Raw genomic sequence first — 144179 nt, forward strand, 5'->3', positions numbered from 1 at the left:
CGCATGGCTACAGATGTACACACATCAAACACATAGAAAAGCCATAAAAACAAAATTGAAAACCAGGATATATAAGTAAAAGATACGTAAGTTTTAAAAAATGCTCAATCAAAGCCCTACAAGTTGAAAAACATCCAAAATGCAATTGACATTGAGTTCATACTGCATTAGCCTTTTACATCTGGGCATAGGACCTGTCCTTCACTGTAGTTTGGTTATACATTGAGATTCCATTGGAGAAAACTATTTTTTCCTTTGCCAATGGTTATCAACTGGACATAATTTCTGTGCTAAGGATGGCATCTTGTGTCTACTTCCCCTCTCAGCACTGGGGACCCATCTGACTTGGACCTGTGTAGGCCCGACATAAACATGCTGCCACAGTCTCTGTGAGTTCATGTGTACACTGTGTCTTGAAAGCCTTCTTTCTTTGGTGTCTTATATTTCCTCTTGCTCTTCCAATCTTTCTTCTTCCTCTCTGGCATAGTTCCCTGAGTCCTGAGGGACGAATCTGATGGAGAAATCAAATTTTTGACTGAGTGTTTCAAGGTCTCCCACTCTCTGCATACTGTCCAGATGGCTCTCTGTATTAGTTCTCATTTACTACAGGAGGAAGTTTCTGTAATGATGATTGACCAAGGTACTGATCTATAACAGAATGTATTCCGAATTGTTTTATTGCTATTTTTTTTTTTACCAGAACAGTAGTATTTGGCTTTCCCCTAGGTTCATGGTGGTCTATCTAGTCTCAGGTCGTGAGCAACTTGGGCCGGGTCAGACATGGGTTTGCACTCATAGAGTGGAGTTTAAATCTAATCAGACAGTGGTGAGTTACTCCCTCAACTTTTGTTCCTCTATTACACCAGCATATATTGCAGTTAAGTCACCAGTGTAGATAGCAGAGTTTGGATCTGGGTTTGCGTTTACCTTTCTCCTCTGGCGGTGTGCACAGTACCTTTCTGTACCATGAACACTAGGCACCAGCAGTGAGTTAAGTAGGTGTTGTTTGTAGCAATAAGGCCTTATCATCAGTTTGTGGAGATATTATTGGGAATATCCTGGGTTGTATGGGGTTTTACACAGGGCTCCTCTGACCAATTACTTTATGATGTTATTTAGTATCAGTATATTTCTGTTTAGTTTTTGTCTGGATGACTTGTTTACTGGTGCAAATGGAGTATTAAAATGAACTTCTCTCACTGTGTGAGCATCAATATGTGATTTTAGCTGTAGCAGTGTTCCTTTTAGGGACTTGGATGTCCTTCTGTTTGATGCATAAATGTTTAAATTGTAAAATCCTCTTGGTGAATTTTTTTCTTTGATGAGAATGTAGTGTTCTTCCCTATCTCTTCTCATTAGTTTTGGTTTGAAGCCTCTTCTCAGATATTAAAATGGGTTACACTGGCTTTCTTCTTTGGTTCATTTGCTTTGAATATTTCTCCTTTTACCCATAATTTCTATCCTTGATGTTGAGATGTGTTTCTTGGATGCAGCTGAAGAATAGAGCCTGTCTTCCCATCCATTCTGTCAGTGTCTCTTTTTATTGAGGAATTGAGTCTTTGAGGTTGAGAGTTATCAGTGAGCAGTGTTGGTTGATTCCTGCTATTTTGTTGCTCTTGTTGTGAAAGTGGTGGTGGTGGTGGTGAAGGTAATGGAGGAGGTGGTGGAGGTGGTGGTGGTGGTGGAGGTGGTGGTGGTGGTGGTGATGGTGGAGGTGGTGGTGGTGGTGAAGGTAAAGGAGGAGGTGGTGGTGGTGTATTTCCCACTCTTGATTTTCTGATCTTTATGTTTTCTTGGGGGTGTGGTCAGCTACTTCATGTTGAAGTTTTCTGTCTATCACATTCTGTAAAGCTGAATTTGTAGACAGGTATTCTTAAATTAGATTTTATCATGGAATGTCTTTCTGTCTATTGTGAGTGAAAGTTGCAATGAATATAGTATTATAGGCTGGCACCTGTGGTCTCAGATTTTGTAGAACATCAGTCCAGTCCCTTCTGGCTTTTAGAGACTCCACTGAGAAGTCAGGTGTTATTCTATTAGGTCTTACTTTATAAGTTACTTAGGCTTTTCCCTTTTCAACTTTTAACATTATTTCTTTGTTCTGTACATTTAGTGCTTTGACTAGTATGTTTAAGGGGACTTTCTGGTACAATTTATATGGTATTTTGTATGCCTCTTAAACTTTAATAGGCATCTTCTTCTTTAGGTTAAGGAAGTTTTCTTCTATTTTATCAAAAATATTTTCTGTGTTTTTGACCTTTGTTTCTTCTTCTCTTCCTATTATTTGTAAATAGGTATTTTCAGGGTATCTCATATTTCCTAATTTCTTTGTGCCTGCCTGGAATTTTAAGATTTTGTATTCTCTTTAAACATAAACCACTTTTTTTTATTTTATCTTCAGTGTCTGGGATTCTCTCTCCCATCTTTTGTATTATGTTGAAGTTTATTACTGAAGTTCTTGTAGTTTCTAAAATTTTCATTTCCAGAGTTCCCTCAGTTTGGGTTTTCATTAGTGATTCTGTTTCTACTTTCAGATCTTTAACTATTTTCTTCATTTCCTTTCACTTTTTGTTGGTGCATTAAGGTGTTATTAATGGATTTGTTAATATCACCAACATCTTTGAACATGTTTAAAATAACTATTTTTGCAATCCTTGTCTTATGTTTCAGGTATGTTGTGTTTCTCATGGCTACTATGGTAGGATTGCTGAGTTCTGGGGAATATATATTTCTCTGGCTCTTTTGAATTGTGCTTTTGTGGTGGTTAGACATCTGAGTTTGGGATAATTGTAATTCCAGGGGTTGATATATGGTCTTGTCCTTTTTAGATTGGTGTTTATTTCTTGGTTTCTGTTGTTCTCTCTAGATCTTAAGAGAATGTGGTGGGTGAAGGATCCCTGATAGGGAGAAATCCTGAGCCCCTGTGAGGAGTGGCCTCTGGGGGTAGAATGTATTTCTAGGCACTAGGGGCTATTTTGAACAAATGGGGATGGGCTGAGGGTGCTGCTGAGAATGTCCACAGGAAGGAGGAAAGGTAGTTTTGCCATGAAGATCTGAGGATTCCCCTGGAAGTGGAGTCGGAGAGGGGAGGCAGGCTCCTGGAGGTGATCTGTGGCCCCAGGGGCTTGGGATAAACTTAGGGAATTTGCAATGTTGAAAAGGAAGGAGAATGAAGATCATCATCTACTTGCTTGATTCCAGGCCAGTTTTGCCAGTGGGATCTCAGGTAAAGTGCTCTGAGCTTTGAGAAGAAAAGGGATGAAAGAGTAAGTATTGGTCCTGTCAGTGCTGCAGAGTCCTCAGGGAATTGAGGAAGAGAAGTCAGGCCCCTGAAGGTCCCAAGTAAGTATTCTGGTCATTTATCAGAGTGCTTTTCAATCTTCCTAATGCTAGGACTCTTTAATTCCTCATGCTCTGGTGACCACAACCATAAAATGTTGCTAGTTCATAAATCTAATTTTGCTACTGTGATGAATTATAATGTAAATATGTGTACATAATATCTCATATGTGACCCCTGTGAAATGGTTTGTTCCAACCCCAAAGAATCAAGACCCACAGGATGAGAATCACTGATTTATGAAATTCTCTTTGTTTTAAAAATATATAGCTTTCTTGCCCACTGAAGCATGAAAGCTAGATAAGTATATACATGTAAATATAAATTTATGAATCTATAACTATGTACATGCGCTATGTATTGGTGATGCAAAGAAAATAAATGGAGCCATGGTATAAATACTTATTTTTCCAAGCTTTACTTGGATATAGCAAAGTGCATTAAAAATTTATCATGATAATTAATGCTCGACTATTTTGTAATCAATTTTTACTTTAATCCAGATAAATTACTGAGGGTTGAGTATAACATTTCTTTTGCAACCAGTATGAATTTCTTGGTTTCTACTTGCTCTGTGTGATAATTGAAAGCCAAAGGCGATGTTTTAAGGATAAACAAATGCTTAACAGTGCAAATTCCAAGAGGAAAGTCAGATCTTAGCTGAAAATCAATCTTTCAAATCTGTCTATAGCTATAAATATTTACAGTGCAAGATTAACTCCATCCCAGAGATTAGAGTAAGTAGGACTCTGAAAGTTTCCTTTACAGGAAATCTATGCTGATGCAAAGAAAAAGACAGTTTAACCAAAGAGTGAATCTAAGCAACAGAAAAATACAGATACTCTTCCTTCCCATTTTAGTTTTGCAAAATAAGATGGTTTGAGTCACCAAGTGGTGGTTTGAATAGATATGGCCTCCATAGATTCATATGGTTGAATGTTTGGCCCAGAGGGAGTGGTATTACCAGGTGTGGCCTTGTAGGAAGAAGTGCACTGTGGGGGCCAGCTTGGAGGTCTCATATGCTCAAACTGTGCCCAGTGTGCTGGACAGTTTCCTGCAGTTTGATATAGATCTCTCAGTTACCTCTCTAGTATCATATCTGCCTGCATGCTACCATGATACTGAACTAAACCTCTAACCCGTAAGCCAGCTGCAATGAAATGTTTCATTTCTAAGAGTTGCTGTGGTCATGGTGTTTCTTCATAGCACTTGAAACCCTCATTAAGACACTAAGGAAAGCAAGTGGTCTTCTTTTCTTACGGCCCATCCTCCACCTCTCACCATGTGCACCTAGATACCAGACTGACAATTTTGCCAAGATAAGTTTATCTGGACCAGTATAAAGAATACAATTTTTAGCCAGGAGATGGTGAGACACACCTTTAATCCCAGCACTCATGGAGGCAGAGCCAGGCAAATCTATGTGAGCTCGAGGCCAGTCTGATCTGCAGAGTGAGTTCCAGCACAACCAAAGTTATATAGAGAAACTCTGTCTCAAAAAACAAGAAACAAAACCAATTTTTGCAAAATAGAATTAACTGTGGAAAACTGAATTTCGAAGTGGGAGTAGATGCGCGTTTAATGTATGCTTGCCCTCTGTGATCTTCAACTGCATGGAGAGCCTTGATGGTAGTCTCCACGGGGGCCACAAGCTCAGGGAAGACTAAGAGCTGCATTACAATGTGCAACTTGCCTGCATGCTGCATGTAAATATACAAAGAAAGTTCTTCACACGAAAAGACAAATGGTTTCTAGAAGAATGCTAAGAAAAATCTAATAATTATTTCAACACATTCTTCATGGCCACGTGGCCTTGGAGTTGCTTTTCTGATTTCCTTTTTCAAGTTTTGTTGGCCTCTCCAAACGCAACGGTGGCTTCTCGGATGGATAGAATTTTCAAAGTCGCACCTTTCCTGTGTTCCTAAGTTTCCACCTTACAGTTCCTTTTTCTATTACATTGAAAGAAAAGTACTTCTGCTTAGAGGTATGCCATAGGATAATCAGTGTTCATAATACCAAGGCCTGAAATGAGCTTGTTTTCCAAATGATACTAGTAGACACAAAAGACTGAATCAATGTGTCCCTCAACGATTATTCATGAGGGAGAGAACCTCTCCCAGTTGAGTTCCCTGGGCAACCACTTTTGCAAATTCATTTAGCTTTATTTCCTCCTGTTTTTTTATGTTTCTAGAACTGCTTTATTTTCCTATTTGCTTCCAATATTCATACATATTTAAATTTCTCTTTGCATGTTCTCTTAGCATTTAGTATTTTTTTTCTTGGTTATTTTTATTCTTTACTCTTTTGATGGGCCTGCCACCCAGCTTCCAAATAGATCATACAGAGTCTTATTATAACTTACACATGCCCAGCCTTAGTTTGTCTTGTTTCTACACATCTTTTCTTAATTTGAATTATCCTGCCTACCCTTTGCTTCTGGGCTTTTTCCTTTCTTTTACTTATGTATATCTTCTTTGCTTACTCCATGGCTGGCTGTGTATCTGGGTGACTGGTCCCTAGGGTCCTCCTCTCCCTTTACTTGCTTCTCCTCCTCTCTTGTTTCCAAATCTTTCTTTTACTTCTATTTTTTTCTCTCTGTCTGCCATTCCCTCCTAATCTTTCTCTTGACTTGCTATGGGCTCTTCAGCTCTTTCTTAGACCAATCAGATGTTTTAGACAGACAAAGTAATATAACTTCACAGAGTTAAACAAATACAGCATAAAAGATTGCAACATGTCTTTGCATCATTAAAACAAATCTTCTACAGCACAGACAAATGTAACACATCTTAAAGTTATATTCTACAAGTATTTCTCCAATTGCTTTCCTCTCTATCCTTTTTTTTTTTTCTGTCACTAATGATCCAATGATTTTCCTATAGAAAAGCAACTGAAACAAGTACTTGCCTTTAAAGTTGACTTGTCAACTACCATCTGGTTATAATAAACCACCTACCCCTATCTTGGGCTTCAAACCCATGTTATAGAAAAACCAAAATAGGTTCATTCCTATTTATAATTTAAACCCTGTTTCTCGAGTTTGCCACTATGACTCACCTGTAATCTTAACTATAAATGGCTCTACATTGCCATTTCAGGAAGCAGCAACCATGCCTTTGTTTCAGGAGGTTATTAAAACCACCTTGTTTTGCTTATATTCCACTTCTATAGCCACGCTTAAGTGTAAAATCGCCTACCCTATGGGTTTTGCCCCTATAAAAAGGAGTTGAAAAATTCATTCAGGCTGTTTTCGTGAATCCTGCCTTAGTGGGAGACACACATGGATTCAGCTCTGATGTTCACACAAATAAAGCTTATTTTAGTTGGTGGTTTTTCTTCTCACAACTGTGGGGTTGACAGTTATTGCTTTGCTCCTATCTAGACAATCCACAGATGACCCTCCTTGAGCATGGAAATTCTACTCACTTATGCTACCAGAGCCTGGTTGGGTCCCAGCTTATTAAAATGCAGAAGTGCTGGTGGAAGAACCAACAGTAGCTCAGAATCCAGTTTGTTCATCTACTTGCATCTCTGAGGCAATTTCAAATGTTATTTTTTAAACAATTCCAAAAACAAACTGAGAAGAAAATTTTGATCTGGGGAGAGACTGCCTTTGTTAACAGCTTATCAGCTATGAAAAGGAAGATGGATATGCAATAAGTACATGTGGTGTCCTGGAAGAGATGCATGTGAAGATTGAGCAGAGATATCTGTGGGTTTGTATTTTGTTGTTTGAGCACGTTTACTAACACCTTCCAGGTCTTCATTTCCTGGTGTGAATATCCCTTTTATAGTTAGTATCCTGCTAGTTAGCTTTGTCGACTTGACATAGCCTACAGTTATGTGACAGGAGAGCCTCAACTGAGAAATTTTATAAATCAGATTGACCCATAGATATGCCTGTGGGTGGAATTATCTTTTGATACTTGATTAAAGAGGAAACAGCCCACTGTGGGGTACCCCATCCCTAGGCAAGTGATCATGAGCTATTAAGAAAGCTAACACAGCTTGAGCCTGTGAATGAGCCTCAGAATAGAAGGAGATTTATTCTACTTCCCTCAATGATGGACTGTGACCTAGAAGTTTAAGCCAATTAAATTGTTTCCTCGCCTAAATCAGTTTTGGTAGGAGTATTGTCATATTAACAAGAAGGAAACTAGAACAGTTAGTGTTTACTAATTGTCAAATAAATTCTCATTTATTGATTGACTAAGAGTAAGGCAGAAATTACTTTTGTTTACATTTGCTTACAAGGGAAAAACAAAACCAAACAGATGTCTCAGCCTGCACTTCCTGGTCCTTTGGAATCTTTTCTGAACCCCATTTCCAACTTTGAAGCCTGTTTTTCACCACTTTTCTGTTGCGCATACCACAGTGTGAACCATAAGAGTCCCCTCTCCAGACAGGCCTGTGTGTTTCTGCCTTTGCTCAGCGTCACTCCTGACCTATCTGCTGTTCTTGCTGAGTTTATGCTTCCTCTGTGATGCCACTTGATTGTCTGATCTAGAAGTGCCCTCCACTTATCACGGTATACTTTCTGTCATGGGACCCCTGTTGGCATTGCTGCCCACCATCTGCCTGAACCTAGACTAAAGAAACAGCAACAGCTCTGAAATAGTACCCAGAAAAGCAGCCACTGGTGTGGGTTCTCTTCACTCTTTGACCATGGTAGATATGAGCTCCATGAGAACTCCAGAGACATCTAGAATAGGGATGGAATTGAGCGAAGCAGGGCAGGAAGCTGTTTCCATGAGGAAGAAAGGTCTTAATAGTTCTATCTACTAAAATAGGGTGGTTCATCACCAAGGCAACATAGTGCAATATGCTTGCAACCTGGGCAAGTCAGACAGGCTGGAACTGGCTGTTCCCATACCTTGGAGAAACAGTGAGGAGTGAGGAGGGCTCATCAAAGACAAATAGAATTAAGCTGTGACATCACATTGAGTAACTTACTGATAACACCTTCTGATAACACCACCTTCAGTTAATGCTGAGAAGCAAGGCCACTCAGTTTGTGTGTACATTTGTGGAGATTGCACACAACAAGCCCCATCTGCCTCCCCTCAAACTAGAAAAACTGAAATAGGTAATGCAGGAAAAATTATCAATGTTTGAAAGAGTACACTCACCACTATTGTCAATAATCTTTTATTCTTTCATAATTATCTTCCAAAATAAAAAAAAAACTCAAAGAATACAAAGCTAGGCTGTTTAATGATTTCCCAATCACTCCAGTCTCTGTACAAGAACACTGAAACTCTAAGAATGTGTAATAGAATGTGTGCATAGAAGAAAACCACTTCTTCTTCCTCTTTTGGATTTTGTCACTCTTGGTGACAGAACCACCCAGGCTCTGTGCCTCATTTTCTGCTAGGAGGGAAAGTGACTGATCAGTTTGTCTCCAAATCTCTGTTCACCATGGAGATGGTCCCTCATCACCTCCTATCCATCTCCTAAACTTCCACATTCTTAGGACACAGATGCTCTGGTCTGAAGAGTGAGACTGTTCACTTGTTAATTACCTCTGGGAGACAAACGCCTGAGCCGAGACCTACAACCAATGTGTCTGTGTTAACTAACAGGGAACACTGGGTAGGTGGCACCAAGACAAGCTGATGGCAGAAAGCAAGTAGACATCTTTGTAACCTTGTGTAAAAGGAGTAAAAGCAGAATTGTCACAGGGTGTGACCCTCAGGACAGAGGAAGTGAAGCAAGCCACAACTTGTTTGCCCTGCCTGTTTAGTGACAGTGCTTGTGTGCATGTGTGTGTGCGTGTGTGTGTGTAAATTCCAGCTTACAGGCACCAAGAACAAAGATTACATTAGTACCTTAGAAGAGGAACAGCACAGCTCATAGGAAGCTGGAAAGGGAGGCATCAATGGAAGAAATGTAAACCCAAGGAGAAGGGATGCCAGCTGAATTCTGCAACTACTCAATATCTTCCAAAAGACTTTGTTCTATTAAAAATCATTGTCTTTGAACATGACCTTGACTTCAGTAATCACCTTAACCTTTTAACTCGTTTGTGCCTCGGCTTCTCCTGGTGCAAAACAGGGACATTAGTAGCACTGTACCATAGGATTCTTTCAAGAATTAAAGGGACCCATGTAGGTGAAACTCTCAGAACCAGGATTTGTACATGGGCGAACTATTATGGAAGCACTTGTTGCTTTTGGGGAGATGATAGAAGTTCACAGTTTGAAAGCACACATTCTGAGGTCAGCCTGCCTTGCTTCAAACCTTGGCTTTGCCCATAACTAGGGTCATCACATACACAGGGCTATTGTCAGAATTTAATTGCTGTGCACAAAGCACTCAGGATAACAGCTAGTGCTCAGTGTTAGATATTACTCTCCACCTCTTCCCATGCTACAGACTTACATGTGTCCTGTCCAGGGAAAGAACTCCAGAAGAACCAGCTGCCATGTGCGGGGCCTCTATACCCCAACAGTTCCTTGCCAAGGCTTCTTGGCCAGCATCCCCTTTGTGCACTCAAGTTTCCCACACAGAACGCACAGTGAGGAAAGTTATCTCCCCCACTTCCCCACCCTGGGAAGACGAGGCAGAACACTTCGTTAACCCCCTGCCCTTTCTGTGGGAGGCCCATCTTCTCAGTGGAGGGCTACATGGTGACAGAAGATATTCTGAATTAAGAACAAAGCAACCCATTCTTCATACATCATTCAATTGATCTCAAACTGCATTAGGAACTCCAAAGAAGTCTCAATTAGAAATAGTGCTTCTAACTTGAAAGGCATCAAAGGCCTATTTGAATCTTAAAGCATTAGACAATTTAGAATTGTTTGTAATTTGGCTTTAATGAAAAAAGCATTTGTGTGGAACCATATTAAATTAATAAAAAAATTCAGCTAGCTTTGTTGTATATAAAAAGGAAACTGTTGCCTAATAGAAAAAGCCATAACCTTTATACATGCCTGAGTATATTTAAAAGATGCATTATAGCCCCCTCTTCTGGCACCTCAAGGCATAGTGTTTCGTAAAATTAAAAAGTCATAGTAGCCAGGTTAGAGTATTTTATTATAGTTTCATAAATATCTTTGGGAAAAATGTGTTTGAAATAATGCCCAAGAGAATGCTAATCAGCGCACAGAGCAGGATTAGTAAAAACTAGAAACCTATGGCAACCTGGGTTAAAAATTTGGCTTTGGTCGGTAAATAGTGGAGTGAGTTCGCCACCACGTGGCAGTTTGAGGAACTCTCACAAGTGTTCGATTTTGGGATCACACCAGAAGCTATATAAACTGATATCTATAGGTAGAAGGCATTCCAAATCCATATTTACTGAGTGCCATGCTCTGTCCCTCTTAGCAGCCATAATTTTAGGGCATTGATAAAAGGTGCGGGCAGGAAGAGTGCATCCCTAACACTATTGCGAATCCAGTTCAGGTAATTTCTTTTTTAAAAAAAAATGAAACAGGAATATCTGAACATCTGTTTAATGCTATGCGAGTTCTCATAGAACTGCCGAAGTGAAGTCCATGGAATCTAAGGTGTAGCAAGTGCTTTGTTAATTTCTTACTATCTGGAGAATGGCTCCTTGAGGCCGCAACAGCTCACTGGTGCAAAGACGTGCACCTTCAAAGCACACTGTCCCAGGGCAGATGGCAATAGCACACGCACTCAAGATGCTCTACTTTTAAGACATTCATCGTCAGTGGTTGCCAGATTGCGACAGTTTGCAGCTCGAATGTCCCCTGAAGGGCTCACTCGATGTGTCCTTGGTACTACTCACAGAGGTAGGAGATGGAACCGGTGATATAAGTTTAGACCTTTGAAGTAGGTTTGTGACCCTGGCCAAGAGATGAACATACCAGCTGACTCCATGCTCCCACCAAGACCTTGCAGTTAAATTTCTGAACCTACGAGTCCAAACAAATCTTGTCACATTTTCGGTTATCCCTGGTGTTTTGACATAGTTCTCCAAAGGTACCTAGCACACTTTCGGAAAGTTCTGTGCTATTCTGTGTTCTATTTACCATTGTGAGAGGCCCCCAGACACACATGAAGGGTAAGCCTATTTGTGGCATTCCTCTTCCTTCACAGATAGATGCTCTCACCTTCCCTCTTGCAAGTACTATCATCTGGACCCCAGGAATCATGGATTTTCCAGGGATTTTCCATTTTGTTCACATCCTGAAAATTAATGATAAGTGAGATGATTGTTATGCCTGTCATATGAAGTCTTCTCTGGAAGGAAAGGAAGAAAAAAGAAAGGGAAGGAGAAAGGAAGGAAAGAAGAAAGGGAGGGAAAAAGAGAGGGAGGGAGGGAGGGAGGGAGGGAGGGAGGGAGGGAGGGAGGGAGGGAGGGAGGGAGGGAGGAAGGGAGGGAGGGAAGAAGGGAGGGAAGTAGGAAGGGGAGGGAGGGAGGGAGAAGAAAAGAAAGGTAAACAAGTCATGTGTGATTTTCCTAGGATTCAGGCAAATTTAATAAGACTCTTGACTGAACCCATGCAGGCAAGTGACTTTTTGGTTTAAGGCAGTGCTCACTGGACTCTCAGAGTACTGCCCTGGCTCACAGTTGCAGCTGTGAGAGTTCTCAGGGACACCCTCCAAACTTATTTTATTCACTTTAAGTGAGAATCAAGAGCAACTAGCTTGTACAATGATTTTCTTGAAACTTCTAAAGGCTCTAATATGTTCTTAGCAGTCCCCAGTTCCCCAGGAGCATGGCCATTCTAACTTTCTGCTGCTTGGTGCTCAATGAGAAGTTGGCTCCAGGATTCAATCAGGTGAGAAGAACTCCTGATTTAACTTCTTCTTTTTGTTTGAGTCAGCGTTCCTATCTTTGAACAGTAGCAAGTGTTTGATGATCTAAACTGTCATCAATAACTGGGCAGAGAGAAGGAATTCACTAATGAAGCAAGCACAGCTGTAGATAAGAAAATGTCCTACAGGAGGAGAAAATACACAGGAGAAAGAGGGAAATTTTGACAAATGACAAGGAAACAAATCGACAGACCAGGGCCCTCAAGCCATGGCAAGCCTCTATGCTTTAGCAACTAGCCGTGATTTTTGCTGTGTGTCTGGCACCATGTTCGGAATCTTGCCAATATTTATTTGGTCCTTACACTTTTATAATAATTCAATGGTTTACACATTGAAGAAATGGAAGCAAACAGCATAAAATAATTAATCAGAGTCATGAGAACAAATAGCAGAGCTGTGCTTGGAAGACGCCAGGTGCACAGAGAGGAGATGCGCTTGTGAGTAGCAGTTAGTTAGATCCCCGCCCCTCCCTTGCCTGGGCCCTACCTCTTCCCACCTTCTTACTCTTCATATCTGCTCTCTACCCCTCTCTACTCTCTCCTCTCTTCTTTCTTTCCCTCAGGCTCTTGTCTTTTTTCCTTTTTTCTTTCCCCTCCTTGCATCTTCTCTATTCTCCTTATCATTTCCCCTCCCTCCCTATCTCTTCTCCCCTTTTCTTCCCCCATCTCACTCTTTCCATCTCCACTTCTCCCTCTTCTTTCCTTTCCTCCTTTCCCCCTTCCTCTCCCTTCTGATCCTCTATTTCCTCCTCCTCTTCTTTCTTCCCCATCATCCTCTCCTCTCACCCTTTCGTATTCTCTCCTTTCTTCTCCCCTCTCCCATCATCCACCCAGCATACCCAGACCACTTAAGAGAGCAAAGCTGAAGATTCTGCATAATTTCCTTTTTCAGTAGGATACTCACCTTTAGTTACTTTTTGAGAAGATGCAAAGATCACAGGAATCTCTCTGGGCACAGGACACAGAGCGGATCACGTTTGTTATTCTTTTTCTTCCTTTACAGAGAGTTAAGTTTCTAGACAGCGGCTTGATAGCTTTATTGTTCCATTTTAACCTGGTTATCTGACAGTGATAACTAAGATTTTCTAATAAATGACTCAAGCAGACAGCATACATAAAGACAATGGAAACATGGGCTAGAGATTTTAATACACTACAACAACATGGTCAAGTAATTCCTTTTGAAGATGTCTACTTCCTAAAAACATAATATTCTTTACAGTTAAGAAAAATCTGGTGAAAAAATCCAATTTTGTCTTTAAACAACTTCTGACCTCCAATTCTCCTTTGTCTTGGTTCCTCAACAAAAGAATAAACACATTTGCTTTCTCTAAACATTCTTTGCCAGCAAATGTGGCACCTTGTGTAAGACAAAATACATTGTGTGTGTGTATGTGTGTGTGTGAAAGCTATGAAAAATTTTGCTCTAGAAGATATATAATCCAGAATGTTTGTCACTACTAGAAATAATGAGGAAAGACAGTTTAAATGTAAATAAAAGAAAATGTCATTACCAAGAGCTATGTTACTTATTTTCCTTCTATACTTTTGTAGAAAAAAATGACTTGGTTAAATACTGACTCATAATTATTTTGTTGGAAAACTGTCATAAAACCCTAGTGGTGGAGACTCATCTTTATACAGCAATGTATTGTAAGGAGGCCTCTAGTTAGTTCCCAGACACTTAGCCCTGAAATAATCACACAGAAACTGTATTAAGTAAAACACTGTTTGGCCCATTAGTTCTAGCTTCTTATTAGCTAACTCTTACATCTTAATTTAACCCATTTCTATTAATCTGTGTATCGTCATGAGGTCATAGCCTACCAGCGTCTGTCTCCAGCAGCAACTCCATGGCTTCTCTTTGACTCTGCCTCCTTTCTCCCAGTCTTTAGTTTAGTTTTCCCCACCTATTTAAGTTCTGCCATATCAACAGGCCCCTCTTTATTTATAGGGTTTTTTTTTTTTATTCACCAATGGTATTCACAGCATACAGAGGGGAATCCCACATCACCAATGCTTATCACCTGCCAACCACTCATTAACATGATGGAACTTACAATAATGTGGTAATTATTTCTAACTGTCCATTTCCAGTGTAATCAATTCTCCTAATACCATGAATTTGGGACATTTGTGAAATCAGAGTCAACTAACCAGTTTGGCTATCCATCTATGTAAAGAATAAGACCAAGAGCAAAGGAGATGATAATGACTAATATTTATCAAAACATTTCTCCTAGGTGTTACTCAAGTGCTTTACACATACCGTCCCACTTCTTTCACCCACTGTCTTCGTTTATTCCTATCACTGTGGTAAAATGCTCCAACAGACAAAAGCAGTTTAGGAGAGAAAGGGCTTGTTTTTGCTAACAATTCCAGGTGGCAAATCATCACTGAAAGGAAGGCACAGCACCAGAATCTCAAGACGGCCTGTCACATCACATCCGCAGTCCAGAGCAGAGAAGTAAAGAAGGCAGGCAGACCCTACGGACACTTGTCTCATTTTTTTCCATTCTTATCAGGCTAGGACCCCAAACCAGAGAAGAATACCACCCACAGCAGGCTGGCCTTCCAATATCAATTAATGTCATCAAAACAATCCCACCAAGGGCATCCCCATAGGCTAGAAAATCCTTCATAGAGACTCCTTTCCCTGGTGGCCATGGGTGTGTCAGGCTGAGATTAAAACTCACCATCATCACACTCACTCTGTAAGATGTGGATTATTATTGATGTCATTCCAAAGAGGATGTGGTGGAAACTTACAGACATGATCTTCATTGGTCGAGATCGTATAGCTAGTATGTAAAGTTAAAATTCAAACTCAGGGAGTTTGTTCTCCAGGCTTGCAACTTCAGTAATGCTGACAGCTAAGGCTGGGCAGCTCTGCTGTGGAGGCCTTCATGGGGATGAAGAATGTTCACCCACTGCTAGCAGCATCCCAACTCTGCTCACTTCATTCCAGCAGCAACCTCTGGGCTCACCTCTTTTTCCCAATTGTCCCCAATCCTCCAGGAAGCTGAATTGTAACCCCAATTAATTTGGAATCAACTATTCTCCCTGCGTGTCCTACCAACCACTCAGTCTCACCTCATTGGACAACTTTGATAAATACTTTAATGGCTATAATATACTGTATTACACATTAATTTAATGGTATATATATGTACATATACTAATTTTGATTATTTTATAAGAAAAATTTTATTTGAGAGTTGGAAACAATGAAGCTTTTGGAAATCCCCCTTTGGTTTATATAATCCTAAAGTTAAGCTTGGTCAATAGAGTCCCAAGCAGGAGGTGATTTAAAGCACAAAGACTGCCACTGTGATCCTTTCGGGAGCATCGCCCCTTTATACCCAGCGTACCTCAGAAGATGAAACAAATGAAAATTGTATAAGTAAAGCATTTCTACTGTGAAATTTTATTTAGTTAGTGTAAACAGGTAAAGTCTAAGTCAACAATTAGAATTTAATTACCTGCATATATATAAATATAAACAAATTATTCAAAAAATTTAAGATTAAGAATTATATTACTTTTCTAAACTATGTAACAGGTTAAAATTTGTTAGCACCTTGGTTTTGTTTCAGTTCTTTTTTAAAAAAATGTATAATTAAACATATATTAAAAGCATGTCTTTTGCAAATTTTATTTATAGTATATTATGCAAATATTTAAAGTGCTTACTGCTATGTTGACTACTTAGGAAAAATATAAAAATTTAGGTCAGCACACCTGATGAAATTACGTTAGCACAATTTGCACACACACAGAAGTCCAGAGAAGAAAAGACAGTCTAGAGAAACTAGCACAATGTCTTGTACAATCCACGTAAAACAAGACATACACATGAACCAAGTTAAGGAATATAGTGAAATTTATTTGTTACACATATTTCACGTAAGCAATTTGCCACAAACTTTACATCCTGTGCATCCATATGAAAAGTCACAGTATACACAGACTAGATGCAAAATACATTAGACAAAAGCATCCTAGAGATATTTATGTTGTCACAACTTTTACAATGTTTGCAGATCTCTCTTAACTTTTGGGGAAAGTATGGTGTAGTTTTGATTAAAAATAAACACATTTTATACCTGTGATTTTTTTTTTACTATTAATACCATCTCACTAAAAATATAATTTCCTACAAATTCTACAAAGTATTAAATTAATAGGTTTTGGTTTATGCATATCAATAAGAACATAGTTAAACACGCATCTAACTAAGTAAATCCCAAGACGGACAGTGAACTTCATTGGATGTATAAACAGTGTGTTCTTCCTTGGTTGAAATTTGAATGTAATACCTTTTAATAACCTATGTGGGTATCATGGTTGCGGTTTAAGGACAGAGCAGCACAACAAAATTACCTAAAATGCACACATTACCACAGTTACTACCAGATCAAACACTTCAGGAATGCATAGCCACTGTCTCCCGATGTGCATAAAATCAACACCGTGGATAAATTATAAGTCTTCATTTTTCGTCATTTAGGGACTTTTTCAGTTGGTCTTGTGCTTTCTCTTCACTCTTCTTTTTAACATCTGCAAAAAAAAAATTTTTCATTCTTATGCAAAATACATGGAAATATATTTTATATTTAGAATGAAAGGGTTGTTTTGTGCTTTGTCCCCCTGAGTAGTTTTTCATCCTGACTAGGTCATATTTTGCCCTCAGCAGATGTGAATTTGCACAGAGAGGATATATTTGAGTAGTTTCTAGATCTTTCTCTTAGTCAATTTTCTTCCTGATTTATAGTTACTACCACCAAACACACTTTTAAGATGTCATTATACTCTTTATCTACTAGACAGCAAACTACAGCCGAAGCAGGTGAAATGACTTGTGGGAAGTCACCGAGCTAGTGAAAGTCACAACTTGAATCTAGATCAAGTGGCTACATACGTCCTCAATCATTTCCCTATTCTGGGACACACTTTCTCTGTATTCTTTGCATCTTCTATTTCTTTTGCTTCTTAGAGACAACCTTCTGTGCTTCAGAAAAGATGACATCAATGCCATTGTGTGGGAGCTCCTTCACCTTCCTACTACTAAATGTCGAAAGTCTTCTGTAATCTGTAATCATTGTTCCTGCCTGCACTTCCAGAACAATGGGAGTGTGTATGTGCTTCTCAGGAATGATTACACAATTTGTTATTACTCATTGAAAAATGACACAGTAGTGACTATACTGATAAAACTATGGATAACATTAAGAGCAGAAGAGGAGAGCATTCAGAAAGTACAACCCTCGGTGAGTGTAGGGCCCTGCCCATTGTCCTGGGTAGACACCTTTGTTGTTGTCCCTGGTGATGCTATTGTTGCCAAAGTCTAATGCCCTTGTGGTTCCAACTCCTGCCAGTTTCCAACTCTTCAAGAAACTGATTCCAATGACAATTCCCTGCTCTTCTACCAAACTTCCCCCCTTTCCTGTTTCTTCATTTCAAACAACTATCTTTCAACTCTATTTCTTGCCCACCCTGTCTTGTTTTCCTCTCTGAAACAAGATCTCACTATATAGATTAAGTTAACCTCAGAGTCACAGAGATTTATCTGACGTTGCCTCCCAAGTGATGTGATTAAAGACATGCAACTCAGTTGCAATACTGTATTCTCCTTTTCCTTCCTTTCTTTAAAATGTTCTGCTTTTGTCGGTCTTCATTTGAATGAAATTGTTTACATTTCAATATTTCCAACAAAAATTCTCCTAACAAAACCATTTACAAAATCTTTGAAGATACATCTGGTAGAGTATATCTAGGACTTTTTAATTGTTAAATATCTGTTAAGCAACTTTGACTATATAATGAGTTTCAGACTAGCTTGGTCTACAATATAAGGCCTTCATTTTTTTTCTTTAAAAAAAGATATTTATCAAGCTAACCACCTGAAGTAGTTCTCAAGTACCATCCAGTGAGTGGCACAAAATGGACAATAAACAAAATAAAGTACATGGTATGTGGGAAGTGAAATATGTTCATGGGGTTAATTAAATCAGGAGTAGAAAACAGAAATTGTTAAGATGTCTCAGGCCTAGAGTTAGCAAACTGATACAGAATTGGCTGGAAACAAGCACCGGAAAAAGAGACATTTTAGCAAAGACCTACAAAAATGAGGTAGTATGCTGTTCATATCCAATGCAGAAAGGGATACAAAATGAGATAATAGTAAAATTAAAAGCAGCATCAGTAAAGAGACACAATGGGAAGAAACTAAAATTCACGGGATGGAATCTCAGAAGCAACAAGACCATATGTAGCGGATAGAAAAAAACGGCAGATTTCTGGGCCAGTTTTGAAAGTGTAGCTGACAGTGTTCTCTAAGTTAGAGATGAAGAATGTTCAAAATAGAAGGGAAACAAGGATGAGGCTAAGATTTTTGGTTTCAGAAACTGCAGCTGTAAATCATAATTTACACAGGAAGAGCAGGTTCCAGAAGGAACATACAAAGTTTGCTCTTATGTTCATAAGTTTGATAGCCTAGCAATGCTGTTACCCAGGTAGTTTCTTCAATGAGAGCAAACTTCAAGCATCTTTAGACTGAGATCTATAACAGCCAATCCTCATGTCAACTTGAATGGATTTAGAATTACCTGGGAGACTCACCTTTGAACACATGCTAGAGAGGCTAGACTCAGTGAGTTAAGACCCTGATTGTGGGCAGGAACATTTCATAGGATCCCAGATGAAATAAAAAGGTCAACCAGAAAAACTAGCTGAGCATCAGTATTCATTTTCTTTTCTGATTCCTGACTGCAAAGACAATGTGAACAGCCCCCTCACCGTCCTCCCTGTCTTCCTGCTACGATGAAGTGTATACCCTTTGAAACAGTGAGCCAACGTGAACCCTTCCTCCTTAATTTGATTTTCCTCTGCTATTTTTCCACAGCAGTAAGAAACATCAGAATATTGGTACCAAGAACAGAACTGCAGCACTAAGCCTGGTTGTGCAATTTCATAGGCCTCTACCACAAGCTTTTCGGAGGAAGAGTTTTGAGCTCCAGATTAGAAAAAAGCCCTAAGATATTAAAAAAAAAAAAAAGAGAGAAGCTTTTAATAGGATATTCTGATGGGAATGTGGAAGACCAGAATAGCACAACATGTAAACACTGGAGGCCTGGCCTATGAGGTGCCAGAGAGGAAACAGGGATTCTACAAAGAACTAGACTAGAAGTCATTATGCTATGTTCAAGCAAAGACTTTGCCAATGTTCTGAGAACTTGAAACTGAATTCCAAAGGAACTGACTAAAGTGTTTGGTAGAGGAAATGTCAAGGTAACATACCACTGTGGCTATGTCATAACTACTGCCTTTTGTCCTCATGCATTCGTTCTTTCAGTGAGAGCAAGCAGCCAGTGGAGCAGAAAGATGCAAAATGTTTACAGTTTGACAAAGAAGGGGAAATGCTGACAGCTGCAGATCAGCCATATGTGGAGAAAGCAGCTGTAACTGTTAAAGAGATGAGGGAGATGAATGTGAAAACTTCATAATTTGCACTGGGTAAGAGGAAAGATGCCTGAGGGCAATGCCTTCGTCATTGAAGGCTCACGTTTGCAAAAGGGCAAATTCCTTTGAGGAGGACGAGACTCATATGTAAAGTCTATGAAGAGGTCTCTGCTAAAAATATTCACTGAAGGAAGAGGTTCCTGGACTCAGCTACCTAGTTCCACACAAACCTTACACAATTGTTCTAGAGTAGTGGTCCTCAACCTTCCTAAGGTTACAACCCATTCATATAATTTCTCATGCTGTGATGATTCCCAACAATAAAATTATTTTCGTCACTACATCATAACCGTAACTTTGCCACTCTTACTAATCATAATATAACTATAAATATTTGTGTTTTCTGATAGTCTTAGGTGACCCCTGTAAAAGGGTCATTAGACTCCCAAAGGGTTGAGAATCACTGCTCTGTAGCCATGATAGAAGTAGACAAGACTATACCTAAGATTGACCAAAATGGAAGTTATGAGGACATGGAGGCACCTACCAAGGTTCTGGAAAACAACTGATACCGATCAGCGAGTGAATGAGTTTTTGTAAGTAGGCCATGTGACCAGTGAATGAACACATTTCTGAAAGTAGGCCATGCCATACCATGCAGAAAGCTATGGAAGTAAAGCCTAAGATGCAATGGTGATGTCAAGATGTGAGAAGCCAGGACTTACGAAAGCTTGAGGAATGGAGCAGAGATGGCCAAAAAGAGGGGCTGCTGTGCTGTTGCTGGCAGTATTTGGTGAGTGAGATTGGCCATGGTACATAATGCCATGAAAAGTGCCAGGTGGGGGATATGGTGCTGCAGGATTTGGTGTTGTTCCTTATGAATTTGGTCTTCTTTACCTTCTTTCCTTACGATGTCCCTATTCTTCCTCCCCCACAGAATGGGAATTTTGATTCTATGTCATTGTATGCAAATTATTTTTGATTTCCTAAGGATTCACATTTGCATCTCAGGAGAGGTTTTGGGTTCTATATTTTCTAATGATGTTGATGCTGTTAAGACTACAGACTTTTGAAGTTAGAATGAATTCATTTTGCATTATCTGATAACCACAGGGCTATAGTGTATAGGAGTTGATTGCTACAATTCAAAATTTATATGCTTGGATGTCAAGTTGATAAAGGATAGACTTGCAATGGTTAATATTATCAACTTGGCTGGATTTATAATCACCCTGGAGGCATTTTTCCGGGTAGATTTGTGAGGGCATTTTAAGGCAGTTTGAAGTGAGAAGGGAAGACCCAATCTGAATGTAGGTGGCACCATCTAGTCAGCTAGAGGTCTACTAAATGAAAGCGGGGGGGGGGGGGTAAAGAAAGCTGGGAACTGGCCTTCGGCTCTCTCTTTTTCTTTATGGTAGATGCAATTTGATCAGCTACCTCACATCCTATCATGACACATCTCCCTATGATGAAAACTATCATTCTAAACTGTGAGTAAAATTAAACCCTTCCATGATAACATATACAAGTGATCCTAAAAATTCCACTAGGAAACTCATACAACTGATAAACACTTTTAGCAAAGTAGCTAAATAAAAATCAAATCACAAAAATAAATAACCCTTCCTATACACAAATGACAAATGGTCTAAAAATGAAATCAAGTAAACAACACCTTTCACAATAGCTTAAAATAAATAAAGTATTTTGGGGTAATTCTAACCAAGTAAGTGAAAGACATGAATGATAAAACTTTATGACATTGAAGAAAGAAATTGAAAAGGGTATCATAAGATAGAAAAATCTCCCATGTATATGGATCAGAACAATTAACATAGCAAAAATCCTACTATGCAATCTACTGTATTAAATCAAAATTTTTAGACAGTACTTCAAATATCTTAAATGAAAAATTTTCAGTTCCATATGGAAACACAAAAAACCTGGGATAGCTAAAATAATTCTGACTAATAAAAGTATTGCTGAAGGTATCATAATCCCCAATCTCAAAATGTAGTACAGAGATAAAGTAATTAAAAATAATGGTATTGTCATTAAACAGACCATTGATCATGAAATCAAAATTAAGAGCTCAACATAAATCCAAGTAACTGTGGACACCTAATTTTTGAGAGGGCAGAAATACATAGAAAAGACAGCATCTTCAAGAAATAGTGCTGATCAAACTAAGTGTTTGCATGTAGAAGAATTAAAATAAAGCCATATATCACCTTGCATAAAACTCAATTCCAAATGGATCAAAATCCTTAACATAAAAACAGGTACACTGAATCTGATAGAAGAGAAAGTGGGAAATAGCTTTGAACTCATTGGTACAAGAAAAGACTTTCTGAACAAGACACTATTAGCACAAACACTAAGATCATCAATAAAGAAATGGGATAACCTCATAAAACTGAGAAGATTCTGTACAGCAAAGGACACCGTCATTTGAACAAAGGAGCAGCCTACAGAATGGAAAAGAGTTTCACCAACTACACATTTTATAGAACACCAATATAAAAAATATATAAAGAACTCCAAAAGCAAGATATCAAGAAAACAAATGGCCTAGTTAAAAATGGAGCTCAGATCTAAACAGAGAATACTCAAAAAAGGAAACCCAAATAGCTAAGAAACACTTTTTAAAAAATTCATCATCCTTAATCACCAAGGAGGTGCAAATCAAAACTATTTTGAAGTTTGATCTTAGACCTGTCAGAATGGCAAAGGCCAGTAAAACAAATGACAGTTCATGTTGGTGAGGATTTGGAGTAAGGGGAACACTCTTCCATTGCTGGTGGTAGCACAAACTTGTGCAGCCACTATGGAAATCAGTGTGATGGTTCTTTGGGAATATGGGAGTTGAGAGACCTCAAGATCAAGCTATACCACTCTTGGGCATAAACTCAAAGAATTTTTTATTCTACAACAGAAACACTTGCTCATGTTCATTGCTGCTCTATTCCTAATAGCCAGAAATTAGAAACAACATAGATGTCCCTCTATATATAAATGGATAAAGAAAATGCAATACATTGTACACAATAGAAATTTATTACTCAGCTCTTTAAAAATAAAATCATAAATTTGCAGACGAATGGGTGAAACAGAAAAAATCATCCCGTGTGAGGTGACCTAGACCAAAAAAGGTGAATTTGTTATATATTCACTTACATATGGATATTAACTGTTAAGTCAGTGATAAGCAAGAGACAATCCTTATAACCACAGAGGTTGGATATTGAGTAAGGTACAGGCAGCGAGGTTTGAATCACCCTAAGAAGGAGAGATAGAGTATATAGCTATGGAAAAATAGCTGATACTAGAACAGGAGAAACAAATGGGGAAAGGGAGCGAAAAGAAAGTGAGGGAGGAAATGCATGTAAGGGCAGGTAAAACTAATGACCATTTGAGGGGTTACATGAAAACTTAATGGAATAGAAGTACTAAAATATATTCATATATGAAGGCAATCTAAATGAAATAGCCAAATACTAGGGTAGAGCCAACTAGCCTGGCCAGAGAGATCCCCCTGTAAACACCCAAACATCCTAGGCTGTTTCCAAGGCTATAGGTTGCTCTCCACAAACTGATGGCGAGTCCCCATTGCCTACGATAACACCTACGCAAGTCATTGAACATGGATATACCAAACTGGTGCCTACATTGCAGCATCTTTGCTATAAGGAAGGTACTTTGTACACTTATCAAAAAGCAAAAACAAAAACAAAAAAACCCACTAACCCAACCACAAACTCTCTGATCTACATTGGTGTCCAGCCTGTAAGATATGCTGGTAGAAGGTGGCACAAGGCTTCTGGGAGTAACCAACCAATATCTGATTTTACTGAAGGTTCCCTCCATGCTCGACAATTCTTTGGTGACATAGAACTTGAGACTAGACAGCCCAGGGATCTAGGATAAAAGCAAATACCATTGTTCTGAAAGGATGTAGCAATAAGATAGTTCCTAGTAAGATTATGCTGTGTTTGTAGATCAGTGGCTTGTTCAGGTGTCATCAGAGAAAATTCCTCCTGTAGCAGATGGGAATAAATACAGAGACCCACAGCCAGACATGCAGAGATTAAGAGACTTTGGAATATTCAAACCTAAATGGATGTCTCCATCAAATCCCTCCCCTGAGACATCCAGGAATTGTGCATATGAGACAGGAAGAGTGCATAAGAACCAAAGGGTATGTGGGACCCCAAATCCAAGGCCCACAAAATCAGCAGGACGAATGCAGTACAAATGAACTAACAGAAACTAAGGCAACATGCACAGAGCCTACATAGGTCTGCCCTAGGTGGGGTCTTAGAGCTGAAAGGTCAAGGGGACACTTGCCCTCATCCTTAAGGTAAAAGCAGTTTCCAAATAATAACCAGATGAAAATGAAAATTTAGTTTTCTCCAAGAGAGTCTCGTTGGGGAAACAAACTACTCAATGGTAGGCTGGGTGCCCAGCAGCAGATGGCCAACAGAAAATAAACTCAAAGTTATCTTTGGAGGTTCCTTTTCCCATAATGTCAGGTCAAGGCTTTTCTTTTTCTTTTATTTTTTCTTTTTTATTTCCACAAGCGTTTTTCCTCTTTTTACCATACAGGTCTTTTGCGTATATATCATGGCTTCCACTTTAGTGCCTTTAAGAAACTCCTGAGTCTGAACAAGTGGGTCAATGCTTCTCTCTCTGTTTCTTGTGCCTTTTGTTGGACTCCTTTCCTTCCATTTGTCTGCTTTGTCCTATTCCAATGTGTTAGTTTCTGTTTTGTTATATTTTATTTTCTTTGTATCCGTTATAAGCCTGTTTGTTTTCAAATGAAAGAAATGAGGTGGATCTGGATGGGAGGGGATGTGGGGAGGAACAAGAAGTGGGAGTGGGAGGGAAAACTGTAATCAAGATATAATATTTGAGAAAAAAATCTATTTTTAATAAAAGAAAAAATCCTTCCTTAATATGGGTTTGTCAGTTAGTTGGTCATTGTAACAGGAAAAAGGAACTGATATAAGATCCAAATCTATGTTTCAGAAGGATACAAACTATACAATGAGATCAGATAGCAATTAGAAGCAAAGAAATAGTGACTAAGTTGTACTATACGTATTTTATACTTTCTATTCCATCAAGTGATTGATGATATGAGCAAAGAGAATGCCAAAGAGAAAAAGTCAATGAGGAAAAAGAAAACCATGAGACCAAAGTGTCCTGGGAATCAAAGGACACTCTTTAAGGGAAGATGAACTAATCAATCATGATAACATTTTACAAGGTCATGCTAGAAAAAGACTAAGAATGGATCAACAACAATGTCATAGATAGGTGAGACGGAATGAAGTCTTACTAGCGTTAGAGAAAAGAGAGGAGAAAAAGAAAATTAGTAGTCAAAAGAACATCACATTATCATGATACAGAGAAGTAGGTAACAGCAGCAAGAAAACATGAGGGCATGAAGACATCTGGGTCCTGGCAGTCGTTGTCTCAAATCTCACAAGGTCTGGCCCTTGCTTATGTGCCCAAAGTTCTCTTCTTGTGGTACTTTTCCTCTTACTTAACCCTCAACCCACGGTGGCCAGTCTTTATTTCTAGACATCAGTCTGCTTTACCCAAAGGATGTTTATGCTGCATTCTTAGTTATGCATTCTCCTCCATCCCATCTTCTAACTGGATTATTCTTGTATACAGAGAAGAGTTGCTGAGTTTTATTGATTTTTAAGGATTCTAAAAAGAGAGGGTTTGAGAATTTCATGCATGAGCACTGCTTTCATATTCCTCATTTCTCCAACCCCATCCTTCCCCATGAAAATTCATAACCTCTTTTGTTTATTTTTGTAAGCATAGGTATGTATATCCACACTTGTATATATAACCTTACTGAGTCTGTTTAGCTTTTCTCATATGTACACATGTTCAAGGCTGACCACTAGGGATTGAACAATCTATGTGGTAATTTGTCTCTGCAGGTAAATGGTTCTTAGTAGGCACTGACCTCCAGAAGCTCTTCACTTAGTGTAGGACCATGTGGCATTTCCCCTGTCTGCACCGCTGTATCAATTGCTATTATGATGGTTTTGTTTGAGACAGCGTCTCACACTAGCCCAGGCTGTACTGGATCCCACTGTGTATCCCAGGATAGCATCAATCTCACAGCAATCCTCTTGCCTCAGCCTCATGAGTTATTCTGATTTCAGTGATGAGCTTCTCTGATGTCTATTCTAATGTCCAGGAACTCTCCACAAAGCACCCTATTTCCATTTTCTGATAAAGCATATCATATCTAACACTTCTGTTGAACTACAAAATCTGCGACAGCAGTTCATATCTGCCCTATGCACCACTAGGGTCCCTAATATTTATCAGGCATAAAATTGAATGGTAGATAAAATAGCAATGATAGAAGCAAGAAAAGATATTTTGTGACTGAAACACCATCTTCCATCACCTCTTGTTGATGTGTGAGAAGGCTCATTGTCTTCTTTATTAGGGACCTCAAACTGTAAGTAGTAGGTTAAGACACATAATGAACTAGCCATGAACCACAATACTCAGCTCCAGTGCAATAGTTACTATTTATGATGACTTTTAATTAATTTTGTACTGGAGAGTGAACCTAGAATTCCAGCACATGACCATACACATCCAATAGACAGAACAACGGTTTCTATGCTCACCCTTAGGACATCAAAATGAAATTATCTAGTTTCAGAAGGGCATAGAAATCTATTTTACCTTAAAACCTGAGAGCTTTCAGTCAAGAAGAAAGAGAACACTTAAAACTAGTTTAAAGACTGCTCCAAAGAGAAAGATTAAAAGGAGAGACATGCTGCGAGTTTTATTTCAGAGGATTAGTGTTACCTTCCTTCATGGACAATGCCTCCAGCTTCAGGGGAAGATCAGAGGATCCACCTGTAGCAGCGGAACTCTGGATGTCAGGTAAGGCATTGCGTCGGCCTGCCCTTGCTGAAGATGCAAAGCTGCTGATCACAGACTCCACATCAGTCATCTCCGATGAATCTGTCCTCATCACAGCATCTATAGATAGAATGTGCGCATAAGAAAACTGAGTCTGTTCAGAGGTAAAGGGTCACCCCCGAGACCGATGGCTAGATCAAAATCGCTATAGGCTTAAAGATCTCGGTTGGCACACTTACAGCGTTTGCGCCTTGGCTCTGGGGTGCCCACGTGAACATTTGCTGAATAGGGCAGGAAGCACTTCTGTGAGCCAGATCGCTATAAATAACCCCAGAGTCCAAAGCACCACTTGAACGCTTGAGGGTGTAGTAGACCTAGACTTTTGTTCTGCTTTTCTAAGGATGAATCAGCCAAGCCAGGGCTTGGAAGCAAATGAAAATGGACTGGTATAGCCACTCCCAGAGTATTTGCTTGTGGTGTTTGTTTAGGCTGAAACCAAATCACTGTAATTGTGCAGAATAAACAAAGCACTTTCCCCTTACTCTTTAGAAATAAATTCTACTTTGTATCTAAGGCCTTTCCCTCCACAGTTGGAACTTCATTTGTTCTGACACAGATAAAGTTTTTAGCAGACTCATGTATATCCGGGGCACAGTTTCCCTTGCCTTTGGGTGGACACAGTCATTGCTAGCACCTTTTCCATCATCCTTTATCCTCCTAGCAATGAGCTTTCATAACTCCTAAGAAATCATTCAATGTACAGGAGGTAGAAATTGTTAAGTATTATTAAAAATCTTAACTGTTCCTGTTTCATATAATTTTCTTTTCTTATGAAGTTTCCTTAGGATTTGATATTTGTAACTCAGAAGCTGTGTTGGTAGCAGAAAGCATTTGCTGGGTAGGCATTATGCATCGGGTTCTAGTAAGACGGGGGGGGGGGAGTGTGTGTGTCCATCTGCAGGGTGTTTGTACTTCTTAGACAATCAACTTTCACTCAGAAAATGCTAGTAAGCAAATGAACGCATACAGACATGCCTCATTTGGAATTAGGAACACAGCTCTTGTTGTCTGTCACACATAAGAACTCATGGAGTGTGGTGGCAGTCTAAGTGTCCCTAGTGGCCTTCTATTGCTGTGCTAGTCAATCTGCTTTCATAAGCAGTGCATGAGGTTTGCAGACAAAATCTGGGAATTAGACTTTCAGTGTTTGATATTCGCCAAGTGTCTGGCATTGACAGCTCAGAGAAGTATAGAGAGCATTGAAAGCTTAGTTCAAAAGAGTCCACTTGATTGTAGATTTGCAAGTGACAGTGGTCAATTCGTTGAAATTTGAGTCACAGTTTCCCTTCTACATATCAGGTACAACAAATAGCCTGTCTGATTCACAGGACTTGCTTTGTGGAAAAGCAACGAGATTAAGGGTAAACATCTCTCTACCCTTGTAAGACCACTGATGAGCAACTGCTTGCATCATTGATCATCTCTCACTGCATCTCACTTTACCACCCTGCCGTATACCCCCTTTAATCCTACCAAGAAGATCCTGCTATAGGATCTTCCAGACACCTGCTAGAGTTATCTTGAATTTTCTATCAAAGAGACCAGCATTTCTCCAATAGTATTAATAATAGTTTGTGTCTATCACCTCACTTAATATCCTTATAATTCTATAAGGGTAGTGGAGTATGGTCCACATTTATGGATGCAGCCACTGGGGCTGAGAGGTTCAGTGACTGACTGAAAGTCCATAACCACTAATCTAATTTTGGAGAGAAGCTTAGCCCAGTTAACCCTGAAATCAAAATGACATGGATTGTTAAGAGAAAATCTTAAAGTCCTGGTGATATATGGAGGTAGCTGCACATAGGCCTCTTTTAGATTCTGTTCTGCAATAACTCTGAACAGGGAACTGTGCATGTTCAAAATTTTTTCTCTGTGCTCCTCCCACCCCTGCACGGTGTGTGTGTGTGTGTGTGTGTAAGAGAGATAGTGTGACACATATACAGAAATTCTTTATCTTAAATATCTGTTAGTTTGAGAGAACTCCTACTCATGATCAATTCATTTCACCTAAGGTGTCTTCCCTATAGGTTGTGAAGAACTGAGTGATGCCATCTTGAATTTGTTCTTGGGCTCTGACTCTATCCCTAGTCAGTTATCATTGCCTCAGAAGTGACGCCCATGATCAAATGTTTATCTACAAAAATCATCTCGCCCTGTAACTGCCAGCACACTATGATTGGCTTCACAGTCCAGACTCATAATTTCTTGCTTGATGGTCCATAACCTTAAGGCTGAAGATAACAAATAAAAATATTAAGATACAATATTTTAAATATTTCAATGATACATATGTAAAATGAAATGGTACATTTCATAACAAGGTAAGAAAAGTCAAAATAGTTTTTAACTTCTACCAAAAGAGAACTTCTAATTTTGTCTACATTTGTACATTGTATATAAATCTCAACGTTACTATTAAAAGAGAGCTTCTAAAAAGTGATTACAGTCATGAGCATGGAAGGAGAATTCTGAACCCTGAGTTAACTGCTTTGCTATTTAGAAAGTTGTTCCTTTTGCCTTACATTATTATACCACACAGAAACTTTCTAAATGAAAACATCATAAAACTCTCTGAAAGTGTGTCAGCCACATTCAGTAATGAGAATCTTAAGACCAGGTCAGAAGTGGAGAGCCAGGAAGAGACAGCAGCCAGGCAGCCTTCCTTTGGGACTCTGCTCTGCTGTTTCTCAGTGTACATTTGCATTGGGCTCCTCTCATAGCTTGGTGTTGAAGCTGACCGAGATATCCACCATGGACAGACCAGACAGCTTATCATCTCAGTCCACAGAGCTGTGAGGAGATGGGCATTCTATGGTGAAAAGCTTTCTATCTTCTGACCCAATATGTTTGGTTTACAAAGTTTGCAGATTCTTGATTCTGGCTGCAGTATCCGGTTCTTTAAATTCTCTGGCAGTAGGTGACCTGTAGCACTGGACAAAACTGGGAAGTACATCAGGAAAATAACGAGAATATAGCACGTACATCGTGCTATGAATCTAATAATTTTAGGTCATGTAGAAAGTGTGATATCTACCGACAGAAGTGTGTCCCCAGAACATTTTGCAATGTCATAGGAACAATAAGAGGAAAACAGTTAATATAAAGTCATCTCGATTTTATACAAAGAAAACAAAAAGACTTACTTGGGAACTGCAGATAGAACAGACTATATTAACCAATTTTCAGTACCCTAGACATATTTTAATGTACTGAACATACATTACTTTTATATTGTAGAAAGACTGAAACAAGACAAATTACGAGCCATCAGACAATCCTAGCACAGAAAGGTTCTAGCAATAATATTTTGAGCATATAAATAAACAGCAAATTATGAAATGAATGTTCCCCCTTTCCTAAATAGTCATTTTACTTGTCTTTGTTTTATTGGACAACAGTGCTTTTAATATTTTGTTGTGATAGGAGCGGCGGGCTACGTTCCTATCACCCGGCCGCCCACACGGCTAGCTTTACCCGAAATAATTACACGGAAACTGTATTCTTTTAAACACTGCCTGACCCATTAGTTCCAGCCTCTTATTGGCTAGCTCTTACATATTGATCTAACCCATTTTTAATATTCTGTGTAGCACCACGAGGTGGCTTACCAGGAAAGGTCTTAACCTGCGTTTGTCTGGAGTGGGAGAATCATGGCAACTGCCTGACTCAGCTTCTTTCTCCCAGCATTCTGTTCTGTTTACTCCACCTACCTAATTTTCTGTCCTATCAAAGGCCAAGCAGTTTTCTTTATTAGTTAACCAATGAAAGCAACAGATAGAATGATGACCCTCCTCCATCAATATTTTATAAGGGATAGCATATGTAGAAACATGACACTGCTCTTTTATAATGCCGTGTGACATTTAAAAATCATAGTTCATGGGAAGATGAGGTAATCCACTACCTAAGGGAAATAAAACTGAGATAAGCTTCCAGGAATTTTAAATGTTTTTAAGTTTAAAAAGCTAATTATATGAATGTTTGCTAACTCAGGTGACTGACTCTCTAGCATAGCTTCCTCTTCCTCACTCACAGAATTAACAGAGGGCTCTAGATGAGTTGTGTTGTCAGCTGTACTGCTTACAATGGCTGCACCATTTGAAAAATTGGAGATTACATCGAAGCCCTGCATTCCCAGTGAGATAATGCCATTTGTATTGCCATAGACATACATGATCTTAGTTTAAAATATAGCTTTTAAGTTGCCTTAACAAAATACCATAATACAGTCATGTACACATGCATTCTAGCCTCTTTGTAGTCTCCAAAAAATGGAGAATAAAACACAAGCACAAATGAAAACAATCAGATGTTTAAGCTTAAATAGAGTATTATATTTATAGACATATACATAATACGTACATAATGGTGTGTGTATGCACACATGTGTATGCACTAAACTCCCAGTGACCTTAAAAGAACTCTAGAAAATAGTATGTTTCTTTGTTGAAAGTGTAGCTACAGACAGATTCTCTCTCCCTCCTCTCTCTCTCTCTCTCTCTCTCTCTCTCTCTCTCTCTCTCTCTCTGCTCAGTGCATCCTTTGCTCATACTAGCCTGTCCTCGGATGTCTTTACTTGAAGCCAAGAATATAAGCAGGCTTTCCTCTTTTCTCTTTTCTCATCTCTCAGTCCCTATCTTTCACCTCAGTTTCCACAGTGAAACCACTGTCAACCATGTCAACAAAACTTATCTGCTAACTTAGTTCTTGTGGGGAGGGTGTGAGCCAGAGTGTCTGAAAAAAGAAAGAAACACAAAGAACACAACAACAACATCAAAAATAAAAATAAAACAACAACAACAAAAAATAAACAAAACTTAGAATAACAAAAATGGATTTCTGAAAAGTCTGTTTCTGGAAGCAAAAAGAACAAAGACAGATACTGGTCTCAGCTGATACGTAGGGGCTAAGGACTTCTTTAACTTGGTGAGAAAGGAAGGCTGAGAATATTTAAGACTTCAGCATAAACACTTTTCAAAAGGAAAAGAAAAGGAGAGAAGAAGAAAGGAGAGAGGAGGGAGGGAGGGGAGGGGCAGAGAGAGAAGAGGGGAGGAAGGAGAGGCATGGCTTTATCTATCTCTCTCCAGATTTCAATATCTCCATACTTTACGCTAATATTCTTCAGTTCTCTATGTTGGCAGAGATCCTTAGTTTGTCCTTTTCTGTCTTTTATACACAAACCTCCTCCAAGCATGGTGAAAGAAGCAGAATAGTTGTTTCTCTTGGAATCAACAAGCCAAGTATTTATTCTTCTGATCACATATGAGCCCTTGACCAGCCCACAAGCCACAAAGAGGAACCAGACAGTGCTGAAATGAGACACAGTCTGGTCCCTCTGGCTATTTAACCTCAAGTTCTAATCTTATGAAATTAGGTAAAAGATGTGAGTCCTTTAACACATCTATCCAACCAAGTGACAACACCATCTTAAGCTAAACAGAACTTAGAAGAAGCATTAGCATATGATGAAATTACTTTTTTACTTAAGAGATATGTCTCTTTAAAATTCCTCCATTTGTGGCATTTCTATGTCTCTAGTAAAGACAAAAACAACTGAAAATATATTTACATTTATAGACATACACTTTTTTAATGCTTGGGTTCTTGCTTCCAGTAGCACAAATTCTCATCATATAATCACATGCATATTCAAGTTGTGCTAGCACAGAAATTACTTAAACAGTTAAGTATGTAGTATTCAAAACCAAACCTAATTTTATTCTCCCATAATCTTCCTGATGAAGTGATACATAAATCTGAATACCTTTCCAGCACTATAATACTTATTGATTTAAAACAGGACTATGTATGATAATAATATGAACTGGAATGGAGTATAATAGATACTACAGTACATGGTACAGGATGCTTAGCTATGTGTATGATGGTGTTGCCATAGGGGATCCCTTTTAATGGACCGTGCTGTTTTCTGCTTCCTGATAGAAAGACACTCTATAAATATAGACACTCTATAAATAGTCATAGCGGTCAATCTGTTTTAAGGCCTTCTCAAATTCATTGCAACTTCTCAATGGAACAGTCTAATTCAAATTTAAGGCAACATAAAGCCTACTTGTCAAGTTCTTTCCCAAGTCCAGATAGCATTCCTTCTTTTATTCCCATTGTTCTTCCTCCTGCTCCTTTCTATAAGAGAAGAAAGGAGCTACCCAGGAGGATAAAATAAAATCTCTATGCACCAAAAACTTCTCGTAAAATGTAAGCATGCTTCCATTTGAATGCATGATCCTCCCCTACCCCCAGTACTGGAAAGATTGAAACTAGACCTATACAAAATATACCTGATTTGCTGTGTGTGTGGAGGGCTGTATTTATGCATGTGTGTGTTCTATTTATTTGTCCCTATGTGTGGGAGACATACAGAACACAGATTGACACTTTCACTTCTCCCTTGGATGAGAGACCTTCTTTGTAGCTATAAACCACAGCATAGCATCTTCATGTGTTAAAATTTCCATCATTTTTACAGTCTATATCTTATCTTCTAAGTGACCCAAATTGAGAGGACTTAGCAAGTATTAGAAGGAATCATTCTCATGAAAGAAGAAAGTAAGAAAGCAAGCAAGCAAGCAAGCAAGCAAGGAAGGAGAGAGGGAGGCAGGGAGGGATGAAAGGAAGGAAGGAATGATGAAGGGAGGTAAGGAGGGTGGGAATGGGGAAAGGAAGGAAGGAAGGAATGAAGGAAGGAAGGAAGGAAGGAAGGAAGGAAGGAAGGAAGGAAGGAAGGAAGGAAGGAAGGAAGGAAGGAGAAAGAGGCAGGGAGGGATGAAAGGAAGGAAGAAAGGAATGAGGAAGGGAGGGAAGGAGGGAGGGAATGGGGAAAGGAAGAAAGGAAAGAAGAAATAAAGAAATAAATAAAGAAAGAAAGAAAGAAAGAAAGAAAGAAAGAAAGAAAGGAAGGAAGGAAGGAAGGAAGGAAGGAAGGAAGGAAGGAAGGAAGGGAGGGAGGAAAAATGGAAGAAAGAAAGGAAGAAAGAAAGAAAATTCAAAATATAAAGAACAGCACACCAGTCACAGTTAGGGACCCCAACTCAGGAATTCCCAACCATAGCTGGGATACATGAGACCCACACGGTGAGCATCTCCACTAGGTGAGCAGAGGAGGAACAGGTTCTTCCCAACACTGGAAGTGGGGTTGGCTCCCTAGGCATCAGAATATTCTAGTGGAAGCTCACTTCAGGAAGTTCCAGAGCAAGCTACTGGAGTGAGAGACTGCCCTGCTCATCTTCCCTAACTCATTCTTTTCCTTTTCTGATAGCTTCCAGACACAACATATCCCCATTCTTCAAAATAGGGACAAAGACACCCAAAGTTCACAAAAGTCTGAGAACTCAATTTACACTTGTGGGAAAAATAACATCATTTTCGAATCCTTATGACTTACATCCACTATCTTCATATGGATCATTTTCTCTGCTAAGGAGACAACTTTAAAATGCCCAATGAGTGATGAGATCAGTAGAAAGGAGAGAAGGAGAAGTTAAAATGCCATCATGGCCACACTAGAAATGTTTTTGCACTCCTCTCTTTTGTGTGAAAACTGGAAAATCATCATTTAATAAAGCCACTAAGCAAATGTGAGTTAGAAGCTGAGACCTACACCCAGTGTGAGTGAGAAAGTGGTAAAGTTTGCTTCCAACATTCATAGTAAAGATTAGAAGCAGCTAAAGAATAAGATAAAAACATAAGATTGTAAATCCAGTTTCCACAGAGTCATAATTAATGCAAAACTCTTACAGCATCAACCTTTGTTCTCAGACAGGCATTCAATAGCTCCATGCTCTGAAACAAATTTTCCCTGAATGGGATTCATTAACGTTAAACTGGACAAACTTATTGACCTATAGTAAACATCATACAATTATCAGCTGTCTTCTGTACACTTGTAACCCTCAACACTTTAGATCAGTTCCAGAGTTTTCAAGGGTTCCCTTTATTATTTTTTTCTCAATGAGGAGGAGATTCAGCTTTTTTCCTCTGAGTTTCTTTCCTAAACATAGGATAAAGTTTTAGAGACAACCTATGGTATGGGTTATAATGAAAAAAGATTAAATTGAAGACATTCCTACTGAGTTGGTGTTAAAAAAAAGTGTATAATCTGTCAGTATGAACATACATACCACTTTCATTGTTGCTACTATATTCTTCAGCATCTGGACCAGAAAAGCCTTTTGTAACAGAAAACCGCACTTCCTTAATCCCACCCACCCTTGAGAGTCTCTCCCTAAAAGAGAGATTTCTACATTCTTTCTGCAATAAATGCTTTTAGTGTTGTCTTCAGGACTTAAACTGGGTTCAGATCCTCAATTGTTTCATGATGCTTGGAAGATAATCTTTAGTCTGAGTACTGTTATAATAAAACAGAGAAGGTCACGGGCAGAATTCCTCATCACCTCACTTCGCTCGGCACTTGTTAACTTCTACTATATATTCTAACTTAAGTAAATATAACCCCAAACAAAGCGTAATGGTAAAAATAAGAGACTTGGCTAAAGAGTGAAATTGTTCATAAAAGTAGCATGGATAAATAACTTGACATATAGGTATGATATTTCAATATATCTATTATATGTATACCTATATCTATATTTATAGATCCATAGATATGTATGTATTTGTATATATATTTTACATTCTTCTAATAGCGTATCTTATTTATCCATTTAAATAAAAATTCTTTGGAATGTCTTTTAATCTATCTTTGAATAAATATAATTTTTAATCTTTTTTCCCTTGCTGTAGAGAAAAGTCAAAAAATATTAAATAAAATGAGTATGAGTGTACCCACTCAAGCTCCACTTTGTTCTTTTCCCCACGACTTTATTTTTCATTAGAGGAGAAGAAACCAGTTTAGTGTTTCATCAAGCAAAAAATGAATCAAAATCACAGTAGGAAAATTTTAAACATTTAGAGGACTTTGTACATCATAAATAAAAAAAGAACTGAATAGCAAATAACATGAAAAATCATCTCTTCAAAATGCTTTTTGTTCCTCAAATCATAATGCTTATATTATCCTATAATCAAGTTAAACAGATGAAAATATATTTAAATAGATTCCTTTAACCTGCACAAAATCTTTTGTAAAATAAAAGTGTCACTCTAGTTTTGGTACATAAGTACAATGAGTTCAAGAAAATAGTATTCAAAATGTGTTTTAAAAAGCAAGTGAAAAAAATAATTTTGTAACCTGTATGCATCTATTACATTTTTCAAAATGCATGAGGAAACAACATTTTAAGAGAAATGCATTAAAACAGCAGTCCTTTATGGGTGGAGTGACCAGCAGTGATTTCTGTTTTTCCCTCCAAACTTCATTGTTTTCCAAACTTTCTGTAGTGACAGTTTTTAAGAGTACTTGTTTTTGCTTTCAGAGTTATAGTTACATAACTACCCTCCTTCCCCCTCCTTCCTCCAACCACTCACATTATCCTCTGCCCTGATCTCTCACAAATTCATGGTTTCTTTTTAGTGGTTATTACATATATACATAGAGGATGTTTATAGTAGGAAAACTGACAAAATCATTTTGAACATGCATTGCTTTTAAGCCCTCTGATGAAAACGCCCTTGTGTGATCTTGTGTTGTAGGCTGGTCATTAGTCTATTTTAAAGAAACAGAAGGTGAGAATTAGCCTAGCTAAGAAGGAAAGACCGGAGTCCATCCATCCTCACTGATGCTTCCATCTGCATCTCCTGGGACAGTTGCTCAGCACAGCTCAGCTGCTTTCAGCCATGTCTTACTGAGTATCTGCAGAGTGCTTCGTTCAGTGCCAGATTCTGGGGAATCAGCCATAAAGAGACTAAGAACACAACAGTGACACCCGTGTAAAAGTTGAGTCCCCCCCTTAAAGAAGGGAATGCCTAGCTGACATAGATTGTTGCTGAGTTGCGGCATAACTGGGATCATATCACAGAGAAGCAAATGTCATTAAAATGTATGATTGCATCTTTTTCTCTGAGCACTGGAAAACCAAAAAAAAAAAAAAAAAAAAAAAAAAACTCCGTGTTACATAGGAAAAACAAGTATGAGAAGCGTTACCTAGAAATAGAGACCAATGTCAAGGAAAACTATTAGAAGGCTAATAGGAAGAAAAGTTTGATGAGCAAATCTATAGAAAAGCCTATTGTTTCCAAATGCAGATGGCCATGAATGGCTTTATATCAAAATGAGAGCAAAAATCAAGACCTTAAGGTATCCCATCTAATGACTTATTAAAAATAGTTTGTTAATAGTAAATACAGCCTATAATAGTTTATCTAAAATTCAATGAGTATGTTACAGATAACATCAAATATAGTATTTATTTAGTGGATTTCACATTATAAATATTTTCATTAAGACAAGTTGGATTATTCAACAGTTCATAACAGTATTTAATATTTCTAATCACACACACAGTTTTTGTTCAACTACATAAAATTAGGTCACTTATAACTTGACATATCTAAATATATAACATGTGTATCTATTTGGTAATTGATCACATGTATATCCATAAAATTGGTATTTTTCACAAAATTCTTTACTATATTGTAACCCCTGAAATAGCTCACCTTGTTTCCCTTACAGCACAAACTTTAAAAATTCATGGAGCCTTCTGCTTTCTGTATATATAAAATATCTATTCTTACCCTCATTCTGACAGAAACAACTCTTCCAAGTTGAACCTGACCAAGCACACCTCAGTATCATCTCACTTCATTCCACATTGACAGTTACGACGTTTGACAACGGCAATGATTACTTTTACAAGTCAACTTAAATGGGCCATGGGATGCTCTGATTGTGATTAAGCTTTAGCTGGATATGGCTGGGAGAGTGGTTTTGGATGGAATTTAAATCTAACATCATGGGCATATGCAAAACACATTGTCCTTCCCAGGGTGGGCAGGCTTGGTCACACCCCCTAAAGATTGGGTAAGGAAGAACTTGATCCCTCTTCCTGTCTTTGACTTACAGCATCAGATTTCCTCTACCATTGAACTCGGACTTAGACTGAAGCAACAGTCGTTCATCCTGGGCCTTAGACTTGAAATGAGACTAGAATAAACAGAAGTTTATTCAAGAGTTTGGGAGAGAGAGACCGAGAAGCAAAGAGGCATAATTTAGCACTCACCTTGATCTTTGTAAACTTTTATTCTTCTGAGCTCATGAAAAATTATCTTTCTTATTTGTCAACATAGTTATCAATTAAAAAAGAGTTTTAAAAATATTTGATCCTGATGTTAAACATATCATGCATTTTGTTTTTATGGTTGCCATAGTTTGGGGGTTTGCTTATTTGGTCATTAAGTTTCCATAACTCTAGAAAAGTTAACTCTGGTTTTAAATTTCAATTTTTATACATCCAAGTACTAACAAAGTTTCCTTTTCATTTGGTCATACATTTGCACATATATAGACATTCAAATATATAAATGTAATATTCTTTAATAGTTTTTATTTTAAATCACAGGTTCTCATTTTTCCTTCAAAGTCTTGACGTCATTTAGCTCAAAATAATAAAACCATTTACTTTCACACCAGCCCACAAATTACAATCCCAGAGAATTTACACAACCCTAGGAGGGACATACATAGATCTAATCTACATGGAAAGTAGAAAAAGACAAGATCTCCTGAGTAAATCGGGAGCATGGGGATCTTGGGAGAGGGTTGAAGGGGAGTGGAGAGACAGGAAGGTGAGCAGAGAAAAATGTAGAGATCAATAGAAATCAATAAAAAAGAAAGTAAAATTTATTCTCACCATGCATTTCCCAATAATTCATGACCAGCTACAGGATTCATTCCTTCCTGTGGCCTATGGTATTAAAATTAAGGTGTGATTTTCTGTGCTGTTTCAAACTCTGGTAAAATGGTGAGAGCCTTGTTTTACTTAATGGCCTGTTTCTCTCTTCACTCTGCTGCCATGGTGGAACCCTAGTTAAAACATCCTTATTGCAGGGAGCAGGCACAATTCCTGCTTGTCCCTAGTAGCAGACTTTAGCTCCGAGTAGGTGCATGACAAATCCTAACCTCTTTGGGAAATCATGGACAAGATTCTCTCTTTACAGTCCACAGTGCCTGGTTATTCACTCTGACCTCTTCAAGTCTTTATTTGGCCTTCAGTATTCTTGACCTTGTCCTATGAGCATTTGTGATCCCAAACTTCTGTGGATATTGTCTGTTCAATGATCCATGTGTTCAGCCACTGCCAGGTTCCCAGAGAGGACATCTCTGCCTCACCAATGAGGTGAACAAGAAGAAATGCAAATTACTGGTGTTAGGAATTACATAGCCTTCAAAGCATTGATATCTAAAGAATATCTAGTCATGAAAAAGTAAGTGCTGTTGGGTAGCTGGTTCTGAAATAAGCCAAGAGCTGAAACGGGACCTCTAACTGCTAGAGACTCTGATCTGTGGGCTATGTGGTAGCATGTTGTTTCTATCAACCATTATTGTCTCTTTCCATACAACAATTCTCTTGTGTCCAAGGTGATGTCACACGGTATCAGGTTAAACACTTCTTTTACTGAGGCTTCTGCTTCTAAGAGCAATGAAAGGGTGATGTGGGACTCTGTATGCTGTGAATACCATAGGTGAATAAAGAAACTGCCTTGGCCTGTTAATAGGGCAGAACTTAGGCAGTGTGGGAAAAACTAAACTGAATGCTGAGAGAAGGAGGCAGAATCAGGGAGACGCCATGGAGCCCTGCCAGAGACAGACGCCATAACTTTAGCAGGTAGGCCACAGTCATGTGGCAATACACCGATTAATATAGATGGGTTAAATTAATATGTAATAATTAGCCAATAAGAAGCTAGAGCTAATGGGCCAGGCAGTGTTTTAAATAATGTAGTTTCTGTGTGATTATTTCAGGGCTGAGCATCCGGGAACCAACAAGCAGCTTCCCTCCAACAAAAGGGCAGCACCCTGACCAAGTAGAAGTTCAGCCTTACTTTCTATGATTCACTCTAGAGTTCTCTGGTCACTGTGTCTATCCCGGTGACTGCCATGGGTTACTGAGGGTTACAATACAGATGTTTGTAATTGTGAGTACAAGGGACAAGCCAAAGGACAACAACAAAGGTAAGATCGTGGAAAGGAAGAAGACCACCATCCTGCAGAGAATCAAGCATGGCATTCCAGTTGTTGTTCATGCAGGGGTAGTGACCTTGCTGGACTCCTGGGCTGTTGCTTCCCTTGCTGCTGTCACTTGTTTCCTTTTGACCCCCAAGGGCATCAAGGTTCACATCCATGGTGGCCCGTGGCCTGTGGCCCAGGTGCTGATGAAAACAAAAAGGGGATAGGGAGAGGAAGGCGCATTTGGCACTCAACCAATCTTGGGATGCAAAACCCATTGCCAATATTCCCTGGGCTCCATACTGTTGCCTAAAAGTACACCAAAAAAGCTAAATCGCAATCACAAGCCCAAGACCCCATGCAAGCCATAGACTTAGGACTTTTCTGGATGTGGACCTCTACCCAGGAAGACAAGCTAGGAATCCTTTGAGGAAAAAACAGCCACTTTTAATACAGGCCAATAAGGTCCTGAATATTTCCCCATAACCACCAAAACTCTGTGCAACAGATGGTTAGGTAGAGACAAAAGTATAAAATGCTGCCTGGTTAGAAACAAAAAATTATCTCAGATTTTTTTTTATTTAAAAATGGTGATGAAAAAGAGAAAGGGGAAGGGTTTGCCCATGTACTAGGAATTGTGCGGCTATTATGGAAGGTAGTTTTAGTCACGTTTGAGTCATGATCTAGCATTTGTTCCCAGCACCATATCAATGACAGTGTTTCTCTTGCAACAAAGATCCTAATCCTTAGAGTTAAAGGAAACATCCATGGCATGCCGCAGGACAAATGCTTGGCATCCTTGTGGGACCTTGTGCAGGGTTTGAATCCAAACTTTAAACATACAAAGAAAATTACCATGAGGCAGACCCGTGAACATGAAGATACTGATTTCAGGAAGAAACTTATAAATATGACAGTGGTGAAGAGGACCCTCCCCAACCACCTTTATCAAATATATTCAGTGCATGACCACCACAAAAAATGATAAAAAGATAAAAGTTAAAAACCTAAATACAGAAAAAGGAAAACGGGGGGGGGGGGGGCTCTGATCAAAGCTACACAAGCTAACCTGACTGGAATTTTAAAACTTACCTGAAAAAGTAGATCATAAGGAAAAGAGCTCTGATCTTTTTTTTGTGTCTTCAGAATATAGGTTCACAATTTACAATGATATCTCCTGAAATGTACCAATTGGTAACTTACCATAACTTTAAATAAGTCTAAGGAGAAATGCAGAGATAATTCAGTGGTTAAGAGCACTGACGGCTCTTCTAGAGGAAATGAGTTCAATTCCCAGCACCTGCAAGGAAATTTACAATTGTCTCTAACTCCAGTTCCAGGAGTTCCAACACCCTCAGACATAAATGTGGGTAAACAAAAAATCATTTTGTGCGTATCATGGTGGTGCCCTTGTTTAATCTCAGTACTTGGGAGGCAGAGGTAGGTGTATTTCTGAATATGAGGCAGTCTGATCTACAAAGTGAGTTTTAGGATAGCCAGAGCTACACAGAGAAACTCTGTCTAGAAAAAAAAACAAAAAATAAAACAAAAAAACAAAAATAAAGGCCCACTAGCAGTGGAATCTGAAGTACTTACTGATTTGAACATATTGTTTCCTATAGTGTTGGAGGAATATGTTAAGCATAAAAACAGAACAATTTATCATTGCCTTAGTCATCAGAACACACTGCCTTAAAGTATCACATAGCCTGCATAGACATTATTACCTAGTGAAAATCAAATTTCTGACATAAATTTGACAAAATGAGAAATCCTGATTCTACCTCCTCTATTCCATATTAACATAATTAACATGCCTCATTTAATTTTAAAAAAAGTGTTTTCAGGGATTAAAACTTATTATACAAGAGCTGGTGAGCAAAAGATTGATTCTTCACTGATTCTCCATTTTTTGTTCAATTGGTCTTAATTTGTCCTATTCTTGCATTGTGGGGAGGGGACAAAGGATGATGCTCTGCAGTGGCTTCTAAAATCTTAATTTATGGCCCCATTCCATAAAGGCCCATGTATCTAACAACCTCCTTATTGAAAGCAATGACTTCACCCAATCAATAACTTGCAAATACTTTACTACTATCAATCTGACTAATATGACGAGCTTGCCGCACATTTCAACAGCCTCTTGATCACAGTTGCTTTTGTCTACAAGGAGACATGATGCACCTTAGCTGAGCTACTTATGGCGTCCATGAGCAGCAGTGCTAGTGCACACAATCTTTGCAAAAGAAAAAAATTACATATTATGATTTTTTTAAAAAGGAGTGAGAAAGGAGCTTACAAAAGCAAATAGGTCACTACCTCAGACATAGTAGAAGGCCCTTCCACCTCTATTAAATACTTGGAAGTTACTGGTTAACCTATATGCCATTCCATTCCTGACACTGTCAAGTATAGACACTGACATTCTCTTCATCCACAAAATGGATACAAGTTCAACATCTGTGATAGTTTGGCTGATAATGACTCCCATAGGTTTCTATGTTTAAATACCTGGTCCCCAGCTGGTAGAAGGGGTTGGGAAGGATTAGGTGGTGTGGCCTTGTTGGAGGAGGCTTTTCACTGGAATTGGGTTTTGAGTCTCAAAACACTTGCAGCATTCTCCGGGTATCTCTAGCCTCTGGGTTGCCTATGATAACTACACATGGCCCTTCAGATTCTAATTTTAAAAATGCCTTTTCTTGGCCTCATACTATATTCCAGTAGAGTGGCCAACCATGAAATTAGATTAGAGTCTTGGAATAGAACCTCATAGAGCTTGAACCTGTTCTCAGAAGTACCCAGTCACCCGTTTACCTTGGATTCTTGAAGTAGTGCCCTATTAGCTTGGCCTGTCTACTAGGAACTCGGATACAGAATGAAGTCACATCTGGGCATTTTTACAAATTCTTCCCCAGGAAGGGTGATCTCTTTTCTGCTTTCTTATTTGACAGACACCATGACATTCATGTATTCCTCCACTTCTCAATGTTCTTAGCAATATGATAAATTTCTTGTGGTAAACTGAATAAATACAGTAGTGATATTTCTATTATACACAATGGATCTTTATGGAGAGTTTTTTATTTTTGTCTTCTAGTCAAAACATTTCTAATAAAGGAAAAAGCCAAAGGGTGTTTCATTGGGCACATTGTAGGCATTCATATAAGCACTGGATGCCCTGGCCAATGGCCCCACTTGAACGTTTTTGCCAAGTTGTAGACCATTACCAAGAGTTTCTCCCTTATGTAACAAACATTGGGAATTTCTTGTTTTACAGATACTCAAAGGATGAACTGGGTCAGCACAATTCTCCTAGTAGGTTCACACTACAACTTAACCACAACAGGATACTCTGATGTAGGATTCTTTCTCTATACTGTGAATGTGTTTTATTACTGTTGGTTAATAAAGAAACTGCTTTGGCCTATGGCAGGGAAGAATATAGCAAGATGAGAAATCCAAGCAGAGATAGAGGAGGAAAAACGTAGAGTAAGGGAGATGTCAGCCCGTCACCAAAGAAACAAGACATGTAGAAAATGAGGTAATGCTATGGCCATGTGGCAATACAGAGATTAATAGAAATGGGTTCATTTAAGATGTAAGAGCTACATAGAAATATGTCTGAGCTATTGGACAAACAGGGTTCTAATTAATAGAGTTTCTGTATGATTATTCAGGTCTGGGCAGCCAGGAAATGAAAGTGCAGTCTCTGTTTACGATACTTGTTATCTGACTAGGAGTCCTAGACAACAATAACAACCTGGGAAATCATGTGATTTAGAATACTCAAGCTGAGGGCCTGAGGAAGACATGTAGTAGGAATTCAACCTCCCATAAAGACATAGTGATGATTAGGCTTGGGAGACAGCCAGGGTAAGAAGTCTAATTATCTTTCCAAACAATTGTTATTTAAAACACAACTTGGAAAATGACACCCCTGCCCCTGCTAAGTGTCACTCTCACCAAAGGCATTGATTGGTGTCTGGAGATAATGAGTTCTATGTCAGTGTCACACAGGTCCCTAAGTTGCCATTACTGGCTGGACAAGAGGCTGTGTAGTAAAGTTCACCTTTTTATTGTCATCTTAAAATATGTTGTCCTTTTTGTTGGGTGGGTGATTTGCATACAAGTAGAGATGTTTTGCCAATTCCTAAGAGTCTCTGTTATCATCTGGTTATAAACTGTTGTTCACTAGGTTTAATAGCACATGCCTATAATCCCACAACTCAGGAGACAGGTTCAGGAGGATTGCCTTAAATTTGAAGCCTGCTAGGTTTGCATAGTACATTTCAGGCCATCCAGGGTAACATGGTGAGATCCCCATCTCAATACAAAATGAAACAAAACCAAACTAACCAATCAAGCAAACATCAAAAGCAAAACAAACCACCTTAAATTGATGTCAGGCATGAATTATGGCTTAAAGCCAAAATTTAAGGCTGAGCATCTGATGCAATACTCTGCAACTGGTCCAGCCATACATCCCCTCACCACTCTTCCTATAGATAAGGTTTCTGAGCCAGACACATGTTCTTATCAAAGGCACCAAGCACCGCTTCTAAAAACCCTGCATTAGCAAGATTCTACTCTCTGCCTGCCTGTATAATTGTTCGAGCAAATCAATTACATCTTTTCCTCAACAGTCAGCGGCATCTGCACATCATTATACATAAAAACTCGCCTGTCTGTGGCCCTGAAAATATACAGTGTTCTCCCCATGCCCATTCCATTCCCACTATATGTAACTGATGAACTGCCCTCAGCTTTATGACTTCAGCATCAAGTGGAATTTGGCTTTTCCTTTCGATGGGGGTGAATAAATGAAGACATTGCATAGCACCTATACCACTTTTCCTTCTCCCTTGAAAAAGAGCCTGCAGCATAGAAAGGGGAAAGGTGTTGGTTTTACATACATCATGTGTCCACACCAACCCTCAGTGGGGTGCAACTTACCCTATTCTGTACACTGCGATCTACAGTTGTTTCAAATGTAACCCCAACATTGAGCTGAAGTATACAAAGCTGCATCTGGCCCAGTCTAGGATATATGAAGTTTAATGTTTGTTTAAACCACTTATATTAGTGTTTGAAACCTATTGAATCATTTTGTTGTTTCTACCACACTCCTCTAAGAGCCTGGAAACTCTGCAGTGGTCTTTAGGCTCATCAACCTAGGAGTCCCTGTTTCTTATGACTTCTCTACCTTTCTAGGGCCCGAGTACCTATGGAACTTCTCTACCTTGCTAGAAATTTCCCTGGAAATTAGGATGTTATTCTCTCTCTTGGATTTATTAACCCCACTAAAACTTTTATTGATATGTCTTCACTGCTCAATTAAGAGGGCTGGAGACCTGGGGATCTCAGCAAATACTCTATAGCCAAGTTCTCCTCAGATTATGAATTCTCCCACTGGCTAGTAAATGATTCATTTCCCTTCCCAGAAACATAAAACTTTTATGTAATTGTTTGCTTTTTCCTCCTCTAAGGTTTGTTCTCAGTTCTCCAGTCTCATCTCAGAAGGCTGAAGTCAGGTTATTGTCAGAAGCCATTCTGGCGCTCATGACTGTGGCTCTTTGTTTTCACTTAACAAACATCAGTTACTTGGGTGATCTTTTGTTCTAGATTGTATGTATTATTTCCAGTTAACAGTATTCATGCAAGACACTAAAGGAGGTTTAACCAATAAAGAAATTTCAGTTAATAATTAAATTGTTATCAGTCATATAAATTTAGCAGCTCTTCTTCACTGGGCCTTTAGTTAGGCAGTTGCTTTCTATTTGTCTATAGGCTGTATATTGCTTTATTGTATTATTTCATTTAATTATTGTTGCAAATATGAATGTGTGTGTGTGCGCGCGCACACACACGCATGGGAGAAAGAGAAAGCTTATAAATGTGAAATGAGTAAAACTGAATTTTCTAGACGTTAAGAATCTTGCCCTGTGTTAGGATTTAAATTTCTTATATGTAATTCCAGAACATGGGTTTTTAGTGATTTCATTATGTTCTATCCAGTTTCCATTGACCTTTATAAAATTGGATGATATTAATATGAAATAGAAATAGCTTAATTTAGAAATAAGCCCCCTAAAATCTACTTAGTACATCCATTTGTCACACACATGAATCTCCTCAAACAAAGTATTGTCCTTCTGTGATCCCAATACTCTCTACAGTATTTCTACTTTATTATATTATATTGTATTAGTGTGTGTGTTTAACTGTAGTATATATGTGTGTGTTTGTTTGCATGCCAGTGGTCATGGAAGCGAAAAGAGGATTATAACCCTGGAGCTAGACTTATAGGTAGTTGCAAATTGCTAAACTGAATTCAGGCCCATTGCGAGAACCACCGAGGCATCTCTGCAGCCCCATTGCCACAGTGCTTTATACTCAAAATACTGTTTAAGCAACTCGTCTGATTCAAAAACTTTGATTTGAATTTACTCTTAAAATCTTTTACTCTTAAAAATATAGATCATAGAACTGAAAAATACAATTTTGAAAATAATATGTGTTCTTTATGCTCCTCACTAACTATTATACAGTTTATATATGGGAATACATACTTCCATATTCATTAAAATTCTTTCATAGAGTAAATAGAAAACTTGTAATTTATGGTATAAACTTCTATATAATTTAATCACTATGCGATGACTGGGTGAGTTAATTTTACCTTCAACCTTATTTTCTTTTCAAAATCGGTAACAGAAAGTACTCATTAAAAACAGTACGAGGCCAATGTGAACTTTTATTTTTAATGAACTTAAGAGTTTTTCAAATGTTATTTTAGAGTTTCCTTGATGTACTTTATCCTTATGGCTTTTTATTAGAATATTAAAATGATTTACATCTCATAAAAAGACATTTTCTCTTGAAAAGGAGAAAAGACACAAATAATGCAATAAAGGAAACCACTGTTTGATGCACTCACAATAACAGACAGTTGGGGGCCGTGTGCTACTAGCCTGTCCTTTGAGTCATTTCTACATAGTAAGGCAAATCCCCCTGAAATGCTCTGCAAAGTCCTGCAATTTCCCTGTGAAACATATAACAAAGAATTTGTGGCCTTCTCCCCGCTACATACGCCTCAGCCTAAATATCCTTTAACCTTAGCTGCTGAATGACCAGCCACTCTTCTCCATCCATCTGCCCTAACATTGACCTCATTTCGCAGCCTTTAGATACTTTTTTTATAACTTTGCTAACAGAATCATTTCCCTGCTGATGCCAGGCAATGTAAATCAATGCCTCTTCTTTCTTCTGTGTTGTTCTGCCAGGAACTGGATTCTCAGCTTTGCACTTGATTAAATTGTAGAAAGGAGAAGACAAATAAAATGAGGTCTCTGAAAATTACAGCCCACCTCTGCCTGCCTGGAGCCTGGCAAACAGAATTTACAGCAAATTAGCTCTTCCTGAGATCTTTTTTAAAAATCTTAATGTGAGAGCCAGGGGACATACAGGAGGAGGGAAAGAAAAAAAAAAGCCCTCCACAAAACCAAAACCAAAGAAACCGTATTTGCTGAGGATTAATCTTATGCCAGAAGAACGAAGGAAGTGTTTGCCTAATTTGTTTGTGTATAATCGTCAATGACGACAGTTCTTATCAACGCAGAGTTCCCTGTATTCCACGGAGCTATGGATTTAGACAGTCTAGTATCATCTGTATTCTTAACTCTGTAGGTAATTGAGGCTAACAGGTTTGAGAACTGAATTAAAATACAGCTCAAGTCATTACATCTTTCTCACTGCATTTTGTAATCTCTTCTCCACCTTTTCCAGACTGCATTGATTAATTGGTTTTCACATCTAAGAGGATATGTCACTCACTTAGCAGGTTATAATTGGTGGAATTCGCAATGATGAGCAATGCATATACTCAGCCCTGGAGACCTACGAGCTCAGTTTCAGACCTAAGTAAAGTTTTCCTTTTAGTAAATTAAAAATTGAACTAAATTATAAAATAAAATTTTGTTACCCTTGTTACATACATCAGGATATATGTCGGTGTCCTCCTCTGGTTTTTGCTACCTTTCATTCTCATGAGCAAGTATGAGGCTCACTGATAAAACAGCTTAATATCGTTGTCACTAAGTACTATGTAGGATACTTTTTCCTTACAGAGAGACATAGTTTCCTGGGAGGCAAGAGCAAATATTTTCTATGCATCGACCATGGACAACAAGGATTCAGGGGCGCACTCCAACTGAACTTCATATCCACTGACCTTCTGCTGCTCTCATTTGAAAAGCCTGTCTTTACAGACAGGAAGTTTTCAGTGAATCTGACACAAGAATACAACGTCTGTTGCTATTTTAAGCATTCTACATTTGTTTTCTAGGTAACTTGCATGAACGGAGAAAGACACTCTGAGTTGTCATACCACTCTGTTTACATTCAAATTCTTCACTGACATCCTAGGACATTCAAGGATAACGAAGAACTCTGGAATAGGAAAATTCTCCCAAATCTATTTGAATTATAATAACTGAAGAAAATACCATCAACAACGACAACAACAAAACCAAGCAAACAAACTAGAAAATAATCACCTGACCCTACAAAAGTCTTCAGTAAGAGTCGAGAAAGAGTTGCTCACAGAAAACGTTGCTCACAGACGCTCATTTGGCTGGAAGGGAGCCTTGCCATCTTGAATCTATTGACTGAAATCTCTTTGATTCTCTCAGAGATATAAAAGATGGAGAAAGCTAAAGGCAATATGGAAAAGATCTCATGCGTTTAACTAAAGTTTCACAAGTATTCTTGGTTACGTTTGCTTACCCGAATCAAACAAATCAGAAGAAACATTTGGAAATGAGGTCGATATTTACCAGCTTCATAAGAGAGAGAGTCTGAGGACGAATGTGTGAAAGAAGTGAAGAAGACACTCCAACAGGAAGTAACTTTTATTAATTTCATGTGCACATAATTACCATGAACACTTTATACTGCCTCAGGCATGCTTTAATTAAAAGATGAAGCTCAATATCTGATCAACGTGATAGTTGTCCTTTCTTTTTTATTTTTATTGATTATTTTGGAATTTCACATAATGTACCCCAGCCACATTCATTCCCCGGTCCTCTCAGGTCTGCCCCCTTAACCCTATGACCCTCATTAACGAAAAACAAGTCCAATTTGTGTTGTACATGTGGTCATTGGAGCATGGTCAAATTCCCCATGGCTATCCCCTTAAAGATAACTGAGTTCTTCCCCACGCTCACCCCTACCAGAAGTCACCAATTGTGGAGAGCTACACTGCAGCTTCCTTATCACAATTTTTAAGAGTTTTTCTTGGTCAGATTTTCCCAGATCAACTGTATACCCTACCCTCTTTCTTAACTTCATTCATTGATATGCATCTTTCTGCTCTAGCAGTTTAGAGATCCCCCAAAACCCCTTTTAATTCATCCTATCCAAACCAACTCTTGGGAAACCATTCATTCACTCATTCATTCATGTACAGGTTTATGCTCTAAACTAAATGACCCAACTCATTAGTGGTAGCATTTCCACCAATTAACTAATGGAAAAGAAGTATTTTTTTTTTAAAGGTGGGATACATGTTCCATAAATCAACAAAATCTATCTTCTACCCATTTTCAAGTCCAGAAAGGATATTAGGCTTGTGTTTCTAGTACAACCAGATCCACAACATGAGGGAATTTCCTAACTGCTTTAAACATCAGTTTCCTTGGTCCTTTTTGTGTAATGCCCCCTCGATGTTTGCATTGTAGGCAGGAATACCTATGTGTCTTTAGTTTTCTTTCTAGTAAATAAATAGCTACTACCTGTGATCTCACTGATTCATTGTACTGGCTGGTTTTATGTCAGTTTAACACAAAAATTAGAGCTATCTGATTGGAGGAAATCTTGAGAAAATACTTCCATAAAATCAACCTTAATTTTCTAAATTAGTGCTTGATGGTGGGGGCAGCCCATTGTGGGTGGTGCAATCCCTGAGTTGGTGATCCTGAGTTTTATAAGAAAACGGGCTGAGCAAGTCATAGGGAGCAAGGCAGTAACAACACTCCTCCATGACTTCTGCATCAGTTCCTGCCTCCTGGTTCTTTCCCTCCTTGAGTTCCTGTCCTGACTTCCTTCCATGATGAACAGCAATGCTGAAGTGTAAGCCAAAGAAAGCCTTTCCTCCCCAGCTTGCTTTTTGGTCATGGTGTCTCATTTTAGCAATAGAAACCCTAAGACCCTTGTGTTTGATCCTGCTTGAATCAAACCTAGACTTTCTAGCCACTCATCGGGAACAGCAGAATGCTAAGAAAGAACAAAATGGCTAAACCACAGTCTAAGTTCCAAGCATTTGAAAATCAATTTGCTTTCACTTTAAGACCTATGGACTAAATATACTAACTGTAATAAGCTTAACAGTTTAGAATTTGGAAGTCTTTTTACTAAAATTTACTAAAATTATATCTTATTTGTATCAAAAGCATAAGCTTAATGTAATTATCATGTGCACGATGGCTCTTATTTGGGTTGAATGAAAATGTGCTGGTACAAATTCCCTTGTCATCAGTCCATTGTCCCTGAGGCTTTTAGTCCAAGAGGACTTCAGTTTTAAATTCCCAGATACACACTGTGCCCTAGAAAACAGGGATTTCAGAAAGCCTGGAATCCTCAAATGCCGGGGTCTGTGAGACTCTGACTATATGAAAATATGCAAAGAGGAACATTTCCGGCATTTTCCGTAGCCCCTAGTCCAGCATATGGAAGAATGAAAAACAGCATAAGAGCTCAAATTTTTCTTTTTTAAATGCAATCATGCATAACATTCTTCAGCAAATGCTTGTGGGTCACAGAGAGAAAGCTGATATTCCTTCCATCTCCTCACAGAGCCTCTAAAATCTAAAGTACTGTTGATTGCCATGACTAAAATTCTAAGCCAGTTCCACAGTAAATTCTAGAAAGCTTTATATAACTTGAAACATGTTTCGGAGGTGTCTTTCAATTCTAAGATAAACTAGTTATAGCAGGAAATAAGTATTTCTTTGTATTCGCAGTATTTTTCAGCTGAGGCCAAATAAGATGGATGTTTTGCTTTAGAATCTAAAATTCTTCTCTTTCATTTAATCCTTTTTAAACTTACCTTCAGATTTATTTCCAAAACATAGTTAGATTATTCATCTCTCTCTTTTTATATACACATAATAATTAGTACTATACATGAAATCTGTAGTCTTTTAAAAACTATAACTCCTTTTTATTGCCCACATTTTTGCATAATCTCCTCCTTAGTACACTGGATTGTACTGACTACAATGATCCTGTGATGGAGAAAAAAATAACAACTTTTTCATAATACATTTTAGTGACGACCCGTTGATATTAAAATTAACAAGTGTGTTACCGAATTTTGAAATGTTTAGAAATATTTTAGTAGATTTGTTTTAAGATGGTGATCTATATTTTACATAAGAAATTTGCATGTCCCTCTGCTCTAGATGATCACATACATAGTCCACTTTCTTTTCTACAATTTACTGGAATTGATATGAACTAATGGATGTGGTTAAAGGCAGCCAATCAGAACAAAATGAGATAATCCATGAGTAATTTGTCACATAAACACACTCACATGAAGGCATATATATGGCACACACACATATACACACATGCAAATAAAGAAATGAGTTTACAGGACCTGAAGAGATAACTCAGCCCTCACGCTCAGCACCAGAATCTGAGCTGAATATCCAAAACCCATGTTTAAATAAATGCCAGGCATGGTGGCATACACTTGTCATTCCAGAGTTGGTGAATTAGAGACAGATGATCCCTAAGGCTTGCTGGTGTGTTCTTAAAATTTAAGAGTTTAGAGAACATTACAGTAGTCTAAAGGGGAGGTGAGAATAATTAACAATGTAGCTCATGTCTCCTCCTTAACAATTCATAAAATCTCAAGTGATTTGCATTTAAAATTGTCCTGTTTTCACAGAATTATATGTGGCAGAGCTAAAAACAATCAGTGACAAAACATGAGACACACGGGATTTGCAACGGTTTGTCACCTGATCTTGGTGCTTCTGTTTCTTAAATAAAACCTTAGGTGAGCACATAAGCTGTCTAAACCTCTGCTTAGACACAAAACAAAACCTCCCAAAGTTGAGGAGACTACATGTGATGATGCATGTGGGGTCAGTGTGGATGACCCATTAATGTTGAGACAAGCCACGACAGGTTAGCTGGTCACTTCCACTCATCTTGAGAGGTGTTCATCTCTCTTTAGAAACATGGTCTTCCTCCTGGATTTTCTTTCTTAGAAAAAAGCACAGCCAGGGACCTTGAGAAAAGGCACAACATAAGAGGCAGGACAGCAACAGTAGAGGTGGACATGAGATACACAGCTTGCCCCTCTTGTGTCTCAAAGGCGTCCTTGCTAAGGGATGTTCCTATGGAAGACACTCTTGCAAGTGGATACTTGAACAGAAAAGTTGTCTCAAAGAGCACTTTCTACTTTTTCACTGCAAGACTGCTCAGAAGTCCAGTTCAGCACTAGAGAAACTGGTTTTACCCGTGTTAGCTGCTCCTGAAATGGCAGAGGCAGAGCCAGCCTAGTATTAATAGTACAACAGGAATAGAGTGGAGTTGGGGGCAGAAATTCTAATCCTTATCTTCTGCTGTGACCTTGGGCAAAAGGTTAAGGTACTTCCCTCCTCCACGAGTAAGAGGCTTAAACCAGACAGTATCCACAGTCCTTTTTAGGTGAGAAATTCTGCCTTCTAGCGTGTTTCACTCCTGGCTTTTATTAGACATACGCAACACAAGTCTTTCACTCCTTCCACGTAATCTGGACCTTGCAAACATAAATATATCCCCTTACTCACACAGGCCAGACATGTGCATAGCTTTCTGTCCCAACACCTAGGGACGAAGGGGGGATATGATTCAAAATATAGAAATCAGACAGGTTGTTTTGTTTTGTTTTGTTTTGTTTTTAATCTAAACTGCTACTCAATCTGTTAAATCAGGACATTTCAGAAAGAGGATATCTGGGAATACTAATTCCTTAAAACCCAAACAAAAACATTTTCTTTAATATTAATGACTAAGTAGTTTGAGAATCACCATGAAAGGAAAAGGCATCTTTCTCAAAGTCTGGCACACAGATCACTTTGCAGTTCCAGAGTCTTAGATGTTTGCTGAAAGCACTGGGAAGTGTGGCCAAGCATCCGTCCTGAAACAGTTTTCTCGAAGATTCCACAGAGACCAACTTAACACATAAAACAGTTCGTAGATGTTTACTAAGGAACATCATCATCAGATAAAAGCTCAAAATTTATGAAAATGGCATAAGAAAAATGGGGAAATAGGATAGTAGTGTCGACATATTTCATTTCTTTTTTCTTTTTTTATTATTTATTTATTTTTATTCTTTTTTAATTAAAATTTCCACCTGCTCCCCGTTTCCCATTTCCCTCCCCCTCCTCCCACATATTGCCCCCTCTCCCCACTCCCCTCCCCCTATCCCCACTCCTCTTCTCCTCCCCCCACTCCATTCCCCCTCCCTCTCAATACTAAAGAGCAGTCCAAATTCCCTGCCCTGTTCATTTCTATGTAGCACTGCTTCGTTATTTCACTTGGTTCCTATCACAACCTATGGAATCAACTCCATAGCATGTCTTGTGCTGTCAAAATAAACCATCATCAGAAAGTTCAGGTAATTTCCAAAAGATTAGAAAATTAATAAGTAGATGGATTAGAACCACAAAATCATCTCACATAACTAGGAAACAGATGACACCACTACAGAATGTTTAAGAGCTGAACACGCCCTTTGAAATAAATGATTTGCTAAAACTTATCTGATGAGGCAGCTAGAAATATGTCAAGTGCCTATTGACTGGTTGTATTTGCTACCCTGCAAATGGTAAAGTTATTATAGCAACTATAGATTAGCCAAGATAAAATGAATATTAACTAGTAAGTAACAGTGATTCGAGGATTTCACTGGATCATAGAAAGATCTTAAGCAGTGATCATTTCATGCTAACAACCCTCAAATACAGATATTTACTGCTCTGAAACCCAGGCATATGCTGTCTAGTTTCCTAGCTCATAAGGCTGCTGATGAGTGGCCTTGCTTTCTTGATCTCTCTTTACACTATGGTCCCTGGAACTGTACTCTCTAACTTAATGTATATCCACTCATCATTGGCTTTAGTGATAAATAAAAATAGCCTTATTAAACCCGTAGTTTTCTTTTAAAAAATAAAGAGTGAAAATACTATCATTGCAGATAACATTTGGAGGAAAGATTTCTATTTGTTTTTATCTTACTGGCTCCTCTAAATTTACCTAATAGCACATCTGTAAATATGTTTGCTTATCTTTAATTCTTTACTAAGTAGAACAGGATGGGTCTGTCAGATTGCCAGATCCAGAACTGATCCTTCGAATACAACCTTTATGACAGAGTAGTAGGCTTTTAAAGAATGTGTTGAAACTGAACAAACCTTAGCTATGTGAGATGCAGCATGAGCTTTTAAAAAACCGACTAAAACTGTTAAGCATGGACAATACAAGCCACATGACTTTTAAATGAATAAACATTCTTCTCTTTCCTGTATTCATGCGCTTTCTTTTTTCTCTTCCTTCTTACCTGTGATATAAACTTTGTAAAATCTGTTTACATAGGGTGCCTCATTAGATCAATATGTAATATGCCAGCCTCATCCATATGTGGACACATATACACATAAGAGAAAAACACAATTAAAATGTCACCAAGAAAGAAGAATTGGCCAAAGAATAAATGTAATATTCACTAGCTGTACATACATGTGTTAAATGATTTCTGATTGGTATTTAGTTTCCTTTATAATATTTTGTTGCTGTGTTTGAAAAGAGGTCGATTTTTCAAATTTTCATGCCCATTCATAATGTGTGGCTATATTTGGTCAAACAAAGGAGCTGTTTCTTTCCCCGAGTCAATATCTATTTTTTTTAGTAGAGAAACATGAAAGGATACTTACAAATCTCTGATTAAAATGTGCTGTTATTTCTAAGAGAGGTGAAGGGCGATGCCAAAATTCTTTCTTTTCTGAAAATGGAAAACAAAAAGAGAGAGAAGAAATACTCATTGGAGAACCAAAAGGAGAATAATTAAGTTAATAATGAAATTTAAATATTTTGACTGTGTTTTTGAAACAGGTTTAAACTAATAAACACTATAATTTTCCCGGCTTCCTTAGGAAAAGTAGAACCTCTGAGTCAATGACACTGTGTGCTGAAAATTCAAAGGGATTTCACTCCCAACACCAGATTATCAGTTACAACATCTATGGAGTAATTAGTGCATCAGCACTGATCAAAGGCAAGTTGAGAAAATAATTCATCTCACAGACATAACACACGACAGCAAACAGTTTTGCACTCACCCACAGAAAGATCATGTAAGAAAGCACGCGACATTGCTATATTTTTGAGAAGCTGTGGGTATCCATCACACATTTAGAACAAGCCCTCGTGTAGCTCATTTGGAGTGGATGTGAAATGTCTCCCACAGGCTCGTGCTTCTGAACTTTGGTCCCTGGATGGTGGTGGTAATCGCTAGTGAAACTGTAGGAAGTGAGACCCAGCTGGAGAGAGGAGGTTACTAGGAGTGGATTTTTGGGTTATAGTCTGATCTGGGTCCACCTAGTCAACTCTTCTTTTTCAACAATGTGTTAAGTATCTATGCCTTCAGCTCTCACTTCCTGTGATGACTCCAACTACCCCATGTTTCTTGCTATGATAAACTGTATCCCTCTAACTGGTGCCCCTAAGAAATCTTGCTTCTCTCAGATTGTTGTTCCTCTCAGGTATTCTTCACAGGAGCCAGAAATGTAAGAGAGACTGACACATTGCATCCAAGTGCCCAGCACAGATATGGGTACCACAGAGAAGGAGCCATCTTCATTTCAGCTATAAAAACAGATTGCATACACTCAGTTCTTCCTCACAGAATGACCCCTGGCTCTTGGCTTAAGCATGCCATACCAATAGGATGAAAAGTTGTAGGGATATGACTTTCCAGTACCGGTTCATGTTAGCTACTCATAGAAAAAGGGTGTTTTGCGTGTTCCTTTTGTCCCAGGGCAGTGTGAAATTCACCCTTTCTATACTGTCTCAGCAATCTGCATGCTTGTTTCCTGGAGGTTCACCTACATTTTGGGTGAAATCATTTCACAGTAAATATGTTCATTCCTTTCCAGGGTTACTATCACTATGTAATCAAGCTCAAGAGTCTTCACTTGGTATAAGCCGTCCTGTAGGAGTTATCTACTCTCTACTTTCCTCCTTGGTTTTTACTCCAGTCAAATATACCCCAGTACTAAAACTCTGATGTTATTCCCAGGCAGTGGGTGTATATTTGCCTTTATGGGCTGAGGCTCTTTTACCCTCACTTTTCTCTCACCCCTTGTTAGCATCTATTCATCTCTTCTAGGTCAACTTGGGCAGCCCTTCCCAGAATCTTTTCACATCTCTTTCAGACTAGGTAGAACACTAATTACATCTAATTGTACTTATCCCATGCATTATAAAGTATAAATTGTTCTCAGTGACTGCCTTTATTCTCATGCTAGCTTTTGTTTTTTGTTTTTCTTTTTAAAAACCTTTCGAGGGCGTGAACAGTGACTCATTTGTCTTATCTCTAGCACAATATTTCACAGATTGTAGAAGGAATGCAATAAATAATTTGTTGAACGCCAAGGTATGTGAGGTTCTTTTGAGACTTACAGCTGTCTGACTGCATATTTTATTACCTTATGAGAATATTAAAAGTAGAAAGAGGACATTTTTAGTTTCGTTCCTCTACCCCACTTCTCAAATGGTTTCTTACTGTTCCACTCACTTAGGGACGGCTTCCCTTCAGTAGTCTTACATTTGTAGGCCAAATAAGAGGAAGTGAGAAGAGGAAGAGAAAAATAAATGACAAAACAGTCATATGGGAAGTAACAAGAAGACAACAATTTGCAAACTTAAATATTTATAGACTATAATGCCTATATACATCACTAAAAATAAAAAATGTCACAACCCCACTTTCCTTTCCTAGCCATTTGCATATGCTCCTTGACAAAGATCTAGCAGAAGGGGTAAACAGGATTTCACTATGAAGTCACCTGATAAAACCATGCATTGCTGCTTGCAGTTGTTTTGTTTTGCTTTTGAGACAGGTTCCTGGCCTCAAACTCAGAGATTTGCCTGCCTTTGACTCCTGAGTGCTGAGATTAAAGGTGTGCACCACCACCACTTGGCCCACCGTTTGCATTTTTTAAATGCTAGTTAAAATCTCTATAATTTTATACCCTTTCCAGAATTAAATTTAGAATTGATTTTTGTTTGTTTGCTTGTTTCATTTATTGTGTTCTTCCTCTGTGTAGCCCTGGCTGTCCTGAAACTTGCTCAGCAGACCAAGCTGGCCTGGAACTCAGGAATCCATTTGCCTTTGACTCCCAGGTACTGGGATTAAAGATGTGCACCACCATTACTTGGCTAAAATTAAATTTAGTTTTTTTAAAAAAATTTTATAATTTTTGCCTACTGTTCACAACAAGACAAACACATGAAATGAGAATATAACAGAACAATCATTTTCCTTCTTAACTTTTTTTTGACTAAAGTCACATACAAAATATTTCTTCCATGAACTTTGAAAATGGTTTTGAACTCATTGTTTTGACTATTATTATATTAAAATTCAGATTTACAGCTAGTATGATAAATATAAATACAGTGAAAGTTGAAACTGAATGAATCTCTGATATGGGATTCCCCTCTGTACACTGTGAATATGTTTTATTGCTATTGGTGAATAAAGAAGCTGCTTGGGCCTATGTCAGGGTAGAATATGGTCAGGTTGGAAGATATATAGCAAGAAAGTAGGCAGAGTCAGAGAGAAGCCATGTATCTGCCACAGGAGACAAATGCTCGGCACCGAACAGAACCTTACTGGTAGGCCACAACCAAGTGGCAACACACAGCTGGAATTATATTTTCTTTCAAACTCGATAATATTTTAATAGCTAAGAGATACAAAAGGCAAAAAGAGCAAGTGGCCTCACTAAGATGGATTTCATTCCTTTCAGGGAAGGGGATCAAAACGTGTGTCAACAGAAATATATCATGTTAAAAACAAACTCCTTCAGAATTGTGAGCTGTCAGAGATCTTGATTATCATCTAGTCTAGTGATTTCTCAACTATTTTATTACAAATTAACTCATAATACAAGGCCAATATAAAGATAGGCACCTGAAGAACATGTGTAGATACCAAAGGCTTTCAAGCCTGAGGCTCTTACTTTTCTTTCCTCCGTTGTTCTTGTTCTTTCTAATCAAGGATATAGTTAGAAAACTACACGGCCATTTGCTGTTATGGAGGTCCAACCCATGAGGCTAGAAATGAAATAAGAGCAACCATTTCACATCTGAATGCAATAAAATTGCTAAAAGTACCTGTCCTAAGTGTTATGTGCTGACCTTTCCCTCGGATGCTCTTTTTTCACAGGACTGGCTTCCTCCATAATGGTTTTTTTTTTTTTTTTTTTGCCAGTAAATCTAAATCTCATTTATTAAAAATGTAAATCATGAGTAGATAAGGTTTAGTGTAATTTTTGCCTCTAGGATTAGCAAAATAATAAACATATTTTTCTCTTTACTACTAAAATTATGACAGGTCGGTTATGTAAGTTTTCATCTCACAACACTTAGAATTATAGAGAGAGATTATCTCAGTCAAAAGTGTGTGTCCTGCTATAAAGATACTAGCGCATCAAGTTGTAGGATTGGGGATTGAAATAAGTTGTTTTGGAACAAAGAATCGACTAAATACAAGGTAAGATTTTTATCTAAGCTTGCATTTCACTATTTTTCAATTTCTATGAGGTGCTAAATCTGCTCTTCATTAAGTATTTTTTTCCATTTTGCTTTTCTATAGCAAATAAAAATTTTGTAAGTAATAGTGTAATATATAAAAATATGAAAGTTGAATTGTGTCCAATAAGTACCATTGCGTTCTGTAAAGCATATTAACAACTATTGTATTGCGTAGCTTTAAAGGGTTGTTCTTAAGATGCATCTAATTTCTCAAGCATGACAACGGTGGAAACAACATCAGAAGGGAGTTATGATAATTATGATGATAACTAGGTATGTTATGACTATACCTTCCACCTACAACCTGAAGAATTAGCTTAGGAAAAAAGTGACACATCTGTATATGATACACAGGAGGCATGCAACACATGTTTGGTAACCAACAATGCATTGATGAAAAAGGGGCCGAGAATACAGAGGCTAAGATACAACTTAAAGAATCTTTTTGTGGTGGCGCAAATGAATGTAGACAGATTATATAGATATATACAGCTTTAATAAGGAAATAGACTTACAGGACCACAGGTTCCCGCGGAGCACTGGAAAAGCGGAGCAAAAGAAAAGGGCTGCTGGGCTCATGCCTGGCAGATTTATCCATAAACATTAGCCCGAGGCGAACACGCCCCCAATGGGTGGGGCTATGTCCCTACATCTTTTTAATTTTTTTTTTTTTTTTTTTTTTTTTTTGGTTTTTCGAGACAGGGTTTCTCTGTGGTTTTGGAGCCTGTCCTGGAACTAGCTCTTGTAGACCAGGCTGGTCTCGAACTCACAGAGATCCGCCTGCCTCTGCCTCCCAAGTGCTGGGATTAAAGGCGTGCGCCACCATCTATCTTTTCTCATTTTACATATCAATCCCAGTTCCCACTCCCTCCCCTCCTCCTGTTGCCTCCATCTTCCTTCCCCATCCCACCCCCCATCCACTTCTCAGAGAGGGAAAGGCTTCCCATGGGGAGTCGACAAAGTCTGACACATTGATTTGAGAAAGGACCAAGGCCCTTCCTACTGTATCTAGGCTGAGCAAGGTATCTCTCCAAAGAAAATAGGTTCCAAAAATCCAGTACAAGCAGTCGGGATAAATCCTGGTCACTGTCAGTGGCTCCGCAATCTGCTCCAGCCATACAACTGTCACCCATATTCATAGCATCTAGTTTGACCCTATGCTGGTACTTAAGAAATATTAAAAGAGATTTTATGCGTTGGGCTACTGGAAAAGCTTAACAAATTTTAATGTTAAATGAGTATTACCCTAAAAGAATGAGTAGATTCATAGTGAGCAAACAGATCAGTGAAAGTCTCTAAATGTAATCTCAGTAATGGACAATAAAATACCACCAAAAGGTGAAAATAAAAAATTAGAATACTGATATGACACATGACTTTCCTCTTAAGTGATCCCCCATTCTTCTAGAGAACTAGAACACTGAACACAGACAAAGATTATTACTCTGCCTCCTGTGTTTTTAGGTGCAGACGTCCCAAGAAACTGTTCCATTAAACATGATTTCTAAGTTACTTCTACACTGCACTCTGGAAGAAAGGAAGGTGTTCTTTTCCTCTTTGCACACCAAACTGAATCTGTTGGAGGGAGTCACTAATTACAAAATGGACAAAGGTTCTATATTACAGATGATGCAACAAGAAGGGAGTGGCCTCATCGGTGACACAGTCAGGTCATTGTATGTCCCCCACCCGTCAGTAGAACTGTCAAAAAGAAAAGCTAAGTTAACACGATATTTAATCCACTGCTATTTTTAGGCTTTATTAAAGCACCAAACCCATTAATACATATGGCGAATTTTTTTTAATGAGAAAATTCATGGGAAGTAATCCTAGGAGACACTGGATGAGGGTCATGGAAACATGTCTTAGCTTCACTGTCTGGGAAACTAAAGCAATAGTAGAATCAAAAAAGTAATGACAGGAGAGAGAGAAGGAAATCAGTGGAAGAGACAAGGGAAGATGCTCAGTAAATCACTGGAACCAGGAGTCTGCCTCACAGACAGTGGAGGAAATTGAAAAAAAAAATCAGCATTTTTTATAGTATATATAACTTACAAATGAGAATAGAACATCAAATAAGTTATCATGTAGTGTCCAAAATTGAATAAAAGATTGTTTGCACACAAATCAGAAAGAAGTGGCAAAAATCGGCACAGAAAAAAAAAAGAGCATTTCTTACATAGCAGTGGAAAATGATTAAAAGCAACAGAATTAAAAGCTGGCTAAGGCATATAAGGGAATGTCATGTAGTCTATAGCTGTTTAAAATTCATATAAATATCTGGTGAAAAATTAAAACAATCATTTCTTGAAATAGAAAGCTTTCATCAAGGTTCCAAAGAAAGTGAGCTCAGGACCAGGAACTGTAAGAGAGACAGAAGTACCTAAGCATCTTCTCCCTTTGAAAGAAACTTTCCTAGCAAAAGAAAGAGGAGATTCAGTAAGAGAAAGCAAAGGAAGCACAGATATCTTGGTTTTGACAATGCTATACCTAAGAGGCTGCTTATCCCAGAAATGGCAAACTGAAGCCAGAATCGCCTCCTCTATTTTTGTTTCTACATTTTACAATTAAGCCTCAAAGTTAATCAAAATAATACAAAGTTTGCAACAAGGAAATAAGAACAAGGCAACAGTTTGGAAACTTATGTAATTCATGAGATGTATTCCAATTGCTGGACAGTCACCAACATTCGAGAATTTTCAGGGGATATTACACCATGTACCTTGACCCCCAAGTATCTTCTTTCTCTACCTGGACCAGGCCATCCAATGAAAAGAACATATTTCAGGAAGAAATCAGATCAAAGATTTCTGTTTCACTTTGTAGCATGAACTTCAGACTGATCATTGATCAATGTTCCCATGGAACATTCGGGAAGATTCTAGGACCTTCTTTTAGAAAAGAAAGATAGAAGTAATAATTGACTACATCAACTCATAGAAGCAACTGGACACAAATATGAAGAAGAGGAAGACTGATAAATTCTACCTCAGTGGAGAATTTGGGTTCTATTTAATGTTATATTAACATTATTATATTTAAGACCAGATACTCCATTCTTATCTTGGTAACATTAGTAATCAGCTCAAATACAGCTCATTTGTTTGGGAAAGGCATATCAGTGTGCTCCAGGGTGGTTCGAGACAACCAAGCACTGTGTGATCATGAAGCTCAAGCCTCACCCTGGGCTACAGGAGACTATTGCTCATGTAACTTAAGAACAAAGTCTATCTTCTCCAATTTCTGATCTTTCTAGAACCAGAGAGAAGGTGCCACTGAAGAGGGCTGCACAGACTGGGCCATCATAGCTGTCACTCACTATGTCCAAGGAGTATTCTTAGCTAAATGTAAAAACTATTGATGCCATTAATGTCCAATTTAGAATGTAACATTTTAATATACTTTTTACAAATATACATTCTCCTTAGAACAATGATTACTAGACAAGCTAAATTCTAGGCATTACACTCAATATATTAACTTTTATAGCTATAGTTCAAACTAAGATATTAAATTTAATTTAAAAGCAGACAAAAGTTTCAGATAAGATTTTTTTTTGATGGGAAAAAATCAGCACAAAAATACTTAATGTAAAACCTCTTTTTTCCTCCCCAACTGATCATGACTACGTGGCTAATACGTCCTATCTGAATGCTCACTTCCTCTAATAGCACCTTTTCCATGTCAGGGCTTATCCAGCTCTGGGGAAAACAGCAGCTGCAGAGGTGAATCACTACAGTCTGCTCTCAAAGCTGCTGCTGCTACTGAAAGCTGTGCTTCTGATGTCAGTCATTGTCTTCCTGTTGTGGGACCTGTCACAGAGTCATCAGCCTGACGTACTGACTGTGTCGATTGATATTCTCCTTGCATTGCAACACAACACACAGAGCTTGTTGAAAGCACCATCTCACAGACCTTAAACACCAGGATAACCATACAATCATGAAAATGAAATTGTGAAAGAGATGATAAAAAAAAAAAAAACCACTATCACAATGCTGAAGGGCTACGTGATTTTCAGTTGAATGATCTCAGCCACTCTCGATGTTGCCCTAAGGGGTGTTCTCAGCCAATCATATTCCAGTTGTAACAGAAATGTCAAATTTAGGGTCATGAGTGGAGTAGTATATCTCAAAATGGTATGTCAAAATCACAACCCCTAGTACCTGTGAATATAATTGGACTTGGAAATAATTGTTGGAAGGTGACCAAATTAAGCAAAAGTCCCGGTAGAATTAGATGAGTCATTAACCAATGACTGCTGTTTCTATAACAAGAGAGGAGCCAGTGCTTCATCTCAATACCTGCAGATATTGATTTCCTCTAATCACCATGGTGACTGACACCCAGGAGAACAAAGGGTATGTTAACAACATTAGAATATTATTTTCATGAAAATTTCCCAAGCAAATCGAATGCCGAGAAAATGATACCAAAGGGGCCAGAGAATGACAGGAGCAAAGAAGTGAGACACTGAACTCCTGCTTTGGCATCTCCCTTGAGGGCAGAGACACAGGTCTCTGTGTCTCAAGACATCTTTGGCTAGCATTAGCTCTGTCACTGAAAAAGCTAAAACACTCTTTATAACCTTCAGCTTGCTCATGAGTAGCACAAGACGAAAATTTTCAGCTAATTCACATAGCAGGTCTCAGTAATGACTAGCAGCAACGTCACTACTACTTATCTCAGTGCTGGTCCAGACTGGCACTTTATGCGTGGCAGAAATAACTACCCTCCCAAGGATTCTGCTTTTTCTCTTTTGATCAGAAAGAAATGAGGCCAATGAAAGGTGAGTCAACTCTAACATCCCCATGTGTCATAAAAATTACTTCTACATACACACTATATCAAACCGGAAATTTTTACTCCTGAAAACTTCTCAAATTTTGTTGGTAGGAACATTTCTAAAATATATCAATTCCTCTTTCTTGTTTGTTTAGATACTGACATCTATTATCAGTAGATATTTAAAAGATATTAGAGAGGGTAGTATATTTTATATATTTAAATATTTATAAATATTTTGTATGTTATTATTGGACCACCTGTAACATTTATGAATATTAAATATCATTAGATGATGCATTATATTATATTTTTCATAGACCAGAACAGTAATTTCTTATGGTAAAAGCATGCTTATCTCAAAATATATCTTTTCAAACTTTGCTTGATCTTTCACATATAAAGCTTCATATATCCAAAGAATCTAGTTATCCTATCCTAAATAATTTTTCTAGTTGAAACAATATAAGTTGTACATAATTTGATATTTCTCAACTTTTCCAAATTGTTTCTTAAACAATCAACTGTTTAAATCTAAATATAACTGTTTACTTTTAAGAAGACTTCTAAAGATTTTAAGATGCAGAAGAGGATGACTTCATAGAAACATTTCCTGACACATCAGGGTGAATGCTCAGATGAACTGATAGAGACTGCAGCATCATGGACAAGACCCGCCCAAGCTCAAGCCAGACAGAATCCCAGAACAGATGAGGGCAGGTAAGCAGAAAATCCCAACTCTAGCCATGATGCTATTTTCAACTGATCCCCTAGAAGAAAGAAGGTAAGTTTTCTTCAATGAAGTGTCACTGGTTATATCAGCCCTACCTCACGACAGGTTTATGACTTATGAATACTTGACTAAATGATCTCTGCAATTTCTGTGGTTGGTTTGGTTTGGTTGTTGAACATTTACACAGGGGTTTTTACTCCACTGTTAAGAAAAATGAAAGTATAAAATTCACAGGTAAATAGACGGTTCTAGAAAAAAAAAAGCATCCTGAGTGGGATAACCCAGACCTCAAAAGATAAATATGTGATGTTTTCTCTTAAATGCAGATGTTAGCTTTTAAGCCTTCAACAGGCATTCTACAATCTAAATAACCACCGAGAATCGGTACCTTATCCTGAGACAACTGAATAACTAGGAGCCAACATCACACTGACATAAAAAATTAAGAACAGAATGCAACTCTAAATGTCAGAGTTAACACTATAAAACTTTTAGAAGAAAATAATGAGAGAAATCACTATAATGTGGGCAATGCAACCCTTTCTGGGTTATACCACCAAAACATAGTGGATAGGAGAAATTAGAGATTAATTAATCTTCATGGAAGTAAAAAAAAAGTGTACATTAAAGGACATCATCAAGAAGTGAAAAGATAATCTCAGGTGTAAAGAAACTACTTGCCAGTCACACCTGTCTGATACAATAGTTTCACATACAGTTATTGTTAGTAACTAACAAAAAGAGTACTAGCAACAGTACTTTGAAGGACAGGCCTTCAAAGAAAAAAAATCTACGTGGCCAATGCACACGTGAAATGATATACAAAATTATTAACCGCCAACCACATGTTAAGTAAAACCACAATGAAACATCATTTTACACACACAATGATGGCTATAACTTAGAAACCACAATGACATGTGCTGACAGGCATGAAGAGAAACTGAAAGGTTTATTTATTGCTACTCAGAATGTGAAAAAGTACAGTCTCTTTGGAAAGGAGTTTGGCAGTTCCTTCAACTGTTAAACGGACTTGCCTTGTGACTCAACCTCTCCACTTGTGAATATATAACCAAGCATATGGTCACAAAACAAAACAAAACAAAACAAACAAACAAACAAAAAAAAAAAAAACGTGCTCAGGAATGCTCCTGGCAATGGTAAGCATAGCAAGCGGAATATAGGAAAACAAGCATCCATCAGTATAAGTGGAGTCTATCTACAGAACACAATAGTATTTGGTAATATTGAATAAATAAAGAATTGACTCATGTTTCAACACAGTTCAACATTCAAAATATTATGCTAAGTGAAACAAACCACATTTACATGAAACATCCAAAACATGTACGTTAAAAAAAAAAAGTTTGAGTGTGTGGGCAGAGCTGGTGAAGTCTGTAAGAGATCTAAGGCACAGTTAATGGTTCTTAGGTTTCTCTTTTGGGACGTAGAATAATCTAGAATTACAACAATCTATGTGATTATCCTATATACCACTGAATTGTATGCTTTCTGCGAATGGAAATGAATATCAGTAAATAGATTTTTAAAATCAATTTGTTATAGTAGTTACTCAGAAGATATGAACGTTCTTTGTGAACACAGAATTAAGATTCTCCAGGATATGTTTAATATGTTTTATATATTTTAATATGTTCTACCTATTGAGTAGCCTGAGGTACAAGAAACACTGAAATACCCAATCCTCAAATATAAGGGCCTTGTGTTAAAGAGGATTATGAAGCAAGTGAGTTTTAGATAAATGACAATATTGACTGCAAGAACATGTCAATTCTGGGGTTTCTCTTTTCCATTTAAAATCAGCTCCCACTCTATTTTTCTGGATAAGCCACTCATTTCCAGATGAGAACACATTCTGCTTAACTGCTTAGTAATAGACACAATCAGCCTTTATTCTGTTGGAAGCCACGGGGACTGTTTCTTCCTAACTAATTCTGGTATCTTCTCTGTGGTTTGTACTCAGCAGCCCTTATTCTTACAGTGGCATTACGAAAGGGAAGTGGACACCTTATGAGGTAGGATGCAATGTGGGTTCTAGGTCCTTGGAGACAGACATTCGAAGGGACAGTGAGACTCTACTCTTCATTTTCTTTCCTGTCCCAAAGATAAAGCAATGAGTTTCTCTGTCATCCCCGTGTGAAAGGGCTGTTTTATGGGTCTAAAAGCAATGGTGTCAACCAAATGTAGATTCGAATCTACAAAGCTGTAAACTTTCCCCTTCACTAACTGATTATCTCAGGCATGTGCCCCAGTAATAGACGTCTACCTGACACATTACTTATGCACCATATGACCTGACAGCTCTCAGCTACGAGACCTAGGAAAGGAGAATGTGACTATGGCTTTGGCTTATAAAGGAGCAGGGGTCCAGGACTATGGAAGGTTGGAATTGAAATACCCTTCAAAAAAGAAAACGTTTAACTTATTTTATCTCGCTTGTGTAGTTCTGCACCTGGACTCCAGTAGGCCTGGCTGACTTGCTGGAATGACTAAAGCAGAATTAGGTCTTCTGAGATCTGGGCCACTGTTCTTATCACGACATTACTTTGTCTTCAAGGCAGAGCAGAATCCCAATTTCTTTGCTCTTGCCCACAGGAATGAAGCTGTATAATGAATCCAACATATTTTTATTTTATTAACTTTTATTGGTTTTCTGTGGTTTTTACATCATGCCACCCTGATACCACCCTTCTCTCCATTCCCTACTTCTCACCATAGTTTCTAACCCACATCTGCCTTCTGCCCTTGCAAGCTCCACCCACCAAAAGCAAAACAAAATTTAAAAGGAAAACCAAAAACAAAACGAACAAAACAAAACTAAGTAGAACAAGAAAGAAGAAAGAAAATAAAAATTGGAGGAAGGAAGAAGGGAGGAAGGGAAGGGGAGAAGGAAGAAGGAAGGAAGGAAGGAAGGAGGGAGGGAGGGAGGGAGGGAGGGAGGGAGGGAGGGAGGGAGGGAGGGAGGGAGGGAGGAAGGGAGGAAGGAAGGTCCCCTTGTGGAAGCTGTGGAGAGGCCTGATGAGTCACACACACAGTTCACCCTCTAGTCCTTTCTTCTTCATTTGCAAGTGTTCATTGCCATGAGTCATCGGTCTGGCTGGAGGCCTCTGTCATCTGTCACAACAACCATCCACATTGGGCTCTCACCAGGGATCCCCCACGCCCACAACCGCCAGCTCCCTCTCCAGGACTTCCTGTGTTGTTCTGCTCATGGAGAGCCTGCAGCTTTAGATCTATAGGTTTCTCCCCTTCCTATGTTCAAACAGTTTATAGTTGAGGTGGATGTCACAGCCCACGATCCCCCTCCTCCCCTGGCAACCCAGGCCGTGGATATCAGCACAGACCCCAGCTGCAGCAGGACCACAGACCCAGACATGGCCCTCAGCAACAGCCCGGGCCCAGACACCACCATCGTCTAGGTAGTGGCACAGACCACACAGTGTTTAAAGGAGACTTTCCTTCTATGTAATAAAGTTTACCAAGCCCTGCTACTGTTCAGAAATAACAGCAAATGATTACATTTAGCCTTTTTATACATCTAAAAATTTGTTTGCTATCTTCTAATTAATTTGTACAGAAAAATTAACATGGCTGGTAATTTCTGTGTTCTTGCAAAACATATGCCATACAGGATAAATGTTTCCATTTTTCCTTTTCTTTGTTGGTTATCTGTCTTGTGTTATTTTAAGGAGGACTTTTATTTTGCTTGTCTTTTCTTTTTTATTCATTTATTTACTTGTAATTATTATTTATTTATTAGGGGTTTGTTATTTGTTTTATTTTGTTTTCTGTTTGTTTGTGTTTTGAAACTGGATCTCTCTACTAGTCCTGGCTTTCCTGGAACTCATTATATAGATGAGAATGGCCTCGAACTCACAGAGATCCACCTGCCCCTGCCTCCTGAGAGCTGGGATTAAAGGCGTGCACCACCGTGTGCCTAACTATGTTTTATGTTTGCGTCCTCTAAAAACAGCTTGAATGGAAATCTCTCAGCTGTCAGATTTTTGTTTTTTGGTTTGTTTGTTTGTTTTTCCAGACAGAATTTCTTTTTGAAATAACTCTAGCTGTCCTAGAACTCCCTCTGTAAACCAGGCCTCTAATTCACAATGATCCGCCTGTCTCTGCCTCCAAAGTTCTACTATAAAAGACTTGCGTTGTGTAACTTTTTTTTTTAATCTCCTCTGAGAGAAGCATGCTAAGGACTGAACATTCCCAGCGCCAGTTACTCTGAAAACACCCTTCCAAAGAATACTAACATTTACGCTAATGCTTTGTGACAGGTTATTTTGTTCATCGGCTTGACTGGACTAAGAAACATCTTATCCATTAATGGAACACACCTTTGGGTGCATCTGAGGCCATTGCCACCCATTTAACAGAGAAGGAACAATCCATCCTGAATGTCAGCAGTGTCTTCTCATGAGATGGGAATGAAATGTGATGAAGGAGAAAAGGAGAAAGCCAGCCGACGCCAGCATTTCCAGCCTTTAGCTTCTTTCCTTCTTTTTCTTCTCCTCCTCCTCCTTCATCATTTTTCCCCTTGATTACTTGGGATTTCATAGAATGCACCTTATCACCTTTACTTCCCATTCTCCCCATGTCCACCCCTCCTTATAGTCTCCCCTCTGAAAAATTGCTGAAGGGAAAAAAAAAGCCCAATTTGTGTTATCATACAGTTACTAGAGCATGATCAAATTCCCAGGGGCCAGTCCCTTAAAGAAAGAGGGTCCTTCCTCACCCCCGCCGTCCAAGTAGACATCTATTGTGAAGAGCTACACTTCAGTAACATTCACCGCAGTTTTCTAGAGTTCTCTTCAATGGCTTCCAGTTTAAGTTGTTAAGTTTTTTCAGGGGTGGGGCGAGGGTAGAAGTTGTCACAGAAGCCTTCTATGTCTCTCATTTTCAACGGTAAGTCTGCAGTCATTGATGCCACTGCTAAAGATCCTTCTTTGTCCTTTTCAGTCAGCAAAAGCACCGTTCATGGACTTCCACGTGGTATGTGGCAACAGCACAGACCACAGATATCCACCTGGACTCTGGGAACAGTAATGTGCCACAGGCTTCAACATGGTCTCAGGTGACAGTCCGGGCCATAAACCAACACTGGAGGCAGCCCAGCCCATATCAACATGGCTTTAGGCAGCAGCACAGACAAACAGGCATCCATACGGTTTTCAGTAGTAACAAAGGCCATGGACATCAACCCGATCTCCTGCTGCAGGAGGACCATAGACCCAGACATGGCCCTGGCAGCCGCAAAGGCCACGGACATCAACATTGCCCTCAGCAAGGTCTTCATTCCACGTCTTGACCCGTGGAGCTTCAGGGAGTTCTATTAACACGCTCCTCTTTCTACTGAGCCCCTTTCTACTGTCCCTACTAGATTCTTTTAAGTCACCACCAAAATAAGCCTTGCCTCCCTTCTGTCGTCTTTTCTAGGTGTTTGGTATAGGTGACAAGAAAAGTAACAACACATGTAATTTTCTTGGCCTTTAAAAATAAATACAGGTGTACTTTATATTTTATAAATCTTATCTTTGCTAAATCAGTTGATAAATACTAATTATCAAGAGAAATATAGATCTACATCAGAAGTAATTTTTCAGTGTCGCTAACCATCCATTTCCTGTAACTAACATGAGACTAAAGCATTGTTCACTCAAAAAGTCCTCGTGACTCTATTTGATAAAGTCTAGTTTTCACTTCTCGTGAAAAACATCTCAATTAAAATTTTAAATAACCCCATCCCGCTCTTTAATACTCATGTAAAAATGTTATCTCCATTAACATTGACATTAAATTAACATTATGAGGTAGTCTGCAGTGCCCAACCCGTTTGTTAAAGCAAATGAACGGCATTGCTCCCGTAATATCATCCATGCTTTGTGTGTACAGGAAGTATATGAAAATCTTTATGGATTTTGTTGTTTTTCAACACTAAATAGTATTAATGGACAGCGAATACTGATTTTTCTATTTTATACACAAGCACCAAGCTTTAATACGTTAAGTAAAATATCTAAACTTTCTCATTTAGAAAGTTTATGTGCTACAAACAAATCCCCCGCTCTAAGGCAGCAGTAATAGCACTAAAGTTATTGACATTGATAATAACATCAGGCAGCAATTGCTGTGTGTAACACACAAAGTTTTAAGCAAGCATACAAATGCTAGCTTGGCTAATCTTCCCAACAATTTTATAAATCACACAGCATTATCCCTAATTTACACAAGCACTGTTAGTTCTTTTGCATAAGTCATGAATTGCCTGGCTGAATCAACTTAAGGAGAAATGTTTTTGCTTTCCATTTGCAGAGTCTTTCCTCAGCTCATGCTTTCTTGATCCCATTGCATAGCAGGACATCATAGGAGCAGGAGGGGCAGAGGGGTGGAGGGCAGAGGCAGAAGCGAGCTGTTTACTAGATTATGGTCAGAAAAAGGGCAAGAAGACACCCCCAAATCCTTGTCCTATTGACATCCTTTTTTCCAATTGGGCTACACCTTCTAAAGTTTCCAAAATGCTGCTTCCAAGGGACCAAACATTCAGAATTTGAGACTGGGGGGAACATTTCATAGTCAAACTGTAACAAAAACACAAGGTATATTTCTCTGCCTTACTCCCACTATTCTCAATTTTTAGGAACTCTTCCTTATTGCTCCTGTAAGTGAGAAGACAAAAAAGAAAAGTAAACTTAGAACCTTCAAAAACAACAGCAAAAATACTAAAGTTCTAATTTGGGTGGAAGCTTGGCTAAAGCATAAAACATGATAGAATTAATTTTTATGTTGTTGTTTTAAACAATCAAAAGATGCTATCAAATTGGCATTATGATAAGTCTTTCAAGATAGCTATAATCAACCCCACTGTGTGAATATATGTCACTGTGATTGGTTTTAAAGAAGCTGACTAGCCAATAGCTGAACAGGATAAAGTTAGGTGGGAGAGGCAAGCTGAGAATGATGGGAAGAGAAGAAGGGCAGAGGCAGGGGCGTGGCCAGGAGATGCAGGGGAGCAGGACATGGTGGAGAACAGAAAGGTAAAGGCACACGCCACATGGCAATCGTAGGTTAATAGAAAGGTACAGTCACACGCCACATGGCAGTCGTAGGTTAATAGAAAGGTACAGTCACACGCCACATGGCAATCGTAGGTTAACAGAAAGGTGAAGTCACACGCCACATGGCAATCGTAGGTTAATAGACATGGGTTAATTTAAGTTGTAAGAGCTAGTAGAGTTAGTTAGTAATAAGGCCGAGGTATTGGCTGAGCATTTATAATTAATATTGAGTCTGTGTGTCAGTTATTAGGGAACTGGCAGACAGGAAAGTAAAGTCTGCCTACAAGAAGCAATCTGGGGGTTAAAAGGCTCCAAAAATACACAGGTTCAGAAACGACAGTGTCAAGATATGAACTCAGATCATGAATCCAATACAAGTATATAGACTACTGGTGCTTGCACTGTCTAGGATAAACAATGACCAAACCCCTATATTACATACAAGATTTGATAATACCTATGGCTTCAGGCATCAACCAGGGTTAAAACATATTCGCCATATGGGAAAGATACCACTGCTGTTTTTGGCATGATGGACAGAGTCTAAGAGCACAACTAGAGTTTCTGAATGCTGTCACATGCAACACAACATGTCTGACGTTAGTCAAAGCCCGTATCTTTAGCGATGTCCTTCAGTGACTCCAGCATGAATCACGTAGCTGCAAACTGATTTGAGAGAAATGAATTAGCCTAATGAGTACATTGAGGTGTGGCTGAGAGTCAGTGTTTAAGTTCGTCTACTCCCTAAGCTTTTAAAAATTAGAAATACACAACTGAAAAAAAATAGCTCAATAAATACAAATATAATTTGCGGGGGAGAAAAAAAAAATCACTGGAAAGAAAATTCCAAGAAATTCTTACTAAGTTATGGTGAGATTAGAAGCAGCATTGCAGACCACCTCAAAATGAGAGACTCCAAACACATTTGTTTATTTACTCATTATTAGTCATTAGACCCTCTACAAAATGCTACAGATTGCACTAAAACCAAAGCCGCGCCAGTTCTAAGAGATTATCCTATCGTTAGTCATTTGCAATATAAGACACTACAACAAATTACAATTCTAGTACTCAGTGAGTAGCTGCAGTTTGGAGGTAAACTCTCCCCAACCATGTATATTGAAGCTGAAAAAAATAATAATGTGTTTATAAGCACTTTGGTGACACTTAGGAGTGCTCCCAATGAATATATAGCTGAGAGCAACAATTTCAGATGCAAGTTTTCTTGGGTAAAGACAAAGAACCAAGGATAACTGTTATGGTTTACATCTGAGATGTCAGCCATAGACAGGCTCACGAGCTTTCAATGCTTGGTTCTATAATAAAGTAACTAACTGAAAGCTTGGATAATTGTTTCCTTCACTTAACTAGAAGTTAGCTGGCATACCCCCCTAAAGAGTAAAAGAGAACACAGAACATAGTATATGTGTTTCACTAAGATGTATGAAGGGGGAAATCATGCTGTTAAAACATAAGAGGTCACCGGGTGTTGGTGGCGCTCACCTTTAATCCCAGCACTCAGGAGGCGGAGGCAGGCAGATGTCAGTAAGTCGAGGCCAACCTGGTCTACAAGATCTAGTTCCAGGACAGGCTCCAAAGCTATCAAACTGGGAGGGCAGAGAATTCTCTAAGGAGGTCAAGGACCTGGAAGGGAGACCACGCAAATCTACTATGTGTGTGAAGACACAGCTACTGATGATCTTGTCTTCAACAGAATGACTCATTTTATCTGACTTTACATCCATTTTTACATCTTGGTGCCACACCTACAATTTAAGGATGTCATTGTTACTCTGCTGGTCCTCTCCTTAGGATGCCCAATCCCCCCACAGTCCTCTTGCCTCATTCCTCTCAGCTGGGTCCCTGGCTGACTGACTATATGCCTGGAGTTGTGGTTGGTGGTCCTCTTCATAAAGAGCCAGGGTCAGTGAGAATCAGCTAGGTGAGTTGATAAATATAGACTTCCCTCAAATTCAAATGTTGTTTTAAAATTAAATGCATAAGCAAAATTCACTGAATTCCTATGATTTGATATTTTTCAACTGGAATATAATGTGTTTAAATATCTTATTGCAGCTCTGTTAGATCAAAGTGATAGTTATGTAACTTCACTGTTTTAAAGCAACACTTAAATATTAATGATATCTATGTAATATAGATTTTTTGCAGTTTCATTGGATCTGTTATTTCATAGAGGCAAAAGTTATATTGGCCATATTCTACATGTGCATACATTAGTCTCATAAACAAATAAAAATACATTATTTAGAATTTGCTCTAATAATAAAGAAGAAAAATAACCTAAAATATTATATATAAAGGAAAACATAGCTCACAATATTGTAAAAAATAAGATTACTATTAAGTGAGAGAAAACTCCAAAATAATACTTATTTCCTTAAAGTGAACATTGCTAATTTCAAGCCCAAACTCTCATCCTAGTAAGTTGATTATTTATAACAAAAAAAAAAAAAAAAGAATTCCTTTCTGCACAGAATTCTTTCTCGGAAAAAAGTTCATTGGATGGAAAAATGGGATGTAGAAACTTAGGGTGGAGACATGGAATACCTCAGTAAAGCCAAACAACCTCCTCAATGCTGGTGGATTTTCTTTGTCAATAGAGAGAGTTTTTATACTGTAAAAAGGCTAAGCTTACCCTGCCCAAAACTTGTATGCTTGAGGTATGTAACATACAAGTAAATGATATCCTCCTCGGGACCAACCTTGCTCAGCTTTGTTTCTTGATTTATGACTCTACCTCCCAGACTCCAGAAGGTAAAACACAATATATGCTCCATGTCAAAGGAACAAAAAACATTCCCCAATTTATATAGACCTAGACATAAATTTGGGGAACAGTGTAGGACTAGATAGTTAACAAGTTGTATGATAGTGGAAGGAACCAATAGGACCAGGAGGAACTTATTGGTCTGAGCCCTCTAAGCAGAGAATGTGGATTCAATGTTTTAGCTAAATGGGTTGGAAAAGGTTATAACATTTTGCTGTTGACAGAAGTATGAACCAAAAGGCAGTATTCATTAAGATACCATAATTGAGTGTTTTAATAAACTAACGAGGAAGGTATCTAAAGGCTTGTGGAGATGGAAAAGACAGAGTGGATTAATCATGTAAGATCTGATGATCTCTCCCAGGAAGTTCGTTACAATGCACCTTTCAGCATAACTATGAGAAACAAATTTGCAAGGAGGCTCAGGCACCCATGAAGAGTCCTGCATACATTGACTTTACAGTGGGGATTTTAGAAATGGACCCTCATCTCTAAATTCCCTAAATTCAATAGTGATAACAGGCTCCCACAGCAGCAGGGACCATTGAGGGGTATTTCATTAACGAAACCATAATTGAGGTAGATGTTATAAAGGACAGAAACGTCACCCAGAGATCAAAACCATCTGACTGCAATGTGTACAGTGCTCACTAGACAAGAAACAAAACCCAAACAATCTGGCTTGTGGAGACTGTACTCTTCATTGCTTTTTGTGCTCCTGGGAAGGAAAGAGCCAACCTGTTAAAGACTTCCTCCATCTTCATAAACAAAGGAGCTCCGGCACTACTCAAATCATCTCAGGCTTCCATCCAGTCCCAGAAAAGTCTCTCCACAGAGCAAACTCCCCTGCATGAAGGCAGGAGAAAGGACTCTATACTGACAAAAGTTTAATGTTTACCTGTCTCCTTCCCTTCTTCAAAGAGACCTCTAGTTATTTATTATGGTCACCACATCAAGGAAAGGATTTTTCTTCATTCTGTTCACAAAGTACTGGACAGTAGCTTCAAAACGAAACTATGACCAAGAATCATAAACATCACTTAGTCTACCAGTCTGTAGGAGCTCAGAGAGATTAGGGGGGTGGTTAGTTTAGCTCATGTGAATGGGATAGTGTGTTTATGGCTATTTCCTCATTCCATAATGTATTATTGAATTGTTCACATTTAAAGCACTGGTAATAATGTCTGCATTGGTTCTCTGAGTGTATTATCATGGTAGGGACTATGTGAGTGGAAGTCTCCACCACTGTTTGTGCATGGTAAGACAAAACAAAACCAGATTTCTTGACTCTACAGAGATTCATGACACCATCAAGGAATTGAAAGGTATAGACATAAAAACCCACCACCCTTCAAATTAGCTAACCTCTTTGGCCTATATGGACCTTTCCATACATGCTGAATTCCTAGAGGTGAAGAATTTGAGTAAACTTCCTCAAAGGTAAAATGAAAGTCACCCTTGCCCCTGATGACCTCCCCAAAAAAGTACAGTGTCTAATAAGCCCTTAGATTTTGGAAAGCAACACATTTTTATCTTGTATGTGCTGCTGTGGCCCGTTTCCTTAGTGATCACAAAAGCCGCAAGTTAGAAGTACATCTGTGAGTAAGAGAAGGCTCTGCAAAAAAGGTCAGGCTTCTGTGTTCTGTCATTTGGGGCTGTGACTCATCAGATTTTGATGCTTTACATATTAGTAGCTGACATAGATGCTGTGTGCAGCTCACAGTAGACCCTACAGGTGAATCACAGTAAAGCCTGAGGACTCTCCTGCAGATAGCTACCCTCTTTGTGAGAAATAGCATCTGTTTAACTTTTTTCTAAGTCTTCCTAGTAATGTCTACAATGAACCACCAACTTACCATATGCATCATGGACTAGTTGCTGTACCCACTAGTACAAAAGAAGCTCAACAGTAAATGGAAATCATAAGACAGAACTCAAGCAAATCCTAACAAAGCAAGTAATTTAATCAGGAGCTAGCCCAAGCGTCCATATTCTACATATTCTCTTATCACCGTTTTTCCTAGCAGCTCCCACATATGGCTTCATCAAGACTTCGTTATAACTCACTGGCAGGAAGAGAAACTAGAATCTGGCTCATAGATATTTGTGTATAATATATGCATACTATATGCAGATGGACAGCTATTGCAATACAGGTTCTTTCGAATGTATCCCTGAAGGATAGTGTGGGTCTTTACCAGGCAAAGAACTCTAATGTATCGAGGTGCTTGCTTGAAAGCAAAAGGAATAATGAATGGTTGGCAGAAGAGTGTGCAGTAAAGCCTACCAGCTCTGGCCAAGAGCCATAATTATGACTGTTTACTTTATGTGTACAGTTTTTCTTTCATCTTCCCTTTAAGCACTTATCATCTAACCTTTATTACACAAAGCAATTATAGCTGTATCATGGTGTTTAAGTAACATGATGTAAAGAATAGAGACTATCACCTAGTAGTGCATTTTCTTCCCAGAAATGGTTAGTATAGTTTTGGTTACAAAACATGCTTCTAAAGAGTTGTGTCATATTACAGAAGAATGACTTTTTCATTGCTCCTGAGATTAAGGGTACTTTAAGAAAAGATGTAAGGGTTCTAAGACGACGAAGTTTGGACTTCGATGACAATTCTGTGAGTCAGTTTGTTGAGGCCATTGTCCTCAATATCTATCATATACTGACGTAGGTGTTGCTATGAGGAGTTTTGCAGACATCATAGCCCCTGTAATTAACTGACTCTAAGAAGTTTATCTTCAACAATCAGGGTGGACCAGATCCAATCACTCGAAAGACCGGAGAGAAGAATGAGGGTTTGCAAAGATGAAATCCTATCTGTGGAGAGACATTTCAGCTATGACTCCAGAGTTTCTGGCCAGCCCTTCTGCCAGCTCCCAAAGACACTTGAACCAATCCTTGTAATTTTTCCCCTATTAGATCTGTTTCTCTAGTAGTGCTGGACAGATACAATTATGTTCATATTGTGAGTAAAGTAAGAACAGAGAATATTTGAATGACTTTAAATATGAGCTCTCCAACAACAAGGGAAAGATGTCTGTCATTGTGATTCCATGGGGAGTACCAAAATTACAATATTGTATGTAGAACAGAAAAATTGAGAAAGTAAAGCCCTATAAGGTGAATAACCTGCCATAAAGTTGTACAGAAGTACAGAATTCAAACCATTACACTCCACAAGAATGAAGTAATTAAATAATCACTTAGGTTAATTGCCATTTGCTAAGTAAATGCCATCACTAGACCACATTCACCTTATAAAGAATGCCTATTTAAAAAATAAAACACATTTTCCCCTCATTAAATAGTCATTGAAAAACTGATATAAGTTTCAAAACTTCATAGTAACCTACAAAAATAAAATTTTCTTTACTATAGATACAGTGTGGGGGTAATGTCTCAGTAGTTAGATACACTTGCTGCATTTGTCAAGGTCACGGTTCTGGGGTCAGTTTCTAGCACCCATGTCAAGAAGCTCGTGACCATTTATAATTCCAGATGCAGCAGATTTGTTTCCCATTTCTGGCCTCCACAGGCACTAGCCATACACAAGGTATGTATGAAGGTACTCGATATTCATACGTAAGACAATAAATAAATAAATAAATGAATCTTCAGAATGTAAAGCATGAGAATGCTTGAATTTTGTTTTGAGGGTTTTTCCATCGATTGCAGATATATCAGTATTTGTAAAGTCTGAGCCCAACAACAGAAGGCTGCTTAAATCTGAACTAAAGACAATCAGTGTCCAGTGTCCTCCTACAACTTGGTTTCATATAGAATATCACCAAGTAAGAGACTATGGCATGACACACCCTGACAGGAGAAAGGCCAGATCACAAGCATGTCACTATAAAGAAATTAGCTCAGCAATTTCCTCTGTTTCTCTTCCTCTGTAGGTAGGCTTCAGCAGTAAGTAACCACCTGCCTCCATTCTTTTCTCCTATGTCTTCTTCCCATGGAAAAAAATCCAAAAAGCATAAGAATAACCTACATGTTTCACAGGTCACTTAAACTTGGCTGCATGTGATCAGTTCCAACTGTCAGATATTCCGGCTCTTCTGCAAGCTACTGAAACTTTCTAAGATGAAACTGGCTAAGCCAGTTCTAAGTTGCCTTCTAATTATCCTCATTAATAATAAAACAACACTTATTGATCAACTCACTTGATTCATGGAAAAGAGTCACACGACCCTTGACTGAAGAATTTCAAAGTCAGGGTGTCTATGAAGACATGCCTGGCTCTCTGCTCCAATAACCCTCCATCACTCCCAAACCAGAGATATCACTACTTTTATTTTACAGTGACCTCACAGAATGTAGCCTCTGCCTCAGCATCCTGGATGGCTCACTATCCCTTTCACCCAATCTCAACCCTGGGGTCTCAGCATCTCAGACCAGCCCTCTCTCTGGTTATCTGCCCAGATATCAGCTGCCTCCAGACTGTGTCACCATGGCTGACCCACATGCTGGGATACCATCTGCTGTGCTTTGCTGGCCCTCATGGACTCTGACCTCTTAGCTGTCAGATTCACGTCTGTTGTCATCATCTTCTTCCCTGATAAGGAGCCGGCTGACTTACTTGGGCAATCTCCCAACAGTTAAAGTAAATTCCAATTCCAGCAACTTCTTGCACTCTGATGAGCCTGTACTGTGACAATGATGACTCTTTAAACAAAATAAACTGATACTTCCCTCTCCCAAGCTCTTATAATAATTAATTCTACCATTCTCTGCCCTGTGTCTAAATCACAAATTAGTCCAGTTGAACAGGTTTGTTTACTAGTTACTGGTAAGTGGTAAGTCATGTACAAACCTGAGCTTTAAAAAATCTGATGAACAGTGGAAAGTTCTTGCAGAAAAACAGAGGTGAAAATCAATCATAAAGTGAATGTTCCAAACAGCCTGCTCAAAGCACATATGTAAAGACACGACATTATCCCCTTAGAATGGAGACAGAATGTCTGCACAATGAAGAAACTCTTTTCAAAGAAATTATAGACTTGTCATTATATGGAACTATGAAATGGGTAAGTATTTTCTCATGCTTTTAAAAACAGTTCTTTAGTTTTACAAATAGTTTTTGGTTTAAAAAAGACAAAGAAGTACAATCATCAGGGTTAAACTCTATTGCTTTTAAAATTCTCTGTACAATGTATTCATCAACAAGAAGTTAAAGAGGCACTGAAAAAAATAACCTTAAAGTGATATGACCCGCCGGGCGGTGGTGGTGCAGCACTCAGGAGGCAGAGGCAAGTGGATCTCTGTGAGTTAGAGGCCAGCCTGGTCTAGAAGAGCTAGTTCCAGGACAGGAACCAAAAAAGCTACGGAGAAACCCTGTCTCGAAAAAAATCAAAAAAAAAAGTGATATGACCCCTTAAATGGAAAACTTCATAAATATCACAGCAAGTAATATTAAATAATACTTTATTAAATAGCCATACAAGGAAATATTTTATATACTATACAAACAATTGATTTAATTTTAATAGCCTTAAGAAAGAAGTACTAATATCAGTTCTATTTTATAGACATTAGCACTGAGGCATAAAGGTTAAATAAATAGGCCTGCGTCTATGTATCTCAAAAAATCAACAAGGAGAACTCAATATTGGCAACCCATGACTTAGCTTACTGCACTGTGCTTTCCCTCTGAATGGTTTTGAAAACTGCTGCAACCAGATAGTGCCAAAGCATGGTAGGAAAGAGATTTACTTTCCAATTTTCAGGCTCCATCAAAAAAACCTTTTTTTATATTAATTAATTTATTTAATTATTAAAGATTTCTGCCTCTTCTCCGCCACCACCTCCCATTCCCTCCCCCTCCCCCAATCAAGTCTTCCTCCCTCCTCAGCCCAAAGAGCAAGCAGGTTTCTCTGCCCTGTGGGAGGTCCAAGGACCACCCACCTCCATCCAGGTCTATTAAGGTGAGCATCCAAACTACCTGGGCTCCCACAAAGCCATTATGTGCAATAGGAACAAGAACCCATTGCCATTGTTCTTCAGTTCTCAGTAGTCCTCATTGTCCATTATGAAAAAACCTTTTTTTTAATTAATTTATTTATTTATTAAAGATTTCTGCCTCCTCCCCTCCACCGCCTCCCACTTCCCTCCCCCTCCCCCAATTAAGTCCCCCTCCCTCGTCAGCCCTAAGAGCAATCAGGGTTCCCTGCCCTGTGGGAAGTCCAAGGACCACCCACCTCCATCCAAGTCTAGTAAGGTGAGCATCCAAACTGCCTAGGCCCCCACAAAGCCAGTATGTGCAATAGGATCAAAAACCCATTGCCATTGTTCTTGAGTTCTCAGTAGTCCTCATTGTCCGCTATGTTCAGCAAGTCCGGTTTTATCCCATGCTTTTTCAGACCCAGGCTAGCTGGCCTTGGTGAGTTCCCGATAGAACATCCCCATTGTCTCAGTGTTTGGGTTCACCCCTCGCGGTCCTGAGTTCCTTGATAGTGCTCTCTCTCCTTCTGCTCCTGATTTGGACCTTGAGATTTCAGTCCGGTGTTCCAGTTGGTCTCTGTCTCTGTCTCCTATCATCGCCTGATGAAGGTTAATATTCAGGAGGATGCTTATATGTTTTTCTTTGGGTTCACCTTCTTATTTAGCTTCTCTAGGATCATGAATTATAGGCTCAATGTCCTTTATTTATGGCTAGAAACCAAATATGAGTGAGAACATCCCATGTTCCTCTTTTTGGGTCTGTCTTACCTCACTCAGGATAGTGTTTTTTATTTCTGTCCATTTGCATGCAAAATTCAAGAAGTCATTGTTTTTTACTGCTGAGTAGTACTCTAATATGTATATATTCCATAATTTCTTCATCCATTCTTCCATTGAAGGGCATCTAGGTTGTTTCCAGGTTCTGGCTATTACAAACAATGCTGCTATGAACATAGTTGAGCATATACTTTTGTTTTATAATAGGGCATTTCTTGGGTATATTCCCAAGAGTGGTATTGCTGGGTCCAGGGGCAGGTTGATCCCGAATTTCCTGAGAAACCGCCACACTGCTTTCCAAAGTGGTTGCGCAAGTTTGCATTCCCACCAGCAATGGATGAGTGTACCCCTTTCTCCACAACCTCTCCAGCAAAGGCTATCATTGGTGTTTTTTATTTTAACCATTCTGACAGGTGTAAGATGGTATATTAAGGGCATCATTGAATAAATGGGACCTCCTGAGACTGAGAGGCTTCTGTAAAGCATTGGACACTGTCACTAAGACAAAAAGGCAACCCACTGACTGGGAGAAGATCTTCACCAACCCCGCAACTGACAAAGGTCTGATCTTCAAAATATATAAAGAACTCAAGAAACTAGACTGTAAAAGGGTAATCAACCCAATTATAAAATGGGGTACTTAGCTGAACAGAGAATTCTCAACAGAAGAAGTCCAAATGGCCAAAAGATACTTAAGGTCATGCTCAACTTCCTTAGCGATCAGGGAAATGCAAATCAAGACAACTTTAAGATACCATCTTACAAAAAAAATCTTCATGGAGTTTCAATGTTTACCTTGTGTCAAAAAGACTATGAAATCTCATGAAGTGGGACTACTAATCGATACAAGCAAAAACAAACAAGAAGGATAGCATAACTTGCTGTTGTAATCACAACTGCGTGTGATACGCATTAAATTGTGCCTATGTATTTAAATTATAACACAGACTTCACAGATCTCTTGAGAAGTTCATGTTGGAGAGTGCTTTGGAATCAGCTCACAAAGAGTTAAACCATGTTTTCTATTACATACCAACAAGAATGTAATCACATACCAAATTCAGTAAGGGAAAGCCTTTAAGACACATGTAATGTGAACATGACCTTGAAAGGACTGTCTTTTGAGCCACACTTCAGAAATCATAGCCATACATAGGATTGTTATAAACTGAAATGTTTGATTAGCAGCTAATGTAGCCACAATACCTTCCAAAGGTCAGAAAATAATATCATCTCATACAAATAATAACAACTTGCTCATGGGCAGTTCTGGAACAATCACGTCATCTTTTTAGTTACTGCCTTGGCTTTCTACAATTGTACATTTACATGTACAGTTTTCTACCAGTGGAGTTTATTAATGACTGCCATACAACATGTATGTTGTTTTCAAGGTAGGATAGCATTCTGACAATTTATCAAGATATTTTGTGTTCTTGAACATCCATAAATTAGAATTTTAATAAATTTTGAAGAGAATATAAATTAAATGAAAAATGAAGACTTATTTGTCATAGCGCCATGCACTGTTAATGATACATCTCAATGGTTACTCACTATCCAGAATGACCCAGGCTGCCTTGAGCTATATGATTCTGCAGGCCTGGGTTGGAGCTACAAATTCCTGTTTTTCGAGGAGACATTGTTGATTCTGTCTCCAGAATAATGTTGACATATCCAAACCTTTCTAGAAGGGACATGGCATGTCTGTTAACTACCCAGAAATCAAAACAACCATGGGGTAGAACTTTGCTGAGAAGTCCTCAGGAAGCTGATGGACTTTCACAACCAGTGTATTCCAATTTGCTAAACCACATTCTCCTCCACCTTAGAATAACTGGGACAGTATGCCTCACCCAGAGAGAAAAGGTAGCTAGGTTAGGTTCATAGTGCTGAGGTGGCTATCAAATGGGAAAATGTAATGAATTGAAGCTAGGTTGTTACTGGTCATTCTGAAATCAGAATAGCAGACAGTTTTGTTATTTTGATGAAGAATCTCTATGAATTCATTATATTCTCTCTATTCTTTTACACATTAGCAACACAATCAGTAAAGAGATAGACAAAAAGCTTTTTGTATTTTATCCCATGCAGTTATTTGATTATGGGATTTGGACTTTGAGTTAGGAGATCAACATTAACCCAGCTACGTAATCTAAAGGAAGGCTCTACATTGGTGGTTCTCAACCTGTGGGTCATGACAACTTTGGAGATAAATGATCCTTTCACAGGGCTTATCTAAGACCTTTGAAGAACACAGGTATTTACAATCCGATTCATTACAGCTATTAAGTAGCAACAAAGTACTATTATAGTTGGGGGTGACAGCACCAGAAAGCTTGAGAACCACTGCTCTGGATAAAATGTTAAAAAGCAACGCGTCTCATTAAAATCAAACATCGCTCCGGATATAGTTGGTTGGATAAATACCAGAGCCAATTGTAAGTATGTCCTGTTGGGGATCGTCTTTGACTTGAAAATATTTTTCAGTAACTAGCTTTTCTGTAACAGAAATTGTTTGTAGGCCCACAAGTGAGACTTAGTGCTGTCTTGGATGATCCAAGAGTCAGGTAGCACCTGAAACCAGGAGAGAAGCAGAGAGCTACAGCCTGGATGTGAAAGCAGAGACATGAGCTGACTGGCAACAGAAAGTTCTACTCACTGAAGTAGAGCTTGGTGTCCCTGCTTACCTAACACACCAATCGACTAGGTGGAGGCCTGCGATCAGTTGACATTTGACTCAAAAGTAATCAGTCACACGGAAGCCTTGTTGGTTTCGTTGAGCTTGTGTAAAGGTACAATAAACCCCAGTCACAAGAACTCTATTTACTTTGATAAAGTCAATTCACACGGCAGTCTGATCCTCAATATGACTAGTCTGGTGTGGTCTTAATTTATTCACATTTTTCCAACTTTCCATACACTTTCACGTTTATCATTTTCAAGCAGCTTCACTATTCACAATATAGAGGACCCATACATTTAGGATGCTGGGGAGCATAATCATCACTGCCAAGTTAAGTAGTTTTAAAATCACTATGAAACACATCTTTCGATTTCTGGGAAGTAGTTTCTAAGACTATTTAATTAATATTTAATTAATATTTCAGGGTTGGAAGAGCTGCCCAGCCCTATTACTCGAGCCGGAGTTCCAGACTAACTAAAAAAGCAAAAGTGGGGTGAACAGTAACTTCCTCATTCTGCTTCCAGCCTCTGACGAGCCTTCATGCTCCCACTTCTAGCCTTCCCCACTCTGACGGCTGCTATATTCCCAAACCATGAACCCAAACTAGCCTTTCTCCCCTTCTTTATTTCTCACGAGGTATTTGTTCACAACAATGAGGAAACTAATAAGGATGCTTTCTTCTAACTCTTCCAGCAGTAACACCCTGTCAGCATGAATCCTCTGAAGAAGCAAGCAGGCAAGGGCACATAAACAGCAAACAAAAGCTTTCTTTGCCATGTGACACAAAAATCCCCAAGAAAAGACACAGAGTCAGGAAGACAGAACTGATGATTCCAGAAATGTATATAAGAAAATATCAAAAATATCAGAACAATGTATACTTCTTGTGATGTTTCCGAGAGATGACTAACTACAGCTCCAGGAAATAACACAACAAAACATGTGACTGCTCAGAAGTAGGAGTTGATTTTATTCTTTACTCTCTACTGCTTAAATGTCTCAAGATATAATTCACAAAAGTTCCTTGACTGGCAATGGGGTAATGTTACAATAAAATTAAGTTGAAAATATCATAGGTCAAAACATGTGCGGCACATTTAACCTGTGAAACACTAAGGCTCAGAAATGTCACTGTAGAGTCTTCATTGTTCCTTTCATGGTTGCACGGCTGACCAGAAGTTGCAGCTTATTGCTGTAATACACGTTGCCTTTCCAGAAAGAACTAACATTCAAAATTCACACTCCAGTTGCTAATGAATGTGTATTGCTTTCACATCACAAAATGGAAAAATTGTAAATCAAACCATCTGAAGTTAAACACTTCCTACATTAAAACAACATAGATTGTTAAAAACCAAAGCAAAGTGAGCTCCTTGAAGGCAAACTGGGGAGGGGAGAACTGAGTGTTGAATGGTTCGTTTACTGTAACTGGTAAGCATGCCTAACACCAAGGCATGCTGAGTTAATACGGTAACAGACGATCTCTAACTGCTTTATTTCTCTTCTGTTAGAATGATCAGAGAGGAGTTCAGCGACTGGAGTCCTTTTGGACTTACTTCTCAATGACTAATGTAACTTGTGCAATGCTTGATAACACAGCATGACTGATAAACAGGAATTGATTTGCAGTACAGCATCCTAACCCTACCAAATTCAAACTCACCCAACATGCACAAGCATGCTGCCTTTGAACAGGTTGTAACACATTTATTGTCAAATCCAAGATCTTTTTTTGATGTAAGGAACTAGAGCTGACATTCTAGACCCCTTGGAATAATCCAAAAACTAAAGGCTGAACTAAAACCAAAAATTCAAACAGTTCACAATCTAAGCACATACAAGAGAGTGCTAACAAAATAGAGCAGCTTCTAATGATGTATAGCTACAATATTTTTTTTTGCAGCACAATTTATAAAGATTTTGTTTTCGTGAATCCCAGATGGAGAAGACTTCTAACATTAGTGTCATCTTCACTTTCTAGGTTGCTGCAGGCACTCTAAAAGTGCTTTCCAAAATAAGAACTTATTTCTTATACTAATGTACCATTTATCAAGTGCCCACCATATCCATACATTTTGAATTGCTTCATTAACACTCATTTTATTCAGTTCTCACCACCATCTTGAGACATACCATTTTACTCTCAAAGTCTCAGGGATGTGTAATTTATCTAAAGGCTAAGAGGAAGAGGACAAGACCAGTAGGTTTTTAACTCAAAATTAGCCTGGTGGTCAGTTCTTCATGGGAACCCTTCTCATTCCCATGATCAAAATAATACTTGAACTAGTTTCTGTGACATTTGTTAATCACTCATGTTCCCCTTTACTACTCCAGTCTCACATATAAACTCCCTGTGCTCCATCCATTCTTAGTGCTCCAAGCTTCTAGAACTTTCTTTAGTACCAGAAGTTGTTCCCTAAATGGAAAACAAAAATATTTTTCTCTAGTTATATCCATTCAGGCTAGCTATGTTTTTTTCTTATATGTCAAACTGATTTCTGTTTCCACATCATATTCTTGAGCCTACTGAAGTCAGCATGGGTCCCTTAAGGCCTCATCAAAGGAAACTGTGGGGAACTCCTGATCTGAAGATGCCTGAAGTCTCTTTAAAACCCTCAATCAATTTTACTTAGGTCCAGCATTTCTACCCAGGCACGTCAGAGAAAACAAAGAAGTCCTCAGCTCTGTATCACCAGTGCTCACAACAGCACCAAGCCCAAGACAGATAGGACAGTCTCAGAAACTACTTGCTAGATGAAGAAATGAGAGAAAAAAAATAAAACCTTTGTCATACTGTAGATAGTATTAACAGTTATTCTATGCCTAAGAGTCTCTGATAAACTTGACCCATTCTACTTTATCCTGTTACAGTGGTGGCTGTCATCCCCTTTTGTTTGTTGTATGTTTTGTTTTGTTCTCCATTTTTCCCTTCTACAAATTGCTACTGACAGTTTTTGTTGTTGTTGGTGGTGGTGGTAGTGACTATGGCTTGTTTTGTTTTTTTATAGTCTTCAAAATGTGATAGTCTAGCAAGCATGAGGATTAACAACCCTTTGTTATCTTTAGACTTCTGTATGGTTGGTTTTGTTAGTCATTTAACGAAAAATTGTAGTCTTTCTCTCTTTTATTTTATATACCCATTAAAGAGGAAGAAGGATTCTACAGTTATTTTCTTTTCTTTGAGGCTGTTTTCTACTTTAATAAAAATATTAGGAGAAAGAGAGAGAGAGAGAGAGAGAGAGAGAGAGAGAGAGAGAGAGAGAGAGAGAGAAAGAAAGAGAGGAAGGAAGGAAGGAAGGAAGGAAGGAAGGAAGGAAGGGAAGGAAGGAAGGAAGGAGAGAGAGAGAGGAAGAAGAAGAAGAAGAAGAAGAAGAAGAAGAAGGAGGAGGAGGAGGAGGAGGAGGAGGAGGAGGAGGAGGAGGAGGAGGAGGAGGAGGAAGGAAGGAAGGAAGGAAGGAAGGAAGGAAGGAAGAGCTCTTAAAACTTCTCTGTCAGAGACTAGAGAGATAGATCAGAGATGCTTTTCCAGAGGACCCAAATTCGGGTCCCAGCACCCATTTCAGGTGACTTATATCCATCATTAACTCCAACCTCAACAGTGCTGTCTTCTGGCCTCCATGGGCACATTCATTCATTTGACATACATTATCCTACAACACACACACACATGCACATACACACTAAATCTTTAAATAAAGTAACTATGTGTGTTCAAAAAGAGTCTTGCAGAGCCAGTCATAACGTATTCCTTTCATGTAGATTCAGACATTTCTAAGCATGTTTTCTGAGCCAGTAGGACATATCTTCCTAGGATGTGATTTTCAGAGTATCTAAAAGTCCTTGTAGGAAGAATACATAAAAAGGTTATTGGCCAAACCCTAAAAGCAAAACTTTCTTGATAACAAGCCATGTCAGACCAAAGGGAAACACTCTGGTGTTGATAGATAAAAATACCTGAAGTATCAAATTCAACTAAGGTACAATGACCACTGAAGAAAGGTGAGGGGAGATGGCTGAATACACAATATGGTATAATTTAAATCTACAAACAAAAGAGCAATACAGATGAGCGAAATGAGAAGTCCATTCAGCTGAGAGAGCGCTGGCAGGACATGGATCAGCATGCATGTCTTCAGGGAGAACAACAGTAGCCAAGAACAATTGCCTTGCTCAGAGACGTGGATCCAACCAGAAAGATGTAAAAGATCACAGCAAATCTGGTACTCTTTCCAGAACTCAGTAATTATGCCAAGAGAACCTCAGGCAAAAATGTGTTCCTTTTTAAATCTTTGTGCCAACTGGTTGTAACAGTACAGGCTGCCATTACTTGTTATATTTCACAAAAATTACAGGTTTTATCAATTTGTTTTGTTGTTGTCGTTGTTTGTTTGTTTGTTTTCAAGACAGGGTTTCTCTGTAGCTTTGGTGCCTGTCCCGGAACCAGCTCTTGTAGACCAGGCTGGCCTCAAACTCCCAGAGATCCGCCTGCCTCTGCCTCCCAAGTGCTGGGATTAAAGGTGTGCGCCACCACCGCCCGGCTTCAATTTGTCTTTTTACTTTTAATTTAATTATTGTTTGTGAGGGTACACACGTGTATACATGTGCCATGGCATGTGGACGGAGGCCAGAAGACTACTTCCATGAGCCATTTCCCTCTTCTCACTGTGGTTTCTAGAGAATGAACTCAAATTCTCCGGCTTGTGTGGCAAGTGTTTTTCCCCTCTAAGCCCTAAGGAGCTAAAAAGATCTTTAGTGTGTGTTGATGATGATGAATTTCCCTTTCACATTTGCTTTGTGACCCCAGTATTTGAAAAAAAAAAGAAAAGAGATACTCCAGATGGAAGTGAAATAGGCAGCTTTGTTGCACTGTACTTCACAATAATCAAACTGGGAACATTTTTCTTCAAATGTTATCATCTTGTCGCTCCACTGCTATTATCTACTGCATTTGACTAACTGGGGGATTTCATTTTTACTACTGATGAGACATTTTCACATGAACAAAACTTGAATTATTCAAAGATGTTGCAAATGATTTCTGAAATATGCACTGACGTGCAAGCATTATAAAAATGTCTACTTAAAATCCTCCACTTTTGTGACTACGGTATCTCAAATTTAGTTGGTCTTTTGATGGAAAGTTGCTGCTCTTCCAAGTTGTTGCTTGAACTTTTCTATAATGCTGTCAACACTTTTCACTAATATATATGTGTGTGTGTGTGTGTGTGTGTGTGTGTGTGTGTGTGTGTGTGAAAATATATTAAATAAATATGATAGTAAATCATGTCATATTATGGCATAACATTCATCCTTTGACAGTGTCCATGACTATCTATGCTGCAGAGGTTAGGAAACCAACTCACCTATAAGGTCTTTGCTTATTAAACCTTTAAACAATCATATTTTTGAAATGTTAGTCATAATTTAACTGATTCATTAATCCTACTCCCCAAAAATAATACAAATTCATTGTTAGGGTCAATGCTGTTTGTGTCTCTTGTTCATTAACCTATAAGGAAGTTTTACTACGATTAAGCCTATCACTCTGCAGCTCTTGATTCCTCGGATTTACAGCTCCAGAAGGATAGAGCCCACAGTGACAGGAAGAGCATGACATCAAGCAGGTATGGCAGGCAGGAGCAACCGGAAGCTAACTGGTCATATCACAGCTGCACACAGGAAGTAAAGAACAAACTGGAAGCGAAGTATGGCTATAAATCTTCAAAGTCCACTCCTCAGTGATGCACTCCCTGCAACAAGGGTGCATCTCCTAAAGATTCTATAACCTCTCCAAAGAGTGATACCATCTGGAGAGCAAGCATTCCAGTACAGGAGCCTATGGGGGACATTTCTCATTCAAACTACCACTAAACCATTAAATTTCTACATTAGTGGGAAAAAAGTAGTACACTGTTTTAAGTATAACCTTTTAACATGTTTTAGTATTCAGAAATGACAAATTCTTAAACTACCCTTTCTTTTTCCAAAATTTTACTTTTCTCAGGTCATTCTTTCTTCAATTTTAATGGCAAGTTTTCCTCCAATTTTTGTGGTTGCAAATTAAGTTATAATAAGTTCATAAGTTAATATGGAGAAGATGACACACATTTATTATTCTTTTCCCAGATTCCAATGTAAACATTGTTCACCACTCCCCTTCTTTTGTTTCTCATTCTATTGCTATTGTCTTCATTTAATGCTTATGTTGTACCTACACAGCTATCTGTAGGTATTCCTGACTGTATTAATGCAATTATTTTACCATCCTGTACATTTACTGTGGAAAAACAAACTGATGTATGCCATTAGCTTTTTTATCCCTAAGTAACTGTACCCTTTTATTCTGACACTCTTTATTTTGTCATCTTTTCCATAATAATTGCAACTTTTTAAAATTAAAACTATTAAAAGACAACAATATACAGTATTTAAGACCAAAGACTCATTCATATGTTAATCCACTTGAGAACTAATTCAGTTTTTGAACTTATTGTCTGTGTGAACTTGGCCAACTTATTCAACTTCTTTGGTTCTCAGTTTCCTAGTTTGTAAAATAAAAACGATAGTTACTAGTACGTCCTGGAAGTTAAACATTTTTTTAAATTATTGTAAGGAACATAAAATTGTTCCTAACACAGACAATAGGTATTTTTCTTTCTATTTTATCCATTAGAATTTCTAAAATGAAATAAGTTCAGGTGATCAAACATGCCATACAATTAACCCATAGAGTTTTTCATATTTCTTTTGATTTTCTTATACTTTAATTAACTTTTGCTATCCTAACTTACTAAGTGGTATACTTATGTGTGTTTTTTAAATAAACATTTGGAATTTGTTAGAAAATCAAGAGTGTAGGTATTATTCATTGGTCTACTGGTATAAAATTATTTAAATAAAATTTCCAACTTCGACCACCATCCCATTCCAGCTATACATACACTCACTGTACTGCTTTGTTGCTGATTTCTAATTTCTTTAGCTAATATTTTGAAATTCTCTTGTTTTGCTATGCTTTTAATTACTTTCTGAGAGGGCTATGAAGTTTAGTGTTTTGTTATAAAAATGAACCTGCAAAATGTGCTATTTCCACCACAGACGTCACTGAGTCTAGAGATATGTGCTCCTTAGGAGTGTGTGTTTTAACGCGGAGGCTAAACGTTCGATGCACGTGAGATGCTGCCTTCCTCTACAGTCAGTACCTCAGCCTCTGCTCTCCACACTGGTCAAGGACATGGGTTTAACAGCAGACGGAATTAGACTCCTATCCAACTTCACCACCCACTGGCTAAATCTGTGCAGTTGGCCAGTCAGCCAGCTTTCATCACAGACGGGAACAACCTCCTTCACCTCCTCCCAGAGCTGTCGTGAGAATTATGTGGGTTCTGTTTATAAGTCCTGAGCATTCAGCTCACCAAACTGACCCAGTAATAAGCGTATATGTCAGTTTTAGTTGTTCTCAAGTGCAAAGCAAGCATTTGTAACTTTGTTCATGATTTTCTTCCAGTATAAAGAATAGAATAACTCCTGTAGAAATCTGTTTTTCCTAAAATTATTTTACTGAAATCATTCCTTTCTAAAAGGTAAATTTCAATGAAGCTGTTATTCTTCATTGACAAGTTTAAAAACTGGCATTAAAGTAAAAATGTTCCAATAAAATATAAAACTCATTACCACTGTCTAAATCTCAGTGGGTAAAAAGGAAATGCACACTGGTCCCTGGAAGCCCAGGCAAAGAGCCCAAGCCCCATGCAGTATCTTCTGCTTGTTCATGCTCCCTTACTGTTATGTGCTCCTGGGGATCTGAGATGAGAAAAACACTGGAGCCCTTGCCCGCCTGAAACTTATGCCGTGTTCTCCTCATCCCTTATCTCACCTGTGATGGAGGAGCAAATTTCTCACTCCAGAAGGTGGGACACAGAAGTGAGGGAGAAAGAGGCCTTCAGGCTAATTCCCCCACTGTAAAATACCATTAAGACTGCAACATGAAGGTGGCCTCAATTCTCAACACATATGTCAAGTGCACATCTTACTTGTGTGTATATCTATTTATATAGAGAGAGATACATATACATAATTAGTTTAAAAATATTGCTTTCCTATCACTAAAAATGCATTAATCTGAGTTGTATGTCCACCAGTCCTCACCAAAAGTATTTCCTTGAATACACTTATGTAATCCTAACATTTGCAAGGCTGAGGCCTGAGCTAAATGTTCAATACAATCCAGGTTACATAGCAACACCCAGTCTCAACAAAACAAAACGTTCGTATGCATTGTTTACTACGCTATCTTAGATAAATATTTCCAAAAAAGTAATAATTAATATAATAAATTTCTCTCCAAAGTTAAAGACTGGAATTTTAAAAGATTTTAATGGGCTATTGGCCTTCACTGAGAGTAATTTAAAGAGGCACGGCTAAAAAGAACAGAAATACCAAAACATGTGCTTTCTCTATTGCCTTTCTCAGGCCCCCAGAAGACAGCAGATGGAAATATACTGTATCTCAAGTATTCAGTGTGTAGTGCTTGCTACAATGTCACTAGAAAACTGACTGGACAATACTGAGTAACTTTCTGAACTGGAGCCATCTCACCTGCCCCTTTCTTCACTGCCCTCCGACTTTAGAACAATAAAGATATGTTCTGTGACACCCTCAACACAAAGATCAACAGGACAGTTTACCTACCTTTATCCTTCCGGTCTGAACGTGATCTTTATGGTTTCCTGCCTCCCCAGATTTATCTTGTGTGGTTTTCAGTATATCATGACCCCTGAAGTGAGAACCAAAAAAGGAAGGAAAGTTATAAAGATAAATGTCTCTAGTTTCTTGTTCATTATAGAAATGAGCAAGTGGTTTCTTAAGCAAAAATATTTAAAATGACCAAATATCTCATAATTTTTCTGTTTCTCTGAGACTAGGAGCACAAATTTGTGCAAGCAGCTGCCTGCCTTCATATATATATATATATGTGTGTGTGTGTGTGTGTGTGTGTGTGTGTGTGTGAATAATAAGCAATATGAATATATTATATACCAACTATCTAATAAGCTATATGAATATATTATATATATCAACTATCTTCTGAGCAGCCTTTCTTGTGTTTTGCTCTCAAATTGTGTAGAAAGAGTTTACTAAATAGTTAAAATGAAAAGCACATGTTTTTCTTCACATTTTCAAATTTCCATTCCAAATCGATTCTTTAGGTGTGTGGCAGCCCTTCTCAACCGTGTGACTGAAAAGGCGATATGTTCCCTGCAGCAGTTGTCTTTGAATTGCAGTGGCAAGAAGCAAGACCATTGTTTTCCTCAGTCACATCGCACAATATTGGAAGTCTTGGAGAAAAAAAAAAATCCAGAGTACACATAAAGCCCCAGTGTGCATAGTTAACCTGAAGATTTTCTGTGTACTTGCATAATTTTTACTCACATTCTTTTAAGTTTTGTACATACAATGCCCCGATTTTAAAGTTAACAATACACAAAACAACCCAGTTATTTTCCTTTCAATACGTATTTGATAGACGTGGCTACAACAGATCTCTGAATAAATCAGGCTCCCTTCATTTGCACAGACTACACTTGTGAACAGACACAGGATAAACATTTTGCCCCACTGTTTGAAATGAAAAGGCAATGCTTTGTTTTGTTGACATTTTATAGAGATCCTCTGATCATTGTTATCCTAAACCTGGGGCTGACCAATGCTCTTCTGCTTGTCTGTGTTAATAACAGAATTATCATAGCAGGGGAGAGCCCAGTTCTGTGCTATGGTTTAGAGAGAAATGCTGTCTACTGCCTTCTCAAATCCAGTTGTTCCAGTCTCGGGCTCTGCAGGTTGCATCTCCAGTTCCATTCATTTTCTATTCATCAAATCTGGTCTCTTCCACAACACACGCACACATGACCACCTCTACACCTCATCATTCCCTGCAGAGGTTATGACAGTCCTCACCAAACTCTCTGCTCTAAGATATTCCTCCCCTCATTCATCCTCCACAGACCCTACACATTAATAAAGCAATTAGACTTTTCATCTGTTACGTGGGAATTACATGTGGTCATATTTTACTATGATTCTCAGACAAGGTGTCTTCACAATGTAAACAGTGTATTGACTGCTTTTTTATGATTGTTTTAAGCAATTTAATGATTCTTTCTCCATTGCTTCCCCGTTTTCTAGAGCTTACAACTGGGCATTTAAGAGCACCACAAGGGCTTTGGCATGCAGAGGCAGGACTGGGCTACATTCTCTCTCTGAATCATCCATTTATCGGGTATTGACTTGAGGCCTCATCTCCTTTGCTTCAGGTAAATGGCTGAACCTTGACAACATCCCACTTGTCTCCCTAGATTACTCTGGGATTCTAGGACGGCCCCATGCAATGAAGTAGCAAATATGAAGCTGCTAATCTCCCAGAACAAGAAGACACAGGAAAAGCCAAACGGTGCTTCTAGTATTAGATCTTGTCCAGATCCCTAGGAAAGAATCTGTTCACACTCCTACATCCTGCTGCTTCCTTTTATGGATGGGATATTCTAAACCGCTTGTTTCTGCTTCCAAAGAAGACTAGCATATTCCTCCATGTTTGTATTTCAAAAAGACCCTGAAATTAAAAGGGAGAGGACAAATACTGCAAGCTCTCACTAGTGTCTAAACTTAAAAATGTGGGTCAGATAGAGATAGGAGAACAGGGGTCATAAGAGGATGGGGCATGGGCAAGGGGAGGGGAGATAAGCAGATTTTGCAGAGCAGGAAAATAGTCACAGAACAGATCCCAATCTTCTACTGCACAGTAGAGCAACCATAGTTAACAAGATGTATCCCATCTTTTTAGAAAGGTAAAATTATTAATGCTCTTACCACAGAGTAATGATAAATGTTTAAGATAATGTACATGCTAAAACCTGAGCTTATATCATTACATATATCAAAGCATCATGTCGCATGCTATGAATGCATGTATTTGATGACCAGTCAAAAATAAAATAAAAAGAAACAGGACTCAAAGAGTAATAAGTCCTGATTTACTAAAATTTTAATTAAAGCAAAAGTATCATTTAGGAGACAAGTATCCACCATTTCTTTAATACATTGATAACAATCAAGAAAATAATAAATACTTTTAATAAAGAAATAGCTAGAAAGATTGCTCAGCCATTAAGAGAACTTGCTGTTCTCACAAAGGACTGGAATTCAGTTCCCATCGCTCCCAGCACCCATCACAACTGCCTGCAACTTCAGTTCCAGGGAACCTGGTGCCATTTTCTGGCCTCTTTAGGCACCTGCATGCACACACATGCACACACGTGCTTGCATAATATTATTCTCTAAAAAAATACAGTCCTAATCTCAATCATTGCATTATAAGTTAATAGAAGATGTGTGTATAGCAGGACATTTGCTAAGCTTCCAAATAAAGGGTATCAGTCCACTTCTGTGTTCAGTATAATGGCTTCAGCTTAAAGGAATTTTTGGTTTGAACTAAAAGCTCACAAGAAATCCACTTTTCCCTGCCCTCTAATACATGACCTTACATAAGCAGTCCATCTTGCTGGGTCTAAATGACACTGGACAAAATAAATGCTCTTAACTGTCTTCTTGCCTTGACATCTCTACAGCTTTATATAACTAACCCTCAAACAAGGCACTGAGAATCACAAACCAAATGAGGAAAGATATAAATATACCCATGTGATAACTTATTTTTGACAGACTAATGGATAAAAATTACTTTAATACTAATGCTGTTCTTTATTGTAGAATAATACACAAAAATTACCATCCCAATCATCTTAATCAAATAGTTCCTTATTATGTCTCTTCATATAACTGTGCAAAAGTCATCCTTCAAAACAAAAACTCTATGCCCATTCAACAAACATCTCCACTCCTTCCTGCTGGCATCCCTTGCAATCATTAAGTTTCTGCTTTAGACTATCTATTTCTTACAAACCTCTTATTTTGTGTCTGGCTAATTTTCCTAGTACAGAACCCTCCAGCTTTATCCTTGTAACAGCACAAGCTAAAATTCCTTCCTTTTTAAAGGATGGTTGATACTGCAATCTACACACTATGTTTTGTCTATACATTAGTGGACATGAGTTGCTTCTGCATTTCATATGGACCATACTGAACACTTCACACTTTATTCTGTCTTCGCAATGTACTACAATGAATGACATTCATTCATCCCCAAGGTCACACAGCTAATAAATTTTAGAGCCAGAATTAAAGTTTAGCCCTATCCAATATGGAAATCATGAGACCTTATAATATTCTTGAATTTTTGATTCAGTTGTTATACATCTTTTGTACCTTCATGATTTTTCTTTTGAGAATATACAATTACTACCTTTATACTTTTCAAGGTCTAAAATGGTTTTGGAGGGTTGACTCCAAAATTATGTAAAGTCAAACTTATCTCCCCTAATTATTTTCTAACCTCTTAGCCTTCATTCACAACTTGCTCTAAAGAAAATACACTCCCCTACTTAAAGACAAAAACAAACAGAAACAAGAGTGCTAGATGCCTGCCAAACTTATTCTCCAATACAGAGAGCTTTGATGGTTACAAGGAAACTTAGCCGAAAGGGATTCTTAGTAAGAAGAACAGAGTCAAATCATAAACCAAGCAATTTAGTTACTCAAGCATACTTGTGGCCTTTGCTTTATTGCACATTTTAAAATACAAATTCATTGTAAAGACTTACTTGGCTGCCCTCATAAAATAATATCGTACCTATGGCATACTATAATGACTAAGGGAGTGGGCTTTGAAGACTGATTTTTTTTTTTAAATCTTAAATCTGTACTATCTTTTGCCCAGTTACTAAGGTTTCTGAGTCAGCCTAAGTCAAATTGTATAAAATAGCCTTAAGAGTCAAGCATTTATTTTGTATATAGGTGTTAGAATCAGCCTAGTCATCTATCAACAGATAAAAGTATAAAGTGTGATATTTATATACAATAGATTGTTTAGCCATAAAGAAAACAGATAGCCTGACATTTGCAAGAAAATGGGTGGAATTAAAAATAAACTATACTCAGAAATCCAAATATGTTTTCTCAAGTGTGTGTGTGTGTGTCTGTGTTACTAAAGTAAAAAGGAGAGCGTGAGACAGAAGAAAGATATCTTAAGATCTTAAGGGATTTAGGAAGTGATGAAAAGGAGGATAACAGAATTCGTGTGGCATGGAAGTAGAGGAGGGGTATTCGGAAGAGGAAGTGAACCTATAAGAGAGAGTATGAACCCCTGCTTCCCCTCAACTGAACTCCAGGAGCTCAGCCCAGTGCTTGACTGTGGGTTACTGCATCTGCTGTCATCAGTTACTGGATGTAGGTTCTATGATGACAATTAAGGTCGTCACTAATCTGATTAAAGGGGAAGGCCCTTTCAGACACCCTCTCCACTATTGCTAAGAATCTTAGCTGGGATCATCCTTGTGGACTCTTGAGAATTTCTCTAAACCAGGTTTCTCCCTAATCCCATAATGGCTCCCTATCAACATAACTTTTATTGCTCTCCGCCTCCCTCTAAATAGGCCTCCTCCTCCTCCTCTCCCTCCTCCTCCTGCTTCTTCTTTTTTTATTGTTATTTTATTTTATTTTGGTTTTTCGAGACAGGGTTTCTTTGTGGTTTTGGAGCCTGGAGCCTGTCCTGGAACTAGCTTTTGTAGACAGCCTGGTCTCGAACTCACAGAGATCTGCCTGCCTCTGCCTGCCGAGTGCTGGGATTAAAAGGATTAATGGCTTGTGCCACCACTGCCAGCCTAACTCGGCCTGGCCTTCTTAATCTCTCATGGTCCCATCCTCCATTCCCGCACTTCAACCCGCCCCCCTCCACACACACACACATACTCCAAGTTTACCCAGGAGATCGTAACTATTTTCGTTCCTGGGGCCCTCCGAGTATGTCTGGAGGAATCATATAAACGGGGGGGAGTAAAGACCATGATGGAGAAAACCAGAAACAGCTGACACAAGCTAGTGGGAGCTCACGCACTATGGACTGACATCGGACCGAACTCTCTGAATGTGGGTGATAGTTAGGTCGCTTGATTTATTAAGGGTGCGGGGGACTGGCAGTGGCACAAGGACCTATGCCAGGTGCAAGAACTGGCTTTTTGCAACCCATTTCCTATGGTGGCATACCAGACTTTGTTGACTCTGCAAGGAAGGCCTTATCCCCTCTGAGGAGTTGGTAGGGGGTGGTAAAGGGGGATGGGGGAACGAGAGAAGGGGAGAGAAGGGAAACTGGGGTTATTATGCAAAAATGAAAAGTAAATTTTTTAATAAAAATATGAAAAAAGAGGAACTAGAAGGTTGGGAGCAGTAGAGGAAGGAAATGAATTAGACCAAACTGTGATATTTATACATGCATATATATATATTACATGTATGCTTATAACATATACACATATATGTATGAAAATGCTGTAAAAATCCTTTACTTTGTATACTATGTTTAAAAAGTAATTAAAAATAAACAAATACCATTTAAAATTTTATTCTTTCATTTTAACTCACATAGAACAGTTTCTAGTAACAATATATTCCATATGTTTCAGATTATCAAATTCATGTAAGACAAATCACGGTTTCTGACAATTTTAACTGTACATAGGATAGAAACCGTTTCAAGCACCTTACAAAGACGTTTGCTTTCCTGTAAGTACTTCCATAAAGCGCCTCAGTTAACCTCTATTTGGTCTTACACACATTACTGTGAATAAATGTGTGTTAAACAGATCTCTGTATACAAGGCTTAGTAATATTTTTTTAATATTTATGTATTTACACAATAGTAAGAGTGCAGACAAAGAGTGCGGACTCTTCTGACAGAGTCTACAGTTGTGCCACCCTATCCAGAGCACTGCATCTCGGTCTGTGGGACATTTGCCTAAATCGTCAGGTGAAGCGTTTACTCGACAGAGAAACACTAACTTCTAAAGTTAGGATGCAGTCCTCTTCAGAGATGCTATTAACTTCAACTTTTACCAACCCTTGAAGAGTAATTTATGTATATAATATAAATACTAAAAATAGAGAAAGAAAATTCAATGGAGTATCTCAAATACTAGGAACAAATTATGTTGCTATTAAATCAAATACTTGACTCTTCATGGCCTATTGACCAGATTAGAAGTAGCCTAATAGTTTTTCTCAAATGCAAATATTTGTTTGGTTAAATAATATTAACAGGGAACATTACATATTTCCAGTAGTATAATGAAAAAAGACATCTCATTGTCCCAGAAGATTTAGCATCAAGCCTGAAGGACAAACAAATACACAATGTATTTGTGTGAGAATTCCTCCTGTCACTGCTTTTGTACCCTGCCCCAAGTTTGTATTTAATTTAATTTACAATATTTCTATAAATGGCATTTTTGTTGATAGTATGTAAGTTACCATCTCTGATGATAAAGCCAGACACTTACTGATAATAGCCCCATGCTTCTGAGGGAGGTTCAGACCCTGCCAGGATGGACTGCTCTTCCTAAGGGGAGTGAACCCACCATCACCTTAAAACTCCATGGAGGATGATGCAGCACCAAGAGCCCCCTGGTTGCTAGGCAATAATCCCTTATGACTGCTCCAAAAGGACTGCTAGGCAACAGTGCTGGCTGTGTTTGCTCCAGCTGTTTCCAAGAGAGCTCACTCCCAGCTCAGCGGCTGTCAAGAGGGCCAGGTTCACAAGAGACTAGGGGTCACCTGGTTCTGTGACTAGTTACATAACATATACACATATTTCAAAGGAGTTTCTCCACTGTCGCTAAAGAAAAATCAGGGCAGAGTTAGTTTCCAGCCTGAAGGGTACTTTGAATGTATCCTTAATTTAATTTCTGTCCTTGGAGAGTTACAGATTCCATCAGAAAAACTAAAACAACTGAAGCAAACTCTGTAACAAAAGGCTAAGAACTCAAATAAATAATAAATGAGCCAACCTTTATTAAGTCACATTTAAAGTACGACTACCTAAGCTCTGTTTCAAAGAGCTTAGCCACGTGCCTACTTTCTGTCCATAGAAAAGTGGGGGAAATACAAGAATTAAATCGCAATGCTCATGAAAAACTATGCCTAACTTATTTGAAGCTGGATATGAGGACACCCTGCTGTAATTCCAATACTTGAGTGGCTGAAACGGAGATATTGTATGAGACTAGCTGTGGCCACATAGTAAAACCCTGTGTCAGGAAAGAAAAAGAAAGTAAGGGGAAGGAGGATAAAGAGAAAAAGGGGAGAGAATTTCTAGAAAATATTTAAGTGCACAACTCCAGTAGAGCATAGCAAATTTTAGGCAAAGCTTTCACTTTGATGTATAGTGAAACCAACATTTAGATGGTCTGTCCCAAATTCTCTATAGTTCCACCCCCCCCAAAAAAAAACTTAGTCATATATTTCCTGATATCACTCACGTTGAAGGCAACCACTCGTGAATAAATCTGAGAACTGTCTCCATCCATCCTGTCATGAGTTTGCCCTGTCTTCACTCCCCTTGATGTCCCCCAAACTCATTTGTATAGGAAGAGAACATGCAGAGGGGCATGGGCCTTTAGTCATTTCACCATAGCACAAAGCCATAGCATAATACACAAGATACGTCTGAATCTAGTTCCTGCCCAACTTCAAGCATGCCTGCTGCTGTCCCATTCAGCACACTTCTATTGTGTTGAGTGATTCACGGTTCTTCCAGCATACCTTGCAATTCATATTGCTTTAATCTTCCCAGAACACATTCCTCTTTACTTGAGAAATGACTGGTTATCTTTTAAGATCTGGCAATACTGTCAACCCTCCTCAGAGTAACTGGCCCTGATTTCCAGATTACCGATAAAGACAGCTGATCATGCCCATACTTGATCCAAGTTGCTATGCCAACTTTAGCCACATTGTGTTAAAGTTGCTTACCTTCCCATTAATCTGTGCTCTTTAAGAGTTCAGACCATGCACCATGTGACCTCCTTTGGATCTGGCCTAGTCCTTAGAATTAAGGAAGTGACGGTGGTATGATGCATTGTTTATTAGAGAATTGTAATTTTAGGCAAAATTGTAAAATACACAAAGATTGGGCACCTTTTGATGTCTTTATATCACCCAACAACATACATCAGGGATGGGAAACTATGTAAGTTGTCCAAACTCCATCTCCATATTCCTCTTCTTAAGCTATAAGGAATGCTTTCACACTAAATCATCAGAAATCCCTTGAGTGACAAGATTCTTATAATCTGCCTACCTCTGTTCTTCTTTTCATTTCTTCCCTGCAGCATTTACCCAGTTCATTGGCAAATTAAACAAGCAATCTACCACTGAGCTATATCATCAGCCTGTCTCATTCTTACCATAATCATAAAACAACACTCAAGGTAGCAACATATTCAGGAGACAATTGTTGATACTGATCTGGTTCCCATCTCAGAAAGGTAATTTTCCATTCAAATCAGCAATTGGGTTATACTTGGTTTTGTTTTGAGATGGGATTTCATATATCCGAGGTTGGCTTCAAACCTGTTACACAGCCAAGGTGAATTTTATATGACTATTTTTATATTTTTATATTTGCATTATCATGTCTGGTTTATATGGTGGTGTTCTGGATTGAAACCAAACTGCTCCAACTGTAAAACCTCCTTAAAAAGCCCCGAGTCAGCATTTACTCAATAACAACCTCTTCAAAGGACTAGTTAAAAAATTAAATAGGAACATGAGGAAATAATGCACAAAAGTCCATGAATTCAGCCATCAATCACAAGATCATACAGTCATTCTTTTTCCCCACCACCACTTGATCCAAAGATATGTATAAACCTCGTTCCCATGGGTTGATTTGTTAGTGAGCATCTTACCTGTGCTTGTGCAACTGTCAAGCCCTTTTATACCAGGAACCATTTGATTATCTAACTTGAACACAAATTCTGAGGACTAGAAATCAGAATTATTGAACTGCTTGTGTCGACACTCTTAGAATTCTTAATCTATTGAGTTGACTAGGTACATGCCCTAAGGCTGTACATCTTCATTTGGGAAACCAATGCTGTTAAGAACACTTGCCCAAGCACTATCGTGTGGAATCACAAGTACATAAATAATGCTGAGTATCTATACAATATTGCATGATAGTGTATAGCTTAAAATAGTTACACATTAAAATGAAATAGATAGGTCATGAATTAGAATTCAAAGTGTACATAAATTTTAAGATGTATATGAAATTTCAAAGGAAATAAAAACACCATGCCTCTAGACTTAGTTATGTCTCTAGATTTCTGGATTTTTCGTGGTAAGAAGGTTTTGTCTTTGGAACTCAATTATGTTCAGGTGGGAATTTATTCATTCTCTCTCTCTCTCTCTCTCTCACACACACACACACACACATACACACACGCACATTCTTCTGCCTTCTCCTTGGTACAAATCTGTAGTCACCTTGCTTAAATACAGAAACTGTTATATCTTTTATATAAATTTATATTTGGAAATGCAGGTTAACCTTGACAATATCTTTTCTAAAATTTTGAGGTAGATATTTTTCTTTCTCCACTATTAAACCTAAATCTGCATGTACCTCATAGACACAGTCTAAACCCTTATGCACATAAAACAGAACTTCACAAAAAAAAAGACAGTCACAAAGAGAGCAGGTGCATGAGATGGTAGGAAGAGTGAAGGCAAACAACCGAGGTTATTTCTGTGATGCAAATACACTGGAAGAGCAAAGGCTAGAAAGTTCTGGAAAATAATACAACAAGTAAATAGCAGAGCTAAGCTTTGATCCGGATCTAACTAAAGCTTACTCTCTATGAATGACCTTTATTGAACAGCCACTTGATGTTACTAATCTTTACCTGATCAGCAATAAACCGAAAGCCTCTATTATTTTACAGATTCTACTAGTGACAATTTCCCTTCTGTCTTATATGATTATAAATCCTATTTATAAAATATTCCTTCTACCATATATATGTGTACACACACACAGACACACACCTAAAATATTTTATTCTTGGATTTGTTCTCATAGAAACATCCAGTGCAAATGGATTCACATTCTCAAAATGCAGTTTTCATTAGCATTGGCCATGAATTGAAACACTGAGTCTTCTCTCTGTTATTTAAAGCCCTCTACAACATCCTCAATCTCCGTGTTCACTCTTACCTTCACTGGGTCCTGAATATTCTTCACAGCTCTCCCTTCCTGTTTTCTGCACTTTTGCTTTTGTTTTTATTACCTTCTAATACAGTGATGTCTTTTCTCCAGTCCTAGAACTTCCTTCTGTGCTTAAAGGACCACTTGAGTTACAACATCTTCTGCTCAGTCCTTCTGTCTAGACTTGAAAATTATCTTTCTCTTCTTTGAAGCCTCTGAAACACCACAACACTTTCTGTTTCTTTCTCAGAAGCAATTGCGATCTACCTATATAAACACATGGGGTTACCATCCTCCACCACCTGTCATGAACAGACAGAATCCTAAGCATCCTATAGAGAAAAGGAGTCTCACTTTCTACACACACACACACACACACACACACATATATATTAATAAATACACAAATGCTTGCATCCTAGAGGATGCTTTTACATGGGCATTTGCTTAAGTTTAGTTCACCTTTTACCTCAAAAATAGATGTACTAAGTTTAAAGTTCATCAAAATTTCAAATAAACATTTTTAAATGGATGTTTTGCCTGCATTTATGTCTGTGCATTCCTTGCACGCCTGGTGCCCACGGGAGTCAGAAGACGACATTGGATCCCCTGGAACTTGCATTATAGTTGTAAGCTGCCATGTGGGCACTAAGATTCCATCTCAGGTCTCCTGTAAGAGCAGCAAGGACTCTTAACCACTAAGCCATCTCTCCAGCCTTAACTATACAATTATGATCATTCTCAGACATGAGAATAAAATGAATGTGTACATGCAATATTAAAACATGGAATGATGGACTCTTTTTACAATAATATAAGCAGTTTTATGTACTCATTTTATGATGAACATTTGAACTCAATTTCTTTATATTGATTGAGAAATCTCAAAAAAAAAATTTGTCTGTGGTCACATGACTAATTTAAAATGTAGTCAGCTACATAACAAGGTTTTTCATTCCTAGCTTAATGTTTTTTGAGTTCTTATCTCCATAATCTTTGCCCATGCTTTTTGTGTTAGCCACAAACAGCTATAGAAAGAAGAAATATTCTCTTTCATTTTTCTTTTCTAATTATTATTTGGATGCAGAATATATAGTAAAATCCATTATTGGTGATTAAAGAGGATTATACTGAACAATATTTATTTCTACAAAGCTTTCCTATTTTGCAACCTAAAACACAAACAACGTAGCAAAAAGTCAAGATGTTAAAAAAAAAACAACATACTGCTATTCAGTTCAAATTAAGGTCACTAAAACCTACATACGAATAACATTCGTGTTTTTCACACATAAACCTGTCTTTGGGACCAGACCCTGCTCTGTACCTCAGGTTTCATTTTAAGCCATTTGTCCTCAGGTTGGAAGAGGGCAGTATTTGCCCTGCTCAACATCTCTGTTAAGGAGTCTCCCTTCCGTTCTCTGCTCACACTCTGTCAGATCCACTTGTTTCCAGGAATGACTTGAGACCCGGGCCTAACACATCCAAGAGTCACAGGCCCTAGTCACAGCAGTTTGTTCAGCTACGCATGACTCACACCTGCCCAGAAAACCTGTTCCATTTTCCCAACTACAGCGGTTGCTTCAAATCCGGGTTTACGGTAGAAGCTGATCAAGCATGACCCTGGTACTAAAGCCCTAGGTACAGAAACATTTGTTCTTTTGAATTTATGCTTTAGAAATTAGTTGTGGAACTATTGGTAGCTTTTTTTCCTGCCTAAACCCTGATAATGAAGTAAAACCAGGATTTAGAGAGAAGCTGGTTCCTTTCAAAATAATTCGCCCTCTGCATCAAGCTGTGACTAAAAGCTGAGCATTTAACTTTCATAAATCTCATAAACACCTCTTGTCCCTTTATGTTAACTTGACAAGGATTTCCTGTTAGGGAAAAATGTTCTAATCCTTTAACTATACTTAATTATCTAAGCATCTCCATTCACGACAGATGCGAAGGGTTATCTGAAAAGAGGTGAAACAGACATGCCATGTATTTATGACAAAGTGACAATGCACAGCTTTAGAGGGAAAATGAAAACAAGTGGGTTGAAAAATAAATTTCTACTTTCAAAAGCAAGGGCTTATAAAAGGGAAACAAGATATGCTGTGCTCTATGACACACTCAGTATTCTTTAGCCATCGTCTTCCCTGTCTCAGATAGCTACCCAGATCTACTCTGAGGGGAAACTCTTCCTCACTTGCTCCCAAGCCTTCTCTCATCCTTCCCAGTGCTAATGAATAAAAGTCAAGGCTCACCCTTCAACTGACAAAAGCATCTCTAATTTCCCTGTTGCTGACTTGACAGTGGACTCTAAGATGATTGATTTACGATGCTGTAGGACAGACAAGTGACCAGGTCAGCTACAGTGGATGGACTGCCCGTATTATCATATTACCTTTCTGCTTCCATTTTTTTATAATTGGCACTAAGAATGAGAGCTGAATGTGAACCACACCTAGACTTGTTGTCCAGTATGAGATATGTGCTGTCCTTTTCAATTCAGCTCAATTCCCGGTGGACCAAGGATTTTGATTTACAACACATCAAAATAGATTCTGATACGTTTTGTTAAATGACTGGACAGAGAGGCTAGGGAGATGCTTCCGAGGGTAAAATGCTGAGAAAACAAGCACAAGGGCCTAAGTTGAATCCTTAGCGCTCACATAAAATTGTGGAGTTGTGCTAGTCTGTAACTCCAGCACTAGGTAGGGTAGTCACAGATCTGTCCCGGTGGCTCCCAGGCCAGCAAGTCTAGCTGAAATGGCAACCTCAGAAAACAGCGAGAGACCCTGCCTCCAAAGACAAAGTGGAAAGCACTAAAATTAGTCAGTGACGTCAACCTCTGTTCGCTACCTGCACATGAATGAGTGAGGGTGCATTCCCACACATACATGGACACACACTTACGACAGATGTGTGAAAAAAATAAAAACAATGACTGAACAAATACTCCCTTTACTTACTCATCTAGAAAATACCGCCATAATATCAGTTGCATAAGTTGCATAAAAAGAAACGAGATTCCTGAACACATCTAGTCCGAGACCTGGCATGTTACTCAGCAGAGGAGAGGTTCCCTTTCCTTAACAGAGCTTTTCTATGGAGACTGTATTCAAACTACTCTCCCTGAACCGCCCATTACAGGTCAAAGGGAATACCATATGTTGGTGACTCCCCGTTTTGCCCTTAATTTGAGCCCCCTCCTTTGGAAAACAGTCTCATGACTTATCTTTTCTAGACTCACCGCCCCTCCCACATATGAGTTCTTTAAACATTAAATAGAAATGGACTTGACACCCGCTTTCTCTACCGGTTTTCAGTCATTACCGTCCAATGAGCATTCACCACTGTAATGCGCATGCTCGCCTCCTCTGGAGCTCTTCCTCGCAATCACAAGGCCATTAATCTTAACTTTCACATCAAATCAAGAGATCTTTCAGCCGCCCTCCTGCTATTATCCTTACGCCGATGACCGGTGATTACATATACATTCTGAAATTCTGCCTGCACTTGTTGCTATAGCAAATCTCTTTCCAGCTTCTTCTGAACTCCCTGAGGCCCTCCCACACTCTTCTGTTTCTGCATTCTTACTCTAGGCGGTCTCACCACACTCCATCCTATAGAGCAACACCAACTAAATGCTAATCTCCCGAGCTCACCTCTGACTTATCTTTTAAGCAGAAGGTAGGTTCTTGTTTTTACATAAGGTCACATTCTGTGGTTCTGAGAAGGAAAAAAAAATTGAGGTGTAATCCGGAATACTCTCCAAATCTCCAAATCTGCTCCCCTTCCTAAACTGCTGTGTTCATAAATGGTGCCACTTGGCAACCTCACATCAAGGCCTGAGACGCATTCAGCATTCTGTGCTTACGTAACCCAGCTATCACCAGGCCAAATCCTTTTCAGTTTCTAATATTTCTGGAATCAGAATATTATCTGTTCTTCCTCATTTGGATGACTTAATTAATGGTTAGAAATATTTACTTGGACTGCCCAACAGCTATCTACCCACCTAAGATTGTAAAGGTGGAAAAATACCTGTAACTTCCTGCTTCCTCGAATGTGTGAGAGACATAAGCGTGTTGGTTTTTATTTTCGGTCTAACTTTTCGCTCCTGTGCACAGTTCTGCTTCTGTCCCTCAGCACACAGAGTGGTGACAGACATTCTTCTTCAAGGACAGAGGAACTGAGAGGCAAAGCAGCTTCTGAGGAAGCGCTGCCTTTTGTAACTTCTCCTTTGAGGTTGATAGACACTTTACAAACCTTCAGAGTGCAACAAAAATTCATCATGTCTGTAATATGACTGTTTTATTAGATTTGAAAGAGCTCTTTGGGAAAGGCAGGCAAAGGGGTCTTATTTTGTCTCTTTTGAGTTTAACGTTACACCTGTTCCAGAAGCTCCACTTATTTTCATTTTAAAAAAATAACAAGCATAATAAAGTAATATAATTGCTTGAGCTGTCAACCGTTCCTATTTACACATATGTGTGCATGAAAACAGAGAGTGAAGGAGAGATAGAGAAAGAGAGAGAATTTCTTCTCTCCTTGAGATACGTTATTTCAGTGCTTAATAATCTAGAAATAAGCAATTTTGAGATGGTTAGAATACAGGCAAAAAAATATACAGAAAGAATGTGGGACTCTTCTTTGGTTTTATTTGTGAGACCGTCATACTGGACCTCAGTTTCTCCTTTTCTTTCATTCCCCAAACGAACACCTTCAGTAGCCCATGCCGAAAACACACACACACACACACACACACAGAGAGAGAGAGAGAGAGAGAGAGAGAGAGAGGCAGAGAGAGAGAGCGGCAGAGAGAGAGAGAGAGCGGCAGAGAGAGAGAGAGAGAGAGAGCGGCAGAGAGACAGAGAGAGAGAGCGGCAGAGAGAGACAGAGCGGCAGAGAGAGAGAGAGCGGCAGAGAGACAGAGAGAGATAACATGTTTCCTTTCATTAACAGAGCAAATATTGGGACTTATAAGGAAGTGGGATGGAGGGTGGAGGATCCTAGGAGGACTTCCAGTCTGTCCATCCTGTGCTCAGACACTTCAAGCTGCTGCTCCAGCACGCAGGTGTCAATGATATCCTGGCTCCACGCTGCTTGTAATAAAGTATCTCCATCCCCACTGGCCTTCCTTCCTGCTTGAGAAATCCTGTTTCTAATTAATCCAGGCTTCTAGGTGAGATTGCTGTATCCTATTCAGAACAGGCACAAACCTGAAACCATGAAGTTCTTATCTCAGCATCTCTGAACCCTCTTCTCCACCAAAAACAAAGCAAACATCTCCTGGGCACTGGGCACAAGACTCTAAGTGACTGAGGGACACAAATCATCATTCTGTGTAAAGTCCACAGCAGGCACCCTCCCTGGGTAAATGCACAGGATGGCCATTTGTTATTGAGAGAGCTGAAAAAAAAATACCTCTCTCATTTGAGTAAAAAGTAGAAACTCAGTTTCATTTTTCAAAATCAGTTCTACTTGTAATAAAGAGAAGATAACAAACATGTTTGGTTTCACAGGTATGCACAGGAGTGTGCCCTTGAACTCTTCTTGTGAAATATTAACTCACTACTAGGGCAAGAAGAGCTATATACAAAGTGTATGATAATACTCAAACAAGACGATTTTTAAAAAGTATATACTAATAGGAAAGGTTTTAAAAGGAAGACTTCAGTCTTGATTTTATTCATAATAACTGACTTTTATAGATGTAATTCCTGAATCTAGGACCTTAGATCTTCCCACCTGCATTAGGAGATGATTAATTAGTATTTGCACAACAAATTTAATTAAGGCGCCTTCTTTGTAGACTCCATCAATTGCATTTGACATCCAGAAAGGAACTCTTTTTTTCTTCTTCCCCCAGGTCAAACTTTTATACTAAAAAGATGTAAAACAACCTAATTTACAGTCAAGCCACTCAAAATTGAGTATTAGCAACATCTGAAAATACAAATTTCAAATGTATTTCTTTCTCATTTTAAATTCAATTCAGACTTAAACTTGATTAAGCCTGGTTCACTTTCAACTGCCTAAAATAAACCATTAAGCAAGAAATATTAGTGAAAAATTTAACATTTTTTTAGGAGTAGCTTGCTGTAATTGAGCTTTAACTTTGAAAGAAAGCTTACGTTTGTGTGTTCATGTGTGTGGGTCATGCATCTACCATACACACTATACTGTCTAGTTTTGTGTGTCAACTTGACACAAGTTTGAGTCATCTGGGGAAGGACTCTCAACTGAGGAAATGCCTCTCTGAGATCCGACTGTGACGTATTTTCTCATTTAGTGATTAATGGGGGGTCCAGCCTATGGTGGGTAGTGCCACCTCCTGGGAAAGCAGATTGAGGAAGCCATGGGAAGTAATCCAGTAAACAGCACCCATCCATGTCCTCTGCATCAGCTCCTGCTCTCAGGATCCTACCTTGGTTGAGTTCCTGTCTTGACTTCCTTCAATGATGAACAACAATGTGGAAGTATAAGCCAAATAAACCCTCTCCTCCCCAACTTGCTTTTTTTGTCATGGTGTTTTGTTGCAGTAATAGAAACCCTAACTAAGACACACACACACACCATATATATAACTAAAAGCCTCACTGCCACCATAACTGAGGCCAAGAACTTGAAGCTGAATAGCTCATAGGCCCAAGGAGAGAACCTACGACTATTGTTCGCTAATAAGACCTAGAATTGAAGCAACACCTTAATACCTATATTCATAGTTAAGTGCGTCTCTCAGGCCTCATCACAGAAGCCTCTATGTGCAGTAGAAGGTGATTAACTCCCACAACTCATCCCCACACAGAGCATAACAGACTTTGAGTACTAAATGGGACATGTGTCACACCCTCTCCTCTCGAGGCCTTAGATCATCACTAAAGAGGGACAGGAGGAACTGTAAGATCCAGAGGCTGTGATGACTATAGTGAAGCAGTGTCTTCTGGGTACAGTAGGATAGCTGCACATGGACTCATGGTAGCTCTGACTGCATACACAAGACCTCTACAAGATCAAACCTGACAAAGCCCCAGCATGGGGAGATGGTCATAAAGTTCAACCCTGGGCTGTGAAGCTAATGGCAACTGATGGTTGGGGGCGGGGGAAGAGAGAGTTCTTTAAGAGATGTGAGCCTCCTGAAGGCTACCCACGTTCCACTACATGGTCTCACAGTCGTGTACGTGCAGGCAGCACTAAGTAGACACAGTGGGTTTGAAAAGAGGACACCCAAAATTGGCAGAAAATCCCATGTAGAAGGAACTAAATGGAGATGAGGGAGTAGGGGGCTAGACTCAATCAGACCACATTGTATGCATGTATAAGGTTCTCAGATGTATAGATATAGAGTTAAAAATAAATGTCCAGATGCACGTTAACTGAAAAATGAACAAAATAGAACATGCATGCCCACACAATTGGAAATTACTCAGCAGTTAAAAGCGAGTAAAATATTGATGCATACCCAGTTACAGAGGTGCCACAAATCGTACTGCAAATGAAGCCAGAAACCAAAGAACATATAGTGTATTATTTGTCTGAAGTGTTTAGGGAAGGTAAGCCTATAGGAACTGTAAAGGAGATGCAAAATCTCCAGGAGTTCTGATGGGATATAAGCATAATGGATCTTACAAAGTGTTGAAGATTAAAACTACATCATAATAATTATTATGCATCTTCTTAAAAGTTTTTAAAATTATTAATGGGTGACTTTTTGAGAATAATTTGCATTTGAAGAGGGTAAATGTTATGATGCTCAAATTTATGATCTATATCTCAATAAATTAATTGTTTAAATCTGTAATGCAAACTCCATAGGAATTTAAATAATTGCAATACTATTAGTAAAAAAATAAATTGATCCATCATTAACTTCAACATATGCTTAAATTGACAAAAGAAGAAGGAAAAATTCTTTAACAAGAATGAAATTTGACACTTCTTAAAATATTCTAGATTGAGTAATACCCCAGTCTGTGTTACTTTGTTGAAAAAAAATTATAGACAAAAAATTAGTTGATTACTAAAACTCTTCCAAGAACCTTTTTATTTCTTTAAATTAGATTTTGTTTAAAATTGAATCAGTTGAACTTGCTAAACACTTTTTTTTGGAAAATAAGCTCTCAGAAGACAGTGTCAGTTGAGGGGCACTGATTAGTGTCTGGCAGTCACAGGACACAAACATTTTGAAGATGAGACCTTTGGCATCAGAATTGTGGTCACCAGTTTTCATTTTAATAAGCCAGACTCTGAGCTTCCTAATATTAAATTCAAGGAAGAATTTTTTTTTTTAAATCGTGTCAAGAAAGAAAAACGGCATCCCGTAAAGTGGACAGGGAGATTTTTAAAGGTTACTGTTTACATACAGAAATACAACTGTCAAGTAAGTCTGATCCGATGCTGTTTCAGGACCAAACCGCTCATAAGAGGGCTTCATTTTGGTTCTTTCCCGACTGCGCGTATGTCTAAGCGATCATGAAAGCCCAGAATCCACCTGCTGGCCCGGCAGAGTCCAGCTAACTCCACTGTTTGCCTAACTGGTTCTCTTTCGGCCCAGCAATTGCTGGTCAGGGCGCTTTTCTGAATCAGGAATGCACTCTGGTACCATCTCGGAGAGGATGAAACGACATTATCATCTCCGCTTCCCTAAGGAAGGCAATTGAGTTGTGGGATCCTTAAGATTGGGTCACCATTTCCAGAAGGCACCTTCACGAAACTCCCAAAAGGCTGCAGTAATAACAGCCAGGACCAACCTGCACTGGGGCGCCCTCTGCCTCTCAGGCTCTGCGACCACCTGCCACTTGAGTCCCTCCTCCTCCACCAGCTAGGATCCTAGCAGTGGGGACAGTCTGATACAGCTGCCGGACTCCCCGAGGTCACCGGTTCCCTCACAGGCATAGTTTATCGCTGAGAGCGAGCGAGTTGGAACTCAGACCTCTACTGCGCTGGTGGCAGCTCACCGCCGCTAGGCAGGAGGAAAACGACGTGTCGTTGATGGCGCGACAGGAGAAGGGCTCAGGAACTTACAACCAGCGGTCCCCAGAGTCCGCTTTCAGTGCCCAGTGGGCAAAAGCCAATGAGCAGACCTGTCAGGTGCACCTGCTTTCACTCCGACTGTCCCCCCAGCTTCAGGTGGAAGGATGGGATGTGTTCTGAATTCCCCGCTTGGTGGAAAACAGCAAAGTTGTGCTTACGTGTTCGCTCGCTCAGTCTCCCCAACTCCCCGAGACCTTTCCCTTCCTCCTCTCTCTAGTGACACCCGCTCGCAGTCCGCCAGGTACGTACCAGCTGCGCGCGAGAGGTGTAGCGGAGCCCGGCCAGGTCCCTTGCGGTGTCGCCTGCCGGCCTCTCTGCAGCACGGGGCTGCGACGCGCCTGGAGCTCGCTGCCGCCTCTGCCGTGGGATGCGGCGGCGTCTGAGAGCCGGGCTGAGGCAGTGGCAGCAATTTGTGGGGCGGAGGGAGCGACTCGGTCCCGCCCCCGGGAGCTGAGCTCAGACTGGCCCTGCTAGCAGAGCCCGACAACGCCGAGCCCCAGGAGGTAAATCCAACAGTGGCTCTTCCCTCCAGCGTCCTAAGGGGAAAGCTCTCTGCACATTCACAGAGAACCTGAGTCAGTTCCCCTGGGTTCGGTTAAGAATTTACTGGAGAAAACCGCGGGAAGTTCGCACTTCCTCTGCCTTCTGTCTCCGTCCCGGTGCGTTCTCGGGTCTAGGGCTCCATGGTGTCAGGAGGTAGCACTTGTTTTAGCAAGGGGTGTCTGGAGAAGGCAGGTCTGTCTGCACCTGGAATATACGTTCGCGTTTATTTTAGGACTCTTTTTAGCACATTGGAGTCTCACGCCATGCAGAGCACTTGAGTGTGTGTGTGTGTGTGTGTGTGTGTGTGTGCAATGAACAGCAGAAATCAATGTATATCAAGTTTTCCTTTTAGACTCTCACTAAAGAAAATACAGTTCTTACTATTAAGCTGTCGTTAATAATGTTTTTTTTAAAAAATGCAGGAAATTGAAAACGATGCTACTAACAAAACTATGAAGACCGGTCTCTGCTTTTGGAGGAGGTGGCCGCTGGTGTCCTGATAGTCACTAGAATTCCAAGAGTTCACAGCACTGGACTGTTCAGTTATTGTGTTTCTGGCTTCCAGGAACCCTGGTCCCTGACACCACTTCCCCACTGACTACTTCCAAATGTTTTGTTTTGTTTTTGTTTTTGTTTTTCGACTGGCCTTGAAACCAGAGATCCGCCTGCCTCTGCCTCCCAAGTGCTAGGATTAAAGTGTGTGCAACCACCGCACAGCCCAAATGGCCTTCTTATGGAAAGACTGTGCCGCACTAAAATATAATCAGATAAAAATTGCCATTTAAAGTGTCTACAAAGTGTATGATGGTTGCACTCTAAGTTGCTCAGTATTTCTAACTGTACAGTGTGGTAAAAATTCTCGACCTGCAGGTAATAAACTGGAACTCAGCAAAGTTAGATCATTTACATAAAATGAAACAGGAAAATCCAAACTTGAGATTGTCCAGAGGGTAAAAGGCACTTACTACCGAACCTGGTGACTTGAGTTTGATTTCCACGACCCGAATGGAGGAAAGAGAAAACTGACTCTGGTAAATTGTGGTCTGGCTCACACGCAGGCCCACACATGCATGCCTTCACCAATACACATGTATAAATTTAATTTTAAAATTTAAGAGAGGGCTGGAGCGGTGGCTCCACAGTAAGGAGTTCATGGGGCTCTTGCAGAGGAACAGTGTTGCATTCCCAGCACCTTGTTGTATATTACAACTGATTTTAACTGCAGTTCCAAAGGTCTGATCGCCCTCTTCTGGCCTCCATAGACACTCCATGAATGTGATACATAAATATAAACATAAACATAAAATAAAAATAGAGCTTATTTTGGAAGATCCAATATGATTTTAAAGTGTGTGTCATTCTTCCTTCAGAATGAGTGTCATGTTTGAATTAGCATCCTAATGTGATGTGAGTCGGCGAAATGTTGGGATAAGTGCCCTTTTTTTCCTCTGAGAACATTTTTATGTAGTCACAACGTATCCATAAAATGAATCAAGCATTATATCTGTCTTTAGGACAGCTTTAAAAGGTGACTACTCTTTGGCACATTTACAAGTACTAATACTAGTCTATAATGTAATACATGTGTTATCTAAATTTTTAAATATTTTTTATTTAAAAAATCTTACTTTTACAAACAACCCCGGTTTCCCCTCCCTCCCCTTCTCCCTCACATCCCCTCCCTCCCCACCCCCACTCACTCCTCAGAGTGGGTATAAGGCCTTCCTTGGGGAGTCAACAAAGTTTGACGTACCAACTTGAGGCAAGGTCAAGCCCCTTTCCCTCTGTATCAAGGCTGGGCAAGGTATCCCAACATAGGGAATGGCAAGCCCAGTTATTCTAGAGCTAATTCCTATTAGGGATCTACGATGGGGTGTGAGGGTAGAATAGCTGAACTTAGTGAGTTATTATATGATACTGATCAAATTTTATGATTGTTCAACTGTAGTCCTTATACTCACAATTTATTTTACTTTTTTAAAAACTACATTTGGGGCCAAATTTGATTTTCAAAACTAGCCCTCTGTGATGTGCCTTTAAGATACCACATATTTAAAATCATCTGAACTCACAAGACAGTGTCCTCAATACCGAAAGTATCCACACAAAATAGATGTTTGGAGGGAAAGGTTTTTATTTTAATTCTGTACTGCATCATTTGCTTATTTGCCACAAATAACACAGTGCCACAGCACATGTATGGAGGCCAGGGGGATTTGGTTCTCTCCTTCTACCATGACCTGGGACAGGTCATCAGGTTTAGTGGTGGCAAATGCCTTTACCTAATGTCATTTTTAAATGGTCAAACTAATTTATTTATGTTATATAGAGTTATATAGAGTGACTTTTTAAAATGAAACATTATTTGTAGATTGCACTTCACTACTTATAGAAGATTGACGCTTTCTGGTGTCCTCTCAAGTCTAAATGATGCCATTGCCACCCTGTGGACAGCCTGAAGGTCTGCAGCAGCTGCCACTGGGCAGAGTTGACCTTACATCAAAAGGGGTATTATAAGTCTCAAAGGTTATCAGTACTTTCTCACAGTTGCATCAAATTGTGTTAGATGATGACTTTAAAAAGAGAAAACTTGACTCTTTTTTTTTTTTTTTTTTTTTTTTTTTTTGGTTTTTCGAGACAGGGTTTCTCTGTGGTTTTGGAGTCTGTCCTGGAACTAACTCTTGTAGACCAGGCTGATCTCGAACTCACAGAGATCCGCCTGCCTCTGCCTCCCGAGTGCTGGGATTAAAGGCGTGCACCACCACCGCCCGGCTTTGACTCAGTTTTGAAGTTGTATCAAGAGACAGGATAGAAAGATAATGCAAAAACAAATGGGAAGCTTGGGTGTTAGGTCTGGAAGGTGAAGGAGAGGGCTGAACTGAAAGCAAGATTAAAACTAAGTGACAACGAGCATTGAGGAAGAAGAGGAAATAAGCCATTTGAATTTCAACCAAATGATACAGACAAGAAGACAGAGGCTGTACTTGGAAGGCAGTGTGACATTTGTAGCAGTGTTCATAGAATAACAAAGGCATAATTTATGGAGAAGTTGTGGGTGTGACCAGCTGACTGCGTCAACCACCAAACAAGTGCGTATCCACGTAGACAGCCAAGCCACCAACAACGATGCCTGTGAGTATGTGATTAGATCAGGGGCCAGAGACATCCATCAACGTAGAGGATAGATCTGGAAACAACAGATGTCTGAAAAGTTAAGAAGAAGGTGCACATCCAGAGGGGGAGAGCCTAAACAAGTGACAGACTGTATAAATGGTGGCTAACGCTTCAATACCAGAGAGCAATGTTGTGTGATGCTGTTCCCAAGAGCGCTAGGAAGGTGCGAGACAATCGTCAGAATAGCTGGTGGTGCAGGTAGAAGACTATGAGGAAGGGAATGCTCACTCAAGTTTGGAACACGAAGAACTAGTGAAGAATTTAGAAAGATGGTGGTGTTCTTCAATACTAAATAAAGATTATCCCACGTCGGACTGGTTCCATGGGAGAAAACCCTTCAAGGGCCCTATAACCGGTACCGGTGAACAGTGCGCTGCTTCTAAGAAAACCCCATCTTCTACCGTTGCCTTGGGATCCTGAGTAGCTGTTAAAAGTAGCCATTTCATCTTACTCTGGAATATGTGATGGCAGGGAACTGTGGATGGGTAGAGAAATGGAAGGATAGGTAGAACAAGAAGCAGCCTGAATCCTCTGCCGCTTGAAGCAGGAGATGCCATTTTAAGGGAACACCAAGAATTTCAGGTAGAAGGGCTCTGCAAGGTCTCAAATGCAGCCTGGGTTCTGTTCAGTTCAGGGTAGCGCGGGCTGCAATCTGAGGGCAAGGTGGGAACTGCCACTAACCACCTACTCCGCGGTTCACCAGCATGTTTATATATATATTCTCTCACAGCTTGGGAACCAAAATCTAAAATCGAGGTTTCCACCTCCTCTCTCAGCACTATGGGAGAGAATATAGGTTCTGGTGTTCACGCTCTATTTGTCAGACTCGGCAAGAAGCCTTTTACCCATTGAACCATCTCACTGGCCCAAGGAGTATCTTATACATAACTCTAAACTTGTCAAAGTTGTTCCTCTTATTAAACCTTTGTTGTCTTCCATCTCTAATCCAAAATACCCCCCTGTGAGTCATAAGTGGCTTTGTAACCACATGAATTCTTTGGTGTCAGCTGTAGGGAAGTGAAGAAGAGAAATTTCTACCGTAAAGTAGAACCACAGGGAGATGATGTCTGAGGAGAAATTTTATTTCCAATGATGAGTTTGAGCTCTGCTCTGCTATCTAGGATATGGCACCTTTGCCTACAAATTGGGCTTTTGAATTCCCAATTAATAGATAGGCATAAGATAAACCCTTTCTCCCAGTCATGTAGAAGTAAAGAAAGGAAGGAAACACGTGGAATGGGAGGAGAGGGGTGACTATATATAATCAACCACTTAAAGATACAACAGGCGAATCCCAGGCCTTTCTGACTGCACCAAGACTAATTGATAGAGATTCCTTCATTCTAAAATTTGTTTATAAGAAAAGTGTTCATGGAAATTTTAGAAAACACATTATTTTCTCAAAGCTCCAAAGAAGTTTCTATATATTTTATTCCATTTTCAAAGTGTATTTTTGTTTTTAACAGACTTTCAAAACTTTCTATTTATGAAAATGTGTTCTCTCTTCTAATCAATGTGTTCACTGTGTGACTAAGTGAGGCCTCAGACTCACCTTCTTTCCACCTCAGCCTCCCAGCTGCCATTAGAAGTACACCTGTCTCTTACAGTAAGATGTTTTCCATTTTTTGCTGGAAGGAAGGTGAAATGCATCCACTCCTGTGCTCATTCCCCACATCTGACTAATCGGGTGACTGTTTCCCAGTCTTAAATAGTTTTCTCACCTGAAACACAGATTGTACTGAACTGAAGAGTTATGAAGGTCTTCTGAAGCTTTCCGGTTCTTTTCTAGAGAACTCTGCACTGTGCAAATGACAAGTTTTGCCTAGTCAGCTCTGAGAGGTGACGGAAGTAGGCTTGAGTTCTCCTCTCGGCACTGGGGTCTGGATACTTTTTAGGCAGTGCTCTGAGACCACAGTAGGAGTCTCGCTTGTTCCCTCTTACTCACAGTCCCCTGTCCTGAGATGCCTGGAATGCAGCATCTGGGAAAATTACAGTTGCTGCTTTGATCCTTTCCCCAGGCAAAAGGGTAAATCTTGTGTAGGTCATTACATTTTGAGTAGAACAAATATCCTACAGTCTTTTTCAATTTTTGGTTTTTATACTTTTTGTGTTTTTATATAAAATGTGTTTGCAAAAAAACATTTAGTAGCAGCTCATTGCACACAATGCATTCAAAAGTTATTCAGACTGAGTGAAATAAATCTTAAAGAAGAAAAAGAATTCAGTTGTATTTTCTCAGAGGAAATTAATCTGGAGAATTTCGTGGATGATATAATCCTGAGATAACTAGTTCTATTCTTTATTTTGCTTGTGGGAACTTCTATGCCCTTAACTTTTTATGTCTAGATTGGCAATTGATATTGACATTCTATCAAAATTATGTAGTATTTTCATATTAAGTATGAACAATGGAAGTTTTAAATAGGATTACATTTAAATTCTAACTATATTGTCTTTAAAATACTTTAACACTTATGAGTATTATCTGTTTATAAATTACTCATTATCAGTACAGGGCTAATTTCAAGCTGTACTCTCCAAGACAACTGATAGAGTTACCATGAAGCGCTACATTGAAGTCAAGGAAAGGGATGAATATAAACTATTTCTCAGTTCAAAATTGGTAATCTCAGCTTCTTCATTAAACTGATGACCAACAGGTCGTTATTAATGAATATCCCCAATTTCACAAAGTATTTCTGCAATATTACTTATGAAAGCTATACAAATGCATCTTGTTAAAAAATGAAAGCATATGAAAACTCACTGCACTCAATTCTTTTTTAATTTTGCTTTTTTATGCAGCTATCTGGGCAGAGAGGGATAGATTGCACTTTTGTATAAGCCTCATGGGGAATTATGAACGAAGAAAGGATAAATCTGGGTTGTGGAGGGGAGGCCAGAGTAAAAAAGAAAGACTGAGAGAGATAAACGACACTAAATACTTTCCCAAAAAGTAATATGGAAATCTACTACTGTAGAATATCCCTAAAATACATCTGTTCACAGACATAAGAAATACAAAGTGGAGTTATCCTATATTGAGGCAAAGGTATCCCACATACATACCATAGACTAACAAAAGACTGACTCCTGGGAATGGGTTACATTTCCTGAAGCTGCTAGCGAGTGAGGTTCCAACGATCGCCAATCACTAAAAGCTTTTGCCAACACTCCCTTTTGGTAACCTTCCAGAACTTGATACTAAGATCGTACAGCTGACTATACACTTGAGTCATAGAACATAGACAAATCCAGATGATACTGACCTGAAGACTTCATCCTTACTGCTCAGCTTTGCTAGTGCTGGAAGGTGCTATGCGTGCTACTGGAGGAGAGAAAACACACCATCCACACCTAGCTGTGAGCCCTGAGAATCACAACAATGACTGGCCTGGCCATCCAGGCCCCTGGTAGACTAGAAATATGAACATAATGGGAGTAACCAACCACTTCGTGGTTAGACTTCATGTTCAATTCAATAGGTGAAACCCATACCTAGGACTATTATCAGTCAAGACCATATGACTAGACAAGTCACAGGCCCTAAATCAGAACCTACTAATATTATTCTACTAAATAGACATAATATTAAACAAACTCTCAATGGCATGATACTCACAGATTAAGACACATAGATACTCCTATATAGGCTAAGACATCTCTTTACTTAAACTCCATAATGATAAACATGGAGACCCACAACTAGACAAGATGCAGAGAATAAGAATCTTCAGACAGTCCTAGTGGGAAAATCTATACCACATGCTATTCCTTTAAAGGCTCAGTGATTATGGCAGAAGAAGGAGCGGAAAATCTGCATGAGCCAATGGCAGGTTGATGGCTATCATGAGACATCATCCAGACATAGAAGGGCAGCTGCACATATGAGCTGCTGTCACTTGTGACAGCATGATCAAATCATGTCAAGTCCAAGCAAGACAGGTCTCCAGCACAGGGAGGGGTGCTGGGCATGAAGTTGCATACCTGGCTGAGGAATTACTGGCAATGATTAGCTGCTCAGTAAGGGCCAGGTTTCTCTGAAGTGTCACCTCTGATAAGTCAACTACGTTCCACTGAAAGACCACGCATCCAAGATCACTTGAGTAGCACAAATTGGCCTTGATTGGAGTGGGGGTGGATGCACAAAATTGAGAGGGAAGGGAAGGTGAGTGTGAATCTAGGAAGAGTTGTGGGAAGGAGACTGAATGTGACCAAAATTCATTATAAAATTTCTCAATAGTAAAATGATTTTAAAATACAATATCATTAAATTGCATAGATACACATTGGCTTAGCGCACACACTTTTACCATCATACTTTAGTCTATAAAAGACCCATAGAGAAAATGATCTTCAAGCCCTCGTGATTTCAAATTAAGAATATTAGCCATACCTGTTCCTAAGTGTTAGAGTGCTGTGCAGTGTGGCTCCATAAGCAGTAAAATTGCAATGTCTTGGGAACATAAAACTGTAAAACTATCCTAGAACTCACAAACCTCAGCTGGCCTTTAATGAGATCTCCAGCAATTTGTGTCATTTTAAATTTGAGAAGCCCTGTTGTATGTGCATCTTAAAGTCAGTCGTTCGTCTTCTGAGGTTTTGCTGTGGATTAACTGTACTTGCCTTACTCTAAAGAAGAAAATTCCTTTCATCGCTGAACAGTAATCCTAGTATTCAAGTTAATCCGATTTCTGGCATGACAAATGCAAATCATAAATAATGTCTCAGGAGAGTGAGGCGGATTACCTGTAAAAAGACCACTCAAAATACAAGAGTTCTCCTTTCCTGAAATGAGCTCCAGATTATTCAAATCTGAATTTTGAGGGTATTTGACTTTAGAGTATTACAAATGTAGCTCCTTCATGATTCTGTAAATGATTAGGATTCTGCAGAATTCGTTGGAGCCCATACTTTAAAATAAGATGAGCTTTCAATCTTCTGATGGAGGCCATATCAAGTAACTTAAGAACTCATCATCTTTAAATCTTTGAAGTCACAATAATGGAAACTATGAACAAAGAGGAATGCTGGAGGTTATCTAGTCAATTCATTTCATTATTTAGTTTAAAGTTACGTAGTCACTTTATTAAAAGGAAATTATCTGCAAAATAAGTTGCAGAAATCAAGAGTTATCCTCAATCTGAATGTTATCCTGCCAGTTGCCAAGAGATATTCATTATTGGACAAGATCAGATGTTTTAAAAAATAATTAATTTAAATGTATTTTTTAATGTGTAAAAGAAATGAAAGATATAAATATAAAACCTTAGCTCTGCTTGCTGAGGCTGAACATTGAATTTGTAAAAAGTCACAAATTGGTTTCTTCTTTAAAGTGCAAGAAATGAAATTGTTGATAAAACAAGAGGGGGACAGAAAACAGACAACACAACAAGCCGGCATTTGTAGTGAGTCCTATGTTTAGAATGCCAGCTGAGTATACCAAGAATCAATAGTTCATGGTGCCCTTTGAAATTCTATACACAGATGATCAGTTTGAGCTAGATAGTCATCAAAAGAAAGATGAGGAACTGGTTTTATAGTCAGACTTAGTTGGTTCTTGAATGTGGTGGTCTGAATGAGAATGTCCTCCATAAACATATATTTGAATGCCTGTTCCCCAGTTGACGAAACTGGGTAAAAGGATTCAGAGGTTTGGTTTTGTTGGAGGAGGTATGCCACGGGAGGCAGGTTTTGAAGTTTCAAAAGTACACAACCGTTCTCAAATAGTTCCTGTCTCATGCTGGAGGATCAAGATACAAGCAAGCTCTCAGCTACATTCCCAATGCATGTTTGATACCCTGCTGTCATGCTCCCACAGGATGGTCATGGACTCTCTCTGAAACTGTAATTCCAAAATAAACCCTTCCATAAGTTTCTTTGATCACAGAGTCTTATCAGAACAATAGAAAAGTAACTAAGACATTGAATAAAGCCTAATACACAATAAAAACCCTAACACCACTGAAATAAATGAAACTGCCAAGAGCAACTTTGTGATTTAAATGCTCTAAAGAAAGCAGTGCAGGCTACCGGGATCTCGGTTTGAATTCTAACTACTAAACTAACAACTAGCTTTAATGAGTTCAGTCTACGTGGAGTTATTAGCAAAAGATAAGGAATAAACATTTTCTTTCTTTCCTTCTTTGTTCTTTTTATTTAACTCTGGACCACTAAATTATGTTTTGAATTTACCTTCCTGCCATCACTCTGAGACTCACATCCATTTAGAATACATGATTCAGTACTATGGTAATTCGACTATAACTGGTCTCTATAAGCTCATAGGGAGCGGCACTATTGGAAGGTGTGTATGGCTCTGTTGGAGTAGGTATGGCCTTGTTGGAGGAAGTGTGTCACTGTCGGGGTGGGTTTTGAGGTCTCTTTTTACTGTAACATGCAGACCATTTCCTGTTGCCTGCAAGATGTAGGACTTTCAGCTTCTTCCTCAGCACTATGTCTGCCTGCAGGTCACTATGTTCCCCGCCAAGATGATAACGGACTGAACCTCTGACTGTAAGTGAATCATCCCAATTAAATGTTTTCCTTCATAAGAGCTGCCATGGTCTTGGTATCTCTTCACAACAATAGAATCCCAAACTAAGACAACTACCAAGATACTTGAAATATATTCAACATTTCATTTTCAATTCCTATAAAGAAAGCATTTGGAAAGTAGTCCATCAATTAAATTAATACGCCAAAGCAATACTTCCCAGTACTTCTTTATTCATCCAAAGGAAGCCCATGTACTTAGAAGTAGTTTTCCTAGCCTGGCGCAATGTATTTGTATCCAAGGTGAGGTTGAATGAGAGTGGTCTCCATAAACAAATGTTTGAATACTTGATCTTTAATCGAAGAAACTGTTTGAAAGGATTCTGAGCTCTGGTTTTGTTGGAGGAGGTGTGCCAAAGCATACACGAGGGCAAGTAGATTGGAGTCCAAAATTGCAAAGAGCAGATAAAAGAGACCTTGCTAACTATAGAATTATTCAGCATGGAGAACCTGGGGTTTCCTGAGGTTTCTTCCTAAGAGATTAATTTAAAAGGCAGCTAAGCCATCATCTGCATAGAAGGCTAAGATCAATGTGATTTGGGGGATTTCGTTTGTTATTATTTAATGTTTACACAATGTACTCTCATGACAGGCAGGGACATTTCTAAAGGAAATATACATCTATACAATAATTTAGCATTAACAGGTGCTTTTCACACTTTCCATGTCTTATATCTATTTTATCCTCCATCCCTGTCAATAGAAATAAAGATGCAGAGGACAGCTGTGTGGAGAATCCCCTGTACATGTACCGCAGCCCCACCATCTCCTTTCCCTCCCTGGCTCTCCTTGCACACCCTCTGGCTCTCCTTGACTCCTTGGTCAGACTAGCTAGACCAGGAAAGATTTCTGAATGTTCTGCCCTATGAAACTTGAAGTACTTGCTCTACAGATTAAACTCTCATCATTTTGGTTTCTACATTGAGCAGATTAACTATTAATACATGGTTATCACATTACATCCTGTCCATACTTTATAATTCTCCTGGAGACAAAAGTTAACTCTTCTTCAGTTTCCACGAACTCCCAAGGAACTATGAGCTAGTCATCATGACCTCACTGTGGTATGCACAGAGCAATGTGTGCAATGTGTAGTATTTATTGCCTCCAACCCAAGAGTAAACTGAAGCACCGACAGGTAAATCATTCCCCTATAGCTTAGCAATCACATTGAAAAGTACTGTTTCAAAAATTCTTTGTCCAGCACCTGAGCCCTGTGATCTTCCCCACCCATCCTCTAAGTATCCACTTAAATAAGGTTCTAAGATTCATTCCAACTAATATTTGATGTGAAGAAGGCATCCACAGAGCTCTTATTTCTAAAAATGAAGCTTCATTTTAAAATGATGTGTTCATCAGCAATGGGCTTAGAGATCAACAAGATCAATATTTACTCAGAGAACAATGTCCTTACCAAAAATTAAGCATTTATATATACTTTACTCCTTTCATCTAAATTGTGTTTAGGCACCTCACCTTTCTGATCCTGAATTTTGCCCATTTTTGTTTTCTTATTTGAAGTAACAGGGAAACATTCTCTACCTAAATATATATGCACTAACAGATAAAACACTTCATAATAGCCCAAAGTGAAGCCTCAGACTCAAAAGTTTGTGAGGTTTTTTTTTTTTTTTTTTGTGTGTGTGTGTGTGTGTAATCCAAACTGACTTTGTTGGAACCCATGTTCACATTTACTTTCTTCTGTTACCCTCACAGTTTCAAGTTGGTAGCATAAGATGGGACTTCAAAGAAACTGCTGCTAGGTTGTGGATCTACAGCCGCAGCAGAACCCACTTTCCTACCTACAACAATAGGAATATATGGAGATCATTTCTTAGAAATACCCCCGATTCACACAGCACCTTCCACTTTTCACTGAGCAAGAACCTACAAGTCACACAGTATAGGAATCTACGATGTAGGGGTAAACATGTCTCAGTGGTTAAGTATTTGTGCCAGGTTCAATATTCAGTGCTGGGGTGCAAAAAACAAACAAACAAACAAACAAAAAAACAAAAAACCAGTTACAACAAAAGGACTTAGTACCCGGAAACAAAGCAATGTGTAAGCAAATACAATTTAAAGAAACAGAGGTGGGCTACAAAATTCATGTTCTTACTGGTGTGTCTCACAGGCCTGTAATCACAGGCAAGTGCCTCCCTTAGCTAGGAAGCTCATTCTTCATTCCCCATTCTCGAATCTCAAGTGCCATTTCCCTGATTGTTCTTCCAGGTTTAGGAATCCTCATCTGCTGGACTATAATGGTAAGTCAAACACATGTTTTTTTATGAAGAAGGTGGGACCTACAGGGTATTTGGAGAGGGGTTTTCTCAAGAAGACTTTTAAATGTAGTCCTTTAGTCCTTACTAAAGATCAAACAGAAAAAAAATAAATATTTTTATTCATGCATCTAAGATTCTCTCCTTTATCACTGAGCCTATACTTTTCACGTCTTTAAGTACTCTTTGAATTTATAATAGTGTCAGGGGTACCACTAATTTATGAGCAAACAGAATAGGCATGTAATATACAAATGATGTTAACTTGCTTGAAGCATTAAATTATTAATCAGCGGAAAATAAAAAATAGCTAGATTCATAGTCTGGTGCTCTGCTTAGCCTTAGTCAGTCTTGTTTGCAGTGGGTGACTGGCGGTTGATGTGGAGACTCATATCTGGTTAAAGGACTGAGAGCAAGTGATTGGTGAGTACTCAGCTCTGAAATAGATTCTCTCTATCACCCTTGCCACCCAAGACCAGGGGAGTACGTGGGAGAGAGAGAAGAAATGATATATGGACCAGAGGCTAGAGAATACTGTGCAACACTGTCTTCTAGATATGGCAGGGCTGTTTTACCACGAACCCACACCAGCTCTGCGTAAGGCCTTCATAAACAGGGGCCATAACCTTCTCTCATGGGTGAGTGATGTACTAATGAAGCTCCACCCTTAGTTGAAGAACTAGTTAATAACTAGGTAGTTGATGATTGCTGGAGGAAAGTGGGTCATTTTTCTTCGGTACCGTAGCCACTATTGTCCAAGTCCTGGTTAAAAAAAATCCTCTACATGAAACTCATGCAAACAAAACTAACTAAATTCAGTAGGCCATTGTCCTAGTTTAGTTTACAATGATAAAATGCTTCCTAAAAACAATTCAGTGAGGAAAGAATTTATTTATCTTACAGGTTGCTGTCCATCTCAGAAGAAAGCTAGGCAGAAATTCAAGGTGTGGGCTGAATCGAGCATACAGGAGGCTGGAGTGGCCAAGTTAGTGCAAAAACATAAGTGACAGTTAGAAAAAGGTGCAGTTGGTGCCAAAAGTGTAACAGCTGCACCAAAAGAATAAGAGCTATTGCCAAAAATGTAAGTTAAAAATGGGCGCAAAATTCAAAAACAGTAACATCACAAAGCCGAGTGAAGAATACTCCCAGCCAAGATGGTGCTGAAGTGGATGGAGCAAGAGAGGGTAGAGATCTGACTTATTTACAAAAAGATGATTGGAGTTAGAGATTGGGTAAGATGACATAAAGTGCTTGATGCCCTTGTGATCCCCATTAAGAGGTATAGGAGCCTTAGCTCATGCAGAAGTGACTGCTAACGTGATTGGCTAATTCTCCTTTGCTTCTGGGATTCGTGCGTTTTTGCTTTATAAGTTGCATGCTATAAGGAAATAAACAAGTTCCTGCTTGACTGGACTCCCCTTAATCTGATTGTCCCCAGGACCCGGGGGGCTGGGTGGCTAGCAGTGCACTTCCCCTCCTCAGCCAGCACCAGTCCCAGGCGGGCAGGTGGCTCCATTCTTGGGAAGGGGTTGTCTACAGAGGGACCCCATATCAAGGCAGGAACCTAAAAGCAGAAACTGAAGCAGGGATCATGGAGGAGTTCTGATTAAAGGCTTTCTTCCCCTGCCTTGCTCAAAACCAGGACCACTTTCCCAGGTCTAACACTGCCCATAGTGGAGTAGACCCTCCCGTGTTAATCATGAGTTAAGAAAATACACCACCGGCCGATCTGATGGAGACAGTATCTCAGCAGTTCTTTCTTACCAAGTGACTCTAGTTGGTGTTGTTTGCAAAACTTAGCCAGCACAGTCCCCAAAACATTAAAGAGAAAGAGAGAGAGAGAGAGAAAGAGAGAGAGAGAGAGAGAGAGAGAGAGAGAGAGAGAGAGAGAGAGAGAGAAGAGATCCAGTGTGATTGCGAACAGGATAAGGCCATTTGTGGTGAAAATGACCAATATACATGTGTGTATGATATCATCACATGTTTTTAAAATACATTAAAAACTAATTTTAAAATACAGTTAGAAATAACAATGGTATAAAATGAGAAGCCATATAATAGTACCAAGACTGCATCTAACAGAACACAAATGAATGCAAACTTAACACACTGCACTCAGAAGCTTCTCTGACCAAGGCTGCAAGCCTTAGGGCCTATGAACACCATGAGTCATCGAGTTTATGACTCTAGCTTTACTTCACTTGGACTTATTGGTCATTGCCATTTTTGGCTCAAAAGATCATTGTTTACCCTTAGACACTCTACCCACACAGAGTAGAAAATGATTCATCTGCTGAGTAGGTAATTAAAAACATTACTTCCCAATGCCGTTATCAATTTGGTTGTTAATTCAGTTCAGAGTACATTTGTCAAGCAGCAAGTATTTTATTAGCTACCATGGACATAACCACTATCACTCTCAGAGACTCCACCTTCTTGTGGTAGTTTATCTACACTCAAATCTCGAAACCAAATCGGTCTTTGAATGCGTCACCTGCTTACGTATTTTACAAAGACTCAGCATGACTAACATACCAAGAAAGTCATAAGAGCTCCAAAATCATTAAAAACTGCCATTCTGATAATTCAAGAAAAAGTATTTCACAATTCCAATTTTAACACTGAACTAGAACTTAAGAAACTGGGCTTCAGGTATTGTTTCATTAATTTGCAGTGCTTACTTGCACAATTTAATTGTATCCGCGGAAAGCAGACTTTCACTGGCGGTTAGAAAGACAGAAACACAAATGATCTGTAGGCCCATTGTGTTTTAGCTCAGCATTGGCGTCAACTACTAAGAAAGCCTTTGGTCCAGGAAGCCGGTCAGTCAGGTCTGGAGGCTGAGACAAGGTGAGAGGAGCTCAGGGATTCAGCAGCATCTCCTGCTTTCTGTCCTTTACCTAACTATACAGGGAACCAGGCTGCCATCAATCAGAATATATATTGAATAGATGTTTAATATAGTTAATATTTGGGGGTAGCAAAATTTAAAATAACTCATTTAGCTGGAACCTCATATTTTAAAATCTTCTCTTGGTAGACTGAGACCACTCTTCTGGTTATAAAAAAAATAATATACTCAGTGAAATTTAATCGTTCTTTGGTTGTTCTCCTTACAAAACTAATTCACTTATGTCTTTCTGGCGTAAAATGAAAAGGATTGATTTCTTAAATTTAATTTTTGCATTTTCCTGTAAACATAAGATGCAGAAATAAAAATTTCACAAGGAGAAAAACAAACAATGTCAACAATTTTTGTCATCTAGGTCATTAGGTGGCTAGCTCTATTTCCATGTCACATAGACTTGCCTGCTGAACCCCAACCTTCCTTCTATCATAGGCTCAAGATATAATTCCAGTCTCACCAAAGTCAGGGAATTTTCACACTGCAGAGCCTGCAAATCACAGCCTCTAGTGTATGCCCATGCTGCTTACTTAATTCATTGATACAAAAACTGCATTAAATAAAATCCTATGGTACCTGAGGTAATTTATTATTCCTTATTCCATGCACCTTTGCACTAATATATTAACCTTTTGCTCATAGATAGACATTTTAATTTAACTTTCTCATTTGATGTTCCCATATTAGAACAAACTATACTTTGAGTGGAAATATTAAAAAGGAGAAAATAACTGAAATCTTATCCATGTCTGATCATTCAACACTCTCACCTTCTTCCATTCCTAAATATATATTTTTTTCTGATGAGCTTGCTCGTGTTTTAATTAAATCTTTTCACACTTACTATCAACACTTAAATAGTCGTTTACCTTGCATACAATCTGTGTAAATGTCGTGTAATCTCTTCCAGGTAAAATTAGGTTAGCTCAGCCACCATGAATATAAACAACACCTGTGCTAATTCCTCTGTGACTTCCCAAGTTAGAACCTCCTACACTGCAGACACTAAAGTCTATCTCTGCAGCTCTGCGTCCAAATGAAATTGCCAAAAGAGGTACAGCCCAGTCTAAATTAAGCCAGAGCAACCTAGTAATTGACCTGTCTGCTATATTCTCTTTGTCTTCAGAAGTGCCCAAGAAACAACTGTTTACCTATTCTGTTTTCAAGTCAGAAACAGTACGCTAAATAAAGGCTAGGAAAACAGACAAAATAATGCAGAAGATCTTGTTAATATTGTACATATCATCATAATTATATATAATTAATTAGTGTTGATATTTACATTTTTTTTCTTAGAAGAAAAGTAAAAGGGCACATAAGTGTGTGTGTGTATTTTTCTTAAAGTAAATGGTTAACTGCATTTTCTTAAAGTAAATGGTTGAGGATGAGGCTGACTCTGAGCATTTAAAACATTAACACCATGCAGCCTTCTCCTTATAGCCCCTCCTCTCCTCATCACCATATCCTGTACTACAACTCTGGTAGAAATCCCCTGCTTTACCAGAGGCCATGCCAGCACCTAGAACCCCAAAGGTCACATTGGCTGCCAGAATCCCAGCAGGAGCACCTGACTAACCAGAGGACACAGGCGTCATCAGAACTGCAGGCCACTCAGGCTAGAAGACTTAGAGAAGATACAGAAACCAAGAGGAAAAAAAAAAAAAACTCCCATCCAACAAAGACAAACTCAGAAATCAGCACCTAAACCTAAAATTACCCCAAAGCCAGATTCCTAGACACCAGCGTGAAAACACAAGCAACAACAGCCAGAGCAATATGTCACCACCTTAGCCCAGCTATTCTATGACATCAGGTTCTGAATATTCCAACACAGTTGAAGCACAAGAACATGACCTAAAAATCAACTTTATAAAGATGATGAAGGTCCTTAAAAAGAAAATGAAAAAAAAATCCCTTAAAGAAATAAAAGAAAAAAAAAGCAAATAGGAGAAGGAAATAAATAAAACTGTTCAAGACCTAAAAAGGGAGATAGAAACAATAAAGAAAACACAAACTGAAGGAATCTCGAATATGAAAAATCTAGGTAAATAAACAGAAACTACAGACACAAGCATCACCAATAGAATACAAGTAATAGAAGACAGACTCTGAGACATAGAAGATACTATAGAAGAAATAAATAATTCAGTCAAAGGAAATGTTAAATCTAAAAAATTCCTGATACAAAACATCCAGGAAATCTGGGACACTATGGAAAAAAAACATAAGAATAATAAGAGAAGAAGGAAATGAATCCCAGCTCAAAGGCTCAGAAAATAGTTTTGACAAAATCATAAAAGAAAATTTTCCTAACTTAAAGAAGGACATGCAAAGGTACAAAAAGTATACAGAATACCATACAGACGGGACCAAAAAGAAATTTCCCTCACCACATAATAATAAAAACACTAAACATACAAAACAAAGAATTTTAAAAAGTGAAAAGGAAAAGACCAAGTAGCAGAAAAAGTGAGATCTATCAGAATTATATCCAGTGTCTCAACCCTATACTAAAGAAGTCGGGGGGGGGGGTGGCTGAACAGATGTCCAGCAGACTCTGAGAGATTCAGACTACAATACCCAGCAAAACTTCCATTCACTAAAGATAGAAAAACAAGATATTCCTTCATTGAATCAAATTTTTAAAATATCTACTCACGAATCCAGTCCTACAGAAGATACCAGAAGGAAACGGCCAACTCAAGGAGGCTAACTACACCTATTATCCCAGTGAAAACACTAGGATAATAAATAATAAATAATCTTCATCAGCAAAATCAAAAGAAGTACACACACACTCACACTCTCACATTCACACACACTACCACCACCAACAACAAACAAGAATTAACAATAATTGGTCATTGATATCTCCACTAATAAAAAGACACAGAACGAAGACAAAAAGAATCCATCCTTATGCTGCATACAAGAAACACACTTCAATATCAAGATAGACATTACCTGAGAGTAAAGGGTTAAAGAAAATTTCCCAAGCAAATGGACCTAAGAAACAAGCTAGTGTAGCCATTCTAATATCTAACAAAATAAACTTCAAACTAAAATTAATCAAAAGAGACAGGGAAGAATTCATCAAAGGAAAGATTCATCAAGATGATCTCTCAATTCTTAACATCTATGTCCTAAATGCAAGGGCACCCGTGTTTATAAAGAAAACACTACTAAAGTTTAAATTACTCATTGACCCTCACATACTGAGAGTAGCAGACTTCAGTACCCCACTCCCACCAATAGAAAGGTCATCCAAACAAAAATTAAACAGAAATACTAAATCTAACAGACGTTATGAACTAAATGGGTGTAATAGATATCTACAGCATATTTCACCCAAACACAGAAGAATACATTTTCTCAGCACTTAATGGAACCTTCTCCAAAACTGATCACATACTTGGTCACAAAGCAAGTCTCAACAAAATAAGAAAACTTAAATAATTCCCTACATAGTATCAGACCACTATTAGTTAAAATGGATTTCAACAACAGAAAGCCTACAAACTCATGGAAACTGAACAACTCTCTATTGGTTGGATCAAGAAAAAAATTGAAAGAAATTAAAGACTTTCTAAGGGTCAAGAAAAATTAATGTACAACATATCCAAACTTATCAGACACAATATAAGCAATGCTAAGAGATAAGTTCATAGCACTAAGAAACAGAAGGAACATTATTAAACTCGTTTTATGAGGCCACAGTCACCCTGATACCAAACCACACAGAGATTCAAAAAAGAGAGTTAAAGGATAATTTTCATCATGAACATACATGCAAAAATACTCAGTAAAATTCATACAAACAAAATCTAAGAACACATCAAGAAGATCATTCAGCATGACCTAGTAGGTTTCACCCCAGAGATACAGGAGTCATTCAACATACAAAAATCAGTTAATGTAATCTACCACATAAACAAAATGAAAGAAAAAAACACATGATCATTTCATTAGATGTGAAAAGCCTTTAACAAAAATCCAACACCCCTTGGAGATGAAAGTCTTGGAAAGAGTAGAGATACAAGGAACAGATCTAAACATAAAAAAGACAATTTACAGCATTTGTCCAAGCAGCCTTTAAGGAAAGCAGACTGTATAACTATGGTCTAAGAGCAACATATTCTGCTGTTAAAATATCCTTTGCCTATAGCCCTTATTCTCAATCCTCACATTAGGGTAATAGACACAAGTTAACTGTTAGATAGTATTACTATTGTTAAATAGTAGCCATGTCTCACTCCTCATTTATATTTTCTTCTCTCCTTCCCTCCGTCCCATCTCTCAGTAGCAGCTAGATGAAAACAGTGTGAAGCTCCACGATACAACCATGTTCTACTGCAGAGGAAACACTAATTCATGAAGACACACACTAGGACTGCTCAAGGATGACCAGCATGAGTCTCATTTTATTTGTTTTGTAAATTAAAAGTCTATCACATTAGTTCCATGCAGACTATAGAAAATAAGCAACTACAAAGCCCTCTTATGTAAGTTCAAGAGGCATAAATACTTTTTGAGCAACTGCTCAAATATATATACACCATATACTATAAAATGTATATTCTATAATACCGTATATTATAGAGTTCATAGGGATAAAAGAAAATGTCTGCATTCAAATAATGTGTGCAGCATGTATGCATGTGCCCTTGCATGGGAAAGAAATGAATAAAGTAAACAAATGATGTCATATCGCACCTCTATTTATACTACTTATTCACCATTATCACCATGCTGCCCATGGACATAGAAAGCTAGAACAAAAACATGCTATTTGTAGCATTACAAACACAAAATATAGCTTCATAGTTGAATTAATTAATATTTACTTAGTTGTCAGAGACACCTGGCACAATTACAGTTTGTGACAGCTCTTATCCACAAAGGAGATTAAGATACGATAAAAATGAAACCTGGGGGTGGAGGTAACTATCATCCAGGCAAACACACATTGGTAACTCATGAAATTAAGAAGCAATCACAGTAAAAAGATTAGGTATAAGAGACAAAATGAATTTGTTTTAAATCTTTAATCCCCAACCTTGAATTTTTAAAGATTTGGTAATTGTTTTCATGACATACACATGAGAAGCTTTTTAAATTGAAGATAATCTTTCAATCTTCCTTTCCAGCTCAATTCAAGCCCTTTGTGAGGTTCTTGAACCAACTTATTTGCTTCTCTTTTCAGGACCTCATGCATAACAATGCCTAGATGCAATTATCAGTCCACATGGAAAAGAAACTATTGCACTGTTAAAGGGATGCTATAATTGTTTTAACAGAATTTTTATCTTGCTTTACAGATTTAACAGATTTGTTTTAAATCTGGGGTGTCTGACAAACGGAGAGGGAATTCTTTAAAATAGTGATTCTCAAATAGTAGATCATATCCCTTTGGAGGGTCACATATCAGATATTCTGCATATCAGACATTTTCAATACCTTTCATAACAGTAGCAAAATTGCATTCTGGAAGTATCAACAAAAGAATGTTATGGCTGGGGGTCACCACGACATGAGGAACTGTATTAAAGGGTCACAGCATTAGGAAGGTTGAGAATCACTGCTCTAAATAAAAATCAGGCAATTTTACATTTTAATACCAAGAAACTGCTTCTTAAGAGTCTATTATGTTCTCAGCATAAGGAAATGAGGACCAGAGAGGTGGTTCAGAGCCCAGCAGTAGTGAAGAGCCCAGGCTGCTTTTGCAAAGGAGGACCTAGTTCTATTCCCAGCACCTACACCGAGTGACTCACAACAACCCATAACTCTATTTCCAGAGCACCCAAACCCTCTCACCTCTATGGACATCTGCATATATATATATGTGTGTGTATATATATATATATATATATATATATATATACATATATATATATATATTATATCCCACACAATTAGATAAGAATAATTACAGTGGTTTAATTCCACCAAACCACAATACAATGAGGAATTTAAAATTCTTTTATTTTTAAAATTTTAAATAAATATAACTATATCATTTCCACATTCCCTATCCCCCCTCCAACCTTTCCTTATTTCGTCTCTTCAATTCCTCCCCTCTCACTCCTTCTCAAATTCATGGCATACTTAAGCCTGTATGGCATTTTCTTATTTAATGATTGATGGGGGAAGGTCCATGGAATACTGGAGTTCAGCAGGTGTGAGCCTGTGACATAGAAATGGAGCCAACCGCCTAGTGGTCCAGACAATAAGAATTGCAGACAATCATGGTTTTCCCATCAGCTTCTTCCCACAGGCTTTCTAGTCGGTGTAGAATAACAAATGCGTCACAGCATAAGCCAGTGAAAAGAAGCAAAGCTTGCTCCAGCTAAAGGAGGCCTGACAGCAGGAGGCTGGGCAGTCCTTGCTCAGAAAAGAGTCATTTAAGAACATACTAAGAAAGAAACCAATCAGTTTCAAAGAAGAGAATAAGGGAAAAAATAATAGCTGAAATTTATTTCTAATTTACTTAATGAGTAACATGTTAATGGCTGTAGGCTTGGTAATTACCTTCATTTCATAGACTAGATAAAAGCAACACAATTCTGTGCTCAGATCACTTTCTAGAGCTCCAATTTCCCCCCCAAATAACCCAAATTCTAGAGCCTTATTTTTTTTTTCTGTAGCTCATAACTGAATCTAGCAGAACACTGTTCTGTGCTTAGACTCATTTGAACCACTTTAATCAGAAGAAGAGACTTCAAACAAATTATTTCAGTTCATGCATTTAATTGCATTTGCTTGGAGACTATTTATTTTCAAAGAAATGAAAAACAAATTTTAAAAGCTTTGGAATAATGAACTGTGTTCCTACAGGTAAATTATAAAATTTAGTGACTAGCCTCGCCTGTAATCTCAAGTACTCAGAAGGTTGAAGCAGGACAGCCGTAATTCTAGGTGACTGAAGTATAATATCGAGGTTGGGATATGGATCAGCAGGGAAAATGGCAGCTGTACAAGCATTAAAACCTGAGTTTGGGTCTCTCAACACTCACTTAAGAAGCTGGTCATGGGGCTGGAGAGATGGCTCAGAGGTTAAGAACACTGACTGCTCTTCCAGAGGTCCTGAGTTCAATTCCCATCAACTACATGGGGGCTCACAACCACCTTTAATGAGATCTGGTGCCCTCTTCTGTACATAATAAGTAAATAAATGAAGAAGAAGAAGAAGAAGAAGAAGAAGAAGAAGAAGAAGAAGAAGAAGAAGAAGAAGAAGAAGAAGAAGAAGAAGAAGAAGAAGAAGAAGAAGAAGAAGAAGAAGAAGCTGGTCATGGTGACATATGCTTAACTTCATGTTTAGGAAGCAGAGACAGGAGAATATGGAGCTTGCTGGTGAGATAGTCTTACCAAATTGATGAGCTCCGTGTTAAGTGAGAGATCCTGTCCCAAAAAAGATAGTGATCGGTAAGAAGGACGACAGTAGAGGAAGATACCTTACATTGCTATCGGGCTTCTACACACGACACAAACCTGCATATAACATACATGTGCACACAGTACATAAACATAACAGCATACACATACATACAAACTCAAAACACAAGTGTCACCATCTTTCAGTCTACTGTCTACATAAATCCTGAATGTAGGATCATAATTAGCTTTATGTTCTGACTAGTTTTCTTCCATTTAATATTATTTTCTGTTCTTTGTTGTAAAAATTTTAGAAATTTTTTTTCCTGCTATTTACTGTTTCCAATGAAAACAGCCCCATAACTTTTTATCTATAATTCTTGTGAACCAAACCTTTGGCTAGCTCTAAATCTGTAGATTAAACCTAGTTATAATAAAACATCGGTGTGGCGAAATGGTTATTAGGTAAGTAACTGAATGCCTAACCCTATAGAAGTTTTTAATTACAAACTTGAATTCAATCTTCATGATGCTAATACCCAAATTTTACAGAGGAAATAGGCTCAGTGAAAATAAAACATAACTCATCTTGACTGATATAATGAGAAAGAAGGGTAGGTGTTTAACACAAGGCTCATCTGATGCCCTAGCTTTTCTTTTAACATTTATTTATTTTTAGTTTTTATATATGAGTATTTTGTTGAATGCACATCCGTGAACTATGTGTGTGCCTAGTGTCTTGTGTGGCCAGAATAGGATGGATGTCTTAGAACTGGATTTACAGTTGGCTGTGAGTCATCATGTGGTTCCTGAGAACTGAACCCAGGTCCTCTGGAAGAGTGGGCAGTGCTCTTATCCACTGCCTCAGAACCAGGTTTTTTCTGACAGCAAACACCAAATTCTAACTGGACCCATATGGCCGAGTTCAAGAGAGCAAACTATGCAGTCGCGAAGGGCCAGCTTTCTAAAGCGCTATGAGCACATGTAAGAATCGTGCCTCACTGCAGCCTAACTAGCATTTGGAATGATTAAATTTTAAATCTTTGCCATTTTTAGAGATGTTTCTGACTACAGTAAAGTTCACTAAAGTTCACTGATGAATTCTCATGCCTTAAAACCATTTTTATTTCCTATTTAAGAACTGGATGTTTATGCTCCTTTAGTTTTTTCTGTTATGGTGTTTGTAATGATTTTTGTGACTTTTATATTCTAATAATATCATATTCTTGATATCTATGGCAATCTACTAATTTAAAATTTTTTATTGAATTTTTAAATTTCAAACTTCATATTTTAGTCTTAATTGTGCCATGACTTTTGCATTTGTAGAACTATTTTTATTTAGCTATTAAATAAGTTTTTTTACCATATTTAGTTAATTTTCTTTATTTTGTTTAAGTTATCATTCTCATAACATATGTAAGCACACAAAAAGCACATGGGAATAATATGAATTTCCTGTCATAATGACAATGGTAAATATCTATTGTGTGTTTACCCATCACACCTTTATTCATAACATAATTTCTTTGATTTCTATGATTTTAATTTTCAAGGATAGGTGATAAGTCCAGTCTTCTCTAGGAGGGAAACAAAACAGAGTGATATCCACACCTAGGCCTGTGTCCCAGGGCTAAAATATCAAAGTCAGCCCTGCATACTTGCAGGAAGATTGGAGAAAGAGATGATGCTGTCTAAATCTGTTTTCTGTTGTTTTAATGAAATTCCTGAGACTGAGCACTTTATAATAAATGTATGTTTATTTAGTTCACAGTTCTGGAGACTAAAGAGCATGGTGCTGCTGTGTACAGGACTCTGATGAGGTCCTGTGGATATATTACAAAGTGATCAAGTATTGTGAAAGGGGGAGCAAGAATGCAGAAGAGATTGAGAAGTAATTTGTAATGTTCTGACTTCCACAAGGGATAGCAGTGGCCCCACAAGAATGACATCAGTCTCATCTGAGCATGATGAGGACAATGACTTCATCACCTCCTTCTGCACCAGCCCTCTTCATGATTTCATCCATTCTCAACATCACTCTGGGGAACTGTACCTTTGGGTGACAAAGCATACCCAAGCCATAGCAAATGGCTTCTCAAAATGGGCTTATTAAACTAAATGGGTGGTGAAAACTGCTGTGGGCTGGAGATAAAGCCTGTTGTGCTTGCCTCTCATTGATGAAACCCTGGCTTAAGCCGCAGTACCTCATAAAACTAGGAATGGTGGCATGTAACTATAATCTCAGCACTTGGGAAATGGAAGCATCGTCCAAGGTTTAAAAGTTCAAAGTCATCACTCAGCTATTCGGTAAGTTCCAGACCAGGTTGGAATACATGACAATCTGAGAAACAACAAAAGCTGTTTGTAGGTACTCTAGATAGACCATTAAAAAAATCCTACAGAAAAGCAAAAGCATCAGAGAGAAGCTATATAGAGAGACAGGTTTCTGCTCACGTGAGTTGAGTAGTCCCTGGCTGGTCCAGTGGGTCAAAGCACTTGCTGCTCAAGCCAAGTGATCTGTGTTTGATCCTTGGGACCCAGTGGAAGAAGGCAAGAACCCACCCCAGAAAGTCACACTGATGCTCACATACACATGCCATGTCACACAAATACCCACACTTATACAAACAATAATAAGAAATAAAATACTAATGAATACAGCACTCAGACATTCAGCTCTGAAAACATCCATAGCCTATTTTGCCCTTGACCTTCCAGGCTTGTGTACCAACTTATAGCTTCTTCTTTCCATTTGCTACCTACAAACAATTTAGCTAACATGGAAGATGGTTATTACTGACAGATATTCAAGTGTCAAGTTGGCCAAATTGAGGCGGGCTGCTGGGTAGTGAGCGTTCCCCTCAGACCAGCTGAAAAGCAGTCCATATGGCTGTCCAGTGGGAAAGCAGATGGCTATACTGCTGTCTGTCATTCTTCAGACTCAGTTTGTGTGTCTCCTGAAGCTAGAACTTTAGGATGCATGAAAGAAAAAGGTCAGACTGCTTCAGAATCTTAACCACATCCTAACTTTGCCCACGTAAAGACAAATGAAAGCACAGACAACCTGTAAGTCTATATTCCACAGTTCTACTTGGGGGAGAATCACATAGCCATGGGTTTTGACAACTGTAAAAAAAAAAAAAAATTTCCACCTGAGACAAAGTGCAAAAAGAGGCAGGAAGGCCTGACATAGTAAGAATTGGGTCTAGGGGAGTCTATGTGATTCCCCAGGCCCTTCTCTGGGAGCCTGAGTACTGCTCCATGGCTGAAGATATTAGAATACTTAAGGTGAAGATGACAAAAGCTTGATCTAATTATCTTAATTAAAAAACGGTGGAAAGAACATTGTGTCATAGCCGCCTGGAGATATGGGGAAGATTAATTATCACTCCCAACCCCAACCAACTGTGCTGCGTCACCATAAACCTGTAAGCTAAGAGTTGAAATACAGCTTGGAATTTCAAGGCTTGAATCTGAGAAACAGAAAACACTGACTCTCTTGAGAGGATGATTCAGCAAGACCTTAGGCTCCAGTTACTAGTTTAAGATATTAACCACATTTGAATTAACTGGCTGCCACCAAAGGCTTTAGGAAGGTTTTGCAGTCCTGAGGAACTTCAGTCCTGGCAAAGCAAATGTTTGGCAGTACTACCCACCTAAGTTCCTCAACAGAATGTAGTCTGCTAATATAACAAATAGCAGACTTTCCCTGTATCAGTACCAAATGGGATTTCAAGACCCTAATTATCAAGGAAATTAATGGTCCCTCATGAGTCAGATTGACTAATTGGGGACAGTGAAAAATAAAATCCCTAACCAGTAGAATCATTGGTTAGTTCCCCCTTCCTTTCAATTCCAAGAGATAATTTTGTTGAAGTCATATTTGGTTTTGTTGACTTCATGTTAATCTACTACATTTATTGCAATAAAGGTGAACAAACACACCTTCTTAGTTATAATTGCTTGACCATATGTAGCTATATCCTAAAGTGGTAGAAAAGCAGACACAAAACCAAGACTATGCTTATGGATACAAAGAATAATTATACCAAGCATTGTATGTTTTAGAGAGGAAATGACACTGGGTTGTTATTGCTTTGTTGTGTGTGAAATACAGTATGTTATACAAGAACATTGAACATATAAATATAAACAATGATTTATTAACTTAAAAATATATGTTTTATGGAAAACCAAATGCTGTGTTAATTTACTGATTTCTTTTTTCATTTTTAGACAAAAATCCTAACAGCAGAGTTCTCCTTTCTGCCATGAATTTTTCTGAGGGTTATATGGGCTGCCTTAGTTCTTGGGTCATAGCTTTACCTTCCCTGCTATGTAGTAATATGAGTGGCGGTGCTGCGTCCCCGGCACCCAGCCACCCGCATGGCTTTACCCGAAATAATTACATGGAAACTGTATTTTTTTAAACACTGTCTGGCCCGTTAGTTTTAGCCTCTTATTGGCTAGCTCTTACATATTGATCTAACCCATTGTTTAATATTTTGTGTAGCACCACGAGCTGGCTTACCAGGATCTTAACCTGCATCTGTCTGGAGTGGGAGAATCATGGCGACTGCCTGACTCGGCTTCTTTCTCCCAGCATTCTGTTTTGTTTACTTCACCCACCTAAGGGTTGGCCTATCAAATGGGCCTAGGCAGTTTCTTTATTAATTAACCAATGAAAGCAACAGATTAGAAAGAAATCACTCCCACATCATTTCCCCCTTTTCTGTTTAAACAAAAAAGAAAGCTTTTACTTTAACATAGTAAAATTACATATAGCAAAACAGTTATCAAGCAAGAATTACAGTTACAATGTTTATATCTATTTTATCTTTTGTCATAACTAAGGAAAACTACAACTAAGTATCCATTCTTCAACTCCATCAAAGGCTCCAGAAGGATATAATATTACCTAAGCAAACAAGAAATCCAAAACTCTAGAAATGACAGAGACATCTTGGTGCCTGTACAGTCACCCAAAGTTCTTTTGTACCATTGGGGCATCTGTCTTTGGCCTTCAGGCCCATAGTGTTCAGCAGACCTTTTTATGAAGAAGGAAATTTTAAAGACAGTTTAGTCACTATCTGCTGTGTCCTGCAGAATGTCTTGTAGACTCTTTCATAAATCAGGAACTCCAAAGAATCATCTCACCTTTAGGCAAGTTCAGCAGTCCTCTCTCTGCGGGTTCTTTGTGTCCAGTTTATGTATCAGTCCAGGCAAGAGCAGTTTCTTGCCCAAATGGTTAACCAACTCCATAAGGATCCTCTTCGATGCCCATCTTCCTCTCAAAGTAGATTGGTGCTGCCAGGAGCAGACGTGTCTCATTGTCATGAAAAGCTCTAAATTATTAAAACATCTTAAATGCCATGTTTTGTAGTCTTTGAAAGATATGAAGAATGCCTATTTAACTGAAATATATCTATATATATTTAGAAAATCTAACTAACATGACTACAAACTTGACTATTATTGATGATTATCCATTAACAACCTATATTTTTTAATTATACATTATATTTTAAAAATGAACTTCACAATCACAATACCTTAATCAATATTAGAAATACATATACATATAACAAAATTGACCTTAAAATCCATACCAATGTAAATTATTTATATCTATATCTATCCCCCTTTAAATGTAAAAGAACATTTATAAACAATATTTGGGAACATGGGAAAGTTTCTTTGCAGCAAGCCACCCATAAACAGCAAAAAGCTGCGTTAAACTCCCCCCCCCTTTTTTTAAAGCCCTCTCAGGTTTTTCAGTGGATTTAGTCCATCACATTGGGCGCCACTCTATACTAATAAGCCCGCCACCCAGCCGCCCGCATGGCTTTACCCGAAATAATTACACGGAAACTGTATTTTTTTAAACACTGTCTGGCCCATTAGTTTTAGCCTCTTATTGGCTAGCTCTTACATATTGATCTAACCCATTTTTAATATTTTGTGTAGCACCACGAGCTGGCTTACCAGGAAAGATCTTAACCTGTGTCTGTCTGGAGTGGGAGAATCATGGCGACTGCCTGACTCGGCTTCTTTCTCCCAGCATTTTGTTTTGTTTACTCCACCCACCTAAGGGTTGGCCTATCAAATGGGCCTAGACAGTTTCTTTATTAATTAACCAATAAAAACAACAGATTAAAAAAAAATCACTCCCACATCACTGCTACTTGTAGAATCCAATTACTGTTTATCATATGGACACCTGACTCAAGATTCACCAGCAAAGCCAGACTATACTAAAAGTGAGTCTTTGATAATACAAGTCTGGTAGACTATAAACCTAGCACTGTCTGTACTTGGTTTTGCTATGGTTTACAGTACTTCTCAAATTAAGCCAAAAGGCAAAGCAGAGAAGCATGGAGAAAAAAATTCTTGATAACATTCTATTAGCTCCTCAATTCACTCATGCTTGAAGCTTATAAAAACAGCCTGTAGTCCTCAGCCATTTGAACGAAAAATTCACTTTTCTGCTCCACAAGTTCAAAATGTATTTCTAAAACTTAGAGTCTTAAGAATATGAATGTATTTCTAGCCTTATTCTCCATGTTAATTACATAAATTCTCTTTTCTTTCTTTCTTTGTTGCTATTTTATTTTGTTTTCTTGTCGTTATTATATTGTGGTGGTAATGGTTTTGAGATAGTGCTTTACCACAGAGCCCAGGCTGTCCTCAAGCTCAAAAGTCACTGCCTCAGCCTCATTGATGCTGTGATGACAGACATGGAGAGAAACAATTAATAAGTGGGACCTCCTGAAACTGGTGCAGATATGGATAAAGTGTCGGGGACCACCCTTGACAAAAACATCTCTTGCCAGCATAGGGACACGGGAATCAGAAATATAGGTAAAGAATACGAAGATGTGTTTAAAAATAATAAACTAGAAACCATAGAACAGTACTGGAGGAAGTTCCAGTGAATAATGAAATCACCCACGTTTAATTTTCCATATGCTCTTATACTACACTACAAACGAAGAAGGTAATAAAATACTTTTTAAAACATGATTCAAAGGACAACTCGAACAATGAATTGCTTTAACACTTTGAGACATCAAGTCATTATTTGTTTTTTAAGCAGTAAAGCCACTCTAGACCAAGCATCCTGAAGGCAGCCATTCCCCCAGATAACCTCATATTACAAAAGAAGGAGCAGAAGTATGCTTGCATATTCTGATTATCTGTCAGGATGGAATGGATCTACTTGTATGAGCCATCTGAATGTCAAAAGAACCAAGTAACCAGTCAGGATGAGTAGCAACCCTTATCAACAATTTTGAGCAACTTCCAACTCTCTGACCATCAGACAAGGTAGAAATAGGCGCACATTTTATGGTCTCCACAGTAGGGTGTGCAGAAAATGTCACCATAGCTTTCTCCCCGTCTGGATATTTATGACCTGAATGCTGCTCCCCTAAAGAGATTACTTCTACAAAGATTAACAATATCTGTATTCTTAATCCAGCTGTGTACCATAAACCCTGCCTCCTTGTTTATCTGTATATAATAATCCTGGCTCTTTGTTCAACTGAACATAATAAACACGCTGAGTTTCCAGAGTGCTGTGGTTTCTCCATCAGAAATTCCAGTTCAACCAACCCCAGGTTTTCTGTCTGTCTGTCTGTCTGTCTGTCCTTCTTTATCCCCTCTGCATGTCAGTCATTTCTGTCCCTGGAGACTGAACAAGACTCAGCAAGAAATGGTCCCCTGAGTGTGTGTACATTTCCAGGCCCCACAGTCTTTTGTTCACCTGCAGTTTCTTACTAAACTCTGTCACAGAATATGGGTAATAATGGCGCCACCATTGATTTCAGTCAGTTAGGCAGCATAAGGTGCATAAACAGGTCAGGTGCCAGTCTTACTAACCTGCTTAGTTAAGATATCTCTTCTTGAAAATGATCAGTTTGGAGTTGAGGGGGAATCTAAGACCTCCAAACCAGTTGTCAAATGGTGCAGCAATGAGAAGCAAAAGTTGATATCCACTCCTATTTCAAACCTATGAATTACAGCTTTAGGAAACATAGTACCACATATTAGTCTCAAATTGACATGAATTAGCTGATTGGAGAGTATGTCACTCCAGACTCCAACAATATGGCTTTATAGTTGGCACCATAGTTGAGTTTCCCAAATGTCATTCCATAGTGAGGCTGCTTCAGAGTGATAGGCAACATGCTGAGACAAATGTGTTTTACGGACATGAGCCCACTGCCACATTGCATTTGTCATGATAAGTTCCATGGCCAGCGGCAATGCTGGGTCCAAACCTGTGATGTTGAAACACCATCCTGAATGGAGGATGACTTGGCTTCAAAACAACCATGGACAATGCTTTTGGCAGAAGCACTGGAGGTAGAGGAGGCATACCTACATCCAGAGATACATCTGTTCCAGAGGAAACAAAGTGCCAATGCATTCATGATGTAAACGATCCAACGAATTTCCTTGTCTGCATCTAACTGTTGGCAACTTCCCAGGAATGGCACCATATGCATGCTCATATTCTGTCTGATGGCAGGATAGACATTCAACATTCCGGATCAACTTTGCTCCATCAATCCCTTGCATATCTTCCACTCCATCTCCCAGGACTATCGTCTGTGTTCATTTGGCTAGGATAGCAGTGGCTGGGAAAGATCAAAGCCACATGGTTATTAAAATTCTTTTTTGCTGTTGTCACTCTTCAAGGAAAATTCACTTACGAGAAAACATTGTCATTCTTTGTAGGCAGAGGCATTTGCTCATTTACTTCTCAAGACTGTCTTGACGAATTTTCTAGAAGTATTTACAATAGTCTCTGAATATTCACCAAACTTTAAACACTGCATGTGGATCAGAGAAGTTCTATGACTTCAACCCTATTTCCTCACAGGCGGAAATAAACAGCTTGGTGCCATGATCTAGAGATTTCCCTCATGACTGTCCTTTGGGGCTATTGATGAACAGGTCGTTCTTGAGTGGAGCTGTAAACCTGCAGTTTCGTTCTTTTGGATGATGCCAGCATATTATGCTGAAACTCCTGTAAACCAGATCTTGTTCTTTGTAATCTGCCCATAGCAGTGAACTCCACGTGATAACATAGGTGCAGGTTGCGATGGAACAAACAGAGGTAGAAGTATGGACCATGAGCATCTGGGACACTGGCTAACGGACTGACTTATGTTATCAGGCACCTGCTTAATCCTGTTCTTTTGTATAGTTCTTCCAGCAGATGCTGGAATGCTAGTGCAACATTTTGGATAAGGGCCAAGTATGGCCCCTAATAAGAAGCTCCTATAGTCTTAAGAGGCAATGGTCACAAATGTAGCTTGCCAAGTAGCAAAGCCAAAGCTATTTTGGAAAAGTATTTTTTTTCCAAAAATAAAAAAGCTATTTTTTCCCACATAAACATATATTTACTGCTAAATCACCTAAGCTCTGTGGCAGACCCTCTCTTGGGAAGCTGACTCTTATCCATGACTCTTATCAGGTCCTCACACTTCAGACACCTTCAGTCTGCTCACTCATAAGAATCAAGTTCTGAAGCAACTTTCTCCAGAGTTTTTATTTTTCTGGTCCTCTTCAAAATTGACAGCCAAAACTGCGTGGGTGGTCTGGAATAGTACACTGAAATGAGATGGACATTGTCTCCAAAAACCCAAGAAAGGCCCCAGGGTTTGATAAGTCTTTGTTAGTGTGTAAAGAGGACAGATGCACAGGGCACCATGTGTTTCACCTTCAAAGTCATCTACTGACATGCTGCCGACCACTGTGCCTGGAATAGCATTAAGAAGGGAACAAGCCCAAATTAACCCACAGCACCTCTGTATTTCCTCTCCATTTCCAAAG

At 38.7% G+C, this 144179-nt stretch overlaps 1 protein-coding gene across 6 annotated transcripts; it reads right to left on the bottom strand.

The window, feature by feature from the left end:
- Window positions 1–15998: 15998 nt before the first annotated feature.
- Pkib (cAMP-dependent protein kinase inhibitor beta) lies at window positions 15999–112031 on the bottom strand. Of its 6 annotated transcripts, XM_057762033.1 has the most exons (6): window positions 111756–111888; window positions 92015–92099; window positions 54637–54704; window positions 39735–39846; window positions 26440–26616; window positions 15999–16686 (listed from the first exon to the last, which is right to left on the bottom strand). In XM_057762033.1, the coding sequence occupies exons 4-6, from the start codon at window positions 39817–39819 to the stop codon at window positions 16619–16621; spliced, it is 330 nt and encodes a 109-aa protein (XP_057618016.1). In that variant the 5' UTR covers window positions 39820–39846; window positions 54637–54704; window positions 92015–92099; window positions 111756–111888; the 3' UTR covers window positions 15999–16618. The 6 variants fall into 6 exon arrangements, with proteins under 6 accessions (XP_057618016.1, XP_057618021.1, XP_057618017.1 ...); XM_057762038.1 differs by lacking the exon at window positions 92015–92099 and having other exon boundaries at window positions 111756–112031; XM_057762034.1 differs by lacking the exon at window positions 39735–39846.
- Window positions 112032–144179: the final 32148 nt, after the last annotated feature.

This window comes from Chionomys nivalis, chromosome 2 (genome assembly GCF_950005125.1).
Source record: "Chionomys nivalis chromosome 2, mChiNiv1.1, whole genome shotgun sequence".
Taxonomy (NCBI): Eukaryota; Metazoa; Chordata; class Mammalia; order Rodentia; family Cricetidae; genus Chionomys; species Chionomys nivalis.

Excerpts from the sequence above, each read along its gene's own strand:
- Pkib (XM_057762032.1), bottom strand. Across the intron at positions 26,617-39,734 it reads CAGCCCAGGAGTCCAGCAAG|ATGCTGTGATGAGGACAGAT; the intron begins GTCACTACCCCT and ends TTCTATCTATAG. Across the intron at positions 16,687-26,439 it reads GGCATTGTCCATGAAGGAAG|ATGTTAAAAAGAAGAGTGAA; the intron begins GTAACACTAATC and ends TTTTTTTTGCAG.